The following is a 144,179-nucleotide window of genomic DNA, read 5'->3' on the forward strand; positions in this document are numbered from 1 at the left end:
TGACCTCCTCCAAGTCCTCTCCATTCTGTAACACACTCCAGTCAGTACACTCAAAGCATTCTCTCAGAGCCTCATCCACTTCGAGTGTCCACTTCCTGAAGGTGCGTGTGGGAACTGGTAGCCTCTGTACTTTGGGCATGTACATTGGCTGGAGATGAATGAGGTTGTGGTATGACTTTCCCAGTAGGGGGAGGGGGTTTGCACTGTATGCATCCCTCACCTTTGCATACATGAGGTCTATTGTCCTGTTTTTCCTTGTAGGGCAGTCAACATACTGGTAAAAATTTGTGAGTGTGGAATCCAGTGTTATGTGATTGAAGTCGTCAGAGATCACAAAAAAGGCGTCAGTGTGTTGGGGTTGAAGCCTTGCGATTGTGGAGTGGATGACGTCACACGCTGTATCCGGAAGAGCTCGAGGTGGAACGTAAACACAGACAGCAATTGCGTGCGAGAACTCCCTCGGCATGTAGTACGGACGGAGACTAACCGCTAATAACTCCACATCCTTACAGCATACAGTCTCCTTTACTGTTACATGTCCGGGATTGCACCATCTATTGTTAATATACAGCACCAGTCTGCCTCCCTTCTTTTCGCCAGAAAGTTTACAGTCTCTGTCCAAACGAGCTACACTGAAGCCAGGCAGCTCAACGTTAGAAGTGGGCATATGGCTTGTTAGCCACGTCTCCGTAAAGCATAACATAACTACATTTCCTGTACAACTTATGGTTTCTTACCAGGGCATCCAGTTCGTCAGTCTTATTAGCCAGTGAGTTCCGCGTTTCCCATCTGTCGGGTGGAACTGAGGGCTTGTATCTCCACTTCTTCTCCTCGGCCTCGTCTTCACTTTTACTCCCGCTCTGCAACCCCGAAAGCACCACAGTTCCTCTGGAATGTTGTCGCGAACACAGCCAGCATTCCGTCGTAGTGCGATCAGCTGGTTCCTTGTGTACACAAGCTTGATGTCGCTGGAGCGTTGTAATATGTCCGTATCCATAGGATAGAATAAAAACACTCCTCAAAGTGTGTAATCCAAAAAGTTGCGAAGTAAACAAAAAGTAGAACAAAGACGTAGAAACAAACACTAAGACACGGAGCTGCTGAGTAGGCTGCCACACCTGACGGCGCCGGAACCGGAATCATTTGAATGAGTCACTTGAGTCAGTATTGTTAAATCGCAAAGAAATTCAGTCCTACGTTCAAGCAGTGCAGTGGGGTGCTTCATTTCGTTAAGTGCCTTCTCATGTTGGATGTGGATCCTCAATGATTTGAAACCAGGTTTTTGCAGTACTTGCATTTAGCCTTTAGAGTTTTGCTCTCCTGGTCAAAGTGCATCCACACATTGTTCATCTTTTTGGTGCTCATGTTCAGAAACTTTGATCTTATTGACAGAGAGGGTAGCCTATATTATAATAATTAATTATTTGTTGTTGTTTTGTTAACATTAGAAAAGTTTGCCTAGGTCTAATGCTACTCTGCTACAATGTTTATTACCACTACTTTATGGGCAGCCGTGGCCCACTGGTTAGCACTCTGGACTTGGAACCGGAGGGTTGCCGGTTCGAGCCCCGACCAGTGGGCGGCTGAAGTGCCCTTGAGCAAGGCACCTAACCCCTCACTGCTCCCCGAGCGCCGCCATTGTAGCAGGCAGCTCACTGCGCCGGGATTAGTGCTTCACCTCACTGTGTGTACACTGTGTGCTGTTTGTGTTTCACTAATTCACCGATTGGGTTAAATGCAGAGACCAAATTTCCCTCACGATCAAAAAATTATATATACTTATACTTGTACTACTATATACTAATAGTAGGCTACTAGGAATCTATTCTAATAGGCTGCTAATACTAGGCAACTAATATTATTATTAATCATAGCTATACTGTTAGGTAGCCTAATATAATATAATATAATATAATATAAAATAGCCTAATATAATAGCATCAAAACCTCCACCCACTCACGGGAAAGAAAGCAGTTTGAGCTAGACTGTTTATTTATTGTCTTAACCTAGCCTAAGCAATTGACTTTCACAGACATAGAAACAGGAACGTAGAAATGCCCTGCAGTGAATAAATTATTATTATTATTATTATTATTATTATTATTACTACTACTACTACTACTACTACTACTATTCTCATTAGGCCTATCATTATTATCACCTTGACACGGTAGAAATTAGGCTACTCGCCGCCTACAGATCCACTCATGACAATGTAGCCGGCTGATTCGACTGACTTCACTCATAACAACATAGCGTAACCCGTTCCGCCTGGCTGATCCAAATGACCCAGGTAGGCTAGCCTACTCAAGCAACTCCATACAGAGCTTGCAATGTTTCGGACTGTCTTCGCGACCTAATTGCATTTTAAAGTAGGCTATCGTGCAGAATATATGTTATTTCAGAAGTGAAAGCATGGCTTTGTTGTGGATTTTCTTTTAACCTTGACGAGGAGTTACCGCTCCTCTAAAGATCCACTCATGACAACGTAGCGGCTGATTCGGCTGACTTCGCTCATAACAACATAACGTAACCGGGTCCGCCTGGCTGATCCAATGACCCAGGTAGGCTAGCCTACTCAAGCAACTCCATACAGAGCTTGCAATGTTTCAGACTCTCTTCGCGAACTAATTGTATTTTAAAGTAGGCTATGCGTGCAGAATATATGTTATTTCATAAGTGAAAGCATGGCTTTTGTTGTGGATTTTCTTTTCACCTTGGCGAGGAGTTTCGGCTCCTCTAAAGATCCACTCATGACAACGTAGCTGGCTGATTCGCTGACTCGCACTCATAACAACAACGTAACCGCCAGCCTGGCTGATCCGACTGACCCAGGTAGGCTAGCCTACTCTCCATACAGAGCTTGCAATGTTTCGGACTGTCTTCGCGACCTAATTGCATTTTAAAGTAGGCTATGCGTGCAGAACATATGTTATTTCATAAGTGAAAGCATGGCTTTTGTTGTGGATTTGCTTTTCACCTTGACGAGGAGTACTCGCTCCTCTAGAGATCCACTCATGACAACGTAGCCGGCTGATTCGGCTGACTCGCACTCATAACAACATAACGTAACCGGCCCGCCCGGGTGATCCGACTGACTCAGGTAGGCTAGCCTACTCAAACAAGGCCATACAGAGCTTGCAATGTTTCGGACTGTCTTTGCGACCTAATTGCATTTTCTAGTAGGCTATGCATGCAGAACATATGTTATTTCAGAAGTGAAAGCATGGCTTTTGTTGTGGATTTGTTTTTCACCTTGACGAGGAGTTACTCGCTGCTCTAAAGATCCACTCATGACAACGTAGCTGGCTGATTCGGCTGACTCGCACTCATAACAACGTAACCGGCCTGCCCGGCTGATTCAACTGACCCGGGTAGATACTCAAGCAGCTCCATGAGCGTGCAGTTCTGCACGACCTGCATTTTAATATGCTACATCTATACACCAAATCTAATTATGTCTAGGCTACATGCAGAACATTGAATGTTATTTCAGAAGTGAAAGAATGGCGTTTGTTGTGGAATTGCTTTTCACCTCGAGGAGGAGCTAGCCTACTCGCTCTCGCAGATCCACTCATGACGTAGCCGGCTGATTCAACTGACTCGTACTCAACGTAGCCTAACCGGCCGGCTGATCCGACTAACCCGGATTGCAATCTGAGTCCCATGGTCTGCGAGTCTGCAATGTTTCCGGCTCTGCGGGAAGTTAACCAGTTATCTCGGACTGCCTGCTCACTCAGTTGCTTGAGTTGATTTGTGGAGTTGTGGTTGCCTACGAAATTGTTACATTTTTGGCAGCTATGATGGCTAGGGCTAAGAGGCTAGCTAATGTTGCAAGAGGTTTGTGTGTGTGGCTGTTTATCGCTTTAGATTGAATTGTAGTAGGACTCAACTGATCCGAGTTAATGATACTAGAGACTCGCGACTCATGGGTTAATTTAAAGACACGGGTGAAAGATCCGAGTGAGTCACGACTCAAACACCTTTACCTGGCAGCCCTGACTTGTCAATTTTTGCAATACCTTGCCTAGTGACCTGTCTCAAGTCTTCAACCTGTGATTTATCACCAAGGCTTGCATCATACCACCTTCCCAGACTCTTCACTGGTTTCTCCAGAACTGTGGGAATCACCTCTTTATTTATAGCAAACTTCTTATCTATTACCTTCCCTTTAACAATTGAGATTCATTCTGGCCCATTGTAGATTGCTATTTAACTTATCCAGCAACCTGTTGGTGCATGGAATGGTTGACGTCAAGGTTGTCATGTCGTCCATGAAAGCCCTAATCGGGGGGAGGCGTGGCCCTCCCTGCAACTTCTCCCCACCCACTACCCATTTTGAGGCCCTAATGATGACCTCCATTGCCATTGTAAAGCAAATGGGGGAGATGGTACATCCCGCCATGATTCCTATCTCGAGTTGTTGCCACCCTGTGGTGTAATCAGCTGTAGTAAAACATAATTGAATATCCAGAAAGTATGCTTTTACTAGGCTTTTAATGCTACCCGGGATTCTGAAATAATCAAAGGCCTCCCACAACAGACTATGCGGCACAGACCCAAAAGCATTAGCCAAATCCAAGAACACAACGTGCAGGTCTCTCTTCTCACGCTTTGCTAATTGAATTTGGTGCCAAATCATGCTGGTATGCTCTAAGCACCCGGAGAAGCCAGAAATTCCAGCTTTTTGCACCGTGGTATCAATTAATTTATTCCTTTCAAGGTAATTTGTCAGTCTCCGTACCACCCCACTGAAGAAAACCTTCCCTTCAACATTCAGTAAACTAATTGGCCTAAATTGATTAATCTCCACTGCATCCTTTTCTTTGGGAATAAATATTCCCCCAGCCCTCCGCCAAGCCTTGGGAATACTCTGCTTTTTCCAAACTATCTTCATTAATTGCCATAGAAATCTTAAAACATCTGGTGCACTCTTATACAACCGGTAGGGCACTCCATTAGGTCCCGGGGCTGAAGAGGCCCTTGCACGTTTTATTACTTCTTGCAGCTCTTTCCACCTTGGTGGACTATCGTCGCATTGGCTACTTAATTCACCAATAGGTGGGATACCAGCCAAGTACCATCTCTCTGAACCGCTCCCTATCTTTGTGCACTCCCTCTAAATACTCCTCAAGCTTCTGCTTAGGTTCCAAAAGACTACCACTCTTCTGCATTACGAATAAAGACTTAACAAACTTAAATGTGTCTTTATAGAATGCTAGTCGAGCTTGTGATTTCTTCTTACTATTTTTCCTAATATTTTCAGCTCTTCTTAGCACTGCCAACCGCTCCCTCACATCTGCCTGTAGACAGTCAATACCTTCCTTCTCATCATCTGTAACCACTGCTTCTTAAGCTGCCTCCTCTCCTTGATAAGTTTATCTATCTCCTGCTGGCGCCTAGATTTGACTACCTCATGTTGCCGTTTTGTCCTTATCTCAATAGTCCCAAATCTTTCCTTACCATAGCTATAAATAATGTCTCCCATTTTCTCTAATTTGCTTTCAGCCGTCCCCTTGAGCTGACCCAGGATGCTGACCAAATCACTTTTAACATCTTCCCACATTCTACATTCTGCTGCGCCTGGCCATCTAACCCCAGGCAAATGACCATTAATCTTCTCCCTCCTTGGCTGACTGGCCTCTCTTTCTGCCTCGGTGCTAGAACTTTCCTCAACAACAGGGGCGCTGATGTCCTGCGAAGTGTTGGTTTCTTCCTGTCGCTGAACTTCAACCGACTGACTTGATGCACTTCTTAAGAAATAACTATCAATGCGGGGACCCTGTGTTCCCTCTACCAAGCACTCTTTTTCAGGCCCTTTACGGCTCCCACACACAGCTGCGTGCATCGTGTTGCTGGAGACGCGTCCCATTCACTTTAAATGGGCTCACGTGATCCGTTGCCGAACTGAATTGTGGGTCCGTCGCGTTGCGTTTCTTCCGCTGCTCGCGTTGAGGAGTTCAGCTGTTGCTGCACCGACAGACGGCACCGCAAGCCAATCTACGGACGGCACCAACCAATCACATTACGGTTTTACTTCAAGTCATTTGCATAGCTACCGTCGGGAACACCCACTGGAATGCGTTGACGGAACGCAGCTGTGTGTGGGAGCCGTTAGACTTGTAACCTTCTGCCAACCACACACACACATCTGCAGCTTTTTCTCAGTTTTCTCTGAACTAGTGGCTTCCACAAACATGTTTTCCTTACTCGTAATCAAATTCGTTCCAGGGTCAGTAACCATGTCTATCACAAGTGAGTCATCTTCCGCCCCTGCTCTCGCTGACTCTAGGGGTATTTTTTCATTACTGTACATTACTGTCGTACTGTAGCTTAGTAAGGTCCAGCCCATAGTTTAGTGAAGGCTGGGCTACTGCCACAATGAGCTGCTAACCCATTGTAGCCCCGGCGGGGTCTATTTCCTCCTGTCAGCCGTCTTTCCGTGCTGTCACAAGGTCTTTCCCTAGTTGCCAGCTGCCCTATTCATAGCAGTCACTAGCCTACGCTAGCTTCAGCATTACATTAATACACAGGATTAGATGTTAAAATCCCTTGTGCCAAAATCCAAGGTAAAAACACATTCAGAAGCCCCTGCTCAAGTTTAACTTTAAAAAAGCACACTACCCACAAATCCGCCAACAAATGGTCACAAACACAATACAAATGGCCCATCCAAAAGCAGTATATAGTATGCGGCATGTCTTTGGGGTTATCAAGTGGGCACCCTCATTCACTGATGTTTCGTTAAGTTAGGCCCACGACACCTCATGAAGGCTTAACAGTGAAACCAGCGTCCTGGAGACACTCCCCTCCATGCTGCCACCATATTACCACATTGAAATATCCAATACCCAAAATATTCTTAACCAGCCCAGGCATGGTCAAGGTTGGCTAGGTTGGTCCGTCCCGTTGATGTGGACTGAACCATAGCCATAAAAACCTTGGCCAACCAACCATCAACCTAGGCACAGCCCATCACAAACAAAAGAAGTTACACAAAACAAATTAGCCAGTTAGCTTAGCCAGTTAGCTTAGGCCCCATCGCAAACACAAAACAAATTAGCCAGTTAGCTTACGCCCCATGCTGCCACCATATTACCACAACAAACATCCAAATACCCTTAACCAACCTAGGCATCTAAGTTGGCTAGGTGGGTCCGTCCCGTTGATGCGGACTGAACCATAAACCATAAAAAACCTTAGCCAAGTACCATCAACCTAGGCACAGTCCATCACAAACACAAAACAAATGAGCCAGTTATCTTACCTTAGCTTGCTTCCAGGAAGGGTAACTTCTCCTTACCCACAACCATTAAACTTGCCCGCTCTGCTGCTAAAGACATGTTACTAACCACCTGCCTTAGACTTCGCCCACAAATGCCCAATTCAGACAGCAAGCCAATAGCAGATCTGGCCACAAACCCATGTGCACCGATTTCAATAGGCCTTAATCGTGCACTCCAACCTCGCTTGGCTGCCTCCTCTGCTATTTCAGTGTATTTAGCTCTCTTCAGCTCATTGGCCACTTCCACTCTGTCTTCCCAAGGAACAGTGAGTTCAATGAAGTAAACTATCTTCTCTGAATCCAACCATAGAATTACGTCGGGTCGTAGTTTAGTACTCACTATATGTGGAGGTACCGCCATCTGCTGGCCAAGATCAACCTTCATTTCCCAGCCCGCCCCATTTTTCAACTGGCCGGTTTTACACCTGGCCTTCACGGAACAAGGTTTATCCCCTGACGCATAAAAGTTAATTTGCCTTTACCCCTTTACTAGCTGCTAATGAATTGACTTCTCTCCTTCTATCCTCTATTGCCGCTGCCACACATTTCAATACCTGGTTATGACGCCACGTATACCGCCCCTGGGTGAGACTTACCTTGCACCCTGATAGGATATGAGGGCGCAGCAAATTAACTTCAGAAACAATTAAGCTCATCACATTCAGACTGGCACAAAAAGTTAACGGCCCACCGGGAATCCTCCCGAAGCTCCCGATAGCCACTCTGGGGCTGCATTCAAAGCATTAAATAACTATATTTAACAGATATTGCAAATGCACGGTTAACTACACCATGAGGTTATTAAAGCTGGTTCCAAATTAGTCATTGAATTAATAGCTTTATTTTAGAAGTATCTAAATAACCTGTTCCTGTACCAGAATTCAGGAAATTGCATTTAGTCCAAAGAAAAACACCCAGACCCCCCCGCAGAAAAGTCCCACCCACTTTCAGAATGCCTCCAACGCCCATGCCACACTGTATGCACTTCCACATTCAGTTCTTAAAATTCAGTTCCAGACTGTGAAATTCAATTTCAGTCTACTGAGACGTAACATCTGTTGGCTGATAAAGAGCAATCAAGTGCAGATCATCATGCAGATCTTCCGCCTCCACATGAAAACAGAATTAAAAACAGTTTAACATGCATGTCGACTCATTGTTGGAGGGGCTTCTTTTAACTCTCACCCTACCACCACCACTCGCCACAATTTTTCAAATGTGTGTCTTAGAAAGGGCCTGATGCTGCATATGCATGGCTGGCCGCATTCATGTGTGCATGTGCATACATTTATGTTGCACTGTTCTAGTATCAGATCGATATACATACACAGTAAAATGATCTGGTAATACACAATGAATGATGCAGTTGCAATAAACGAAGCAGTTTTATTTTCTTCTTAATGATGATAAGCAAAGATTACAATATATGCACGGATCTTGTCTGAACCATAGCTGAAGTTTTTATAATGTTGCAGCTTTACAGTAGGCTACAATAGCATAAGTTAGTCTTTAATAGCATTTTTAATATTTTAGAAGTAGATATAAATACATAATAGAAAAAGAATATAACAATCATAATTCAACAAGTAGCATTTTGCCTGCCTGTCATACACTGCTTATACACAGATGTCATCATAGCATAGCTAACTGTACAGCTCTCTAGTACAGGTTTTTGATTTATCTTACCACATGCCCGAACTTCATATAGGTCACATGCACATGTTAATCTGCATTACCTCATACAGTATAGGTCACATGCACATGTTAATCTACATTACTTATCTATTATCTTCTTATCTATCAAGCTTTTATAAGAAGGTCAGATTTTGCAGAGAAAGGAGCAACATGGTGAGAGCCAGAGTGAGAGCCGACACCAATTTGGCTGGTGGAGCAGAACTAGCTGTTGTGTTCGTGGCTGTGGTCGCCGCTGTTGTAGTTGTGTTAGGAGCCGAAGTAGTTGTTGTAGAACCTATGTTGGGTGAAAAGGGGTATTGTAAATGTCAATGTAAACCACACAACACAGACACAAAAAATGAATGGTTAGATGAGGTTAATTTGGTTTAGTTAATTTACTTAATCTTGTCACAAAACTTACTTGCACTGATGGTGCCTTGTATTATGTTCAGGGTAGTTGAGCTGCTCAAAGCTGATTCCACATTGATAGCATCTGGAACTGAAGCTTTATTTTGAAACACAAGCTCTGAGGAAACAACGATTGACCCTGACCTGAAAAACACAAGCAATACAGTAAATGACAATATAAACAACATCTGACTTCTATCATGAATTCAGAACCCGAAGTATTTTCTTTTAATTATACTTACGCAAAGCTTAGGACCCTGGAGCGCCGGAATGTGCTCGGAAATTGTGCTCGAAAAATTGCATTCAGCTGTTTTCGCAAAAAAAGGATGTCATTTTGAGATATTAATGAAAGCATCAAAGTGGAGATATTACATATTTGAAAATTCAAATGATAATCTTTATCAGTTTAATAGATGGATTGCATACTTTTGTCACTACTTCTATTAAAAGTGCTTTAAATACAGCTGTGGTTGGATCAGAAAGGTCGGAAGTGAACGTCCGATTAAGACTAAAACCCAGATTGAGGCTGCCTTCATCTCCACTCGCTGAATCAGTATTTAGTTCTGTTGTAGGGGCAGCAGTTGTAGGGGCAGCTGTTGTAGGAGCAGCAGTTGAAGGGGCAGCAGTTGTAGGGGCAGCTGTTATAGGGGCAGCAGTTGAAGGGGCAGCAGTTGTAGGGGCAGCTGTTGTAGGAGCAGCAGTTGTAGGGGCAGCTGTTGTAGAGGCAGCTGTTGGAGCAGCAGTTGTAGGGGCACCAGTTGTAGAGGCAGCAGTAGCTTTGGGGGAATCTGTGGGAGCAGCAGTTGTAGGGGAATCTGTGGGAGCAGCAGTTGTAGGGGCAGTAGCCATCGTCGAAACATCTAGAGTGAAAGAAATGACGAGTCAAAGGGTTGAGTCATATTACATTTGATACATTAAATAATAAAAACACATTTTTATTTTTTTCAAAGAGGTCATAATCCTCAATGGCATTGATGAAGCTAAGATCTACAGAGATTTACTACCACAATTGAAAAGGGTTAGTCGAGAATCGTATTCAATTCAGACGTAATTCATAGCTCATGTCTGTTTAAAATTGGTCCAATCTGAGTCAGATTTCCTGTTTTGAATAGCGAGTGTTATACAACAGTTAGGTCCGGTCAAACTATATACTAATTTTCTAGGGCTGTCAAAATTAACACGTTAATCGCCACAATTCATTTTGAAATACATAGCGTTACAAAATATTAACACAGTTTACCTATTTCCTTTGTTAGAGCCAAATTATTTAAAGTAATTTTGAGGAATATTTTGAATGAATAATGAATATTTAGATATGCCAGAATAATATTTAGTATTGTTTTAGATTAGTTATAATTTGCATATGCTTATTTAGAACTGTGTGATTAATGCTGCATTTTGATTGGTTAACCGAATTCTAAGGAATATGTGTGATTTAGTAGGAGAGAGGTGTTGGTGAGTTGACGTGCGTGCAGCAATGAAGGCACATAGTTTTTTGACCGCGCTTCTGTGTCCTTGTGTCCCGTGCCTTAAAAGAAGATGAATATAGTCTAACCAAGTGATATTTCTGTTTTATTTTACCCCTTTTTGTTTGTACCAAGATACTTTTGTGTTACCAAGACTTCAAGAATTAAAGAAAACAAAAAGAAACTCAACTGGTCCGTGAGTACACTGAAAGTAAAATGAACTAGATGTACCGCAGAGCGGTACAAAATATGACCGCCGCCCAGTCCAGCACATTTTTTCCACAAAAAGAAATCACGCTGAAAGGCCTATATGATTCTAACTGTCTCACTAAATTGCATTATCCACACTCAATTCTCACTGGTATCTGCTAGAAAACAAGTACCAAAACATGATTAGTTCATAGATTTCACATGTAAAATTCATTTTATACAACCCCACCTCCATCTTGCCTGTTCATAATTCTGAGAAATTCTTGATTGTTTGTGTTATGTTTATGTTATGTGTGTGTGTGTGTGTGTGTGTGTGTGTGTGTGTGTGTGTGTGTGTTTGTGTGTGTGCCTGCGTGTATGTGCCTGTGCATGCAAGCGCATATATGTCTACTGTGTGAGTATGTGTCATAATGTGATGATTACTGTGAATGTATGTGTGTGTGTGTGTGTGTATCTGTTTGTGCACATGTGTGCACATGAAATGGGTTAACATGACCCCTGGAGGCAAACATACGGAAAAAAATGGTCATTCTAGGCCTTACAGTTCTCAAGATATTCACAGAGAACTGTGTCTGCCCTACCCTCCTTTCGGACGGTCCAGTCCAGGGGGGGGGGCTACAGATCAAAAACAAAAAATGACGGTTCCATGCTATCCATGTGGGGGTACATGCCCACCAAGTTTTGTGTACCCCGGTCTTTCAGTGTCCCAGGAATCCTTGTTGGTGTACGTCACTAAATGTACACATAAATTATTTTATTGTAAGGCCCCCCATGAACGGAATTCCACAAAACTTGGCGTGCATACAGAGGGTGTCATAATGATCCTACACTTCCAATTTCGTGCAGTTTTGACTATGTTAGGTCACAGATACCTTCAATTACAACACCTCATTTTTACTTTTTTGTGTTTAACTAGGTGGCGCTATACATGAAATGAGTGGTTATGGAATGGGTTGACATGGCCCCTTGAGATCAACATACAAAAAAAAAAATGGTCCTCCTAAACCCTACGGTTTTCGAGATATTCACAGAAAACTGTGTCTGCCCCACCCTCCTTTTCGGGGGTCCAGTCCAGCGGGGGCTACAGATCAAAAGCAAAAAACGATGGTTCCATGCTATCCATGTGGGGTTACATGCCCACCAAGTTTAAGTGGTACCCCCAGGTCTTTCAGTGTCCCGGAAATCATTGGCGGAAATTTGGGCATCATCGAAAAAAAAAGCGCTTAGGTCATCATAATAACGGTGAAGCATTGGATATAGAGACGAGTCAGAAATCCTTAGGCTGCCCACACGAAGTGGTTTAATTTAATGAACCCCAAGAACGAAATTCTGACACTACATTAAGTCAAAAAAGCTGTCTAAGCTTGATGTGGGAGACAAATAAGAAGATATCTAGCAACAGAAACGTTTGCAAACCGAAGTTTAATGGAGCTAACTTGGATGACTAAACAGAATTGGAGCTAACAAGGAAGCTACGTGAATTGAAGTGTATTGAGCTAAGCTAACTGAGGCTACGTTTGCTAGCTGTGAAATGCTAAATGAAGGTTCTTGTGCAGTTACTTTCTACTCGTTTTGAAGGTGGAGAAGTTCGTTTTGAACAAACTTGCAGTCACTTTGTGCTAAGCCAAAAATCGAAGACAGTTGGGCTCAACTGAAACAAGGCTGTTTAGTGGATTAGCTGAGTGAAAACCTCGTGGATAATGACGGACGAAAGCCAAGACGTTCAGAGTGACGTGCGTCATGATGGCCGACAGAGGACGTTGACAGCTAAAGGAATGGAAGAAAAATGACACCGTTTGACAGCAGCCAGAAGAGGTAAATTAGCACAAATGACAGCAAAATCAAACGAAATGGAGAAGCTCTTGCAAGATGAAAATGCACCAGCTCTTGAAGAAGTTAAAAGAAATGAAAGTTTACAACAAGTTGTATGAAGAGTTTACTGAATGCAATTAGGCTGTATCTTATTAATGAAGAGGAAAAGGAGACTGACCAACAGATGTGGTTTCAGCCAAAGTCAGAACAGTGCTTACAGTTTATGAGTAAAACAAAGAATTGTATTGAAGCACAAGTTGCTAGGGTTGGTAATGAATAATCGATGATCGATTATTTGTTTGTAAGAATTTATTCAACTGAAATTCTAAGCCTAATAAATAATTGTTCTAGTCGCGCGCATTATGAGAACAGCTATAACTTCCAGTATCTTGTGCGACAACAGACGACGAGACGAGCAGAGATGAAGCGGGCTAGGAGAAGTGCAGTGTGGGACCATTTCTCTAGAAAAGACGATAAAGTCCAATGTAATTATTGTGACGCCCTGTTTACAGGGACGGATCATGGCTTGTGCCAAGTGTGCACGTGCACAGGGGCCCTCAGCCAATGGGGGCCCTCGGATTTAAAAAAAAATTGCCATGAATTTAGGCTAGATTATGCCCGGTGCTTCTGTCTGTTAATTTGCGGCACAACTGAATGGTGTTATGGAACCGCGGACTGAAAGAAAAATAAACTAAATGTTTTCCTGATCAATAAATACTTTTTAATTCATAAAATATAGAGGCATAACATTAGGTGGAAGTGGTAGGCTATGAGTGCTCATTCAATGTGTATGCGTGTTTGCGAAAGTGAAACTGACCCACTCGTGGGTAGGTGAATGAAGTGGATTCCTGCAATGTTCATGAAAACATCATAGCGATTGGATAGCCTAACAAATTGTGACTTGTTGTAGGCCTAACAGCAGCTTATATCGTAGCAAATAGCCTATGGCGATGCCGATGACAGATAGGCCTACACTTATTTCACTCGTCCCGCTGGAGTGAGCGCATAATGTGGGCTGTTGCGCAAAGAAATTAATTAGGGAGATGATCTGCATCTCCATTTACCAAACGCTATCGTTTTGCTAACATCTCCACTGTTAACGTGAAATATGTCTCCATGCAAGGTAGTGTCAAGCAGCAGTGAAGTGAAAACCTTATCATGCAGGTAGCCAATGTTCACGTCACCTGAGTCAGACAGAAAACGGGCCCTGCTTGCTCTGTTAAAGTTTGTATGCCCCTTCCAAACTGCGTTAAAAGGGTATATTTAACAGCCAGAATTTCGAAAATTTCCAGGGGGAGACACCCCCGAACCCCCCATAATATGATCAGCACCACCTCTCACAAAATACTATCAACGTCCCTGCTACCGGTCCGTCAGATATGACAACTGTGTCCGGTCCGTTTAGTGAAAATTGTTGATGTAGACTGTTTGGACAGCAAAGGGAGATTACAGCCTAATAATAAAAACAGCTCCTGGAATTCATTTCTGTGTGGGCCTGAGTTATAATAAATGAAATAATGTACTACATTTTCATTGTGTGCAATTGTGCACCAGCCTGCACAGCGACAGCAAAGAGAGAAGCGCTGGCTGCATCGCCAAGATGCCAGCGCAGCCAAAGGTCAGAGGGAGGGGGGGCCTTTTTTGATATTGTGCACAGGGGCCCATATTTGTTTAATCCGTCCCTGCCTGTTTACCTACCATAGTGCAACGTCTCCACTAATATATCATCTGAAAAATGTAGGCTACATCCGAACGTTAATTCTGGCAGTAAATCGATTGCACACGCCTCACCCCAGAACACGTGAATATGTTGATTTTTATTAACAAAAATACATAGGTGAGTCTGTGATGGGTAATGTATGCCCAGGAAGTCCATGCAGGCCAGTTTCTCACCTTACTGTAGCCTGTAAGGTAGCCTGCATCTCGCCAATACGTTGCCACGACAGTCAGTTTATAACAGTTCAATGATCTAATATGGCAATAAGCCAGGTTTTGATATCGTTATTGTGAATTTGTGTCCAGTTTGATGGCCGTCAATTTCGCTCATAGTAACGTAATCTAAGTTAAAACTCAATTGTCAAATAGGCTAATTGCCGTCAGCGTTGAGCTGAAGTTTAACAGAATACAGTCATTAGACCGTGTTATTTCTTAATGTCATTATTTTTCAAAGGTCTAGTCTAGGCTGTAGCCTACTTTTTTTAAAAAAGTGATCAGGCAGTGATGCGTTTGCATAGCCTACATGTTAAAAATCCGTCGGATTCCATAATGCACTGTAATAAACTAAAGTTGACCACTAAATGGCATATTTCGTTAATAAATCTATTTTTTGTAAAAAAAAAACTATAATTTGTGTGGGGGTGATGGTGAAGGCAAATTCAAACCTTTAGTGAATAATCGATTAATTGTTTGATAACGTTATCAATATATTTGAACATGAAAATTCCTGAAAAGTTCCAACCCTACAAGTTGCTGATCAAGAGATAACACCAATGGACAGTGTTTCTAGAATTTCAAGGAGATCAAGAGTGTCAATTACAGCAAGTCAGCAATTCTCTGTTTTCCTGGTGAGCTGTCGTAATGCCATGGAAGATCTGGATTATATGGAAGAGATGGATAATCCCACTACCATGAGGGCCATCATTTCAAAGTTGCCGTTCAAAGTACGAGAAAGATGGAGAGTTCATGCATATGACATCCAGGAGAAGAATAACAAAAGAGCAAGATTCACAGAGCTGGTAAGCTTCGTGGAACGTCAAGCAGATTGTGTCTGACCCACTCTTTGGCAATATTGACGCCACAGCCACAGAAAAGGTCACAAAGAAACCCCAGCAGGGAAACAAACTAAAGAAAGAAGGAAAGCAAGGAAGTAGTTTTGCTACTAAAGTTGACCAAGTAAGTGGAAGTGAGTCAAGCGACACAAAGGCCAAGTCAGATGTGTCACTCAACAGTGCCTTTACAAAGCCCTGCCTGTTTTGTGAAAAGAATCACACATTGCAAGAGTATCGCAAGATTAAAGAAAAGGTTCATAGTGACAGAGTAGACTTCTTGAAGAAGAATGGACTTTGTTTCAGTTGCCTAGTGAAGGCTCATCTGAGCAAGGAATGTAAGAAGAAGATGACATGCGATGTTTGTGCTCTGAAGCATCCAAGCCTGCTGCATTTCTCTAAGGAGATCACAAAGGAGAAACCGGTTGGAACCTAGTCAGTGCTACCAGTGTACCACCAGAGACGTCAAAAGAGAAGGAGACTAGTGCCTGTACTGGGGCTGAAGACAGGTGTGTGCTTGCCATTATTACTGTGCGAGTGAAAGCCAGCAAGAGTGACAAGACTGTCAAGGTCTATGCATTCATGGACCCCGGCAGCTCTGCGTCATTTTGTACGGAAGCTTTGACAAGGCAGCTGAATGTGCAAGGCAGACACACTGATCTCATGTTGAGTACCATCAACTCCAAGGGCAAGGTGGAAAGCTACGTTCTCACAGACTTGGAGATCAGCAGCCTTGAAGACAACAACTTTATCGCATTGTCAAAGGTGTACACACAGAAGAGCATTCCTGTGTCTCAAGAGAACATTCCACTTCAGAGAGAGATTGACAAGTGGCCGTACCTCAGTGAGGTCAGGCTGCCTCAGATTAATGCTGGAGTGGAGCTTCTCATCGGAACCAAAGAGTACACCATCTTGGAGCCATGGAAAGTGATCCCAAGTAAGGACAACGGACCATATGCTGTGAAAACTGCACTTGGATGGATCCTGAACGGGCCGCTTAGAGAAACAGACACCGCAGCTGACGATCATGCACAGTCACATGCCTCTGTGAGCAGAATAGCCATTGACAGTGTGGAGCATCTGCTTATACAACAGTATAACCATGATTTTCCTGAACGCCACCGTGATGAAAGATCTGAAATGTCTCAAGAGGACCACAAATTCATGGAGTCTGTGTCCAGTTCTGCCCGCCTTATGGATGGACATTACTACATCAGTCTGCCAACAAAGAGGTTGTGCGTCTAGATGCCGAACAACCGCAGTTCAGTGCTACAGCGTGCATTGAACCTCAGGAGCAAGTTGAAACGAAATCCCGAGTTCCATGAAGAATATACAGCCTTTATGAATGACATGCTGAGCAAGGGGTACGCTGTTGAGGTTCCTAAGGCACAACTGAACCGCCAGGATGGAAAGCTGTGGTATATTCCCCACCACGGGGTATATCACCCACAGAGGAAGAAGCTCCGCGTCATCTTCGACTGTGCGGCCAGCTACCAGGGAGTCTCACTGAACAGTGAGCTACTTCAGGGACCGGATTTAACGTTGATTGGAGTGCTTCTCCGCTTCAGGCAAGAACCAATTGCGATGATTGCAGACATCGAGGCCATGTACCATCAAGTCCGCATTCCCGAAGAAGATACCGACCTGCAGCGCTTCCTGTGGTTGCCAGCAGGAGACCTAAGTCAAGACATCGCTGAGTACAGGATGACAGTCCACATTTTTGGTGCGACTTCTTCTCCTAGTTGCGCGAACTACGCACTTCGAAGAACAGCTGAGGAGAACCGCAGCATGTACCAGAAGCTGTGAACTCAATACTGAAAAACTTCTATGTCAATGACTCATTGACATCTGTTGCCAATGAAGATCAAGCAGTCAAGCTGTACAAAGACCTCACAGCATTGTGCGCTAGCGGAGGATTTGGTTTAACGAAGTGGACAAGCAACAGCCGAGCTTTGCTCTCCTCTCTCCCTGACCATGAAAGAGCAAAAGACATCCGAGACCTGGACTTGACTCACGACGCGCTACCCATGGAAAGAGCTTTGGGTGTTCTATGGAGCACTGAGTCTGATGCCTTCAAGTTCAGGATCAACGTTAAAGAAAAGCCTGTCACAAGACGAGGAATTCTCTCGATCACAAGTTCCATCTATGACCCGCTCAGATTCCTCGCTCCGGCAATTCTTCCTGCAAAGTTGATACTGCAACAGCTGTGCAAGGAGGAACTTGGTTGGGACGAGAAGATTCCAGAACAGCTCAGTAGGAAATGGAACAATTGGCTATGCCAGAATAATATTTAGTATTGTTTTAGATTAGTTATAATTTGCATATGCTTATTTAGAACTGTGTGATTAATGCTGCATTTTGATTGGTTAACTCTAATTCTAAGGAATATGTGTGATTTAGTAGGAGAGATGTGCTGGTCAGTTGACGTGCGTGCAGCAATGAAGGCACATAGTTTTTTGACCGCGCTTCTGTGTCCTTGTGTCCCGTGCCTTAAATGAATATAGTCTAACCAAGTGATATTTCTGTTTTATTTTACCCCTTTTTGTTTGTACCAAGATACTTTTGTAGACTTCAAGAATTAAAGAAAACAAAAGGAAACTCAACTGGTCCGTGAGTACACTGAAAGTAAAATGAATAACGGTGAAGCATTGGATATTGAGACGAGTCAGAAATCCTTAGGCTGCCCACACGAAGTGGTTTAATTTAATGAACCCCAAGAACGAAATTTTGCCACTACACCTTTGTGGGGGGGTTGATGTCATGTAACGGAAGCCACAAAAAACATTAAGCCGCAAGCCTGAGAGTTTATTTTATTGTCTATGGAGTTAGCTGAAGATGGAGAGGAATGTGAGGAGCTTGTAGGCGAAAAGTTTCAGTTTATAAAGTTGCCTGATCAGTGCTGCCGCTACCACCATAAGCATCACGCACTGTGCGTAGGGCACCAAGAGATAGAGGACGGACCAACATTTAGCCAATAAATAGTAGCTTTACTGCAAACTGCTTTTCACTCTTGTTAGACAGTGTTTACGATGTCAAAATACACTGCATGTTACATGAAGATGATGCTTTCCGGGTCCTCTCCATTAAAGGGAAACTTGGCAGGATTTCCCCCTCTGCTGGAGAAATTGCACATTATGCTATTTCAAACTGTGTGAAAAGGTAATGATAAAGCACATGGATTTGTTTACAAGCTAGCGAACTGTTAGCATAAGTTTGGCAGAACTATGTGGATGTTACAAGGTAAGAAACACGATTTAAAACGAGTTTCTTGTTTCTCACTTCTCTTTCCGGGACGGTAGTCTCAATGTTGCAAGGTTGGTTTTCCGCCTGGGGACGCTAGGCGCAGCGGGGAAAGTCACCATTTTCACCGGAACAGGTCATTTAACCATCCAAATGATTTCTAAACGGGTTTATTAAGTTGAAATAGTTGCCAAGTTCCCCTTTAACTCATTGAATGCCGCGCTGTTTTCGGAAGCTTTGGCCCAGAGTGCCAGCAATCTTGATCATTGTTGATGATTTTTGTAGAGCCACAGCGTATTTTATGTTATAGCTATGGACACATACTATGGCTTGTTTGAAAGGTGAGACTTTAAGCTCTCAGTGGGTACAAACCGTTTATTTCTACATGCCTCTGGTCCTAAGAAATCCCAAGCTAAACAGTGGCTAGTTTTCATCAAAATCCCTGTTTTATTTCTAGAAATGGAGATGTAGCGTCTTTGATGAAATATGAAGTGTTGCCTGTAAAGTTTCCGGGTAGTGACCTAGCGAGACTGCCACCTAGTGATAAACCCACGAAAATGGCCTGGTTTTGACCTGACGTTCATGTGTCACTGATTCAACCCAAAGCGGCAACCATCAAAAGCAGAGTTTTAAGATTAAATGTCCAGATAAAATGTCCAGATTGTGCGTTTTCATGAGTTTTCGATCGTCATATATTCCATTTCCATTCATCACAGAGTTCACAAAATCACATATAAGGTGTGTTAGAGTGTCTAGTTTCGTAATTAAAAAAAAAAAAGCTAAAAATGTAATATTATGTTTTTGGCACTCAACGCATGGGAAGGAAAAACGTAATATTACGTTTTTGGCACTCAATGAGTTAAGATCCAACTTCAATGTATGCTACTCCATTTAATTGAGAACGGGTCTGAGTGCACACGAGAGGGAGAGAAAACGAGTGGCAGGTTCCAGCTGGCTTGTCATTGTTGATGATGATTGATATCTCACTTTTAGGGCTGTCAGTGTTAACACGTTAATCGCGATGCGATTAAGGACAAAGCATAACGCGTTCATTTTTTTTGATCACATTAATCGCGTGCCGCTTAATTATGCTAGCAAAGCGGTCATATAGGGATTGTCAAAGTTTTTTTTTTTTTTTTTTTTTTTTCATCTACTTCCTGAATTTTTGGTCAACGATACCCAGGACACCGAACCACCGGGGCACATGAAATTTGGTGGGTATGTAGCACCACTAGACTTTTACGGAAAAATTTCGTTTCATCCCCGGGGGCCACTCCCCCTGCGCTGGGCCCCCCGAACCGCAAAAAAGCAGTTTTTCCTAAATAACTACCTGAACCGTGGCACCGAGGATGAAGAATCTTTTATGGTATGTTGGTCTCAAGGGCCCACATCAACCTGGCCCATAATCACTCATTTGTGATTTGCACCCCCCCGGTAAAAAATTAAAATGCAATATTATTCTCTTTAATCGCCCCTATCTTCAGTTAAGATGTTCAGAACTGCACCAAATTTTATGTGTATGATTGACCTGGCATTCTCTGGGGGTATGCCAAGTTTCGTAGAATTTCATCCATGGGGGGGTCTAAAAAAAATTAGGTTATGTGTACATTTAGTGACTGTACACTCATTGGCCTGTAGATGTCGGTGCACACATATACACATGCACACACACACAGGCACCCACATACTATCGGTATTAGAACGGCCGATACATAATTACAAATTCAGTAGGATTAAAAGAAAGCCAAAATAAATATTCATCATCATCATCATGGCTGCATTTCCAGTATTGGCGATAAGTAGTCGTTTGTCCACTAGATGGCGCATCGTTGCAGTGAGACGTAATTTTGTTGGAAGTTAAAAGTGGGTTGGAAAAACAATGGACGCTTCCTACAAGGACTTAGTTTACCGCAGAGAACGTCTAATAAGGATAGGACGATGTTCACATGAAATGTAATTCCCATTTCTTATTGAAGCGGAAATAAATCTGAGGATGTTTATCGGACATGCTTGGTTTTTACTGCAGGTACGTTAATCTTATAATATCAATAAGGACCTAGGTAATGTTACCGTTAGCGTTGGTTGAGTGATGGAGGCCAATATGATTGATTGCATTTGTAGAAAACTATAAATGCGGTTATACCAAGCAAATTGATAGCAGCACTGTAATTGTATCTTTCGACTGTCATTTGTTGCACATGCTACAAAAATCATTCTGTGCAATGGAAGATTTACCAACGTTACACCCGTCTAATACAGTTTTGCCTATACATGCGTGAGATTGAGACGCCTGTTTATTTTGTTTTAAGTGCGTGCAGGGTGTGAGAGGGGAATCGATGTGCTTTGATTCCAGCTTGGTAGTTGTAGCAAAGTCCTTTTAGGCAAGTCCCTCCACTCGGCGGCCATATACCAACGTTTTATGGGCACTCATCGGGCACAGTCTTTGGGTCGAACTGCGCGTGCGCCAAGGCTTCACGACACCAATCTTGCTCCAGCGGCGAGATCACAACACATGATTGGCACGATGTCTTCACAACACACCATATGATTAGCTCAATGTATTCACATCACACCACATGATTGGCTCAATGTATTCACATGTCGACGTTTTGCCGAGGAAGGGGTGGGATATGTGTAGACAACGGCCATATTGGCGTGACAAACTAGCCCCATGCATTTCTATGGAGTATTTTTTGAGTGCTGTGTCTCCACATTAGAAAGTCTCTGGTTGTAGTCTGTGAAATTAAAAAGCACGTGTGTGTGAAGTATCCAAACAATGACACCTTCATTTCATTCAGTTATTTGCACCACTGGTTAGATGTAAAACAGCATTTCGTTTCAGACTACTGTTACTTAATTTGTGCATTAACAATAACGTTTCAGACTACTGTTCCTTAATTTGTGCATTGACAATAAAGTATTACATGAACTAAAGATGACTAAAATCTTATGTAGAAGAAGAAACATTCACAAAAAATCCATCCATCCAAAAATGACCTTTGTTTTTGATAGCTGTTGAAAACGGTATGGAACTGACAAAGATGTTTTTGTTTATAAATAAATAAATAAATAAATAAATAAATAAATAAATAAATAACATTATGCTGATACCGTTTTGCTTTTCCCAAATACAATGTAGCCTACAGGTGTAAGTGACCTTTCATCAATCCAGTTGCAATGGATGAACTGTGATGAACTGCCCTACTTGTGATTGTTTAGAGATTTTAAAGGTTTTCTAACAATGCTACATCTTCTTTGGCTATTCTACAATCTATTGACCTTTTCAGCACCAGTAGGCTACTTTCTGTGCAGCCGCACACACACACTCAGGCATGCCAAACAAGCATGCACAAAAGTTTCAAGAGTGGGGGATGGAGTAAAATATGGAGACAAATTGAAGTGTGATTTATTTTTGCGGAACGGATGTACAGGACTGAGCGGCGGTCATATTTTGTACCGCTATGCGGTACATCTAGTATTTTTTCATTTTACACCATCACTTGTTCTGTTATCAACAATCCTCTTTGGCTGCTACTATTTTGATCCTTTGATGCACCGTTTCTTGTCCTCAAACTGCCACAGACACTTCCTAGTAGGCTTTTGCCTAGCCCTCCTCCTGCTTTAGTCATGGAGATAATAAACACCAACGCAGTTCTGAACTCACGGTCGGCTGAATGGCTCTTTAAAGAGCTGTGGACACCAGTGCCGACATGAGTGCGGTGCATTCCACTTTCGACATTTAATTACATTAGATTCCATTGTTCTCAATACAACTTTGCACACCAGCATTGCATTTTGCTACTGCCACTGTGTAAATTACGATTCAGTTTTATTTTTATCGACGCAGCTCCATAAAATCCATTGTTCATCCAGTGTTTGCCAGTTAAAAACTTTGGCGCTAATGTGCGTGGCAAGTGACATTGCACTCATGTCAACTAAATATCACCGAAGCACTTAAAGTTTAAGCTATAATCTACGAGCTAAACATTGTTTACACTTCTACACTGTTACACATGAACTGAACATAATTAATGGACAGGGTTGGGTCAGATTACTTTGGAATGTAATCCATTACTGACTACAAATTACATGGCAATTTTTGTAATCAGTAACGTAATCAGTTGGATTACCAAAAATATGTAATGTAATCGGATTACTTTTACATTACTTCAATAAATATGTCCCTTAAGTAAAAGACACCACCACTGAATTGATGAAAGAATTCTCATTCTATTTTTCTCTTTATTATTTCATTACATCTAAGAAATCTCTTTGCTCTGAGTAAAACATTCCTGTGTGAATTAACTGATCTTTTCCTCCAAAAATCTTAATGTAGCCACCATCTTAAAATCTTAATGTATGACACCATGTCCATTTCAATTGTGGGTGTGAGAAAATTATTCCTTTGGGATGTTTTTCAACCAGGGGAACCTGGTGATTTTCTCAAAGTAAACAGTAACACTAAAACAAGAGGCTACATTAAGATTAGTCAGTGAGGGGTTAGGTGCCTTACTCAAAGGCACTTCAGCCGTGGATGTGGGCATTAGAGAGCCCAGATTTTTTCTACTAGTCGGGGATCGAACCGGCAAGCCCGAAGCTTGTCAAATTAAAAGATAGCTACAGTAGGCGGAAGTTGACAGAAGTTGCATTGTTTGCATGATAAAATGTAATCAGGTAATCCCCAACAATGTAACTGTAATCTGATTACACAATTTTTTTATTGTAATCTGGGCTGATTATAGTTACTTGATTTTTGTAATCTGATTACGTAATCCAGATTACATGTAATCCGTTACTACCCAACCCTGTTAATGGACTAGGCTATTTCTGTTGGCACTTCATTGAAATGTTCCGTAGGACCTACGCTACATGTTGCACATGCACTTTAGCATATTTCTCAATATGAAAAGTTCCTTAGACTCACTAGTGGTGGATGTTGATGTTAGAGAAGTTGTTTTTGCTGGTTCCGATGTTAGAGTGTGAAATGTGGTGGGGTCCAAGGTTGCGGTTGAAGTTGGTGTGAGTTCTGATGTTAGTTGTGATGTTGACATAGAAGCAGCTGTTGTGGTGAGTTCTGATGTTAGTTGTGTTGTTGGTGATGTTGACATAGAAACAGCTGTTGTGGTGAGTTCTGATTTTAGTTGTGTTGTTGGTGATGCTGACATAGAAGCAGCTGTTGTGGTGAGTTCTGATGTTAGTTGTGTTGTTGGTGATACTGACATAGAAGCAGCTGTTGTGGTGAGTTCTGATTTTAGTTGTGTTGTTGGTGATGCTGACATAGAAACAGCTGTTGTGGTGAGTTCTGATGTTAGTTGTGTTGTTGATGATGAAGGTGACATAGAAGCAGGCATTGTGGTGAGTTCTGAAGTAAAGGGTGAAGTTACAGTGAAAGTTATTCAGAGTACTTTATTAGTATTGATAATCATAACCAGGGACGCGTTTCCCAAAACCATAGTTGCTAACTAAGGTAGCAACTGTGTTGGTTGCAATGCAATTTCCCGTTGCCAACCAACTAAGTTGCTAACTGGTTATCAACTCCTATACATAACGTTTCATTGGCCGTGCCTTAAAGTTTCACAGATTTCTATCAACAATTTGATAGGCCAAAATTATTTTCATCAGCATTTTATGTAAGTGTTACATAGGAAATATATTAGAAATTATACTAAAGCAAAGGAGCTATTGAAACCGCTGTCTTTGACATTCTAGTGATCCCTGAGAGTTCTCAATGAACCCCTTGCTTTGGCCCCCAGCCTACCCAACCCTTAAAGGGACACCAGGCAAGCCTGATGCTTTTTCTCTACGAAACTCCCCCTCGCTCGGTCTGAAGCTCTTTTCTTTTTCTTTGCGTCTTCCGTCAAGGGTTTTCGCTGCTTCTTCGCTGGCTCTGCCATTATACACACGTTTGCAACAATCTCTAGCATTTCGTTAGCCTGCCTCTGTGCTGTAAACTGATCCTGCTTCGATTCGTGGGGTAGGATACACCCGAACTTGCAAGTGGGATAGTCTTCCTACAGGCAGTAGGGGCGGGCGAGAGAGCCTTCATTCGCCCCGTAATGAGTCATTTAACCATATACCGACTTACGAAGATGATTAATTAACACAAAAACGTTGCCTGGTGTCCCTTTAAAATCACTGATTGAAGCCTAGAGTGACTTACTAATCATACTGATCAAACTGTTCTGGTCTCCTTTTTCTCCTCTGGTCCAGGCTATCTTTGTGAAATTAATTTTGTTGAGATTTTCTCAAGAATCTTAATATTTTACATGGTTGTTCCTAATTTTGGATCAAAGAGTTTTAATACAATTATTTGTGTGGACTGTTTCTCTGACATGAAGAGGTCATGTTTTAACTTTCAGTTTCATTGTTACCTAATGTATTCTGACATTTCTCAAGCACTAACTGGAGTTACACCATTAATTTTGTTGTTTGTTCTGTTTACAATGAAAATAAAGTCTTTAAAGTAGGCACTGCAACACCATATTACTCCAAGTGTTGTGACATTTGTTTGTGGTGTACCTGATGATGATGTGGGATTTGGTGTTGATGGTACGGGGGATGTGGTGGCTTCTGAAGCAGATGTTTGTATCAAACCAACTTATTTATCTATTTATAGTCATATTTTAATTGCATTTTAACCAGTCCTAGTTCTGTTTTAAGCTAGACATACAAACTTTAGTGTTAGCATAATTACTTGGTCTTTTGGTGTGCGCTGATTGCTGCCTCATGTGTGAAACACAATCTTGTTTTTATGTGAATCAAAAGAAAGAATTATCTATCTATCTATCTATCTATCTATCTATCTATCTATCTAAAATACTGTCAGTGATATTTTAGGAAGTTGCCATCCAAAAATAGTAGTTATTTTGTGTGGAATCAGCTTTTGCCAATGTGTGTTTCACCTTTCATGGTAACAGTTGATTCTGTTCATTAGAATTTGAGGTGATGTTGTCATGGGTACTGATATTGATGATTGTGCTTGTGTTGAGGAGGAGTCTATGGTAGAGGTTGTCGTTCGTACTGAAGTTGGGACGCTTTGTATTATTGATGTTATATATATATGAAGATAAAACACTCAATAAATGTATACATTCAGAAAGAGAAACACCCTGTTTTTCTGGTGAGCTGCCTTTCTAAAATGTTTTAGTTCCATCTATGAGGAATCAGCTGTTTAGAATGCATGTGTTTGACCTCATATGGGAATATTTCATTCTGGCCACTAGATTTAAGTAGAATGTTGCTGTACAAATTGCATAATGAGAGTGTGTTAAAAACGAGAAAATACTATTGAAGATGAAGATAGAAATAAAACTATGCCAACCTTGGTAATAGTTTTGAAAAAAAAAACCCCTACATTATGGAAATTCTTCTAGAGATTCCAAGTTATGTACAGTGCTAAATTATGCACAACAGGTGTTTGTCACAAAGGCACCAATAATAAACAGAAAATTATGAAATAAAAATAGATATGTGATGACTGACCATTTGTGAATGTAAATGTTGTAGCATTCGTTTGTGGTGTACCTGATGATGTGGGATTTGGTGTTGATGGTACGGGGGATGTGGTGGCTTCTGAAGCAGATGTTGGAGATGTAGCTGCAGGTGTAGAGGAAGCAGAGACAGAGACTGATGGTGAAGCCTGTGTTGTTATGGTTACTGATGATGAGGAATGAGATGGTGTCATAGACTGTGATGTTGAAGGAGATTGTTGAGGTGATGTTGTGATGGGCACTGATGTTGATGATTGTGCTGGTGTTGAGGGGGGAGCCTATTGTAGAGACTGATGTTAATTCTGGGGTTGGGGTTCTGGATAAAATTAATCTTGATGTTGAAGATAACTCTGCTAAACACCCTTTTCCCCACAGTGATCAGACTGCTGAACCAGAGAATGTGAATTAAATTGAATTGACTCTTTATTTATCAAACCAACTTATTTATCTCTTTATTGTTATATTTTAATTGCATTTTAACCAGTCCTAGTTCTGTTTTAAGCTAGACATACAAACTTTAGTGTTAGCATAATTAATTGGTCTTTTTTTGTTGTGCACTGATTGTGCCTCAATGTGTGATTGTGAAACACAATCTTGTTTTTATGTGAATCAAAAGAAAGTTTATCATCTATCTATCTATCTATCTATCTATCTAAAATACTGTCAGTGATATTTTAGGAAGTTGCCATCCAAAAAAAGTAGTTATTTTGTGTGGAATCAGCTTTTGCCAATGTGTGTTTCACCTTTCATGGTAACAGTTGATTCTGTTCATTAGAATTTGACAGAAAAAATAATTTCATTGAAAACAAGTTTCATTTTCAATGGCAAAGTATAAGAAATTAATCTACCTCAATCTTGGGCATGCTTAAAAAATGGATGCTTGTCAAATCAAATTCTCCTGAGGGACACCAAGTTATGTTCAGTTCTCATGTGAACATCAGGATACAGAGGCAGAATAATGAACAAAACAAATACATATGGGATGACTAACCACTTGTGGATGTCAGTGTTGTGGCATTTGTTTCTGGCATTACTGATGTTGATATAGCATTTAGTATTGAGATTATTTGGGATGTTGTGGCTCCTGAAGGAAATATTGAGGTTGTAGCTGCAGGTGTAAAGGAGGCAGAGATAGAGGCTGATGAAGCCTGTGTTGTTATGGTTACTGATGATGAGGATGGAGATAGTGTCATAGACTGTGATGTTGAAGGAGATGGTTGAGGTGATGTTGTCATGGGTACTGATATTGATGATTGTGCTTGTGTTGAGGAGGAGTCTATGGTAGAGGTTGTCGTTCGTGCTGAAGTTGGGACGCTTTGTATTATTGATGTTATATATATATGAAGATAAAACACTCAATAAATGTATACATTCAGAAAGAGAAACACCCTGTTTTTCTGGTGAGCTGCCTTTCTAAAAAGTTTGAGTTCCATGTACCGGGATGAGGAATCAGCTGTTTAGAAGCCTGTGTTTGACCTCATATGGGAATATTTCATTCTGGCCACTAAATTTAAGTAGAATGTGGCTGTACAAATTGCATAATGAGAGTGTGTTATAAACGAGAAAATACTATTGAAGATGAAGATAGAAATAAAACTATGCCAACCTTGGTAATAGTTTTGGAAAAAAAAAACTGTACATTATGGAAATTCTTCTAAAGATTCCAAGTTATGTACAGTGCTAAATTATGCACAACAGATGTATGTCACAAAGGCACCAATAATAAACAGAAAATTATGAAATAAAAATAGATATGTGATGACTGACCATTTGTGAATGTAAATGTTGTAGCATTCGTTTGTGGTGTACCTGATGATGTGGGGATTTGGTGTTGATGGTAATGGGGATGTGGTGGCTTCTGAAGCAGATGTTGGAGATGTAGCTGCAGGTGTAGAGGAAGCAGAGACAGAGACTGATGGTGAAGCCTGTGTTGTTATGGTTACTGATGATGAGGAAGGAGATGGTGTCATAGACTGTGATGTTGAAGAAGATGGTTGAGGTGATGTTGTGATGGGCACTGATGTTGATGATTGTGCTGGTGTTGAGGGCGAGCCTATTGTAGAGACTGATGTTAATTCTGGGGTTGGGGTTCTGGATAAAATTAATCTTGATGTTGAAGATAACTCTGCTAAACACCCTTTTCCCCACAGTGATCAGACTGCTGAACCAGAGAATGTGAATTAAATTGAATTGACTCTTTATTTATCAAACCAACTTATTTATCTCTTTATTGTTATATTTTAATTGCATTTTAACCAGTCCTAGTTCTGTTTTAAGCTAGACATACAAACTTTAGTGTTAGCATAATTAATTGGTCTTTTTTGGTTGTGCACTGATTGTGAAACACAATCTTGTGCACTGATTGTGAAACACAATCTTGTTTTTATGTGAATCAAAAGAAAGCATTATCTATCTATCTATCTATCTATCTAAAATACTGTCAGTGATATTTTAGGAAGTTGCCATCCAAAAATAGTAGTTATTTTGTGTGGAATCAGCTTTTGCCAATGTGTGTTTCACCTTTCATGGTAACAGTTGATTCTGTTCATTAGAATTTGACAGAAAAAAATTTTCATTGAAAACAAGTTTCATTTTCAATGGCAAAGTATAAGAAATTAATCTACCTCAATCTTGGGCATACTTAAAAAAATGATGCTTGTCAAATCAAATTCTCCTGAGGACACCAAGTTATGTTCAGTTCTCATGTGAACATCAGGATACAGAGGCACAATAATGAACAAAACAAATACATATGGGATGACTAACCACTTGTGGATGTCAGTGTTGTGGCATTTGTTTCTGGCATTACGGATGTTGATATGGCATTTAGTATTGAGATTATTTGGGATGTTGTGGCTCCTGAAGGAAATATTGAGGTTGTAGCTGCAGGTGTAAAGGAGGCAGAGATAGAGGCTGATGAAAGCCTGTGTTTTTATGGTTACTGATGATGAGGATGGAGATAGTGTCATAGACTGTGATGTTGAAGGAGATGGTTGAGGTGATGTTGTCATGGGTACTGATATTGATGATTGTGCTTGTGTTGAGGAGGAGTCTATGGTAGAGGTTGTCGTTCGTGCTGAAGTTGGGACGCTTTGTATTATTGATGTTATATATAGATAAGATAAAACACTCAATAAATGTATACATTCAGAAAGAGAAACACCCTGTTTTTCTGGTGAGCTGCCTTTCTAAAATGTTTTAGTTCCATCTATGAGGAAATCAGCTGTTTAGAATGCATGTGTTTGACCTCATATGGGAATATTTCATTCTGGCCACTAAATTTAAGTAGAATGTTGCTGTACAAATTGCATAATGAGAGTGTGTTATAAACGAGAAAATACTATTGAAGATGAAGATAGAAATAAAACTATGCCAACCTTGGTAATAGTTTTGAAAAAAAAAAACTGTACATTATGGAAATTCTTCTAAAGATTCCAAGTTATGTACAGTGCTAAATTATGCACAACAGGTGTTTGTCACAAAGGCACCAATAATAAACAGAAAATTATGAAATAAAAATAGATATGTGATGACTGACCATTTGTGAATGTAAATGTTGTAGCATTCGTTTGTGGTGTACCTGATGATGTGGGATTTGGTGTTGATGGTACGGGGGATGTGGTGGCTTCTGAAGCAGATGTTGGAGATGTAGCTGCAGGTGTAGAGGAAGCAGAGACAGAGACTGATGGTGAAGCCTGTGTTGTTATGGTTACTGATGATGAGGAAGGAGATGGTGTCATAGACTGTGATGTTGAAGAAGATGGTTGAGGTGATGTTGTGATGGGCACTGATGTTGATGATTGTGCTGGTGTTGAGGGGGAGCCTATGGTAGAGACTGATGTTAATTCTGGGGTTGGGGTTCTAGATCAAATTAATCTTGATGTTGAAGATAACTCTGCTAAACACATTTTTCCCCACAGTGATCATACTGCTGAACCAGAGAATGTAAATTAAATTGAATGGACTCTTTATTTATCAAACCAACTTATTTATCTATTTATTGTTATATTTTAATTGCATTTTAACCAGTCCTAGTTCTGTTTTAAGCTAGACATACAAACTTTAGTGTTAGCATAATTAATTGGTCTTTTGTTGTGCACTGATTGCTGCCTCATGTGTGAAACACAATCTTGTTTTTATGTGAATCAAAAGAAAGTTTATCTATCTATCTATCTATCTATCTATCTATCTAAAATACTGTCAGTGATATTTTAGGAAGTTGCCATCCAAAAAAAGTAGTTATTTTGTGTGGAATCAGCTGTTGCCAATGCGTGTTTCACCTTTCATGGTAACAGTTGATTCTGTTCATTAGAATTTGACAGAAAAAATAATTTCATTGAAAACAAGTTTCATTTTCAATGGCAAAGTATAAGAAATTAATCTACCTCAATCTTGGGCATGCTTAAAAAAATGGATGCTTGTCAAATCAAAATCTCCTGAGGACACCAAGTTATGTTCAGTTCTCATGTGAACATCAGGATACAGAGGCACAATAATGAACAAAACAAATACATATGGGATGACTAACCACTTGTGGATGTCAGTGTTGTGGCATTTGTTTCTGGCATTACGGATGTTGATATGGCATTTAGTTTTGAGATTATTTGGGATGTTGTGGCTCCTGAAGTAAATATTGAGGTTGTAGCTGCAGGTGTAGAGGAGGCAGAGATAGAGGCTGATGATGAAGCCTGTGTTTTTATGGTTACTGATGATGAGGATGGAGATAGTGTCATAGACTGTGATGTTGAAGGAGATGGTTGAGGTGATGTTGTCATGGGTATTGATGTTGATGATTGTGCTTGTGTTGAGGAGGAGTCTATGGTAGAGGTTGGCGTTAGTGCTGAAGTTGGGACGCTTTGTATTATTGATGTTATATATATGAAGATAAAACACTCAATAAATGTATACATTCAGAAAGAGAAACACCCTGTTTTTCTGGTGAGCTGCCTTTCTAAAATGTTTTAGTTCCATCTATGAGGAATCAGCTGTTTAGAATGCATGTGTTTGACCTCATATGGGAATATTTCATTCTGGCCACTAGATTTAAGTAGAATGTGGCTGTACAAATTGCATAATGAGAGTGTGTTATAAACGAGAAAATACTATTGAAGATGAAGATAGAAATAAAACTATGCCAACCTTGGTAATAGTTTTGAAAAAAAAAAACCTACATTATGGAAATTCTTCTAGAGATTCCAAGTTATGTACAGTGCTAAATTATGCACAACAGGTGTTTGTCACAAAGGCACCAATAATAAACAGAAAATTATGAAATAAAAATAGATATGTGATGACTGACCATTTGTGAATGTAAATGTTGTAGCATTCGTTTGTGGTGTACCTGATGATGTGGGATTTGGTGTTGATGGTACGGGGGATGTGGTGGCTTCTGAAGCAGATGTTGGAGATGTAGCTGCAGGTGTAGAGGAAGCAGAGACAGAGACTGATGGTGAAGCCTGTGTTGTTATGGTTACTGATGATGAGGAAGGAGATGGTGTCATAGACTGTGATGTTGAAGAAGATGGTTGAGGTGATGTTGTGATGGGCACTGATGTTGATGATTGTGCTGGTGTTGAGGGCGAGCCTATTGTAGAGACTGATGTTAATTCTGGGGTTGGGGTTCTGGATAAAATTAATCTTGATGTTGAAGATAACTCTGCTAAACACCCTTTTCCCCACAGTGATCAGACTGCTGAACCAGAGAATGTGAATTAAATTGAATTGACTCTTTATTTATCAAACCAACTTATTTATCTCTTTATTGTTATATTTTAATTGCATTTTAACCAGTCCTAGTTCTGTTTTAAGCTAGACATACAAACTTTAGTGTTAGCATAATTAATTGGTCTTTTGGTGTGCACTGATTGTGCACACAATCTTGTGCACTGATTGTGAAACACAATCTTGTTTTTATGTGAATCAAAAGAAAGCATTATCTATCTATCTATCTATCTATCTAAAATACTGTCAGTGATATTTTAGGAAGTTGCCATCCAAAAATAGTAGTTATTTTGTGTGGAATCAGCTTTTGCCAATGTGTGTTTCACCTTTCATGGTAACAGTTGATTCTGTTCATTAGAATTTGACAGAAAAAATAATTTCATTGAAAACAAGTTTCATTTTCAATGGCAAAGTATAAGAAATTAATCTACCTCAATCTTGGGCATACTTAAAAAAATGGATGCTTGTCAAATCGAATTCTCCTGAGGACACCAAGTTATGTTCAGTTCTCATGTGAACATCAGGATACAGAGGCACAATAATGAACAAAACAAATACATATGGGATGACTAACCACTTGTGGATGTCAGTGTTGTGGCATTTGTTTCTGGCATTACTGATGTTGATATAGCATTTAGTATTGAGATTATTTGGGATGTTGTGGCTCCTGAAGGAAATATTTAGGTTGTAGCTGCAGGTGTAAAGGAGGCAGAGATAGAGGCTGATGAAGCCTGTGTTGTTATGGTTACTGATGATGAGGATGGAGATAGTGTCATAGACTGTGATGTTGAAGGAGATGGTTGAGGTGATGTTGTCATGGGTACTGATATTGATGATTGTGCTTGTGTTGAGGAGGAGTCTATGGTAGAGGTTGTCGTTCGTGCTGAAGTTGGGACGCTTTGTATTATTGATGTTATATATATATGAAGATAAAACACTCAATAAATGTATACATTCAGAAAGAGAAACACCCTGTTTTTCTGGTGAGCTGCCTTTCTAAAAAGTTTGAGTTCCATCTATGAGGAATCAGCTGTTTAGAAGCCTGTGTTTGACCTCATATGGGAATATTTCATTCTGGCCACTAAATTTAAGTAGAATGTGGCTGTACAAATTGCATAATGAGAGTGTGTTATAAATGAGAAAATACTATTGAAGATGAAGATAGAAATAAAACTATGCCAACCTTGGTAATAGTTTTGAAAAAAAAAAAACCTACATTATGGAAATTCTTCTAAAGATTCCAAGTTATGTACAGTGCTAAATTATGCACAACAGATGTATGTCACAAAGGCACCAATAATAAACAGAAAATTATGAAATAAAAATAGATATGTGATGACTGACCATTTGTGAATGTAAATGTTGTAGCATTCGTTTGTGGTGTACCTGATGATGTGGGATTTGGTGTTGATGGTACGGGGGATGTGGTGGCTTCTGAAGCAGATGATGGAGATGTAGCTGCAGGTGTAGAGGAAGCAGAGACAGAGACTGATGGTGAAGCCTGTGTTGTTATGGTTACTGATGATGAGGAAGGAGATGGTGTCATAGACTGTGATGTTGAAGGAGATGGTTGAGGTGATGTTGTGATGGGCACTGATGTTGATGATTGTGCTGGTGTTGAGGGCGAGCCTATTGTAGAGACTGATGTTAATTCTGGGGTTGGGGTTCTGGATAAAATTAATCTTGATGTTGAAGATAACTCTGCTAAACACCCTTTTCCCCACAGTGATCAGACTGCTGAACCAGAGAATGTGAATTAAATTGAATTGACTCTTTATTTATCAAACCAACTTATTTATCTCTTTATTGTTATATTTTAATTGCATTTTAACCAGTCCTAGTTCTGTTTTAAGCTAGACATACAAACTTTAGTGTTAGCATAATTAATTGGTCTTTTGGTGTGCACTGATTGTGCACACAATCTTGTGCACTGATTGTGAAACACAATCTTGTTTTTATGTGAATCAAAAGAAAGCATTATCTATCTATCTATCTATCTATCTATCTATCTAAAATACTGTCAGTGATATTTTAGGAAGTTGCCATCCAAAAATAGTAGTTATTTTGTGTGGAATCAGCTTTTGCCAATGTGTGTTTCACCTTTCATGGTAACAGTTGATTCTGTTCATTAGAATTTGACAGAAAAAATAATTTCATTGAAAACAAGTTTCATTTTCAATGGCAAAGTATAAGAAATTAATCTACCTCAATCTTGGGCATACTTAAAAAAATGGATGCTTGTCAAATCGAATTCTCCTGAGGACACCAAGTTATGTTCAGTTCTCATGTGAACATCAGGATACAGAGGCACAATAATGAACAAAACAAATACATATGGGATGACTAACCACTTGTGGATGTCAGTGTTGTGGCATTTGTTTCTGGCATTACTGATGTTGATATAGCATTTAGTATTGAGATTATTTGGGATGTTGTGGCTCCTGAAGGAAATATTTAGGTTGTAGCTGCAGGTGTAAAGGAGGCAGAGATAGAGGCTGATGAAGCCTGTGTTGTTATGGTTACTGATGATGAGGATGGAGATAGTGTCATAGACTGTGATGTTGAAGGAGATGGTTGAGGTGATGTTGTCATGGGTACTGATATTGATGATTGTGCTTGTGTTGAGGAGGAGTCTATGGTAGAGGTTGTCGTTCGTGCTGAAGTTGGGACGCTTTGTATTATTGATGTTATATATATATGAAGATAAAACACTCAATAAATGTATACATTCAGAAAGAGAAACACCCTGTTTTTCTGGTGAGCTGCCTTTCTAAAAAGTTTGAGTTCCATGTACCGGGATGAGGAATCAGCTGTTTAGAAGCCTGTGTTTGACCTCATATGGGAATATTTCATTCTGGCCACTAAATTTAAGTAGAATGTGGCTGTACAAATTGCATAATGAGAGTGTGTTATAAATGAGAAAATACTATTGAAGATGAAGATAGAAATAAAACTATGCCAACCTTGGTAATAGTTTTGGAAAAAAAAAACTGTACATTATGGAAATTCTTCTAAAGATTCCAAGTTATGTACAGTGCTAAATTATGCACAACAGATGTATGTCACAAAGGCACCAATAATAAACAGAAAATTATGATATAAAAATAGATATGTGATGACTGATCATTTGTGAATGTAAATTCGTTTGTGGTGTACCTGATGATGTGGGATTTGGTGTTGATGGTACTGGGGATGTGGTGGCTTCTGAAGCAGATGTTGGAGATGTAGCTGCAGGTGTAGAGGAAGCAGAGACAGAGACTGATGGTGAAGCCTGTGTTGTTATGGTTACTGATGATGAGGAAGGAGATGGTGTCATAGACTGTGATGTTGAAGAAGATGGTTGAGGTGATGTTGTGATGGGCACTGATGTTGATGATTGTGCTGGTGTTGAGGGGGAGCCTATGGTAGAGACTGATGTTAATTCTGGGGTTGGGGTTCTGGATACAATTAATCTTGATGTTGAAGATAACTCTGCTAAACACCCTTTTCCCCACAGTGATCAGACTGCTGAACCAGAGAATGTGAATTAAATTGAATTGACTCTTTATTTATCAAACCAACTTATTTATCTCTTTATTGTTATATTTTAATTGCATTTTAACCAGTCCTAGTTCTGTTTTAAGCTAGACATACAAACTTTAGTGTTAGCATAATTAATTGGTCTTTTGGTGTGCACTGATTGTGCACACAATCTTGTGCACTGATTGTGAAACACAATCTTGTTTTTATGTGAATCAAAAGAAAGCATTATCTATCTATCTATCTATCTATCTAAAATACTGTCAGTGATATTTTAGGAAGTTGCCATCCAAAAATAGTAGTTATTTTGTGTGGAATCAGCTGTTGCCAATGCGTGTTTCACCTTTCATGGTAACAGTTGATTCTGTTCATTAGAATTTGACAGAAAAAATAATTTCATTGAAAAGAAGTTTCATTTTCAATGGCAAAGTATAAGAAATTAATCTACCTCAATCTTGGGCATACTTAAAAAAATGGATGCTTGTCAAATCGAATTCTCCTGAGGACACCAAGTTATGTTCAGTTCTCATGTGAACATCAGGATACAGAGGCACAATAATGAACAAAACAAATACATATGGGATGACTAACCACTTGTGGATGTCAGTGTTGTGGCATTTGTTTCTGGCATTACTGATGTTGATATAGCATTTAGTATTGAGATTATTTGGGATGTTGTGGCTCCTGAAGGAAATATTGAGGTTGTAGCTGCAGGTGTAAAGGAGGCAGAGATAGAGGCTGATGAAGCCTGTGTTGTTATGGTTACTGATGATGAGGATGGAGATAGTGTCATAGACTGTGATGTTGAAGGAGATGGTTGAGGTGATGTTGTCATGGGTACTGATATTGATGATTGTGCTTGTGTTGAGGAGGAGTCTATGGTAGAGGTTGGCGTTAGTGCTGAAGTTGGGACGCTTTGTATTATTGATGTTATATATATATGAAGATAAAACACTCAATTAAATGTATACATTCAGAAAGAGAAACACCCTGTTTTTCTGGTGAGCTGCCTTTCTAAAAAAGTTTGAGTTCCATCTATGAGGAATCAGCTGTTTAGAAGCCTGTGTTTGACCTCATATGGGAATATTTCATTCTGGCCACTAAATTTAAGTAGAATGTGGCTGTACAAATTGCATAATGAGAGTGTGTTATAAATGAGAAAATACTATTGAAGATGAAGATAGAAATAAAACTATGCCAACCTTGGTAATAGTTTTGGAAAAAAAAAACTGTACATTATGGAAATTCTTCTAAAGATTCCAAGTTATGTACAGTGCTAAATTATGCACAACAGATGTATGTCACAAAGGCACCAATAATAAACAGAAAATTATGATATAAAAATAGATATGTGATGACTGATCATTTGTGAATGTAAATTCGTTTGTGGTGTACCTGATGATGATGTGGGATTTGGTGTTGATGGTACGGGGGATGTGGTGGCTTCTGAAGCAGATGTTGGAGATGTAGCTGCAGGTGTAGAGGAAGCAGAGACAGAGACTGATGGTGAAGCCTGTGTTGTTATGGTTACTGATGATGAGGAAGGAGATGGTGTCATAGACTGTGATGTTGAAGAAGATGGTTGAGGTGATGTTGTGATGGGCACTGATGTTGATGATTGTGCTGGTGTTGAGGGGGAGCCTATGGTAGAGACTGATGTTAATTCTGGGGTTGGGGTTCTAGATCAAATTAATCTTGATGTTGAAGATAACTCTGCTAAACACATTTTTCCCCACAGTGATCATACTGCTGAACCAGAGAATGTAAATTAAATTGAATGGACTCTTTATTTATCAAACCAACTTATTTATCTATTTATTGTTATATTTTAATTGCATTTTAACCAGTCCTAGTTCTGTTTTAAGCTAGACATACAAACTTTAGTGTTAGCATAATTAATTGGTCTTTTGGTGTGCACTGATTGTGCACACAATCTTGTGCACTGATTGTGAAACACAATCTTGTTTTTATGTGAATCAAAAGAAAGCATTATCTATCTATCTATCTATCTATCTATCTATCTAAAATACTGTCAGTGATATTTTAGGAAGTTGCCATCCAAAAATAGTAGTTATTTTGTGTGGAATCAGCTTTTGCCAATGTGTGTTTCACCTTTCATGGTAACAGTTGATTCTGTTCATTAGAATTTGACAGAAAAAATAATTTCATTGAAAACAAGTTTCATTTTCAATGGCAAAGTATAAGAAATTAATCTACCTCAATCTTGGGCATGCTTAAAAAAATGGATGCTTGTCAAATCAAAATCTCCTGAGGACACCAAGTTATGTTCAGTTCTCATGTGAACATCAGGATACAGAGGCACAATAATGAACAAAACAAATACATATGGGATGACTAACCACTTGTGGATGTCAGTGTTGTGGCATTTGTTTCTGGCATTACGGATGTTGATATGGCATTTAGTATTGAGATTATTTGGGATGTTGTGGCTCCTGAAGGAAATATTGAGGTTGTAGCTGCAGGTGTAGAGGAGGCAGAGATAGAGGCTGATGAAGCCTGTGTTGTTATGGTTACTGATGATGAGGATGGAGATAGTGTCATAGACTGTGATGTTGAAGGAGATGGTTGAGGTGATGTTGTCATGGGTACTGATGTTGATGATTGTGCTTGTGTTGAGGAGGAGTCTATGGTAGAGGTTGGCGTTAGTGCTGAAGTTGGGACGCTTTGTATTATTGATGTTATATAAGATAATACACTCATTAAATGTATACATTCAGAAAGAGAAACACCCTGTTTTTCTGGTGAGCTGCCTTTCTAAAATGTTTTAGTTCCATCTATGAGGAATCAGCTGTTTAGAATGCATGTGTTTGACCTCATATGGGAATATTTCATTCTGGCCACTAGATTTAAGTAGAATGTTGCTGTACAAATTGCATAATGAGAGTGTGTTATAAACGAGAAAATACTATTGAAGATGAAGATAGAAATAAAACTATGCCAACCTTGGTAATAGTTTTGAAAAAAAAAAAAAAACCTACATTATGGAAATTCTTCTAGAGATTCCAAGTTATGTACAGTGCTAAATTATGCACAACAGGTGTTTGTCACAAAGGCACCAATAATAAACAGAAAATTATGAAATAAAAATAGATATGTGATGACTGACCATTTGTGAATGTAAATGTGGTAGCATTCGTTTGTGGTGTACCTGATGATGTGGGATTTGGTGTTGATGGTACGGGGGATGTGGTGGCTTCTGAAGCAGATGTTTGAGATGTAGCTGCAGGTGTAGGGGAGGCAGAGATAGAGACTGATGATGAAGCCTGTGTTGTTATGGTTACTGATGATGAGGATGGAGATAGTGTCATAGACTGTGATGTTGAAGGAGATGGTTGAGCTGATGTTGTCATGGGCTCTGATGTTGATGATTGTGCTGGTGTTGAGGGGGAGCCTATGGTAGAGATTGTTGTTAGTGCTGAGGCTGGGATGCTTTGTAATATTGATGTTGAAGATAATACACACAAGAAATGTACATCAGAAAGAGAAACACCCTGTTGTTCTGGTGAGCTGCCTCTCTAAAATGTTTGAGTTCCATCTCTGAGGAATCAGCTGTTTAGAATGCCTGTGTTTGACCGTATGTGGGAATAATTCATTCTGGCCACTAGAGTTAAAGGGGTATTCCACCATTTGTGGAAATATACTCATTTTGATTTTGAAATGTGGAAATATACTCCCTTGATTTAAACAATTGAGTTTTACCTTTCCCCAGTTCATCCCGCCGTTCTCTGAGTCTGACAGTAACACTTTTAGCTCCAGCTCATTGAATCAGATTAGACCGTTAGCTTATAGCAGAGATGCATGCTAACAGTCTAATCTGATTCAATGAGCTGGAGCTAAAAGTGCTGTACAAATTGCATAATGACAGTTTGTTATAAATGAGAAAATACTATTGAAGATATAAAGAAAACTATGCCAACCTTGGTTATAGTTTTGAAAAGGAAAACTGTACATTATGGAAATTCCTCTAAAGATTCCAAGTTATGTACAGTTCTAAATTACAGTATGCACAACAGGTGTATGTCACAAAGGCACCAATAATAAACAGAAATTTATTAAATAAAAATAGATATGTGATGACTGACCATTTGTGAATGTAAGTGTGGTAGCATTTGTTTGTGTTGTAACTGGTGTTGATGTGATATTGGGTGTTGGTACAGGGGATGTGATGGCTTCTGAATCAGATGTTCGAGATGTAGCTGCAGGTGTAGAGGAAGCTGAGACCGAGTCAAATTATGAAGTCTGTGTTGTTATGGTTACTGATGATTAGGATGGAGATAGTGTCATAGGCTGTGTTGTTTGAGGTGATGTTTGAGGTGATGTTGTGATGGGTGCTGATGTTGATGATTGTGCTTGTGTTGAAGTGGAGCCTATGGTAGATAGTGTTGTCAGTGCTGCTGGAGTGGAATTGGAATACTTTCATGCACTTTAAAAATGTATACATATTCAGAAAGAGAGACACCCTTTTCCTATTAACATCGTTATGTGGGGTGTGCCATCACGAAATGAGTCCAGTTTGACAACATTGGATGTTTATTGGATATTCATAATCCACAGTCCTTAGGGTTTAAAACAAGGGGTCATTTGTTTAATTCCGTTTAACCAACCCAGAGATATTGTCCAAAATGAAAAAAACAGTTTTGAGAAAATCAGCTTTAAAGTTTGTGAAGTGTAAATGAGTGCAGCTTCTAAATGCTCGATTCATGCAGGCGGTAAAACTTGTAAGGCATTCTTATAACTTGTGAGGTAGCCTTTAATGTTCGATCAACTTCTGAAGACGACAATGACAAAATAGCCTAATGCTTAATGCATAGCTTAATGTTGTTTTTAAATAGGCCGCCAACTTCCAAACTAATTGAATCGGACCAATTGGCTGCAATCTCCGTGAGGAATCTGGTCAGCAACAACTGTTTAGATGGCTGTTTCTTCTCTTAAATCTCTTGGCTAAAATAGAAACTTTCTTCAGAATAATTACGAGTGGATAGCCTATTCATGATGATTTCTTGAAGAGGGCAAAAGCCAAAACACAAAGTTATCAGACCAAAGAGAACAAAAATTTTCCTGTTCTCAGGTGCAGCAAGCATATTAAGTATAAGTATATATATTCTTTTGATCCCGTGATCAAAAGGGAAATTTGGTCTCTGCATTTATCACAATCCATGAATTAGTGAAACACACTCAGCACACAGTGAACACACAGTGAGGTGAAGCACACACTAATCCCAGCGCAGTGAGCTGCCTGCAACAACAGCGGCGCTCGGGGAGCAGTAAGGGGTTAGATCCCTTGCACTTCAGCCGTGCCTACTGGTCGGGGTTCCAACTGGCAACCATCCGGTTACAAGTCCGAAGCACTAACCAGTAGTCCACGGCATCCCCTAACTGAACAACTGAGCATCTGAACGAGGAAGAAAAACGTCAACTTTATGAAAAATGTAATGCACAGCCTGCACATTTGGCCTAGAAAATCATATTTCTAGGTCGTTTTACAATAAGATATGTAAATGAGTAATAGATAAGAGGTAAAGGAATGTGTTCATGGTGAAATGAGAAAATACATATTTTAGTCATTTTTCGACCCTCTCTGCATTCCAATCGCTATATCTCGAAATGGATTTCCGCAACACTAGACTCATTTCATCGTGGCATGCCCCCCCCCATGTTTTTCTTACACAAATTTCTACAGGAATAGGATGTTTTGAATGGGCATTGCACTAGTACAGCAGATTAACTAAAAGACGATATACAGGGATGAACCATACCTACATTTTATTTATAACTGAGATAATATTCTCCCTATAATATGCTCCAATCAATCATCTTTCTCTTTGGTCAAAATAGACTGAACTTATTGTTTACTGATCTGAAAGTGCTAAAGGATCATTTCATATTGAGTATATTTTCAGGTAGATTTAAATTGAATTAACGTACGCTCTATTATGCACTGAGAAATGAGTTTCAGTATTTACCACTTTCAGATGTCACAAGACTTGTTGGGCTTGATGTTGGCGTTATTGTGGCAGCTACTGTTTCAGGCTGTGAGGTTGAGGCTGAAGTCAAAGTTTCTACCGTTGTTTGGGGAGCTTCAGTTGGCGTTGCCCTAAAAACTCCTAGAAAATAAAAACACAATGTTTAACTAAAATAAATACTCAACTCAGGATGCCATGGAAGTCTTGATGTGCAGTGAATTCTTCAATTCTCTCAAGATATATATTGCCCTGCCAATTTGAATTTAAGTGACTTTGAAATTGGATTGACTCTAGTGGACAATACTAAGCTTAGAGCACTTCAAAGAAAAAAAATAGCCTAATCATTTGCAAATCTTCACACAAAATCCTTACGTTCTGCTTTTATACTGGTTGTATTGACACCAAGGATAGAAATGCCTGGAGTATTGGAGGAAATAGCTTCTACCAGAGTGCCAGTCACATTTCCAGTGTCAGGAACAGAGTTTACATCATTAAAAATCAGTACAGAATCCACAACGACAGATCCTTGTCTGAAAAAAAATGAAAGGATTTTTAGTATAAGACACAGTAGTCTAACAACAAATGTGTTTTATTATGTATTGAGGAATAATTGTTATGTTTCACTGTACCTGAAGCCTTTGATAAATGTACGATTGAAACTAGATCCAAACTTTGCAGCGTATACTGCATCTAGCTGTAAATTTGCAATTTTATGCAGGTTAATGGTGAGATTTACAGAAGATATAGCAGACATTAAATCTACTTTTAGAAGTGATCATAGTACCGCTTGGGACACTTGAGCAGCCAACTGTACAAATTCTGGTGAAGAGGCATTTTGCAGCTCTCGTGTGAATGTCTTCTCCAGCTTGAATTCCAATATGACTTCAGGCTCTGGGATGGGTGCTGGAGTAGTTGTTGTTTGGTGAACTGCAATTATTGACAAGATTGTAGGTTTACCGAAAGATAAATACTCTGTAATTCTAAGAAGATGCTGTCCTACAAAGCTAGATCCCCCATCTGTGAGGCGTCAGAAATTGACAATGCCTATAAATCATCTTAAAAATGAGAATATTTGATTATGATTCCTAGTAAGTGTTAAATGACTTTTGGCTGTACATTTTCCTGAAAAAATTCTAATTTCATATTAGACTGATATTGATTTCATTGATATGATTGATCTCAGAGAACCTCCCTGAATTTGAGTATAATTTGGAAAGGACAGATAATCGACAGATCAGCTTTCTCCAAATGTTTTCCAAGTTTTGTTTAGAGCACATTTAATTATTTTAACACAACATGTGTTGGCAAAATTAATCATGTTTACACGTTTTATGACTATAACTAACCATTTGTGAAGCTGAGTATTGTAGCATTTGTTTGTGGTACAACTGATGTTGATGACCGTACTAAGGATTTCAAGTTATGTTTACAGTGCTCAATTACGCACGACGGGAGTATGTCACAAAGGCACCAATAATAAATAAGTAAATACATAATAAATGAAAATACATATGTGATGACTAACCATTTGTTAATGCATTTGTTTGTGTCGTTACTGATGTTGATGTGATATTGGGTGTTGGTACAGGGGATGTGGTGTCATTTGTTTGTGGTGTACCTAATGATGATGTGGGATTTGGTGTTGATGGTACGGGGGATGTGGTGGCTTCTGAAGCAGATGTTGGAGATGTAGCTGCAGGTGTAGAGGAAGCAGAGACAGAGACTGATGGTGAAGCCTGTGTTGTTATGGTTACTGATGATGAGGAAGGAGATGGTGTCATAGACTGTGATGTTGAAGAAGATGGTTGAGGTGATGTTGTGATGGGCACTGATGTTGATGATTGTGCTGGTGTTGAGGGGGAGCCTATGGTAGAGACTGATGTTAATTCTGGGGTTGGGGTTCTGGATACAATTAATCTTGATGTTGAAGATAACTCTACTAAACACATTTTTCCCCACAGTGATCATACTGCTGAACCAGAGAATGTAAATTAAATTGAATGGACTCTTTATTTATCAAATGAACTTATTTATCTATTTATTGTCATATTTTAATTGCATTTTAACCAGTCCTAGTTCTGTTTCAAGGTAGACATACAAACTTTAGTATTAGCATAATGTATTGGTCTTTTGTTGTGCACTGATTGCTGGCTCATGTGTGAAACACAATCTTGTTTTTATGTGAATCAAAAGAAATAATAATCTATCTATCTATCTATCTATCTATCTATCTATCTATCTATCTATCTATCTATCTAAAATACTGTCAGTGATATTTTAGGAAGTTGCCATCCAAAAATAGTAGTTATTTTGTGTGGAATCAGCTGTTGCCAATGCGTGTTTCACCTTTTATGGTAACAGTTGATTATGTTCATTAGAATTTGAAAAAAAAAAATTTAATTGGAAAGAAGTTTCATTTTCAATAGCAAAGTATGTGAGAAATTAATCTACCTTAGTCTTGGGCAAAAAAATGGATGCTTGTCATCAAATTATCCTGATGACACCAAGTTATGTTCAGTTCTCATGTGAACAACAGGTTACAGAGGCACAATAATGAACAAAACAAATACATATGGGATGACTAACCACTTGTGGATGTCAGTGTTGTGGCATTTGTTTCTGGCATTACTGATGTTGATATAGCATTTAGTGTTGAGATTATTTGGGATGTTGTGGCTTCTGAAGGAAATATTGAGGTTGTAGCTGCAGGTGTAGAGGAGGCAGAGATAGAGGCTGATGAAGCCTGTGTTGTTATGGTTACTGATGATGAGGATGGAGATAGTGTCAGCTGTTTAGAATGCATGTGTTTGACCTCATATGGGAATATTTAATTCTGGCCACTAGATTTAAGTAGAATGTTGCTGTACAAATTGCATAATGAGAGTGTGTTATAAACGAGAAAATACTATTGAAGATGAAGATAGAAATAAAACTATGCCAACCTTGGTAATAGTTTTGAAAAAAAAAAAAAAAACATTATGGAAATTCTTCTAGAGATTCCAAGTTATGTACAGTGCTAAATTATGCACAACAGGTGTTTGTCACAAAGGCACCAATAATAAACAGAAAATTATGAAATAAAAATAGATATGTGATGACTGACCATTTGTGAATGTAAATGTGGTAGCATTCGTTTGTGGTGTACCTGATGATGTGGGATTTGGTGTTGATGGTACGGGGGATGTGGTGGCTTCTGAAGCAGATGTTGGAGATGTAGCTGCAGGTGTAGGGGAGGCAGAGATAGAGACTGATGATGAAGCCTGTGTTGTTATGGTTACTGATGATGAGGATGGAGATAGTGTCATAGACTGTGATGTTGAAGGAGATGGTTGAGGTGATGATGTGATGGGCACTGATGTTGATGATTGTGCTGGTGTTGAGGAGGAGTCTATGGTAGAGGTTGTCGTTAGTGCTGAAGTTGGGACGCTTTGCTATTATTGATGTTATATATATGAAGATAAAACACTCAATAAATGTATACATTCAGAAAGAGAAACACCCTGTTTTTCTGGTGAGCTGCCTTTCTAAAAAGTTTGAGTTCCATGTACCGGGATGAGGAATCAGCTGTTTAGAAGCCTGTGTTTGACCTCATAATGGGAATATTTAATTCTGGCCACTAGATTTAAGTAGAATGTTGCTGTACAAATTGCATAATGAGAGTGTGTTATAAATGAGAAAATACTATTGAAGATGAAGATAGAAATAAAACTATGTCAACCTTGGTTATAGTTTTGAAAAAAAAACTGTACATTATGAAAATTCTTCTAAAGATTCCAAGTTATGTACAGTGCTAAATTATGCACAACAGATGTATGTCACAAAGGCACCAATAATAAACAGAAAATTATGATATAAAAATAGATATGTGATGACTGATCATTTGTGAATGTAAATTTGTTTGTGGTTTACCTGATGATGATGTGGGATTTGTTGTTGATGGTACGGGGGATGTGGTGGCTTCTGAAGCAGATGTTGGAGATGTAGCTGCAGGTGTAGGGGAGGCAGAGATGGAGACTGATGATGAAGCCTGTGTTGTTATGGTTACTGATGATGAGGATGGAGATAGTGTCATAGACTGTGATGTTGAAGGAGATGGTTGAGGTGATGTTGTGATGGGCACTGATGTTGATGATTGTGCTGGTGTTGAGGGGGAGCCTATGGTAGAGACTGATGTTAATTCTGGGGTTGGGATTCTGGATAAAATTAATCTTGATGTTGAAGATAACTCTGCTAAACACCCTTTTCCCCACAGTGATCATACTGCTGAACCAGAGAATGTAAATTAAATTGTAAAAAAAAATAAATAATTTTTAATTGCATTTTAACCAGTCCTAGTTCTGTTTTAAGCTAGACATACAAACTTTAGTGTTAGCATAATTTATTGGTGTTTTGTTGTGCACTGATTGCTGCCTCATGTGTGAAACACAATCTTGTTTTTATGTGAATCAAAAGAAAGAATAAACTATCTATCTATCTATCTATCTATCTATCTATCTAAAATACTGTCAGTGATATTTTAGGAAGTTGCCATCCAAAAATAGTAGTTATTTTGTGTGGAATCAGCTGTTGCCAATGCGTGTTTCACCTTTCATGGTAACAGTTGATTCTGTTCATTAGAATTTGACAGAAAAAATAATTTCATTGAAAAGAAGTTTCATTTTCAATGGCAAAGTATAAGAAATTAATCTACCTCAATCTTGGGCATACTTAAAAAAAAACATGGATGCTTGTCAAATCAAATTCTCCTGAGGACACCAAGTTATGTTCAGTTCTCATGTGAACATCAGGTTACAGAGGCACAATAATGAACAAAACAAATACATATGGGATGACTAACCACTTGTGGATGTCAGTGTTGTGGCATTTGTTTCTGGCATTACTGATGTTGATATGGCATTTAGTTTTGAGATTATTTGGGATGTTGTGGCTCCTGAAGGAAATATTGAGGTTGTAGCTGCAGGTGTAAAGGAGGCAGAGATAGAGGCTGATGAAGCCTGTGTTGTTATGGTTACTGATGATGAGGATGGAGATAGTGTCATAGACTGTGATGTTGAAGGAGATGGTTGAGGTGATGTTGTCATGGGTACTGATATTGATGATTGTGCTTGTGTTGAGGAGGAGTCTATGGTAGAGGTTGTCGTTAGTGCTGAAGTTGGGACGCTTTGTACAGTATTATTGATGTTATATAAGATAATACACTCAAGAAATGTATACATTCAGAAAGAGAAACACCCTGTTTTACTGGTGAGCTACCTTTCTAACATGTTTGAGTTCCATCTATGAGGAATCAGCTGTTTAGAATGCATGTGTTTGACCTCATATGGGAATATTTCATTCTGGCCACTAGATTTAAGTAGAATGTTGCTGTACAAATTGCATAATGAGAGTGTGTTATAAATGAGAAAATACTATTGAAGATGAAGATAGAAATAAAACTATGCCAACCTTGGTAATAGTTTTGAAAAAAAAAACCTACATTATGGAAATTCTTCCATAGATTCCAAGTTATGTACAGTGCTAAATTATGCACAACAGGTGTTTGTCACAAAGGCACCAATAATAAACAGAAAATTATGAAATAAAAATAGATATGTGATGACTGACCATTTGTGAATGTAAATGTTGTAGCATTCGTTTGTGGTGTACCTGATGATGTGGGATTTGGTGTTGATGGTACGGGGGATGTGGTGGCTTCTGAAGCAGATGTTGGAGATGTAGCTGCAGGTGTAGAGGAAGCAGAGATAGAGACTGATGGTGAAGCCTGTGTTGTTATGGTTACTGATGATGAGGATGGAGATAGTGTCATAGACTGTGATGTTGAAGAAGATGGTTGAGGTGATGTTGTGACGGGCACTGATGTTGATGATTGTGCTGGTGTTGAGGGGGAGCCTATGGTAGAGACTGATGTTAATTCTGGGGTTGGGGTTCTGGATACAATTAATCTTGATGTTGAAGATAACTCTACTAAACACATTTTTCCCCACAGTGATCATACTGCTGAACCAGAGAATGTAAATTAAATTGAATGGACTCTTTATTTATCAAATGAACTTATTTATCTATTTATTGTCATATTTTAATTGCATTTTAACCAGTCCTAGTTCTGTTTCAAGGTAGACATACAAACTTTAGTATTAGCATAATGAAATGGTCTTTTGTTGTGCACTGATTGCTGGCTGATGTGTGAAACACAATCTTGTTTTCATGTGAATCAAAAGAAAGAATAAACCATTTATCTATCTAAAATTCTATCAGTGTTATTGTAGGAAGTTGCCATCCAAACATGGTAGAGTTATTTTGTGCGGAATCAGCTGTTGGCAATGCTTGTTTCATCTTTTATGGTAACAGTTGATTCTGTTCATTAGAATTTGACAGAAAAAAATAATTCCATTGAAAAGAATTTTCATTTTCAATGGCAAAGTATGTGAGAAATTAATCTACCTCTATCTTGGGCATACTTAAAAAAATGGATGCTTGTCAAATCAAATTCTCCCGAGGACACCAAGTTATTTTCAGTTCTCATGTGAACAACAGGTTACAGAGGCACAATAATGAACAAAAAAACATATGGGATGACTAACCACTTGTGGATGTCAGTGTTGTGGCATTTGTTTCTGGCATTACTGATGTTGAAATGGCATTTAGTGTTGAGATTATTTGGGATGTTGTGGCTTCTGAAGGAAATATTGAGGTTGTAGCCGCAGGTGTAGAGGAGGCAGAGATAGAGGCTGATGATGAAGCCTGTGTTTTTATGGTTACTGATGATGAGGATGGCAATAGTGTCATAGACTGTGATGTTGAAGGAGATGGTTGAGGTGATGTTGTCATGGGTACTGATATTGATGATTGTTGTGCTTATTCGCCGCTAGCGAAGCTTTTTTTCCCCCCGTCATCTACATCCTGAATTTTTGGTCAACGATACCCGGGACACCGAACCACCGGGGCACATGAAATTTGGTGGGTATGTAGCACCACTAGACTTTTACGGAAACATTTTGTTTCGTCCCCGGGGGCCACTCCCCCCCCCCGTGCTGGGCCCCCCCCCGGTCTCAAGGGCCCACATCAATCTGGCCCATAATTACTCATTTGTGATTTGCCCCGGTAAAAAATGAAAATGCAATATTATTCTGCTTTAATCGCCCCTATCTTCAGTTAAGATGTTCAGAACTGCACCCAATTTTATGTGTATGATTGACTTGGCATTCTCTGGGGGTATGCCAAGTTTCGTTATGTGTACATTTAGTGACTGTACACTCATTGGCCTGTAGATGTCGGTGCACACATATACACATGCACACACACACAGGCACCCACATACTATCGGTATTAGAACGGCCGATACATAATTACAAAAATTAAAAGTGGGTTGGAAAAACAATGGACGCTTCCTGTAAGGACTGTAGTTTACCGCAGAGAACGTCTAATAAGGATAGGATGATGTTCACATGAAATGTAATTCCCATTTCTTCTTGAAGCCGAAATAAATCTGAGGATGTTTATCGGACATGCTTGGTTTTTACTGCAGGTACGTTAATCTTATAATATCAATAGGACCTAGGTCAGGGCAAACAGCGGCCCGTGGGCCGGATCCGGCCCGCCAAGCACTTTCATTTAGTTATCAGGCTGCTCGATAATTTTGCCCACATTAACGGTAACATTAAGATTTATGCTGGTAATAGCCAGTGCTGTGATTTGATCAATGGATAATGGCAAACTTAATTAAATTTGCTGCATTTGCAAATGTAGCCTATAATAATATACACAGAATCAGAGTAGCCATCTGTGTAGATTATTATAGGCTACATTTGCAAATTATCACCAAAAGTCAGTATGAAGGCTTTAGTAGGCTATTTAAGATACAAAGAACTGCAGTATTGCCAGGATGTCTATAGGAGGGAAGTATATCTCAATTTTGACTTAAAATAAGCTTCCCTTGTGTTAGTAGGAAAGCCTATTAAATTCATGCAGTGAGTATAGGCCTACTTATGCCTATGTGTTTGGATGTTGCTGGATAGTGGCTGCTACAACAATTGAGGGAGAGAGTGCTGGAGGAGAAGGAGGAGGAGAAGAAGGTCGAAGGAGGGAGAAGAGAGGGGAGAAAGAGCACGGCTGGGCAGTCCAATACCAGGCAGGAGGAGGAGGAGAGAGACAGGCAAGAAACGGATGAGGACATACTGGGGGCTAGACGTAAAACTATTCAGAGTATGGAGGAGGATGTCTGTGACCTAGGGGAGATATGTGATGGTCCAAATCAGGCTAGCCATTTATTTCATATTGTGCGCACAGTTAATTTTTTTTTTTAATGTATTGGTAGTTGGGGGCCTGTGCCCCAGCAAAGCTCTAGGTCTAGAATCGCCCCTGCTTATAAGAAAGTTTGAAAAGGAAATCATGAAGGCAACAGTAGTTCCCACTACTGACCATTTAAAAACTGTGAGAGGGCCCAGCCGTAGGTACAGCACTAGCCATAGCGGAGCAGGCAGAAGATCATTGAGAAATAAACATGAATTAAAGCGACTGTCTTAAAGCGACAGTGCACAATTTATAAATTTGTTAAACAGCATAAAATTAGCAGTATTTTTAAACAATTAATCATTTAAAACAAATACTTTTCATACTAAATTAGGCAAAAAAATGTATTTTGTTATCGCGTGTGCCGTGGGATTGTTGTGCAGCCCACCGGCCAATTTTCAAAGCCCAATGTGGCCCTTGAGCCAAAAAGTTTGCCCACCCCTGACCTAGGTAATGTTACCGTTAGCGTTGGTTGAGTGATGGAGGCCAATTTGATTGATTGCATTTGTAGAAAACTATAAATGCGGTTATACCAAGCAAATTGATAGCAGCACTGTAATTGTATCTTTCGACTGTCATTTGTTGCACGTGCTACAAAAATCATTCTGTGCAATGGAAGATTTACCAACGTTACACCGGTCTGATACAGTTTTGCCTATACATGCGTGAGACTGAGACACCTTTTTATTTTGTTTTAAGTGCGTGCAGGGTGTGAGAGAGGGGAATCGATGTGCCTTGATTCCAGCTTGGTAGTTGTAGTCTGTGAAATTAAAAAGCACGTGTGTGTGAAGTATCCAAACAATGACACCTTCATTTCATTATGGCTTCTTTAGCAACACACCTTAAGCTACTGTGTAGTGGGTCCCATTTAGAAGTGGCTACTTCATTCGCGCTTTCCTTGACTCATGGAGCTGCGTGAATTTTATTACAACTTTTCGCCACGATATGGCAGTTTAAGTCCGCTTGATACTGTAAGGTGTAAGCCATTGGTTTCCAAAGGAGATTTTATTTGTGTCGCCAGCATAGCCTATTGACAATTTATGTTGTAAATAGGCCTACCTTATAAGCCTACCTGTAGCTTAGGGAAGCTAACAGCTTTCTATTAGGATCTAGTTTGTTAGTTACAGTTTTGTCATAACTCCCTGATGCATTTTTGCATTTAGAATAGCCAGAGCGTGGATATCTCAATCGGAAAATTAAACAATATCGGGTGCCTATGGACTAGGCTGGGTTCACCCAGCCTGATCTGCCCGCTATTTATTTTTTGATTTCTTAAAAGATTGAACTTGGTCTGGTGAAAGCCAGACTAGCCATGGACCTCAGTAACACAATGCAAGGCTATATTTGCACGAACAATAACGGACAACAGCTCTTCAACTTTGGCCCGTTAAAAGGTGTATGAACAGTCTAGAGACGCATTTCATCAAAGCCCATTTGGACATGTCAGTTATTTGCACCACTGGTTAGATGTAAAACAGCATTTCGTTTCAGACTACTGTTACTTAATTTGTGCATTAACAATAACGTTTCAGACTACTGTTACTTAATTTGTGCATTGACAATAAAGTATCACATGAACTAAAGATGACTAAAATCTTATGTAGAAGAAGAAACATTCACAAAAAATCCATCCATCCAAAAATGACCTTTGTTTTTGATAGCTGTTGAAAACGGCATGGAACTGACAGAGATGTTTTTGTTTATTTATAAATAAATAAATAAATAAATAAATAAATAACATTATGCTGATACCTTTTGCTTTTCCCAAATACAATGTAGCCTACAGGTGTAAGTGACCTTTCATCAATCCAGTTGCAATGGATGAACTGTGATGAACTGCCCTTGTGATTGTTTAGAGATTTTAAAGGTTTTATAACAATGCTACATCTTCTTTGGCTATTCTACAATCTATTCACCTTTTCAACACCAGTAGGCTACTTTCTGTGCAGCCACACACACACACTCAGGCATGCCAAACAAGCATACACAAAAGTTTCAAGAGTGGGGGATGGAGTAAAATATGGAGACAAATTGAAGTGTGATTTATTTTCGCGGAACGGATGTACAGGACTGAGCGGCGGTCATATTTTGTACCGCTACCGGTACATCTAGTTGATGTTATTATGTTGGGACAGTTTGTATTATTGATGTTATATATATATATATATATATATATATATATATATATATATATATATATATATGAAGATAATACACTTAAGACATGTATACATTCAGAAAGAGAAACACCCTGTTTTTCTAGTGAGCTGCCTTTCTAAAAAGTTTCAGCTGTTTAGAATGCATGTGTTTGACCTCATATGGGAATATTTCATTCTGGCCACTAGATTTAAGTAGAATGTGGCTGTACAAATTGCATAATGAGAGAGTGTTATAAATGAGAAATGAAATATGTTTTATAAATGTTATAAATGAGTGTGTTATAAATGAGAAAATACTATTGAAGATGAAGATAGAAATAAAACTACCTTGGTTATAGTTTTGAAAAGGAAATCTGTACATTATGGAAATTCTTCTAAAGATTCCAAGTTATGTACAGTGCTAAATTATGCACAACAGGTGTTTGTCACAAAGGCACCAATAATAAAAAAAAATTATGAAATAAAAATAGATATGTGATGACTGACCATTTGTGAATGTAAATGTGGTAGCATTCGTTTGTGGTGTACCAGATGATGATGTGGGATTTGGTGTTGATGGTACAGGGGATGTGGTGGCTTCTGAAGCAGATGTTGGAGATGTAGCTGCAGGTGTAGAGGAAGCAGAGATAGAGACTGATGATGAAGCCTGTGTTGTTATGGTTACTTATGATGAGGAAGGAGATAGTGTCATAGACTGTGATGTTGAAGGAGATGTTTAAGGTGATGTTGTGATGGGTACTGATGTTGATGATTGTGCTTGTGTTGAGGTGAAGCCTATGGTAGATAGTGTTGTCAGTGCTGCTGTTGGAATACTTTCATGCACTTTAAAAATGTATACATATTCAGAAAGAGACACCCTTTTCCTATTAACATCCTTATGTGGGGTGTGCCAGTCACAAAATATGTCCAGTTTGACTCAAATAAACAAAAAAAATGTTTATTTGATATTCATAATCCACAGACCTTAGGGTTTAAAACAAGGGATTATTTGTTTAATTCCGTTTAGCCAACCCAGAGATATTGGCCAAAATGTGAAGGCTATCCTCATCTAAGCAAAAAAAACAGTTTTGAGAAAATCAGCTTTAAAGTTTGTGAAGTGTAAATGAGTGCAGCTTCTAAATGCTCAATTCACGCAGACGGTAAAACTCGTAAGGCATTCTTATAACTTGTGAGGTAGCCTTTAATGTTCGATCAACTTCAGAAGACGACAAGGACAAAAATAGCCTAATGCTTAATGCATAGCCTAATGTTGTTGTTTTTAATTAGGCCGCCAACTTCCAAACAAATTGAATCGGACCAATTGGGTGCAATCTCTGTGAGGAATCTGGTCAGCAACAACGGTTTAGATGGCTGTTTCTTCTCTTAAATCTCTTGGCTAAAATAGAAAATTTCTTCAGAATAATTACGAGTGGATAGCCTATTCATGATAATTTCTTGAAGAGGGCAAAAGCCAAAACACAAAGTTATCAGACCATAGAAAACAGAAACTTTCCTGTTCTCACGTGCAGCAAGCATATTAAGTATAAGTATATATACTCTTTTGATCCCGTGAGGGAAATTTGGTCTCTGCATTTATCCCAATCCGTGAATTAGTGAAACACACTCATCACACAGTGAACACACAGTGAGGTGAAGCACACACTAATCCCAGCGCAGTGAGCTGCCTGCAACAACAGCGGCGCTCGGGGAGCAGTAAGGGGTTAGATCCCTTGCATTTCAGCCGTGCCTACTGGTCGGGGTTCCAACTGGCAACCATCCGGTTACAAGTCCGAAGCACTAACCAGTAGGCCACGGCTAACCCTAACTGAATAACTGAGCATCTGAATGAAGAAAAAAACGTCAACTTTATGAAAAATGTAATGCACAGCCTGCACATTTGGCCTAGAAAATCATATTTCTAGGTCGTATTACAATAAGATATGTCAATGAGTAATAGATAAGAGGTTAAGGAATGTGTTCATGGTGAAATGAGAAAATACATATTTTAGTCATTTTTCGACCCTCTCTGCATTCCAATCGCTATATCTCGAAATGGATTTTCCGCAACACTAGACTCATTTCGTCGTGGCGTGCCCCATGTTTTTCTTAACCTTGTTATGGTTACTGATGATAGTGTCATAGACTGTGATGTTGAAGGAGATGGTTGAGGTGATGTTGTCATGGGTACTGATATTGATGATTGTGCTTGTGTTGAGAAGGAGTCTATGGTAGAGGTTGTCGTTAGTGCTGAACTTGGGACATTTTGTATTATTGATGTTATATATATATATGAAGATAATACACTCAATAAATGTATACATTCAGAAAGAGAAACACCCTGTTTTTGTAGTGAGCTGCCTTTCTAACATGTTTGAGTTCCATCTATGAGGAATCAGCTGTTTAGAATGCCTGTGTTTGACCTCATATGGGAATATTTCATTCTGGCCACTAGAGTTAAGTAGAATGTGGCTCTACAAATTGCATAATGAGAGTGTTATAAATGAGAAAATACTATTGAAGATGAAGATAGAAATAAAACTATGCCAACCTTGGTTATAGTTTTGAAAAAACAACTGTACATTATGGAAATTCTTCTAAAGATTCCAAGTTATGTACAGTGCTAAATTATGCACAACAGGTGTTTGTCACAAAGGCACCAATAATAAACAGAAAATTATGAAATGAAAATAGATATGTGATGACTGACCATTTGTGAATGTAAATGTGGTAGCATTCGTTTGTGGTGTACCTGATGATGTGGGATTTGGTGTTGATGGTACGGGGGATGTGGTGGCTTCTGAAGCAGATGATGGAGATGTAGCTGCAGGTGTAGAGGAAGCAGAGACAGAGACTGATGGTGAAGCCTGTGTTGTTATGGTTACTGATGATGAGGATGGAGATGGTGTCATAGACTGTGATGTTGAAGGAGATGGTTGAGGTGATGTTGTGATGGGCACTGATGTTGATGATTGTGCTGGTGTTGAGGGGGAGCCTATGGTAGAGACTGATGTTAATTCTGGGGTTGGGGTTCTGGATAAAATTAAGCTTGATGTTGGAGATAACTCTGCTAAACACATTTTTCCCCACAGTGATTATACTGCTGAACCAGAGAATGTGAATTAAATTCAATGGACTCTTTATTTATCAAACCAACTTATTTATCGATTTATTGTCATATTTTAATTGCATTTTAACCAGTCCTAGTTCTGTTTTAAGATAGATATACAAACTTTAGTGTTAGCATAATTGATTGGTCTTTTGTTGTGCACTGATTGCTGGCTGATGTGTGAAACACAATCTTGTTTTTATGTGAATCAAAAGAAAGAATGAACCATTTATCTATCTAAAATACTATCAGTGTTATTGTGGAGTTGCCATCCAAAAATGGTAGTTATTTTGTGCGGGATCAGCTGTTGCCAATGCTTGTTTCACCATTTATGGTAACATTTGATTCTGTTCATTAGAATTTGACATAAAATAATAATTTAATTGAAAAGAAGTTTCATTTTCAACAGCAAAGTATGTGAGAAATTAATCTACCTCAATCTTGGGCATACTTTTTAAAAAAGTTATACTTGTCAAATCAAATTCTCGCGAGGACACCAAGTTATGTTCAGTTCTCATGTGAACAACAGGTTACAGAGGCACAATAATGAACAAAAAAGCAAATGGGATGACTAACCACTTGTGGATGTCAGTGTTGTGGCATTTGTTTCTGGCATTACTGATGTTGATATGGCATTTAGTGTTGATATTATTTGGGATGTTGTGGCTTCTGAAGGAAATATTGAGGTTGTAGCTGCAGGTGTAGAGGAGGCAGAGATAGAGGCTGATGATGAAGCCTGTGTTGTTATGGTTACTGATGATGAGGATGGAGATAGTGTCATAGACTGTGATGTTGAAGGAGATGGTTGAGGTGATGTTGTGATGGGCTCTGATGTTGATGATTGTGCTGGTGTTGAGGGGGAGCCTATGGTAGAGACTGATGTTAATTCAGGGGTTGGGGTTCTGGATAAAATTAAGCTTGATATTGAAGATAACTCTGCTAAACACCTTTTTCCCCACAGCAATCAGACTGCTGAACTAAATTGAATGGACTCTTTATGTATCAAACCAACTTATTTATCTATTTTTTGTCATATTTTCTTTGCAATTTAACCAGTCCTAGTTCTGTTTTAAGCTATACATACAAACTTTAGCGTTAGCATAATTGATTGGTCTTTTGTTGTGCACTGATTGCTGGCTGATGTGTGAAACACAATCTTGTTTTTATGTTAATCAAAACAAAGAATAAACCATCTATCTATCTAAAATACTATCAGTGTTATTGTAGGAAGTTGCCATCCAAAAATGGTAGTTATTTTGTGCGGAATCAGCTGTGGCCAATGCTTGTTTCACCATTTCTGGTAACATTTTATTCTGTTCATTAGAATTTCACAGAAAAAAAATAATTTAATTGAAAAGAAGTTTCATTTTCAATAGCAAAGTATGTGAGAAATTAATCTACCTCAATCTTGGGCATACTTTTTAAAAAATGGATACTTGTCAAATCAAATTCTCCTGAGGACACCAAGTTATTTTCAGTTCTCATGTAAACAACAGGTTACAGAGGCACAATAATGAACAAAACAAATGCATATGGGATGACTAACCACTTGTGGATGTCAGTGTTGTGGCATTTGTTTCTGGCATTACTGATGTTGATATGGCATTTAGTGTTGAGATTATTTGGGATGTTGTGGCTTCTGAAGGAAATATTGAGGTTGTAGCTGCAGGTGTAGAGGAGGCTGATGATGAAGATAGAGGCTGATGATGAAGCCTGTGTTGTTATGGTTACTGATGATGAGGATGGAGATAGTGTCATAGACTGTGATGTTGAAGGAGATGGTTGAGGTGATGTTGTGATTGGTACTGATGTTGATGTTTGTGCTGGTGAGGTGGAGCCTATGGTAAATAGTATTGTCAGTGCTGCTGTTGGGATACTTCTATGCACTTAAAGGCCCCTAAATTCTTTTTTCCCTTAAATTCACTTTTTCAAACTAATTTTGATGACAAATAAACTCTTAATAGGGTGAATGCCACTTTTGCCACACTTTGAGCAGGTCTTATCGCCTGTAAAACAGCCAGAGGAAGTTGCTCATGAGTTGCTCAGCACCTTTAACACCTCAATTTCAAGGTCACCTTTTTATTGCTCTCCATATACATTCCGTGTCTGAGCTGTTGTCAGAGGATTGACCGGGAATGACAATATTGATCAGTATTGACACCATCAGTAATATTGAATACTGTGTGATTATTCACATCAGTGGCAATCCTAGTCTCTGTTCGACCCTCCACACACACACATGGAAAATGATCATCTCTGCCAAGACACTGAAGGTGGGTCATGATTGGATCATCCATCAGGCAGTGAAGCAAAACAGTGAGTCAAAGAGGAGAATACAAAAGTGAGGACCTGGGAATGGGGACGATTTGGAGAGATTTTGTAAGGAGGAATGGTCTCAAAAAGCCCTTGTCGATTTGTGTAACGATTATCAGTTCAATTTTGTATTGAAAATAAAAAATGGAAAATTGGATTAATTTTTTACTGTGTTTTTAATGTATGTATTGTAAAATAAATATAGGGTTTAAATGTTTTCCAAATCATAGCATTCTATTTTATGTACATTTCAAACAGTCTCCCAATTTATTGTTTTTTTTAAGACAAAACAAAGGAGCTGAAACATTGATAATACTGTAGATCAAGTCAGATTTAGGAGCTGATAATAGATTGAATGTACCATGACTTTGGAGATGACTCATATTTCCTTAACTTGTGTACAGTAGTGCCCCACCCATGAGGATGCATATTGAATAAGGTAACTGAGAGGTTGCTGGACTGCAATAATGCATTCTGCCACCAGAGATCATACTCATCTCTCACATGAATCACTCAAGGTGAGTGTTTTAACACTCCTCAAGAAAAGTCAATTGTTCAAATGGCAGACTGTGATTTGTATGCCAACATTAATACACAGACTTTATCATAGTGGGTGAGGTCAATGATTATTCCATTCCATGAATGATTATTTCATTACTCCATTCCATTACTCATTTTCCAGACTAATGTAAAACTTGAAATTGTCAGCAGAGTAAACATATGTTATTTTTTTATTATTTAAACTGTTCAGGACACCTTAGAACTTGAAGTCTGTGAAGAACTTAAAGTCTTTGTGAACATAATAAGAAATATTAAGGTCAGCAATTGCATTTATTTCTAATGTTCAGTGGAAGATGCATTACAGTTTTTTTCAGTCGCTAACAAGCGTTTGTCTAATCAGTTGTCACATTTTCAAAACTCTAAACACAATTAGCACAGCATCAGTCTTTTGTGGCCATACCATTCACACATTTCATGTCGTTTTCACACAATATGCAGTCAGTAAACTCATTTCCACAATGCTTACATTTTCTTAACAGACAAGCTATACCTCCCAACAAAACTATGGATTGTTTTTGTAGTATTTACGAATGTTAACACACAACATCCCACAATAGCAAACACAATATTCCAAACCTTAGATACAGTATAAAAACCTCTGCTCTGCTTCTGCTACCAAATTGTTTTATCCCAGGTTCATCGCCTTGGATAATATCAGGGGGGTATTCCAGAAAGCAGGTTTACTGGCTTAACTGGGTATGTTAACCCAGAGTTAGCGGTAAACCTGGGATTTCAGTTCCAGAAAGCTCAAAAATGATCAGGCTATGTAAGTAACTATGGTAACATAGGCTCTGAACTTAACCTGGTAGGGGGTAGGTTTTGTTCAGGTTATGTTCAATTATGTTCGGTTATTTCAGTGCATGTTCAATCAGGCCGCTATTTTTACACTTGTCACACAATGGCGTTTCATTTTGACGAAGGTCCGATTGACAAAAAAGCACAAAATAATGTAATTTTCATCCGTGCAATTCACCGTTTGAGGGCGATAAGACCACGACATCACATGATAGCCTATCCATTCTTTTCCAAACGAGTTTTTCAAGAGCGCTTGAGTTTTTCAGCTGAATCCTAATATAGGCTACTTGAAAAGCATTCTCCATCCCTACATTACGCATGGTGGATTAGAATAGAATAAAATACATCTTTAATGTAGGCTAGCTAGCCTACACCATAGTGGACATTTGTGTTTGGCTCACCAGACAGATGGACAAACAACATCTCAGACACATTGAAGATATAATTAAAACAAGCACAGTACAAAAAAGGGGAAACATAGCCTATAGAAAATGAATGAATAAGTTTAAATATAGCTGTACAGCTCAGTCGGGTATGCATGTTGTCACTAAGTTTGGTTAAGAATGCTGTTGGCATTTGGGATAAAATATTTTTTTAATAGGCTACACACGCTCTCCTGGGAGTTTTTGTAGTGTTGGAGACGCAGAGCATATCGGAAAGCTGTCGGTCGGTGTGTAAAGTTTGCCTTGCGCTAAAGCAGTTCCTGCGCAACTTCATTCGTTTTCCTGGACACAAACCCACGAGGATCATTAAAGTGTAGTTTCACCAACCGACAAGTTATGAGGAATTAAAACCCACTCTACGACAAAAATCAAATATGTCGGCAGTGAGCAAAGCAAGGCTGTTGGCAACGTATTACAGATCGGGTAGCCTAAATGCCTAAAAAGTAAAGTTTTTATTCCCACATGTTCTTCAAATATGTGTTACGGAGGATTAGTAGCTTCATGGAATGTCTGAAATGAGTTGAAATAATTAAATAGCCTAATTTGAGTTCATAGAAAGGCCTACAGATGCAACCCAATTCAGAAGTGGGCATATAGATTACAGTAATAAGGATAATTGAATGTTTAAGTAGCCCCCATTGACTGATTTAGTGTATGCCTAATCCTGTGAACATTTCAGATGCAACACCATTGCCAAACGTACATGGCAGCAGGTGAAAATGAAACACAAAAACATTATTCAGAATAGTAGGTTTATATAGTTATAGCTTGCATTAATATTTCTTAATTATGAAATCATGTAGGCCTAGCTTATAGCCTTCACTTGGCCTCTGTTTTACAGCTAACAAAAAACAGGTGTCTTCGAACACTACTGTAGGAGGAAAGGCACCAGAGTGTTTTACAATAGCAGAGGAGTTGGCCATCGCAAATAATAGTGGAAGGCCGAGGGGTTGAGGGAGGCATTCGGTCGGATTCTGGTGCTGTGGAAATGTGTGCCTATGTGCAGGGTACAGTAATATGACATTCAATTCAACAAGTTTGTTAAAATGGTGATTTTTATTTATTAGGCCTACTGTAGGCTATGTCCGATTTATTTTAGGCTATTCTTGCTCAGATGTTCAGCATACTGTAGGCCTATCTCCGATTCATTTTCGGACATACAGTATTTATGCATCACCGATTGAATACATGGATGTCCACGTACGGGCATTGCTATGAGACGTCTTCCTAGATCATCTGACAAAGATAACGAATTCCCTCGGCTGACAATCTATATCTTCATAGAGAATATCGTCCGGGTAGGCTATATATATATTTTCTGCCGGTCTCTAAAACCCTCGCCCCTGCGAAGAGAGTCCTCACGATTTAGCTCCAATGTCGTATGGATCATCCAGGTACGCCCGACATGTCTCGGGAGAAATTGTTAGTGGAGGGGTGGTAGCCTACTTATAAAGGGTGTGGTTAACGGAAACCTCGGGTTAACCAAGAACCTAACCTGGTCGGAGCAGGTTTGAGATGCAGCGTAAATTTCCATGGCAGCATACCTCGGTTAAAACCTATCCACCTTTCGTAGTACGGGTTAATCGAAAAGTGACGCCACACGTGATCAAGTTACTCTCGAAGTTACCCAGATAAGCCAGAAACCCCGCTTCGTAGTACAGAGGGGTATTGCAGAAAGGAGGTTTAACAAACACTGAGATAAAACTTAACCTCTGGGTTGTCTGAACCTGTGGCGACTAAACCCGAGCTGTCGGTTCCAAAACACCGGTTACCAGTTAGTTCAATCAACCCTGTGTTAGATAACCTAGAGTTGTGCGCGTTCACGGCAAACTTATAAAGGCATCAGAGTCGAAACAATGAGTGAAACCGGCGAAATGAAGAGCACCGTATTTTTCAGAGGCGGAGTAGTCGAGGCTAACGAGGAGAGAACTGTAATAACAAAAAAAAGAGCAATACTTAAGCGCCTGCGTCCGAGACCTTGCTTGGCAGAGAATAGCCTAACTGGCCGTGTAAATGCGTACGTTTAGGATGGCCTATGTAATGTCAAAAGCACAAATAAATAATTCACTGGACATCACGTATTGTATTGACTGCTTTGAATGATGCTTTCTTAAACTAGCCTACCTTGTCACAGATTAAGTGGGCCATAGAATTCTTTGAGAATCCCAAATGTAATTTTCTATTTTAACACGGGTTCTGCAGCTGTGGGCCAAGTTAAACTTTTGCGCTCCATCATCGGAAGGGTGAATGTCGGAAGGCATGGGTAGTCTATTGGACACATTTCAGTGCACATTTGGAAAATGTATAAGTGATGCTGACCTGCCAGTTGGTGAAACTACACATTAATGATCCTCGTGGGTTTGTGTCCAAGAAAACGAATGAAGTTGCGCAGGGACTGCTTTACGCACCGACCGACAGCTTGCCGATATGCTCTGCGTCTCCAACACTACACTTTTGTACACCGCATAGCGGTACAAAATATGACCGCCGCTCAGTCCTGTACATCCGTTCCGCGAAAATAAACCACACTTCAATTTGTCTCCATATTTTACTCCATCCCCCACTCTTGAAACTTTTGTGTATGCTTGTTTGGCATGCCTGAGTGTGTGTGTCGGCTGCACAGAAAGTAGCCTACTGGTGCTGAAAAGGTGAATAGATTGTAGAATAGCCAAAGAAGATGTAGCATTGTTATAAAACCTTTAAAATCTCTAAACAATCACAAGTAGGGCAGTTCATCACAGTTCATCCATTGCAACTGGAATGATGAAAGGTCACTTACACCTGTAGGCTACATTGTATTTGGGAAAAGCAAAAGGTATCAGCATAATGTTATTTATTTATTTATTTATAAACAAAAACATCTCTGTCAGTTCCATGCCGTTTTCAACAGCTATCAAAAACAAAGGTCATTTTGGATGGATGGATTTTTTTTGTGAATGTTTCTTCTTCTACATAAGATTTTAGTCATCTTTAGTTCATGTGATACTTTATTGTCAATGCACAAATTAAGTAACAGTAGTCTGAAACGAAATGCTGTTTTACATCTAACCAATGGTGCAAATAACTGACATGTCCAAATGGGCCTTGATGAAATCGCCGCTAGACTGTTCATACACATTTTAACGGGCCAAAGTTGAAGAGCTGTTGTCCGTTATTGTTCGTGCAAATATAGGCTGATTCATGTTCCCTTGCATTGTGTAACTGAGGTCCATGGCTAGTCTGGCTTTCACCAGACCAAGCTCAATCTTTTAAGAAATCAAAAAATAAATAGCGGGCAGATCAGGCTGGGTTCACCCAGCCTAGTCCATAGGCACCCGATATTGTTTAATTTTCCGATTGAGATATCCACGCTCTGGCTATTCTAAATGCAAAATGCATCAGGGAGTTATGACAAAACTGTAACTAACAAACTAGATCCTAATAGAAAGCTGTTAGCTTCCCTAAGCTACAGGTAGGCTTATAAGGTAGGCCTATTTACAACATAAATTGTCAATAGGCTATGCTGGCGACACAAATAAAATCTCCTTTGGAAACCAACGGCTCACGCCTTACAGTATCAAGTGGACTTAAACTGCCATATCGTGGCGAAAAGTTGTAATAAAATTCACGCAGCTCCATGAGTCAAGGAAAGCGCAAATGAAGTAGCCACTTCTAAATGGGACCCACTACACAGTAGCTTAAGGTGTGTTGCTAAAGCAGCCATAATGAAATGAAGGTGTCATTGTTTGGATACTTCACACACACGTGCTTTTTAATTTCACAGACTACAACTACCAAGCTGGAATCAAAGCACATCGATTCCCCTCTCACACCCTGCACGCACTTAAAACAAAATAAACAGGCGTCTCAATCTCACGCATGTATAGGCAAAACTGTATCAGTCGGGTGTAACGTTGGTAAATCTTCCATTGCACAGAATGATTTTTGTAGCACGTGCAACAAATGACAGTCGAAAGATACAATTACAGTGCTGCTATCAACTTGCTTGGTATAACCGCATTTATAGTTTTCTACAAATGCAATCAATCAAATTGGCCTCCATCACTCAACCAACGCTAACGGTAACATTACCTAGGTCCGTTTTGATATTAGGCCTATAAGATTAACGTACCTGCAGTAAAAACCAAGCATGTCCCATAAACATCCTCAGATTTATTTCGGCTTCAAGAAGAAATGGGAATTACATTTCATGTGAACATCGTCCTATCCTTATTAGACGTTCTCTGCGGTAAACTAATCCTTGTAGGAAGCGTCCATTGTTTTTCCAACCCACTTTTAACTTCCAACAAAATTACGTCTCACTGCAACGATGTGCCATCTAGTGGACAAACGACTACTTATCGCCAATACTGGAAATGCAGCCATGATGATGATGATGAATATTTATTTTGGCTTTCTTTTAATCCTACTGAATTTGTAATTATGTATCGGCCATTCTAATACCGATAGTATGTGGGTGCCTGTGTGTGTGCATGTGTATATATGTGCACCGCCATCTACAGGCCAATGAGTGTACAGTCACTAAATGTACACATAACCTAATTTTTTTTAGACCCCCCCATGGATGAAATTCTACGAAATTTGAATTTTTTACCGGGGGGGTGCAAATCACAAATGAGTGAATATGGGCCGGGTTGATGTGGGCCCTTGAGACCAACATACCATAAAAGCTTCTTCATCCTCAGTGCCACGGTTTAGGTAATTATTTAGAAAAAACGGCTTTTTTTGCGGTTCGGGGCCTAGCACGGGGGGGTGGGCGGGTGGGAGTGGCCCCCGGGGACGAAACAAAATTTTTCCGTAAAAGTCTAGTGGGGCTACATACCCACCAAATTTCATGTGCCCCGGTGGTTCGATGTCCCGGGTATCGTTGACCAAAAATTCAGGAAGTAGATGATGGGGAAAAAAAAAAAAAAAAAAAAAAAAAAAAAAAAAAACGTTGACAATCCCTATATGACCACTTCGCTAGCAGCGGTCATAAATATTTTATCCCAAATGCCATCAGCATTCTTAACCAAACTTAGTGACAACATGCATACCCGGCTGAGCTGTACAGCTATATTTAAACTTATTTAATGTTTACTTATGCTATGTTTCCCCTTTTTTGTACTGTACTTGTTTTAATTATATCTTCACTGTGTCTGAGATGTTGTTTGTCCATCTGTCTGGTGAGCCAAACACAAATGTCCACTATGGTGTAGGCTACATTAAAGATTTATTTTATTCTATTCTAATCCACCATGCTGCTTTTTCAAGTAGCCTATATTTAGGATTCAGCTGAAAAACTCTAGCGCTCTTGAAAAACTTGTTTGGAAAAGAATGGATAGGCTATCATGTGATGTCGTGGTCTTATCGCCCTCTCACGGTGAATTGTACGGATGAAAATTACATTATTTTGTGCATTTTTGTCAATCGGACCTTCATCAAAATGAAACGCCATTGTGTGACAAGTGTAAAAATAGCGGCCTGATTGAACATGCACTGAAATAACCGAACATAATTGAACATAACCTGAACAAAACCTACCCCCTACCAGGTTAAGTTCAGAGCCTATGTTACCATAGTTACTTACATAGCCTGATCCTTTTTGAGCTTTCTGGAACTGAAATCCCAGGTTTACCGTTTACTCTGGGTTTACATACCCAGTTCAGTTCAGAGCCTATGTTACCATAGTTACTTACATAGCCTGATCATTTTTGAGCTTTCTGGAACTGAAATCCCAGGTTTACCGCTAACTCTGGGTTACCATACCCAGTTAAGCCAGTAAACCTGCTTTCTGGAATACCCCTCAGGCCCCCGGTGTACTTTGATTGACTACATGTACCTTGTGAAGTGAAAACAAGTGTTATTCTTTGACAGAATAATTTCATTTTGAGTCAGATTTCCAGCGTATTGGTAAAGTTAGTGTGTGCAGAGAAAGATGTGTTAGTATATATTTAACAAAATATGTTTTTGAGAAGAAAATTATACATTTGGCCAATTGTGTTTTGTAGGTGCGAGTCTGTATTAAGAGTTTAGAAAAAGTATCTGAAGTATGGGTAAGCGCTTGTTAGCGATTGAAAAAAACTGTAACTGTGTTAGGCCTACTGTAACGCAAACCCATTTTAACGGCGTAAATTTTTTATCTCGAGATACATTCTTTTTGGCCTTTACATGCTGTTGCAACAACTAGTAACGTTAGAAAAACTACAACACAACACCGAAAACAAAACAAGGGGCACGCCACACACACTTGCGAGCTGGCCAAAGGGTAGTAGGCTAACGCATTTATCACGGGTCGCCAAAGATTTTTTAATTTTACACAGTCACTTGTTCTGTTAGGCCTATCAACAATCCTTTTTGGCTGCTACTATTTTGACCCTTTGATGCACCGGTTCTTGTCCTCAAACTGCCACAGACACTTCCTAGCAAAGATTCTAAGAACTTTGCTTCCTAGGCCCTAGGCTTCTGCTCCTCCTAGGCATTGAGATAGCCTAATAAACACCACCGCAGTTCTGAACTCCCGGTCGGCTGAATGGTGCTTTGAAGTGCCGTGGACACCTGATGCCGACATAAGTTACAGGGCTGCCAACTTTTCAAAACCTTGGAGTGAGATTTGGTGGGGCCAACCAAAATTTTGCTGCGGAAATTTTTGTTTGGCTCATTCAGCATTATACCGCATAGTAAAAAAAAGCGTTACATCAGTGGTTCTCAGGTGTAGGGACCAGGCATGGGCGGATTATGAACTTTCGGGCCCCTGGGCCCACATGTATTAAGGGCTCCCCACTAATTGTCGCATATGTGGAAGGGGGTTTGGGGTCCTCCCCATAATTTTTTTTTTGTTTGATGTGATTTCCTGTATTCTGGTGCATTTTGGTAGCTTAGAAATCTAGACACACCTAGCGGCAGCAAATTACATTTGCTTCCAGGGCTAGTCTAGCAACTCTCCGTTGGCTTGTGAGCTCGAAAAATTAAACTTCTATCAGGCCAATCAAATCGTCTATAGAGTCGTTAGGGGGCATAACATAATGATTGATGGCAGAGTTGCAACAGTTTGGCTTGAATTCCTGCTACTTGAAAACAAAGAAGATGGATATTGCTGTTGGCCAACAGTGTGACCGCAGTTAAGCTTGTTTTGAGATGGCAAAGTTTGAACTAGCCAACTAGCTCCGCTGGTGGGAAAACGATGGTACTCAGTGCTGTCCTATTATTATGCAGAGGGAATTTGAAAGACAACCGATTATCCCGCCCCTCGGACTGAGCACTGCGAACGGTGAGTGCCCAGACCCTACATTTTAATGTGGGTCTGGCTCGTCAGGCTAGCATTTTGGGGATTGCCAATACTAAATTCGATCAGATTCATAGCCTACATCCTGATGTGTTGATATTGAGGCAATGATTCCATGCAAAGGCTTGGGCTTCAGGGCCCCCTGACACCTTGGGCCCCTGGGTCTGGGCCCGGAAGGCCCGTGCAGTAATCCATCCCTGGGACCAGGGTCCCAGAGTTAAATGAACATTGGTATCAAAGGGATCTAGCCTACTATTAGGACCATGGGCGTCGGATGCATTGTGAAAGTAGGTGGGACATTTCAGAGGGGGGGTATGGGGGTCCTCCCCCAGAAAATTTGTTTTGGACTAGATGCAATTTCCTGAATTCATCTTCAATACATTTTAACAGGTTATTTAGATACTTCTATATAACAAAATAAAGCCAGCCTACGAAATTAATAAAAAGTAAATCATGCATAATTTAAAAATAACTCAATAGGCTACTTGGCTACGCAATAAGGTTTCCATTACAGCAGCGCAGACGTTCAATGAACGCATGAAGAAACGCATGGTTCGTTTGAAATCCTGACACTCTTTCAACTACATGGAACGTAATAGTGATCATCAAATACCTCCCCAGATTTCAGTGCCCATCAGTCCCAACATTTAACAATATAATCAAACAGTCCAAAAGTAAATTAAATATCAAACTAAACCGTGAATCCAATGAAAATGACAATGAAGCACTAAACAGATGCTGAAAACAGCACTGGTATTTCGCACGGCAAAAGTGAGGGGGTCCGAACTAACAATTTTAAAAAGTGGGTGGGTGTTTTGTAAGAATTTAAGAAATGTTTGTATACTTTAACTTTTAAATGCATCAATCAGGTGCACTTTCAAAATAAATTCAGAAGTCAGACTTGCTTATTTTTATGGAAATATTTGTGCTGTAGCCTAAGCTATTTTGCACTTCAGAATTATAACCATGCACACACAGGTGGAATAGTTATGGTGATATTGCAATAAGTTCACAACCACAAAAACATATGCTACATTTCACAGTTCAGAAATGTTCAAAAATGTGTGTACATTTCAGCACTCCATGAAATTATGCAGAAGTGGTCACCTGTGTTATTCAGCTAGTTTATTTATGACCCGCCCTTCTTGCCGGTCATATAGGATTAATCAAAGTTTTTTTTTTTTTTTTTTCCCCATCATCAACTTCCTGAATTTTTGGTCAACGATACCCGGGACACCGAACCACCGGGGCACATGAAATTTGGTGGGTATGTAGCCCCACTAGACTTTTACGGAAAAATTTCGTTTGGTCCCCGGGGGCCACTCCCCCACCCCGCCGGGCCCCCCGAAACCCAACAAATGCAGTTTTTCCTAAATAACTACCTGAACCGTGGCACCGAGGATGAAGAAATTTTTATGGTATGTTGGTCTCAAGGGCCCACATCAACCTAGCCCATAATCACTCATTTGTGATTTGCACCCCCCCGGTAAAAAATTAAAATGCAATATCATTCTGCTTTAATCGCCCCTCTCTTCAGTTAAGATGTTCAGAACTGCACCAAATTTTATGTGTATGATTAACCTGACATTCTCTGGGGTTATGCCAAGTTTCGTAGAATTTCATCCATGGGGGGGTCTAAAAAAATTAAGTTATGTGTACATTTAGTGACTGTACACTCATTGGCCTGTAGATTGGGGTGCACACATATACACGCGCAGACACAGGTACACACATACCATCAGTATCGACAATTACAACGGCTGATACATAATTACAAATTCAGTAGGATTAAAGGAAAACCAAATATTAATCATAATAATAATTTGGCTGCATTTCCAGTATTGGCGTCACGTAGTCGTTTGTCCACCAGATGGCGCATCGTTGCAGTGAGACGTAATTTTGTTGAAAGTTAATCTAAAGTGGGTTGGACACTACGCTTCCTACAAGGACAAGACTACTGTATAGTTTACCGCTGAGAACGTCTAATAAGGGTAGGATGATTTCTGCATGACATGTAATTCCCATTTTTTCTTGAAGCCGAAATAAATCTGCGAATGTTAATCGGACATGCTTGGTTTTTACTGCAGGTAGGCTATGTTAATCTTAAATTATATCAATAGCCTAGAGTAGCCTAGGTAAAATAATGTTACCGTTAGCATTGGTTGAGTGATAGAGGCCAATTTGATTATTGATGTATTTGTAGAAAACCATAAATGGTTATAGGCTACCAAGAACATTGATAACAGCACTAATTGCATCTTTCGACTGTCATCTCATTTGCTTATAACCATAACCTAGGCTACTAACAGGAGCTAAGTGGAGTTAGCCACAACACGTTAAGCTCATTGATGGTTTTCTAATAGAAAATATAGGCTACCTGAAAGATAACCTGATGATGCATCCTAAACACCGGGCTGGGACATTTTGCTCAAAGTCTCCAAGCATCTGAGTCAACGTTCATTCCCAAACACCCATATAGGCTACTTCAATCCTCTATTTTCAAAGGTGATTCAAGTAAGGAAGAGCATGAAATGTATTACTACTGATATGCAAAACTATTAACTTTTCGCCAAGAGGTGGCAGCTTAAGTCCGCTTGATACTGTAAGCCATTGGTTCCCAAAGGAGATTTTATTTGGGTCGCCAGCATAGCCTAGTGACAATTTATGTTGTGGAATAGGCCTAGCATAGGGCCTACCTTATATAGTTTATACACTGTGTGCAAAATTATTAGGCAAGTTGTATATCTGAGGATTAATTGTATTTTTGAACAAATACAATGATCTCAGTCAATCAAAAATGTTAATAAACCTCAAACCTGAATATTTAAAAAAGGGAAAGTGAGTTTTGGCTTTCTCAGGAGAAAATCTATGTGTGCAGAATTATTAGGCAACTATTGGTGTGCAGAATTATTATGCAACTAAATAAAAACTAAAATTTTTCCCTCCCACTTGTTTATTTTCATTTCCTAGATTAAGAATAAAAATAAACAACTCAAAATGTACAAATAAACACTTCATGAAATATTCAGTGACCAATATAGCCACCCTTCTTTTCAATAACTGTCATGAGCCTTCCATCCATGGAGTCTGTTAATTTCTTGATCTGTTGATGATGAACATTTTGTCCAGATGTAGATTATGAAAATGTAGATTTTTCTGTACCACTGCTTGAAGAAAGTATCTTCTAAAAACTGGCAGTAGCTTTGGGAGTTGATTTTAAGTCCATCTTTAACCCGAAAAGGTCCAACTAGCTCATCCTTAACAATAGCAGCCCATACCAGTACCCCCACCTCCACGCTTGCTGGCGCCTGACTAAGTGGAGCTCTGTACCCATTAGTGATCCAGCCACGGGTCCATCCGTCTTGTCCGTCAAGAATCACTCTTATCTCATCTGTCTATAAAACCGTTGAAAAATCTGTCTTCAGATATTTCTTGGCCCAGTCTTGACGTTAAACTTATGTCTTAAGTGGTGGTCGTGTTTCAGCCTTCCTTACCTGGGCCATGTCTCTGAGCACTGAACACCTTGTACTTCTGGACACTCCAGGTAGGTTGCATTTCTGGAATAAGGCCGCACTGGATGTCAATGGGTTCCTGGTAACTTCATGTTTAATTATTCTCACGTCTCTAGCAGTTAATCTGCGCCCTTTTTTCTCCACATGTTTCTTGCAACCCTTTTGACTATTTGCAACAAAACGTTTGATTATTCGGTGATCACGCCTCAATATCTTTGCTTCTTCAAGAGTGCTGCATCCCTGTGAAAGGCATTTTAATTTTTTTTGCTTTTCAGAGTCTGTTAAATCTCTTTTTTGGCCCATTTTGTCTGAGGTCCAAGCTGCCTAATAATTATGCACACCTTGATTGTAGGGTGTTGATCACTTTAGGCCACACCCTCCCTCATTACACAAATACACATCAACTGATGATGCATAAATCCAATTAGCAGTCAGGTTTATATAGGTTGGAGTTGGAAATATGCATAAAAATTATGATAAGGTAAAAATACTCACTTGCCTAATAATTGTGCACACGGTGTAGTTTGTTAACAGTCACGGTTTTGTCATAACTCCCTCGATGCATTTTTGCATTTAGAATAGCTCTGAAACCGGGGGCGAACACGTCGCGGGGGGGGGGTAGTGCGTGGATATCTCAATTGCAAAATTAAACAATATTTCTATCGGGCGCCTACAATGGACTAGGCTGGGTGACAACTGGTCTACAACTCAGCCTAATCTGCCGGCGATTCCTTTTCGATTTCTTAAAAGATTAGGTGCGAAGCCGGCAACTTTATGACGACATAGCCCCACCTCTCAACTCAGCCACGGCACTCGACCTGACATGTTGCTTGTCAAAACAAACTATTTATTTATCATATTAAAATGTTTTTCTTTCCCCTGCCATGATTTATGTGCACAATGTAGCCTATCAGCCTTTAGTGGCTAAGTTAGAAGCACACGCTAGCTTAACTTAGTTAAACATTAGCTTACTGCATGTTAGTGTTTTCTCCAGTGGTGCTCAGACCTAATGCAATGCGTAGGCTAAGCATTTGAAATTTCACATAGCTGTCACATACGTTGAAAATTAACTTTATTAGTTTAACAGTTTAATTGAAAACCGAATTGTCTGTAGTCTCCTTATTTCATGCGACTGCTTAACCAGAGCACTTATTAGACATTCTCTGGCTTAACAAACTTTTTTATCAATGTTTTCTTCTACGCGATTCACGCAAAATTATTGTGAAGCTTCTGCACAGCGGCGCCATCGACCGGTCTGGTATATGCACTACAGCACATTTAGCCGGTTACACCTCTGTGTGTACACGCGAGGTTTTTTCTTGCCGGAGTCGTTAAAGGTGTGAAAGCGGTAAGAGAAAATCCACCTGGCGGTGTCGTGTAAATGGCCTCTGAGCTTGGTCTGGCGAAAGCCAGACTAACCATGGACCTCATAGTTGCAAAATGCAAGGGAACATGAATCAGCATATTATTTGCACAAACAATAACGGACAGTAGCTCTTCAACTTGACCCGTTAAAATGTGTATAAACAGTCTAGCAACGCATTTCATGTAGGTCCTTTTGGACATTTGCACCACTGGGTACAACAGCATTTTGTTTTAGACTACTGGTATTTAATTTGTGCATTGACAATAAAGCTGAATATCATATGAACTAGATTATAGAAGAACTAACTTATGCATATGTAGAAGAAGAAACATTCACAACAATCCATGACATGACCTCTCTTCTTGATAGCTGTTGAAAACTGCATGGAACTGACAGGGGTTGTTTTGTTTAATAATAAATAAATAAATACATTATGCTGCTACCTGCTTTTCCCAAATACAATGTGGCCTAAAGGTGTACCTTTCATCAGTCCAGTTGCAATGGATGGACTGTGATGAACTGCCCTACTTGTGATTGTTTAGAGATTTTAAAGGTTTTATAACAATGCTACAAATTTTTTTGGCAAGTGTTACAAATCTATTCACCTTTGCAGCCAGTAGGCTACTTTGTGTCGCGACCGCAAACACACATTCAAACAAGCATACACAAAAGTTTCAAGAGTGGGGGATGGAGTAGAAGATGGAGACAAATTAATTTATATGATTTATTTTCACGGAATGGATGTACAGGACTGAGCGGCGGTCATATTTTGTACCGCTATGCGGTACATCTAGTTAAGATAATATATTGGTCATTGTAATGGCCATAGCCTATAGCCTACATGCTATTCTTTTTTCAGGATGTACCCATATCTGCATGATGTGAATGTTTGCATATGGCTTATGTCAGTCTTTATATCAATATTTGTGTCTCATTATTTGATTTTCTTCACATTTTTTGCATGTCACTAGGAAGCATGCCAATATAAATATAGTAATAGAACCTGATGGTATAGTAAATAGAACCTGACAATATAAGAACCATAGTGGGATAATCTATGGCTGAGCAATTTACAAAAATGTATGTAGGCCTACTGACAAATAGTTTACATTAGAATACATTATAATTTCGCCCCAATGAGGCTATGTAGAAATGTGTTGCAATTTCAAAACCGGATTACTCAGGAACCACTTATTGCACAGAGGCATGCTTTATATCCTTGTATTCGGTACGGTTTGCTGTTTATTGTGATATTGGGTTTGCCACGTGTTGTGTGAAGGGTTGGTGAAATATTAAACCGAGAGTAATGGGTGTGCACTGTGTGCAAAATGTAAATATGATTAGCATAAATTGCACGTCGGTTCAATGTTAATTTTCTCGCGAGCCATTTATCATAGCAACTTGGCGCTAATATCATTGGAAAGCTTAGATTGGAAAGCTGTGTGATATCATATGTATAGGTTTAGTTTAGTTGAACCTCATCTGCCAGGTATTTGACCTACCAGGTTGACACTTAAGCGTGAAAAATAGCCTACTCAATAATACTCAAAGCATAGGCCTACCTGAAGCCGGGCAAATGCGGAGGGAATGCGCCTGGGACAGCTTCTGAAGTAAAGGTGTTTGAGTCGTGACTCACTCGGATCTTTCACCCGTGTCTTTAAATGAACCCATGAGTCGCGAGTCTCTAGTATCATTAACTCAGATCAGTTGAGTCCTACTACAATTCAATCTAAAACGATAAACAGCGCCACACACAAACCTCTTGCAACATTAGCTAGCCTCCTAGCCCTAGCCATCGTAGCTGCCAAAATGTAACAAATCAACTCAAAAGCGACTGAGTGAGCAGGCAGTCGAGATAACTGGTTAACTTCCATGGAGGCGAAACATTGCAGATTCGCAGACCATGGGACTCAGATTGGGCGACTGAGTAGCAATCCGGGTTAGGTCAGCCCGGCCGGTTAGGCTACGTTGAGTCTGAGTCAGTTGAATCAGCCGGCTACGTTGTCATGAGTGGATCTCTGCGAGGCGGTAGCTCCTCCTCGAGGTGAAAAGCAATTCCACAACAAAAGCCATTCTTTCACTTCTGAAATAACATTCAATGTTCTGCATGTAGCTTAGACAACTGATTGAGTATCTACCCGGGTCAGTTGGATCAGCCGGGCGGGCCGGTTACATTATGTTGTTATGAGTGCGAGTCAGCGAATCAGCCGGCTACGTTGTCATGAGTGGATCTTTAGAGGAGCGAGTAACTCCTCGTCAAGGTTAAAAGAAAATCCACAACAAAAGCCATGCTTTCACTTCTGAAATAACATATATTCTGCACGCATAGCCTACTTTAAAATGCAATTAGGTCGCGAAGACAGTCCGAAACATTGCTCTGTATGGAGTTGCTTGAGTAGGCTAGCCTACCTGGGTCATTTGGATCATCCGGGCGGACCGGTAACGTTATGTTGTTATGAGTCAGTCGAATCAGCCGGCTACATTGTCATGAGTGGATCTGTAGACGAGCGAGTAGCCTAGTTTCTACTCGTGTCATAATAAGCCTAATGAGAATAGTAGTAGTAGTAGTAGTAATAATAATAATAATAATAAAAATAATAATAATAACAATAATAATAATTTATTCACTGCAGGGCATTTCTACGTTTCTATGTCTACATTGAAAGTCAATTGCTTAGGCTAGGTTAAGACAATAAATAAACAGTCTGGCTCAAACTGCTTTCTTTCCTGTGAGTGGGTGGAGGTTTTGATGCTATTATATTAGGCTATTTTATATTATATTATATTATATTATGCTACCTAACAGTATAGCTATGATTAATAATAATATTAGTTGCCTAGTATTAGCAGCCTATAATACTTATTAGAATAGATTCCTAGTAGCCTACTATTAGTATACAGTAGTGGTAATAAACATTGTAGCAGAGTAGCATTAGACCTAGGCAAACTTTTCTATTGTTAACAAAACAACAACAAATAATTAATTATTATAATATAGGCTACCCTCTCTGTCAATAAGATCAAAGTTTCTGAACATGAGCACCAAAAAGATGAACAATGTGTGGATGCACTTTGACCAGGAGAGCAAAACTCTAAAGGCTAAATGCAAGTACTGCAAAAACCTGGTTTCAAATCATGGAGGATCCACATCCAACATGAGAAGGCACTTAACGAAATGAAGCACCCCACTGCACTGCTTGAACGTAGGACTGAATTTCTGTGCGATTTAGCAATACTGACTCAAGTGACTCAAGTGACTCGTTCAACCCGGATCAGTTTAGTGAGTGACTCAGAATAACCCGGATCCTTAAAAGGAATCGAGTTTGACAGGCCTATTCTGAAGTAGCATCGCAAATGAGAGAAAATTTAGAAAATTCCACAGACAGGGGGTGCTCTTGAACCCTCTCACCGTCTCTGAAAGCATAACCGTGGCTCAACAGGTAGATCTAAACTCATTTTTCAGGCATCTGACCGACCGGGTTGACACTTCAGCGTGAGAAATCGGGGGTGTGGCGTGTGAGTGTGTGAAACTAATCAAATGTGTCTCACGGCCAATGCGTGAGAGTTGGCACCTATGCATAAGTGTTGCGCAATCTGCTTTCGACATTCAATTTCATTAGATTCCATTTTCCTCAATACTTCACACACCAACATCACACTTTGCCGCCGTGTAGCCTAAATCACGATTCAGTTCTATTTGGTCGGCGCGGCCGCTCCAATAAAATCCATTGTTCATCCAGTGTTTGCCAGTAAAAACTTCGGCGCTGAATGATGCGTGTGGCAAGTGACAGTGCATAGACTGTATAAAATAGCAGTGCACTCATGTCGGCGCTCGGTGCACTTCATCGACATGTGCTCTATAGGCTACATTTTGCACACTTGTGTATATAATATCTCAATAAGTTCCTTATTTTCAACTGAACTCAAAGATAATGAATATAGGCTATAGGCCTATGAGTATTTTCTGTTTATTATGCCCTTTATAATGTGTGTACATTTTGTGCATGCACTTCTGCTGTAGCATTTATTTCAGTTTATATCAGCTATATTTCTGAAGAATACATGTTGCCACAGGTCTGCTGCACATTATTTTTTTAAATAATCAAATAGACCTACGTCTTAAAGTTAATAAAGTAACTTGCTTTGCTTTCATTTGAATCCCAATCAAGATACACTGGTAATAATTGCTTTATATTGTTAATATGGTCTTCTGGAAAGTCTGGAACTATTTACAGTGACCAGTGATCTATTATTCTCTGGTAGGATCTTTATCTTGCTTGAGATTCAGGACATGAAAAGTCCAGACTGACCAAATGGCCTTTTGTGATATTTGTGATGTTTCATTGTGGTTTACTTCAACCCTGCAAAACAGAGCTTTCTCAGTTAGAGAAGCTGTCAAATTCCACCATCCCAATATGTAGTTTGCCACCAAGATCCAATTTTGGGTCAATTTTATTTTCTTCATTTATGATTGTTGGAAGTGTCTCCAACATCTTTGTGTACATGTTGTGTCTGGTGTCTGAGGCATGGTGGGGGTTGTCTTAGCTTATATTCCCCAAAGAGCAAAAGCACTTACTTGTGGAATTTGTTGTTTGCACTTCCTTGAATACCCCTTAAAGATAAAAACAAAAAGGAACAATGTATGTTATTGAATTTATATCCTAAAGAGAGGAGTTATCTGTATTAATCTATTCATTACCTGTATGTATTATGTTGAAACATGTTAAAAGTGTACCCACTAGTGGTTTCTATGGAAAACAACACCATTTCCAACACCATTAAGGTGAGCAATAAAGAATTATACCTACATATTAACCATATTGTACATGATTCTTCTATGTGGACACTGAAGAAAACTGCCTAGTAACAAACCTTGTAATGTACTTATACAGGCCAAAATACGTTAATGCTGAAAAGACTTCTGTTTTTTCTGACTTACCTATCAAGAGAAGGAACAGAAGTGGGACCACTTTCATCTTGTCCCCTGTTTCCTTTTAAACAAATGATATAAATATAGTTAGGGTACATCTGGTCTAAATAACGATACAATGAGTTGCTGCTGAATTTTAATAAAAAGTTAAAGTTGATTGGTATAGCAGACACTTTCATTCAAAGCGAATGAAAATCCTTAGAATCCCTCCCCCCAAGTGAATCCCTCCAGAGATGCAAAAATGTACTGGGCTTCTCAGTATTGAATATTTTATGTTTTGAGTATAAACCATAGCCTAAAATGCAACAATTAGAATACTTTTACTGTGCTTTGATGTTACCCAAATGATTTACATTTCATTGTACGCACAGCACCTGTGCCCTCTGTGAGTTGAAATAGTCTTGAGCCAGCTTTGATTGGCCTAGCTAGATGTTGTTAGCCACATTGGCCATAAATAGATTACGTAAACCTGTGATGGTGAACAGTGATATGAGTGGGTGCAGAGTCAGACACTGATGAAGGAGTTCTAGCCGAATGCACAATTTGTGTATTGCAGTGCACATCAGTTACTCTGAGTTGCACATGGAAATAGTCTCTTTGGTTAATTCATCAGAACAACCTCCAGGATGCCCATCTGAAACAGTGTCATTGCTAAAAATCACTACTCTGATTACCACTTTTGAGTCAGAGAGACACTTTTCTTAATTTTTGCCTCTCAGACATAGCTACATGGATGAAGGCACACCACCTCCAGCTGAAGTTGGGTAGCATCTTGAGTCAAGTAAGTCCTGATTTTCCGTATGTTGTAGAGTGCGAAACGGCATGATTTAATGTTTTTAAATTGTCCTAAAATTGTTGAGAACTGCTCTAAAACTTAAACTGTTTACTATGTTGTTAGTCGCTTTGGCTAAAAAAGCGTCAGCCAAATGTAATGTAAATGTAATGTAAACTAAGGAGTTAGTTTGTAGGCAACCACAACACAACCACAAGTCAATTCCGATCAAGGGATCTCAAGCGCTTTAGAATCTTTGATCGGAATAGACATTGTTGCCTACTGTTCCTGAAGAAGATACAGCAGTCAATTCGAATGACTGTATACATGGCTGTTCATTCGGAATATGAGCGGACTATACCACCTTCTGATCGGATCAGGAATTTTCATTCCAATTGAGGTGTTTATATGACAATTTTTATTCTGATTGAGCCGTTATTCCGTTTCTAAGAATAGAAGCAGAGAGGGTTAAAGCGGAGCGAGAGGCGCTAACGTTCGACAATTTCCGCGTTCGATTATTGCAAGGGGAATCCCCCTTTATGCAGACCAGAGTAAACCCTCGCTGCACTAATGTCAATGGAGACTTGTGGAATTTTACCAATAAATTGGTCATTATGTCTTTCTGGATTTGTTGAGGGTTTTTTGGAAAATGTTGTCATAATCTGTAAGTGTTCGGATTTGTAATAAAATAACTTAATATCAGACCATGCTGCTGCCAGTTACTGTCCGGTTGTTAGCATGCTAGCTAGCCTCTTAGCTAAGGTAACATTTTAAACGGAGAAGTGTAATTTCTTTGAAATGACAACTAGCTGAATAACATTACTGACATTAGTTAAAGTGGATAGTTTATACTCAAGCGAATTTGGAACAGTATATTAAGTTTAAGCAAAGTCCTTCAACTACTAGTCACTTGTTAGCGCATATTTGTATTGCCATAGCTACTCCCATCCACTTGTATGGCGTTTTAAGCTAGCGTTAGCTAGCTAGCTAGCTCGGTTCACATGACTAATTAAATTATTTATATCGTCCTAAAGAATGATTCATTGGTATCATACATGATTATAAACAATGATACTGTGAACACAATTATGTTTACCTGTTCTTATTGCTTATTAAGAGAGAAAGTTTATTTAGTGACGTAAGGTGACACTCCCACTTATGCAGACCGGAACTGTCCCGTTTTGCTCCCATAGTAACGAATTACATTGCTCTATCTTGCTAGTAATCAAGGATCTTTGATAGAAGTGTCCATGTAAACATGGCTACAGAGAGAAATGGGGCCTAGTTGGGCAGATGGCAGTTGGCAAATCAGTTTAAACTACCCTTTATGATGTCATAATGCCCATTAGAAAGTCAGTGGGAAATTGACTTTGTTAATATCTCAAGTATAAAGTTTACAAAAATGAATGCATAGCAGCCATGTCCTTTAGAAGACCTATGTTACAAAGTTTGAATGAAGTTTCTAAGTTAAAGTTTAATAGCCCACAGAAAAAGTGGTCAGTGGAATAATAATAGATAAGAAGCCTAGGAAGAACAGTACAGTGCATTTTTCATGCACTATAATAAAAAGAAGAGATCAGATAATAGAACAGTGCATTTTATACCCTCTCTGTCCGCAAAGGGCAATTTGTTCGGTAAAACAAACAAGCCATTCTAATAGGTTTCTTTAGGCCTACTTGACAACATGTTTTCAGGTAGTGTCATAAAGTCTTTCCCTCCCTTGATCTCTTTCATAATGTAGGATATCTGGCATTCCCTGTGGCTGCATGATAAGTAGAACAACTCAAAAATAACACATCTGCACCAAGTGAATCCACAGAACTTACTACGTTATTGGTTAGAGACAATCAGCAAGGAAACTCAGGGGGGCTACACGGGGCACGTAACTAAATCGCTCTGTTCAAACGTACATGCCGCTATCACGTCTGGTATAGCCAGTTCCACTGATCATAGTGGAAGCTAATTATTGAAGCAGACACAACACTAACGAACACTTTAGTTACACACCCGGTGTAGCCTCCCTGTGAGTGACACAACAAGTGACACAACTCGGATCAATTTAGTGAGCGACTCAGAATAACCCGAATCCTTAAAAGAAACCAAGTTTACCAGCTCTAGTTGAAAACTTTTCTTTTCATGCAGTATGCAGTGCTGAATGAGCCTACTGACATGTATGTACTTTTCCTCAAGATGGCGGCAACTGGAAGACGAGTTAAGGTAATGCACTAACTTCATGAACAGTCATTATAACCGTTCTTTACACTTACAAACCTTAAAATACTTTGATTTGCCTGTAGGGACCCTCTCCACACCACCACCGATGTGTTTAATAGTGATTTGTTTTATGGTAATTCATGCCATTTGCGATACAGGCTTTAAGACTGTTGTTAATGCAAAGACGGGCTAGCTCAAAACTACTCCGATTAACATATTTCTGCTCCCAAACTAAAGTTTGAACTTGTTAACATCCACAAATAGGCTCTAGGTAAGTATGGTCAGATTAATCAAACATCTATGATGATAAGAAGGAGAATCATAAATTATTACACAAGTGTTCAACATGCACTTAGTTTATTAAGCGTGTATTATGTTAACACAGCAAGCACTTTCACAAACCTCCAATCAACAATCATGCTCAATAAGATTAACTATAATTGTAATTGAAAAATTACGAATATTATGGATGACATTACTCCATTAAAGGTCAAGAGAGTTACTGACAAACATAAGCACCAATGAAACAAAATTCAGCAGTTCAAATCCTAAAAAGAGAGTGTAGGAAGACTGAAAGAAAGAAAGAAAATGCCGCAAATACAAACTTCAGATCCTCTATGAGATGCTCGACACATAGAATTCTGGAATATGCAGAGCAAGACAGTCTTTCTTCTCTAACATCATCAGTAGAAGTATAAATAAAATGTGTGTGCTCTTTTCAACTATCAAGAAATTAACAAATGAAGAGTTCATATGCAAAACCCTCTAAATCCGTCTGACCACTTTTCTTTTAAATGAGCATTTAAATTCAGGCTCCTATAGGTTTTTGCCTATAAATCGATATTTCAGACCAGGAAGAGAGTGGTATTTAGTGGGTTTAGAAGTTAAATTATTTGATTAGCGTATACTATGTGTGGAGAGCATCCCCTCACCATCTTTATCTCATTTTTGACATAGGTGGCATTTAGAGGCTTTTGCATCTGAACCCTTCAAATCCTCCCTCATAATTAGTACCTGAACTTCTCTCAACTAATAAATGCAACCTTTTGCATTTTTTCAAAGGTAAAATTGATCAAATAATACTGAACATATCTTCTTAATTACTAACCCAACATTTGTAACCGCCAGCTACAAAGGGAGGGAAACTAAACTTAATGTCAGAGTTTAGCTTGGTAGATTACAAAACTCTACTACTCTCTAGTTAGAAAAAATAGTACTGAATATCAAATCTTCCACACAGTAGACATGCTTCACATTGAATGTATCCTTGCTTTTTTCAGGTCCCAGCGGCCATAAAGCCCCTACTCAATAAGAATAATTTGTATGCTTCCATGTTAAACAAGTACAGGCCCATATCCAATCTACCATATTGGCAAAAAATGGTCTTTTTGACAAAACTGGCTATTTTGATTACTTTCAGTCCAGTTTTTGGGCCAATCCCAAGCACTGAAACAGCTCTTATCAAGGTTTCAAATGACATACACCTCAATAAAGATTAGCCAATTAGCCATTTCAGATTTTTCTTCACCTGAACATAGATGAAACTGAACTAATTCTGTTTTGCCCCTCTGCTTCACACAAAAGGTCTTACAGCAAAGAATACTGAAAAATCTTGGTGCCTTACAGTAAGTGACAGTGATCTAAACGTCAACAGCCACATGAAAGCTAAACTACAGTACATCAGCTTTTTACCACTTCAAAAACATCAGAATTGATCAGATTGAGTTCTTTTGTCAAAACATGATTTAGAAAAAACTCATTTATGCATTTTCTAAAATAGCTTTAGATGAAACAAAATGCAGCAGCTAGGGACTTTACAAAAACTAAAGACCTGACAATATTACTTACTATAAATAAAGTTCTGGTCTAACAACGGCCTAGGGTCTATTTGTGGATGACGATGGGGGGAAATGTGTATAATTGCATAGCATGTCAATTTAATGTGTGCACCCTTAAATTTTCTGCTTGTACTCCTAAAAATGTTAGGAGCCCTGCCACCTAACTGCCAAATCAATTAAACTCATTCTATATCATATCTGCAAAAGTCGATTATATTTTCATTGCATTAAGTTAATCCATTTGTAGCCATGGAGGCCAATCAGACTGGCGCTTATGTCCATGGTGCTAAGTGGATAAGAGTCGTAGATTCCCCCTGGAAGGGACGCCAGTCCATCACAGGTAACCCCCAGCAAAAGTCGGTACCCGATACCCAGCTGGGTAAACTGAGGCAATGCAGATGACGTGCCTTGTCCAAGGGCACGATGTGCAGCATCAAGTCATCATATGTGTCTCGAACCAGCTATCTTACGATTGCCAGCCTAACACCCTAGACCACTCAGCTACATTCATTGCATTACCAATCAGTTATTTTCTCTAAAGTTGTGAAACTAGTCAGTCATTTCAAAGATGCCATTGGTTACCATTAGCTCACATCCATCCGGTGGCTCTTTTGCCCAGTACCATTTGCCCAGTACCATTTGCCCAGTACCATTTGCCTCAGATGCAGTATCATTTTAGCACCACTCAGACCCTTTGTGTAATGCAAACACATCACAATGTATTATATCCCAATGATGGAAATGTGGATGTTATTCCATCTTACCTGTCAAATGTCCTTATCTAGATGTTTGTGTGATAAAGATGATGCGTTTTACTGAGTAGAGAGTGCTGGTTTAAAGACTGTGACTGCAAAATCCACCTGTTGTCTCCGTAAACGAAATGATGCACTGATCACTGGTTTTCAAGCTTTGTGTGGAGAGAACCAACTTGGGTTTATTTAACTTGAGTGACTTGTTCTGCTAACAATAGGCCCGGAGGAGGGTGCAGTGATACATATTAATCAGAATCTGAGGAATTTTAAAAATGCATGTTAAAATACAAGTAAAACCTGTTTTAGGAACATTTGCTTTCTTCCAAACCACTATAAATCCATTTTTGAAAACATGAATTAAAAGTCATGTCACTTAATTGTGTATTTCAGGTAATATTGATAAAAGTGCAGTTGTGTTGTTTTGATTGAGTAAAGATAAATCAACTGTTCCACTGAAATTACTTGGAAAAGAAAATGTAAAAAAAATATTTATGAAAATGCATTAAAATGGAGGATATAGCGTTTTGGAAAAGAGCTCTTCATTTACACTTGGTGTTTTAAAATGTTCAGGTTTCATATTACTTTTGAACTTTGCTAAAGTTAAGTGTACCATGATACAATTTGTTGCGCGACACCTGCCATCCTCCCAGTTCAATCATGATTTTGCCTGAACTACTAAGAGCATTAGCAAATAAATCAGTTTGCAATAAATCTCCTGGAAGAAATTAAGTGATCCTTGGTTCAAGGTTCCTGCCATGAACAGTACTGGTTGTTTATGGTATTTAGCAGACACTTTTGTCCAAAACGACATACAGATAACAACAATACAAAGTTAAATTTAACAGTAAACAATTCAAAAACTTGGTAAGAGTACATTAAGGAGAATATCAATAATAAACAACAATGTCAATTCAATCAATAGCCTAATAAATACTATAAAATACAAACCATAACACATAATACACGCTTAATAAACTAAGTGCATGTTGAACAGTTGGGGCCTACTGGTTAGCGCTTTGGACTTGTAACCGGAGGGTTGCCGGTTCGAACCCCGACCAGTAGGAAGCGGCTGAAGTGCCCTTGAGCAAGGCACCTAACCCCTCACTGCTCCCCGAGCCCCGCTGTTAACTAGCAGCTAACTGCGCCGGGATTAGTGTGTGCTTCACCTCACTGTGTGTACACTGTGTGCTGAGTGTGTTTCACTAATTCACGGATTGGGATAAATGCAGAGACCAAATTTCCCTCACAGGATCAAAAGAGTATACTCTTTTGACACTTCTTGAAAGACCCAAAACTATCACAGGAACGGAGAGCACTGGGCAACTCATTCCACCAGCAAGGAACCACTGAGGAAGAGAGTCTTGAATTTGACCTAGCGATTATGGCTGGTTGACACAACAGACGCTCATCAGAAGACCGCAGTGGGCGGTTGGGGATATATATCTTGATCATTGAATTAAGATAGCAGGGAGCAGATCCAGTCAGTGTCCTATGGGCCAAAGTGAGAGATTTCTGGCCACTATAGGGAGCCAGTAGGAGAGGAGTTACATGTGTCATCTTTCGCTGATTGAAGACTAGGCCTGCCGCAGCATTCTGAATCAGTTGTAACAATCTTACTACACAAGCAGGTAGGCCAGATAACAGTGAATTACAATAGTCCAGTTGGGGTCAGTGAAGATGAGTCAAGCTGGATGTTAATCTGTTGTTAAGGGTTGTATCACTTGAATAAACGTAGCAATCACCAATCTATCATCAATATTTCTATAGAGGTTGTTGTGGCATATGCTAAGGCCTACATGCTGAAAATGATGACTGCTTTTTCCAGCTTTATCACTGAAAGGTTTGTCTCTTTTAGAATTGCTTGGTTGATGTGACAGTGGATTGCTCTTTCTAATTTACAGGCTGAGGTAGTCAGGTGGGAATCACAGGATTGGCACCACTGGTTTATATCATATAAATCAAATAGACATTTGGAACATGTTTGCCTTTGTTATACTGTAGGCCAGTGAAGAGAGATTAAGGCGGGGATCACATTGACCAGTGGCAAGCGTCAGGTTTTCTATTGTTCTCTATGGTTCGGCAGCGGAATGGTGGCAATGCTGACGTAATGCTAGTGTTGAAGAAGCTGAGGGTTGAACCGCAACACGAGTATATTCAATTGTCAGTTAAGGCAAACCGTTTGTGTTACCACAGGAACGAGATGGAACTTATTATGGTCTGAGCGTTGCGTTACGCTTGCCGCTGGCCAATGTGATCCCCGCCTAACTATATTAACATGACATAGTCTAAAACTAAAACAGTCTAAAACATTATTTAAAATCTCAGATTTGTTCCAAGGGTGGCTTTTGATACCCAAATTTAACATCATACAATAGCTGTATGTTCTCTTCTCTCGTGATTAATAACCCAGATTAGATCATCCTTCCCCACCCGATGGAGGCCGAATAGCTTCTTTGTCATGTAATTGTGCAAAATTAAGTTGGAGGACAGGAAGCAGAAAAATTCTACATTGCACAAATTGTAAATGGAGGCAATAAAAAGTGTCTGCTATGTGTGACTGAATGAACCTGTACAAAACACCTGTCATTACCACTATCTGCCCAATTCCATGTCCAGGATTGAGCACCCTGCAAAAATGCATTCACAGTATGACATCACCAGGCATATTGTCCCCAGACCTCACTTTGAAAACCACTGGTCTAAAACATTGCATATGTCATCATCGGAAAACAATAAAGGCCACAAATAAGTAATGAATTCACATTCATACAATGTAATAACATGTTGCTTATTACAGAATAGACTGAGAGTCATCTTTAGTGCCATGTGACAAAAATATGCAGCTAACATGCCATATCATGTAGGATCAGGACGACTCCCTGGTTCTTGTGCTATTTATCTTCCTTGACAGATTCTGTCACTCTTGTCGGTCAACAAAAAATGCAGTGGAATGTTTTTGTGGTGGCTTGTTTCAAGCAGAGAAGGAGTAAAATTATTCAAGGAACTTACTTCTACTTAGGCTGGGTGTTTTGACAGTTAGTGTATAGAACAATATAGATGTATGTGTTTGGTACCAGAGTACTACAGAATACAACATGCTTTATGATTAGGGTCATACCACGTCAGTTCAACCAGGGCCCACGCACTTAGGTCTGAAAAAAATCTGAAAAAATTACCAGGTGTACCTATGTTACCCAGGAGACACACTGTAAAATTACTCTTATGTAAGATCAATACTTTCCATGATACAGCCAGTTTTACAGGGGGAGGGGGTGTCGATTTTGTCCAGCCTCGTTTTTTTGTTCAACATATTGATGTCAATGGTGCATTTTGCCCATGTTCAGGGTGGAAAGTGAAAAAGAAAGATTTGCATAAGACAACTCAAATTGGTGTTTTTAAAAAGAAAAGATCATTGAGAATAAAGAAAAAAATATTTAAAAAATCTTTGTATATTCCCACAAGGTGTTTGGGTGCTCTGAAAATGAGAACCAAAATGATTTTTTAGACTTCTAGGTCTGCTGTTCAGACCCTGAAGGAATTTATTTTCTGTTCATTGTTTTTTGTGAGAGTGTTTCTACTTATCTCAGTAAGGAAAATAAATCAAGAGCCTATGTTGAGTACAAATATGTCTTCTGAAGGCTTAAACAGAGCCCAGCCAAAAACTCCAATAAAATTTGTATCAACTTTGAGGGACAGCTATGACCATGCAGGATTATCCAGACCAAACGTGATGATTTTGCTACATACTATTCCTATTTATGTACCACCATGCAAAATTTGAGCCTCCTACATGGTTTAGTTCTTGCGCTGTGGGCTTGTGAACTTTGACAAAAAAAAGAGGCTGGACAAAATCGACACCCCTCCCCCTGTAAAACTGGCTGTATCATGGAAAGTATTGATCTTACATAAGAGTAATTTTACAGTGTGTCTCCTGGGTAACATAGGTACACCTGGTAATTTTTTCAGAATTTTTTGAGACCTAAGTGCGTGGGCCCTGGTTGAATTGACGTGGAATGACCCATTAACATTAACATTCGAACATAAGACTTAAAGATAGACACCAAAGGCCGAAGATCAGGATAATGAGGGCCAGATGTACGTACATTTGCAAACGTAGCGTTATCAGCGTCATTGACACACCGCAGATTGCGAACGCTGTCAGACCCAAGTTTCCGTCTTATTTATCAATCGTTTAATCCTTAGTGTAAACTGCGCCTTTCTCTGCCTTTCTCCGCCCATAATCACAATTTACGGACGTCTACAACTGAATGGCAGCGCCTACATACAAACGCAGTTGAATGAAGTTGATGACATTAAAGCCCCCCTGTGTAACGTTTTCAGTTGTTTGTTAACTAAATCAACATTTACCATTCATAAATGTGGCCTCATTCATGTTTAATTATGACCACCACCAATTCGAAGCATACCTATTCCCAGATAGCAGACGGGCATTGAAACTATGTAGAATCAACATTACATTGTCAACCATAAATCATTGAATCAATGTCGGATTTCGATGTTGATTTAACATCAGTTTGCACCCTCAGTTAATATTGAAACAATGTTGATTTATTAACTATAGACCAGCGGAATTTCAATTGTATTTCAATTAAAATAAATATTGAAACAATGTTGAAATTACAACCAAACTAAAGATCAATGCGATTTCAATGGTATTTCAATTCATATTAAACCGCAGTAAACCACTATAAATCTGGCAAAATATTGGGAAATTCATACCCTGCTTTATCTACAGCCAGGATACATTTGGCTAGGCCTAGGTATGTCTGGTTTAGGCTACACAAGCTTGCATAAATAACCATTGACAACTTGTTATCAGTTTGAAAAGCAAGTGCATTTATTCACTCTTCTTCATTTATAAATTCCCGTGTGCTGTGCTTCCCTGCCATCTATTCAGTAGGCCTACGGTTGCAGTCAGCCTGACCATCCAGTTGAGTGAAGCGGCACCTAACAGAAATAGAAGAAAGATATACAGTGTTAGATAAATATGTTAAACTGAAGGCTACTTACAAGTGAAACTTTAGAATAATCATATTCCGTCTATGTACATCGTAGCCTAACTTACAAACTCATTCATGCTTGAGCAGGGTCGGACTGGGAACAAAATTCGGCCCTGGCAATTTTCTCCTGGACGACCCCCCCCCCACACACACACACACACACACACACACACACACACACAAGCCCACCGATACCAAAATCCCCCCCTGATTCCCCCCCATAAATAACAAACACACAATATCATGCTGTAGCAACACTTCATAAACTGAACCCAAACATTTAGATTTGGACCTATAGGTTATTATATAATCAGTATCGTAATTTCTGTCAACTATGACGATCTCCATGCATGTTCAGTAGCCTATATTTTTAATTTAGTCAAGCAGTGACATGTGGTTTAATCAGTGTTGGGCAAGTTACTTCAAAATCGTAATATATTATGTATTACTTATTCAAAGTAATTCATTACATTATAATATTACTGTCTCTGAATTGTAAGGCATTACACTACTATTGTATTACTTTTAAGTTACTTTTACCAAAATATCTGGAAATATGGATTTCCCCCCCCCCCCTCCCCCACATTGCCCGCATACAGACAAAGGGTAAAAGCGAACAAACCGGTTCGTAAGCAGGTAAAAGTGTGGCCTGAGGGAGCCTCCGATGCTCTTCAAGACTGCTTTGACACAACAGACTGGGAAATGTTTAAGCAGGCAGCCACTTACAACAACCGGACAGACATAGAGGAGTATACAGACACTGTAACTTCTTACATCACCAAGTGCATCGATGATGTGACCCACACAAAAGACATAATCACTCGGGCTAACTGGAAGCCATGGCTGACAGGGGATGTCCTCAGGCTGCTGAGGGCCAGAGACAAAGCCTACAGAGCTGGGGATGAAGCTGGCATGAGAACAGCGAGAGCAAACCTGTCCCGTGGCATCAAGGAAGCAAAAAAGGAATACACTCACAAGATAACCACCCACTTCAAAGACAGCAGGAACGCACAAAGCCTATGGCAGGGCATTCAGGCCCTCACGGACTACAAGCCAAGCCACAGAGCTGTGAGAGCAACATCCCTCTGCTCAACAACCTGAACCGCTTCTTTGCTCGCTTTGAAGCACAAAACAGCACCTGCCCACAGAAGACCCATCCCCTCTACATGAGCAGCCCCTGTGCCTCTCTGCCGACAGCGTGAAGAGGACACTTGCTGCTATCAACACCCGTAAGGCAACAGGTCCAGACAACATCCCAGGTCGTGATGCTGAAGGACTGCGCCAGGGAGCTTAAGGATATCTTCACAGACATCTTTAACACTTCCCTGAAGCAAGCCATCGTCCCATCATGTTTCAAAGCTGCCACCATCATACCTGTGCCGAAGAAAACTGCTCCATCCTGCTTGACTACTGCCCTGTGGCACTGGCACCCATCATCATGAAGTGCTTTGAGCGGCTTGTCATGTCACATATCAAATCCACCCCCCCCCTGGACCCCTTCCAGTTTGCATACCGAGCCAAAGCGGTCTACAGAGGATGCAATCTGCTCTGCCCTCCACCCAGCCCTCACCCACCTGGAAAAAGACTCATATGTGAGATTGCTGTTTATAGACTTCAGTTCTGCATTCAACACCATAATACCACAACAACTCATCTGCAAACTTGACAAACTGGGACTCAGTACCTACCTCTGCAACTGGCTACTGGACTTCCTCTGTCAGAGGCCTCAAGTAGTGATGCGTGTTGGCAACAATATCTCAAGCAGCATCACACTGAGCACAGGGGCCCCAAGGCTGCGTGCTCAGTCCGCTGCTCTTCACCCTGCTGGCCTTGACTGCACTGCAACCTACAGCAACAATCACATAGTGAAATTTGCTGGCGACACAACTCTGGTGGGTCTCATCACCAAGGGCGGCGAGACTCAATACAGGTTGGAGGTCGACCATCTGACCACGTGGTGCAGGGACAACAACCTCCTACTGAGCGTCAGCAAGACCAAAGAGATTGTTGTTGACTTCCGGAGAGGTCACACCCAACACCTGCCACTGACCATCGGCGGTGCTGTGGTGGAGAGCGAACAGCACCAAATTCCTGGGGGTGCACATCAGCGAAGACCTCTCCTGGACCACCAACACTGCATCACTGGCGAAGAGCTCAGGCGCCCCTGTACTTCCTCTGCGGGAAACTCAGGCGAGCAAGTGCTCCACCAGCCATCATGACCACATTCTACCGAGGCACCATTGAGAGCATCCTCTCCAGCTGTATCGCTGTGTGGGGCGGAAGCTGCACTGAATACAACAGGAAAGCCCTGCAGCGCATAGTGAACACAGCTGGAAGGATTATTGGTGCTTCACTCCCCTCCCTGAAGGACATTTACACCACCCACCTCACCCGCAAGGCGACCAAAATTGTGAGTGATGCAAGTCACCCCGCTCACAATCTGTTCGATCTACTGCCCTCTGGGAAGAGGTACAGAAGCCTGCGCTCCCGCACTACCAGACTCACCAACAGCTTCATACACCAAGCTGTAAGGATGCTGAACTCTCTCCCTCCTCTCCCCCCTCCACCCTCAGCTACATAACATCCTGGACATTAGACCCACAATGGCCGCGTGCACTACTCCACTTGCACACTTGTACACTTTACAACTTGTTGTTGTTGTCCTGAAAACACAACACTTCTGCTGCTCTTACATAACTTGCACCACTATGTCACTTTCTTTCTTACTTAGGTCAAACAGAACTACCCAAGCCTTTTATTGGCCTGACTTTGCACTAGTATTTTATTGACTGTCTATGCACAATTTCAACCAAATTTTGCTGCTCTTATTTTTTTCATTATTATATGTGCCCTCTTATTTACTTACTTTTTTGTTTACTTGAATGTTATGTTTGTCTGTGGACTTAAATTGGTAAAATATGTCTTGTCTTCACCGTGGGATAGTGAGAAACGTAATTTCGATCTCTTTGTATGTCTGGAACATGTGAAGAAATTGACAATAAAGCTGACTTTGATTGTATTTTCCAACGAAATAAATAAAGAGAAATAACTTTGTTCATGATCTGTCACCAACTCAAAATTTACTTAGCTCTATCACCAAACAACTATGGTCCTCTTGAATCTATGTGTCAGTGTATAGAACAAATCAACACCTGGATGTCTCAAAATTTTCTTCAGCTGAACAAAGAAAAAACTGAAGTAATTATATTTGGTAAAAATGAGGAAAGACTTAGGGTTGCCACTCTCCTTGACACAAAAGGGTTGAAGGCAAAGGATACTGTTAAAAATCTTGGTGTATTAATTGACAGTGATCTAAATTTCAACAGCCACATGAAAGCGATAACTAAATCAGCTTTTTACCACCTCAAAAATATTGTCAAACTCAGAGGGCTGATGTCAAAACATGACTTAGAAAAACTCATTCATGCATTTATCTCCAGCAGGGTTGATTACTGCAATGGACTGTTCACAGGCCTTCCTAAAAGACTATTAAACAGCTTCAGGTGATACAGAATGCAGCAGCTAGGACTCTAACAAAACTAAAAAGAACTGACCACATTACTCCAATTCTTAAGTCCTTGCACTGGCTTCCAGTAAGTCACAGAATTGACTTTAAAGCACTATTGCTTGTTTATAAATCAGTAAATGGAGCAGGACCTAAATACTTGTCAGACATGCTTCAGCAGTACACACCTTCTCGTCCTCTCAGGTCCCAGGTGAAAAACCTGCTAGTAAAACCTACAGTTAGAACTAAATATGGTGAAGCAGCTTTTTAGCTGCTATGCGGCTCAGCTGTGGAACCAACTTTTCGGATGACATTAAAAGGCCCCAACTGTAGCCAGTTTTAAATCTAGACTTAAGACCAAACTGTTCTCAGGCGCTTTCTGCTAACTGTGCGAAGTTACAAATTCTGAATCTGCCTCGATAATTATTCTACTTTGTCTTTTTTATTACTTTTTTTACTACTTTTGCCTTTGTTTTTGCTTACTAATTATTCTTTATTTTTAAATGATTTTACCTTGTGTTTTATGTTTTCTTTTTATTATGATCTTTACCTTTCAACTATTCTTTGACTATATTGCCCTTCTATGCTTTTATTTGTTATTATCGTTTGGTTTTGTTTATGTAAAGCACATTGAATGACCTCTGTGTATGAAATGTGCTATATAAATAAACTTGACTTGACTTGACTTGATCTCTAGTTTCTAGAGCCAGAGACAGTTGACAACCTAACCTAATATAGTTATGCTAGGACTAATAGACCACAAAGTTGCTGAACGTGTTATTTCAGTTTAGTTTGCAACAATATAGTTTAACCAAAGTCCTTAGCTGCAGTAGCCTACTACCTAGCCGTTCCCATTCACTTTCCGTTTACTGTGCTAACGATAGCTAGCTAGCTCGGTCCGAAAGAGTTGCATTGGCATTGCACACAAGCAATGGCAATAAAATAGTACACAAAATGTTATGAATATGTTGTTATTGCTTATTCAAGCGTAACTCTCGCCAAAATGCATCCTAGGGTGTTTTTGTCAATGTACCCGAGTCAAACTTTCGTGAATGGGAGTCCTATAGCCTACTATTTTGATGTGTCAAAATCGCTATTTTAAAACACTAAGAAGGCTCAACACAACGTGAAACTTTAATCGAAGTATCATCAGTGTCTCTACACATGAACTTGAGCATTGAGAACATTGTTAGTGTACACATAGTTTACTAAAAAAAAGGTTTTGGACAACTCGCTCCTTGACTGATGGCAGCGAGCACAAAACCCAAGTGAGTTGTTCAAAACCTTTCTTTTAGTGAACACTGTGTACACGAACAATGTTCTCAATGCTCGAAGTTCATGTGTAGAGACACTGATGATACCGATCGGGTTTCATGCTGTGTCGAGGCTTCTTAGTGTTTTAAAAATAGCGATTTTGACGCGATCATGTATCAAAAAATAGTTCCCATTCAAAACTCCACAACACGGACAAGCTTGAAAGTGGCGCTTCAGACATAATTATGCTTTTAAACGAAAGTTTGACTCGTGTACATTCACAAAACACCCTAGGGTGCATTTTGGCGAGAGTTACGCTTTCAGAAAGAAGTTTATGCTTCAACGTGCTAGGACTCCAGAACTAGTGTCAGTTTTGATGTGTGACGGCTCCCGTAGTTCTAAACGAGGCAGCGCTTGAGAGGTTGGTTGCTATATAACTCCTAACCACTAGATGGGAGAATTTCTTACACAGGGGGGCTTTAAAAAGAATCAAACGTATAGCTATCATGAAATAATACCATACATGATAAGATGTAAACAAGCAGGGAGATAATGAAGATCAGTAGTTCTACTCAAACTACTTGTGCACGTATAGAAGATTGGTCAAATAGCAAGTAGGAAAGAATGACGTGAAAGTGAAAGTAAGACATTGGAAAGGTCAACGAAAGTTGAGGTTGCTTTTAGTAGTACAAATACTTTCACCACAAAAACTGGTGCTCTAAATTCTGTTGTCTTTGAAAGGTTCTCTTATTGACGCATTGAACTGCAATTTGGATTAACACCTGCTTTTACAAGGCGGAAGTATTTAGGCGCAGAATAGACGTGCGCTTTCAGGAGCAGTCTTTGTACATACCGCGGAATACATACTTAGGCGCTCTTTACTCTTCCCCTCCCATCTTTTTACGCTAAACTCCCACTTTCCCTTGGATCCTCCCATGAATGCATATGCATGACATGACAAACGCAATCTGCCACTTTCAGCTCCCGCGACAGGCAGTTTGCGCTTTTACATCATTCCAGCCTGTTTGTACATACCTCGCAATGATTTTACACGCACATTGCGAAACAAATACGCCTGAAGTGGGCGCAAAATCGTTAGTACATCTGGCCCTGTATACTATATTGTAATAATAATTTGTATAGCATTTGTATGGTGCAGTATAAATCACACATTCAATGTAATTCTTTCTCTCTAAATTATTAACTATTAATCAAAAGCCTAGAACTCTCTCTGAATGTGATATTGTGAATAATTTTGTATAATGTCATGAAATAATTGAAATTGTCCATAAAATGCATTGAAATCTATACTTTGACAGTCTGAGGGATGCTTCACAGACTTACAGTATGCTGATGAGGTATACAATATTTACTCATTTATAATTTTTAGCATGTCAACCTGTATACGGCTAGGTATAATACAATCATCAGCTTCAAGGCCTTAACTTTTCAAGACATTACCATGGTATTTTTACCCTGTGTGTTTTTCTACTGTTTTTTTTTTTACTGTGATATGGATCCCCCTGGGTCTGAAATTGTATATTATATATTAAGCAATAAGCCTCGAGAGGCCATAGGTTACTCTGATTTCAGAACAGCTCAGGAGCGTTTTAGGCATGACGCACAAACTTTTTTCCATATCATTTTGGTCAATTGTTACATCATGACTGTATAAAAAAGGGGTTTAGGCCACAGCGTTTCAAAGGAAACAAAACAGTTTTTATCTAATACCAGGAATAACAGCGGAAGCTTTAGGCTATACTGAAAAATGTGTGTTTGACATGTTTGGGGGAGGACCAAGACAAAGCTTTTGTGAGTTATTATTCTTTTTTGTAAAGGAAACTCGTCACACCTTTCCATTTATCTGTGTCACAGCTCAGCTCTGCGGATTATTACCCAACAACCAACAAACAGGGAAGAGCAAAAATGAAAAAAAAAAAAAAAAACAGTAGCCACGCCATGTATCAAAATAAAATATTCTATTTTTGTATTTTGCGCAAATACTAAAAATACTCTTTAAAGGCTAGGGAGCATGACTTCACATTGCAAACCTTCCATATCTGTCTATTTAATCAATTTCTTTATCACTACACGCATATCAGAAAAGTTGGTTAGACTTGTTAATCTTATGAGCCAAAAAAAAAAGTGCAAGTCTTACCAAAAACCGCTAAGGTACTGCTTTGTACAACTAAAAAGCCTTTATTGGAGTGGGCTTACATGTTGCGATAAACTTACGATAAAAACTACTACACTGATTCTGTTGATAACGTGGACAGTGTTTGAGAGCAACAGTTTTTCTCTGCCGACAAGACATGACATACAGTAAATCTGCAAACAGTCAACAGTTCAACTATGGTGACTTGCCTGTTACATCTCATAGCCTACTGTATCAGAGATGTACTCAAAAAGTCACAACCGATCTTGTCAAGTGGTACAAACAAACCACCAAACCTACTGAGAGCCACAAAATGTGGGCTTAAAGCAACCCAATGCAGTTCTTTCACCTTAAAATAAGAATGAAGTCTCTGACATTGTCAATGCATGCCCAGAATAATTGATATTGCACTGTGTAATCCTGTTGATCAGGTAGGATCATGGCCCCTTTAGGTGGTTTTTAACTAACTGGGTACTGTGTACACGCTAAATGGTGCTATATTGACGCCAAGGGGCATAACTGGGTTTTTCACCATGTTGTTTTAGGTGATTTAGGTAATACATGAGGCAACTTGTTAAGCAATATTACAGGGTTCCATGTGTTCCAATGATTGAAGTCCTCAAGAAAAAACTGCTTACTTCCACCTACGAAACATAAATCGCCTCCGCCCCTCCTTTACCCCCCACACTGCCACCATCCTTGCCCACAGTCTCGTCACTTCCCGTCTGGATTACTGCTAACTCTCTCCTCTTCGGCCTCCCTCACATATCCCTCCATAAACTTCAACTGGTCCAGAATTCAGCTGCCCGCATCATAACTCGAACCCCCTCCATTCACCACATCACTCCTGTCCTCCAACAAGTCCACTGGCTCCCGGTTCAGTTCTGTATCCAATTCAAAGTCCTTATTTTAATGGAGCAACGTCTATGATTCTCTTTTTTACCAGCATAGATCGGTTCTGTATCCCCCGACTCTTTTGTTTGCTCTGGTAGCACTCAAAAAATTTAAATTTGGGGGAGCTGATTTAATGAGGGTAGTAGCACTGTTTGTTTGATCTAACCATGTCTCAGTTAAAAGTGAAAATCAAGGTTGTGTGTTCAAATCAGATCAATAATTAAGAATGACTGTTTGAAAGAGATCTGTTATTTAGAACTGCTAGTTTTACTGTAAATGTTGGAGTTAGACAATCCACGGGGGAATTCTGAGGTTGTTGTGGTATGGGTAGAAAATTTGACTGGTTTACCCTGTAAGCTTGATGCACTTGATTTATTCTATTTCTTATCAAAACCGGAATAGAGAATGTCATAGACTTACTGAGTCCCGGCATGTTCTCAAAACTACTGTCAGAACCATTTCTATTGCAGGGACTGAAAGTATCATACAACCGTAGTGCAATCAAAGTATGTGATTTAGAATTTCTACTGCACATTCCGTGCTATGTGCCAGCTGAGAATATAAACTAAGAGGTTGTTGCTGCTTAAGAGATCCTTCTGAATGGCGGGGTGGAGGAGGGCGGGGGTTGCCCTGTGCTTCTGATGCTAAAGGTCTTGGGCTAGTAAAACACTGTCTGTCTGTTGACGGTCTTGGGCTAGTAAAAGCTGGGGATCCTGCAGAGGGATGTATTCAGGGGATTCAGGGGAGTTTGATTGAGTGATGGGAGATTAGGGGGATTTGGGTGGCCTGGGGAGTTTGATTGGTTGGGGAGGTGATTGGGTGTGGATGGTGATGGGAAATCAAGGGTTTGGGGTTGAATATTGGTCCAGAGTCTCCATTTGAGGTCCAGGGGAGTTTGTTACAGGTGCTTTGCTTTCAGCAGTTGTTCCAATAGTGTTCATGTTGTTGTGTCTTTGTGGTATGAAGGAGTCTGCGGAGGTGGGCAGGGGTATTGGTAGTAGACCAGGTACTGGTGATGCAACATGACTTTTCCCACACGGTACATAATAGCTTTATAGTTTATGCACAAGACACTTTGCTCATTGAGTGACTTTCAACTTTGTGCTTTCATTTAAATTAGGGCCCAATGAGTGAAGTAGATCTGGCCACCTCTTCATGAGGAACAACACAGAGAAGGGGACTAAAGTGTCAACAAAACTGATGATTAAAGTTCTCAAGAAACTTGAGGTTGGGGTAAGACAAGCGGGTGTATCGTGTGTGTGTGTGAGTAACCTACACGTGTTTTTTTGTGTGTTTTTTTTGTGTTGGCTAGGCTAGATTTGTGTTGGCTAGACTAATTGTGAGATGGTAAAGCATTCATCTCCCTACAGCTCTAAACAATGTCTTTTACTGCTCTGAATGGTAAATGCTAAAACGCTGTACAACAGAGTGCACATAAAGGAACAAGCCTTTAGTTGGGTGTGGTACAGGAGCAAGGAGCATTATCAACAATCCATGACGTAGACGTAGAACCCTTCACAGAACCTGAAGAAGTTTCTGCACACTCATGTTTTCTTCTCATTACAAGGGGAAGTAGGATTGCTCAATTTTGGTATGGCAAGTAGTATATAATATGTAAATATAGTCAGAAACTCTTTTCAGGAATACGTTCCAGCAGTACGTAAATAGGACAAAGGCGGCCTATTTATAATCAAACTATAATTGTCCCTGTGAACAAACAAATGACTACAGTATGTTAAAAATGCACTGGCTCAGGCCCGAGGCATGATTACTAATCTTGTTTGTGGTAAAAGTACATGAATAAATACCACAATACAAAGATCAGAAAAACTGGTTTTCCTGGTTATACATGCTGTCAAACAGAAGCCAAGCTTATCTAATTAAAGCTTACTATATTTAGTTGTGGTTATTTGAAAGACTAAAAAAAGATTAAACAAACTGATTGTGTCAATCTCAGTGCTCTTGAAGTGTTCTTTCTTACTAACACCAATAAAAAAACAGGTTCAAATATAAACCAAGAGCTAATTAATGACTTTGAGCATAGCATCCCCTCACAAGATTGGACTGATTCTAACTAACATTTCATAATAAATAAATGAGCAGTGCTTATTTCACGGTAGCTGAACTACATTAATGGCAGTCAGTGGCTGCATATGTCCTAGCTTAAATATGGCTCCTGTTTTAAAATGAATGAAGGTTGACATGAATTCTCCAAAATGCCAACCTGAGGTGGGTTAGGTACATATTCTGTTTTCTCTAACACAAAATAGAAACAGAAACAGAAGGAAAAAATTCCCAGCAGTTACAGAGAACTTTTGTGTATAGCTAACACCCACAGAAGAATGAGGAAACAGCATCTTAACCCCAACAGACAGGCCAGAGTTCAATGAGAGTCATGTGCTGGGGGGCAATTGTTCTATTGTGTGACCATTCTCGAGATTCTGCACCCATTCGTTATCTGACACCACCTACTGCTGGGAACAGACAAAATGTGATCAGATGAGATCTTCACAATGTCAGGTTTCATTAGCTTGCTGTGTGAGCAAACATCACGATAAGGTCACATTCTTGACAACAAAAGAGTGCTGGAGTGATTTCAAAAGAGTAATTCTGATTGAAACCACAGGCAATTGTTGAAGAAGTAGATCCATTTGACAAAGGGTTGCAAACAAATTGCCTTCAAGACATTTCACCCTATTATAATCATCCAGTAACTCCTGTAGTGTTATGACACAAAAGGCTTGTCTACTGCCTATACATAGTCATTGTTAAAAGAACTCTGGTACATAACAAATGCATCTTTCTATCTGCATGTTAAAGATGTCAGTAGAATCCTCATGAGTAAATACACTAGGGTGAAAGATGAGTGAATTGTGTAAGATCTTGTGTAATCTTTTGGTTTTGTATCTTAATGCCAGACAAAAATGTTTCAAAATCCATACGTCACTCATTCATTCATTATACATGAGACCTGACCAATCACCAGTCTCCTCCACCCATCTTTATAATAATAATAATAATAATAATAATAAAAAATGCATTTCCTGAAATGCTTGTGTGACGGGTTACATTGTTGCTTCTACACATCACCACAGCCAACCACTTGGATCAGGTTTCTTTATTGCTGGAATAAATTATGATAGTGTGGAATCGTGGGTTTTCAGTAAATAGATCTCAGGACAACAATCCATTATCTATTAATCTCCAGTCTGGGTAAATGCTATACAAATACTTGAAAGTATTTGTGCTAGTATAAATATAAGTAAGTATATATATATATCAAAGTATATATATATATCAAAAGAGTATATGTGTATATGTGTATATATATATATATATATATATATATATATATATATATATATATATATATATATACACATATACTCTTTTGATCCCTTGAGGGAAATTTGGTCTCTGCATTTATCCCAATCCGTGAATTACTGAAACACACTTCGCACACAGTGAGGTGAAGCACACACTAATCTTGGCGCAGTGAGCTGCCTGCAACAACAGCGGCACTCGGGGAGGAGTGAGGGGATAGGTGCCTTGCTCAAGGGCACTTCAGCCGTGCCTACTGGTCGGGGTTTGAACCGGCAACCCTCCAGTTACAAGTGTGAAGTGCTAACCAGTAGGCCACGGCTGCCCATAACTAGTTACAAATGTATGTGAATACTACTAATGTGTAATAACTCAAATTGAATATTAAGCATAATTCAATAACAAAAATGCATAATAAAACACTAGTTACGAATGTAACTGTGGTTCTATGACTGCCAGAGGTGGCATAGCCTTTGAATGATACACTGTAAAAAATTCACAGTAACTTACTGGCAACAATTGGCCAGTAAGTTACTTTGAATACGCTTTTACAGTAAAGGTACTAATACTTCTATTTACAGTATTTTATGTATTTACTGTAAATGGAAGTACAGTACATTTACTGTAAAGCGTATTCACAACTAACTGGCCAATTGTTGCCAGTAAGTTACTGTGAATTAATTTTACCTTAAAGGTACTGTACTTTTTTTGAGCTGTGTTTTTTAGCTATTAATTATCATTAATAGAATCACCCATATTCTAAAATATTACAATTACATTACATTTGGCTGGCACATTTTTAACCAAAGCGACTAACAACATGGTAACAGTTAAGTTTTAAAGTTTTAGGACAATTTAAAAACGGTAGAGTACAGTAAGAATAAGTGAGTCAGTGAGTGCTGTTTTTAAACAGTTGAGATTATTATTATTATTATTATTATTATTATTATCAAATTATGATTAATTATAGTATACCCATATATACATATTATTAATTATATTATTATTATTATTGTCACGGACAGGAGACGACCCAAGAGCGCAAGTTCAAATTCAGAGTCTTTTTATTGAAGGGTTCAGGGGGGAAGAGGAGTGAGAGAATCGTGAGGTCTTGGAGGTTCCGGTTCCAGGGGTGCTAGGAGTGCCAGGGGTGTCAGGGGTTCCAGGGGTTCTCGGGGCTCTGGGGTTTTTCAGGGTCCTGTGGGTTACCTGGGCTCCGGGGGTCACCAAGTTTCCGGGGGGTTCCAGTCCAAGGTGCTGAGTGTGTGTGTCCCCCAGTGATCGAGCGTCTCCTCGGCTGAGGGTGGTGACGCTGCGCCGGGGCTCGCTTCGTCTGGTGGTCGGAGGCCTGGGGAACACACACACAAACAGCAAGGTGAACAGCAGGCAGTAGTACAGACCAGGGCTAGGCACTAAACGTGGTGAGAGACAGAAGGCAGATTCGAGTTACCGGGGGGGCTGAAGATCGGAGAGTAATCGAGAAGATCCAGAAGGCAGGTCGGGATAACCGGGGCAGTAGAACAGGGAGGCAGTCAAGAAAGGATCCGAATCACAGGTAGGAGTCAGAGAGTAGACAGGCAGGCAGGTTACTGGTCCAGGTTTGAAGACAATCTGACAGGGCTTGGCTGAAAAACAGGGCTTTATATACTGGGAGAGGTTAGTGGAGAAATGCAGTGCAGCTGGCAGAGTAATTAGAGCAGAGTGGGGCAAGGTGGAGCTCGTTAGGCAGAGTAGAGAGAGAGTGAGCAGAGTGGCAGAGAATTGAATTCAATTAAGGTTGTTACCAGGGAGAGAGAATGCTCATGACAGGACCCCCCCCCTAAGGGACGGCCCCAGAAGTCCCAAGAACAACATCATGCCGGGAGGGTGGAGGGGAGCAGGCGGCGGGTCAGAACTCCTCCGAGCGGTCCGAGTGAACATCCTCATCCTCAGAAGGAGCTGGAGGGTCACGGTCGGGAGACAGGACAGGTACTGAGACAGGATCAGGGTCAGGCACAGGACAGGAAGCCGGGCGGGCAGGACGGCTAGGGACCCCTCTGGGACGGCCCCTACGGATTGCAGGCTGATCAGGATGTAGTCGGTGGAAGTCAGTGATGAGGGTCCGGTCCACTATCCTCCTGGCCGGGATCCAGGTCCTCTCCTCCGGACCATATCCCTCCCAGTCAACGAGGTACTGGAGACCCCTACCCCGTCGCCTAGAGCGGAGCAGCCGCCGGACGGTGAAGACAGGACCGCCATCTAAGAGGCGCGGAGGAGGCGGCGGCGGAGCCGCAGGGACCAGGGGACTTTCATGGACCGGCTTGACCTTGGAGACGTGGAAGGTGGGATGGACCCGCATGGAAGTGGGCAACTGAAGCCGAACCGCCGTTGGACTGATGACTTTCTGCACAGGAAAAGGACCAATGAAGCGAGGGGCCAGCTTTCGTGATTCAACCCGCGAGCGCAGATCCCGGCAGACAGCCAGACCTTCTGACCAACCCGGTAAGTAGGTGCTGGGGCCCTCCGTCGGTTGGCACCGACGGCGTAGCTGGTTCCAGACTTCAGGAGCATAGTGCGAGCCTGGGCCCAAGTGCGGCGGCAGCGGCGGGCATACGCAAGAGCAGACGGACAGGTGGCATCCGCTTCCTGGCTGGCAAACAGTGGGGGTTGATACCCGTAGACACACTGAAAGGGGGAGAGCCCGGTGGCGGAACTGGTGAGTGAATTATGGGCCTATACCCTAGATTTGTGTTGGCTAGACTAATTGTGAGATGGTAAAGCATTCATCTCCCTACAGCTCTAAACAATGTCTTTTACTGCTCTGAATGGTAAATGCTAAAACGCTGTACAACAGAGTGCACATAAAGGAACAAGCCTTGAGTTGGGTGTGGTACAGGAGCAAGGAGCATTATCAACAATCCCTGACGTAGACGTAGAACCCTTCACAGAACCTGAAGAAGTTTCTGCACACTCATGTTTTCTTCTCATTACAAGGGGAAGTAGGATTGCTCAATTTCGGTATGGCAAGTAGTATATAATATGTAAATATAGTCAGAAACTCTTTTCAGGAATACGTTCCAGCAGTACGTAAACAGGACAAAGGCGGCCTATTTATAATCAAACTATAATTGTCCCTGTGAACAAACAAATGACTACAGTATGTTAAAAATGCACTGGCTCAGGCCCGAGGCATGATTACTAATCTTGTTTGTGGTAAAAGTACATGAATAAATACCACAATACAAAGATCAGAAAAACTGGTTTTCCTGGTTATACATGCTGTCAAACAGAAGCCAAGCTTATCTAATTAAAGCTTACTATATTTAGTTGTGGTTATTTGAAAGACTAAAAAAAGATTAAACAAACTGATTGTGTCAATCTCAGTGCTCTTGAAGTGTTCTTTCTTACTAACACCAATAAAAAAACAGGTTCAAATATAAACCAAGAGCTAATTAATGACTTTGAGCATAGCATCCCCTCACAAGATTGGACTGATTCTAACGAACATTTCATAATAAATAAATGAGCAGTGCTTATTTACGGTAGCTGAACTACATTAATGGCAGTCAGTGGCTGCATATGTCCTAGCTTAAATATGGCTCCTGTTTTAAAATGAATGAAGGTTGACATGAATTCTCCAAAATGCCAACCTGAGGTGGGTTAGGTACATATTCTGTTTTCTCTAACACAAAATAGAAACAGAAACAGAAGGAAAAAATTCCCAGCAGTTACAGAGAACTTTTGTGTATAGCTAACACCCACAGAAGAATGAGGAAACAGCATCTTAACCCCAACAGACAGGCCAGAGTTCAATGCGCTGTCATGTGCTGGGGGGCAATTGTTCTAATGTGTGACCATTCTCGAGAAACGGCACCCATTCGTTATCTGACACCTCCTACTGCTGGGAACAGACAAAATGTGATCAGATGAGATCTTCACAATGTCAGGTTTCATTAGCTTGCTGTGTGAGCAAACATCACAATAAGGTCACATTCTTGACAACAAAAGAGTGCTGGAGTGATTTCAAAAGAGTAATTCTGATTGAAACCACAGGCAATTGTTGAAGAAGTAGATCCATTTGACAAAGGGTTGCAAACAAATTGCCTTCAAGACATTTCACCCTATTATAATCATCCAGTAACTCCTGTAGTGTTATGACACAAAAGGCTTGTCTACTGCCTATACATAGTCATTGTTAAAAGAACTCTGGTACATAACAAATGCATCTTTCTATCTGCATGTTAAAGATGTCAGTAGAATCCTCATGAGTAAATACACTAGGGTGAAAGATGAGTGAATTGTGTAAGATCTTGTGTAATCTTTTGGTTTTGTATCTTAATGCCAGACAAAAATGTTTCAAAATCCATACGTCACTCATTCATTCATTATACATGAGACCTGACCAATCACCAGTCTCCTCCACCCATCTTTATAATAATAATAATAATAATAATAATAAAAAATGCATTTCCTGAAATGCTTGTGTGACGGGTTACATTGTTGCTTCTACACATCACCACAGCCAACCACTTGGATCAGGTTTCTTTATTGCTGGAATAAATTATGATAGTGTGGAATCGTGGGTTTTCAGTAAATAGATCTCAGGACAACAATCCATTATCTATTAATCTCCAGTCTGGGTAAATGCTATACAAATACTTGAAAGTATTTGTGCTAGTATAAATATAAGTAAGTATATATATATATATATATATATATATATCAAATATATGTGTTTGATCCCTATATATATAAATTATATATATATATATTTATATATATATCCATATATTACTGAAAATTTGGTCACACATTTATCCCAATCACAGTGAGGTGAAACACACACACAGTGATCTTGAAGCACACACTAATCTTGGCGCAGTGAGCTGCCTGCAACAACAGCGGCACTCGGGGAGGAGTGAGGGGATAGGTGCCTTGCTCAAGGGCACTTCAGCCGTGCCTACTGGTCGGGGTTTGAACCGGCAACCCTCCAGTTACAAGTGTGAAGTGCTAACCAGTAGGCCACGGCTGCCCATAACTAGTTACAAATGTATGTGAATACTACTAATGTGTAATAACTCAAATTGAATATTAAGCATAATTCAATAACAAAATGCATAATAAAACACTAGTTACTTAATGTAACTGTGGTTCTATGACTGCCAGAGGTGGCATAGCCTTTGAATGATACACTGTAAAAAATTCACAGTAACTTACTGGCAACAATTGGCCAGTAAGTTACTTTGAATACGTTTTACAGTAAAGGTACTGTACTTCTATTTACAGTATTTTATGTATTTACTGTAAATGGAAGTACAGTACATTTACTGTAAAACGTATTCACAGTAACTTACTGGCCAATTGTTGCCAGTAAGTTACTGTGAATTAATTTTACCTTAAAGGTACTGTACTTTTTGAGCTGTGTTTTTTTAGCTATTAATTATCATTAATAGAATCACCCATATTCTAAAATATTACAATTACATTACATTTGGCTGGCACATTTTTAACCAAAGCGACTAACAACATGGTAACAGTTAAGTTTTAAAGTTTTAGGACAATTTAAAAACGGTAGAGTACAGTAAGAATAAGTGAGTCAGTGAGTGCTGTTTTTAAACAGTTGAGATTATTATTATTATTATTATTATTATTATTATCAAATTATGATTAATTATAGTATACCCATATATACATATTATTAATTATATTATTATTATTATTGTCACGGACAGGAGACGACCCAAGAGCGCAAGTTCAAATTCAGAGTCTTTTTATTGAAGGGTTCAGGGGGGAAGAGGAGTGAGAGAATCGTGAGGTCTTGGAGGTTCCGGTTCCAGGGGTGCTAGGAGTGCCAGGGGTGTCAGGGGTTCCAGGGGTTCTCGGGGCTCTGGGGTTTTTCAGGGTCCTGTGGGTTACCTGGGCTCCGGGGGTCACCAAGTTTCCGGGGGGTTCCAGTCCAAGGTGCTGAGTGTGTGTGTCCCCCAGTGATCGAGCGGCGTCTCGGGCTGAGGGTGGTGGTGGCGCTGGGCCGGGCTCGCCTTCGCCTGGTGGTCGGAGGCCTGGGGGAACACACACACAACAGCAAGGTGAACAGCAGGCAGTAGTACAGACCAGGGCTAGGCACTAAACGTGGTGAGAGACAGAAGGCAGATTCGAGTTACCGGGGGGGCTGAAGATCGGAGAGTAATCGAGAAGATCCAGAAGGCAGGTCGGGATAACCGGGGCAGTAGAACAGGGAGGCAGTCAAGAAAGGATCCGAATCACAGGTAGGAGTCAGAGAGTAGACAGGCAGGCAGGTTACTGGTCCAGGTTTGAAGACAATCTGACAGGGCTTGGCTGAAAAACAGGGCTTTATATACTGGGAGAGGTTAGTGGAGAAATGCAGTGCAGCTGGCAGAGTAATTAGAGCAGAGTGGGGCAAGGTGGAGCTCGTTAGGCAGAGTAGAGAGAGAGTGAGCAGAGTGGCAGAGAATTGAATTCAATTAAGGTTGTTACCAGGGAGAGAATGCTCATGACAATTATTAAAGCTATTATCAGAACCTCACCTGCATCTAGTCAGTTAGCAAATAGAATTCAGTGAGGTCCCTGATGAAGGAGATTACATGGGGGTTCATGTATGACCTCTTCTGCTTCACCACTCTCTCAGTCGTCTTGCTCATCTGCTCCTTGGCAGTGCACTTGTTGGAGTCAGGATTAATCCTGACTAAAAACCTATGAACATAAGTATAGGAGTTAGGGGGTGGGGCAATATGTACATGTTAATGAGTAACTGTAAGAGCAATGAGCGATGTAGAATCATACATGACAGGCATTTCACATCACAACAGGAGTTAGACAAGACTGTTTACTTTCCCCATTACTATTCCTCTTAGTGGTCAGTGTTGGGAGTAACAAGTTACAAAAGTAATGTAATTACTGTAATATATGGCTTTTTGCTGTAACGCGGCAATGTAAGGCATTACAAAAAAAAATATAATAAAAATATAAATATATATATATATAAATATGAAAAAAAATATTTTACTCGGTACAAACTTCAGTAACGCGCATTACAATGCATTTTAACCTAAAATTAAGTGGTATTATGTATTGATACATATTCGCAAACAACACTGCGAGAACAGAGGAGAAAAAATCTGCGCAAATAGCATAACGTAGCTCCTGTTACTGGTTGAAGATGACTGTGGCTGGCTGCAACTGACTCGATGGACATAAGCCTATACGCTCATTATTTTCAATTTGTCAGAGACAACTAGGATATGAAGAACAGTTAAGTGCACTTTGTGTGTGAAACCGAAAGATCGCTATACCTCGCGAAATAGCACAATTAATTTAATGACACATCTAGAGCGGTGCCACGCTAATCTTTTTGATTCTTGATAAAGCATAAATGCTCTTCTAGTGCATGTCAGCTTTGAACTTGAATTAAAGAGAATGAAGGGATAGAAATGTAAAAAAGATGGGGACTTGGACTTAGGTCGCAAAAACAGTGACTTCAGACATGACTTGCGACTCCACTCAAAAGACTTGACTTGGACTCGAGCTTTGAGAATCCTGAACAAGCTATATTTCATGCAATTATTGCTTTTTTTTATCTAAATGTATTCATGTATTTCTATTTTATTTTATTGCTACATATACTTTGGGAAACGTATAACGAGCGGCATTGCCCCTTTGCCATAATGCGCAACGTAACGCATGCGCTATGTGCGCACACTCACAGATATATAAAAAAAAAATGCATTGACCATGGCGACAAGAAGTCCTCCTGGAGTTGTGCCTTTTATCGTTACTTTCAGTTACAATAACTTGGTACACAGAGGAAATAAGCGAACAGCTACATGCAAGGTGCGTGGCACCAGGATAAACTAGAAAATGTAATTTCGAGGAAATTACCAGTGCATGAAAATATAAACATACTGTATATTAACATAAAATGCAAAACAAACTTTTATTTGGAAACAGTTGGCAGGAGTCATAGTTGATAACAACTGAGTTGAAATGTCTAAACAGTTAAATAGTTGAGTAGTTTAAATAGTTAAATTATTTAATAGTGAATTATTGTAGTGAGGACATTTATTTTGAAACAGTTGTGGGCAGAGGAAATAGGAACAGAATCTGTAGTGTTAAGAGAGCCAGATTGTATGCTTAAAGCCTGAGACAGAGTATATAGTTTAAAAGTTAAATTTAGATAGTGTAATGGATGTTGATAGACAGAAAGTTGAATGGATGTTGATAGGCAGATTGTTTAATGGATGTTGGTGGATAGTTTAATGGGTGGATGAGTGAATGGTTTGAAGAGGATGAATGGATAGAAAGTTGGATGGAATGTGTCCAGGGGCGCCTTAATACCACCTGAGGCTATATGTTTTTAAGCCCCCCCCCCAAACCGCAAATACTAATTATGATACCGCCTATTTACATAACGTGCGCTTTTGGTTGATATAGCCTAACATGCAGTGTAGCCCATCATTATTGAGCATATTGAAAAACATTTACATAAACAGGAACAGAAAGCCCTTATCACGTCAGCCTACGCATGACATCGCTTATCAAAAAGGTTAGCCTACTGCACGAAAACAACAGCGTTGAACTTTTACAACACTATAGGCTGTTAAAAGATGGGTTACACATATGGACGTTTCAAGCTTTTCAAAAGTGCATGTGTTTGTCGTGTCGGGGGGTTCCCCAGAAGGTTTTTTGAAATTCTGTCTACTTAACACACCATTCTAACACAGATTGGGAGGGACAGAAATACTTTTAGCCTACAGAACAAGCAGCTGGCTCATGTGACGTGAACATTGGCTACCTTATGCATTATCACTACACTTCCCAACATGGAGACAAATCTCACGTTAACAATCAGAAAACATAACATAGGATATTATTTGTGCGAATATGGGTTAGCACAAACTTAGCTTTTGGTGAACGGAGATGCAGATCACCAATTCATTTCTTTGCGCAACAGCCCATGTTCTGCATTCACTCCAGTGAGACAAGTGAAATAGGCCTACATGTTTTTAAAGCCGTTTCATTGCCAGGCTATTTGCTACGATATTTACCTGCTATGCCTTCTTTTTTCATGGACAGTTACAGGAATCCACATCATTCGTTTATCGTTGCTTCAATCCAACCCACGTTATCTCCAGAGTTTGTAAATTTGTCAGTCAGTTTCAGCCTCTCCTGTAGCTCCTCTACTTTGGGATTTATTAAGTTTTGTTACATTTTGTTACACTTCAGAAGAGAAGACAAAGGGGGCCTCTGCATCGATGTCATTGTAGAGCAGTGCAATGTGCTCAATTATGTAGGCTAATGACTGACGCCGCGAATACGGACACGGCCGTTTATTATTATTGATTCATTATTATTATTATTAGGAGGCCCCTCATTGGTCGAGGCCCCTGGGCTTCAGCCCAGGTAAGCCCCTGCATTAAGGCGCCAGTGAATGTGCCTTATATCCTTGTAGAATGGAGAGACACAGAGAGAGTTGGCCTAATTAAGCAGAAAGCAGTTGATACAGGTGCAGTCAGTTTAACTGGCCCTTTGATGGGTCCTAGTAGTGAGCAGCTAGAAGTTGATACAGGTGCAAATCAAGTTAATTAGCCCATTGTGATGTCATCAGCCCATGTTAAGTCTATGGGGAAAAATAAGCTTGTTTTTTATTAATATCTCAAAAAGTATAAAGTTTACAAAAGTGAAAAATACATTCCCCACGTGTCCTTTTCTAGACCTACGTTACAAAGTTTGAACGAAGTTTCTACGTTAAGCGGTTAAAGCTGAATTAGACGCAGAAATTTGGTGGGAAGAATAAGAAGAAGAAGACTTCGGATAACAGAACAGTGCATTTTCATGCACTGTAACAATGCCTGTTCAACAATGTCTGATTTCGTCAGGCATCTCCAAACACACCCAGATAGGTCAGTCACTTAGGCCTAGCATATATCGTCACAGGTGACAAGCTAATCATCGCAAAGTGTTGTGCTAATGCTGGGAACAGGCAGGGATGGGCAAAAATACATCAGAATGTATTTCTAAATAAAATACCTAATACCCTCATTTTTAATGTATCAAAATAAACTACAAAATACAGTAGGCCTAACCACATTATGTATCAAAATAAAATACTGTATTTTTGTTAGAAAATACTAAAAATACTTTTTTCAAGGAAGTATGGAAGCACTGCAAAAAAAGCTTTTTCTATCCCAAACATTTAGCCTATTAAAACTATATAGTAAAAAACAATACAATTTGGCCCCTGTCGTATACCGTATGCAAGTTCATGTAGTGTGATCAGAATTAAGAATAATTCAAGAATTTACATTTACATTTAGTCATCTAGCTGATGCTTATCCAAATGACTGACAGAGCTTTGAATTAAACACATTATAATCAATAGGCCAAAATCATAATTGTGTATCTGTGCCGAAATTCGTAATTCAAGTCCAGTGCAGTACTGAATAAGAAAATCATACGGCTATGTAACTTGAAGTTCCAGTATGTGAGAGACTTGACGTGCCTTAATACAAAAAAGGTGTGTAAACTTACATAGCTGTTAGATCATTCTGGACAGGTACTTCATTGTTAGCACTTATTCTGCCCATATTCTGCATTGGAGGGACCCCTGTGAGAAGGTTAATGTTAGATTTATGCAGTGGTGGACGAAGTACACAAATCCTGTACTTGAGTGAAAGTAGAGATACACATGGTCAAATGTTACTCCAGTAAAAGTCCTCCTTTTACATTTCCACTTGAGTGGAAGTACAAAAGTACTTGCCTTCAAATGTACTTAAGTATCAAAAGTAAAAGTCCTGAAATGTATTTTGACGAATACAGTTGCATTTACTTTTGTTGAAATTATTCGGCACAGACATAGGCATTCATTGAGCCTTTCTCCTCCATTCAAGGACAAAATCAGCTAATAATTATTGTTAAACAAACTAATGTGATATCTTATCTTAGATTCTTCAAAGTAACCACATTTTTCTTTGTTGAATGCTTTACACTTTCAGACCAAATCAAGATGTTCCCTTTTGTGTTTGATAATGTCAGATTGTCCATCATTGTCTATCATTTGCTCGATGGCGTCAAGAGGTTTGTTATATTAACATCAATATTGTGAATTATTATTGGGGTCAACAAGGTACAGTAAATAGTGGATATGACAATAACATAGGTTAGGCAACACCATTATTTAAAGCCTAGCTCGCTTAATAGAAAATATACATGTAAGTACAGTACACATGTATTTGGACAGTGTTTTTTCCAAAAGGAACTTCAGCTGTACTTCTGCTTCAGAAAATGTAGTGGAGTAAAAAGTAAGATATTTGGCCTGGAGTAAAAGTAAAAAGTTTAACAAAATTGAAATACTCAAATCAAGTACAGATACATGAAAAAGCGACAGAAAGTACAGTAATTGAGTAAATGTACTCAAGTAATGTCCACCACTGAATTTATGAATACAGCTGTATTATACAAACAGACCTCTGACAAGCTAAGTTTCTCTGCATGGTCAACATAGGCAGCTCAACTATTTTTTTTTTTTTTTTTTTATTAACGTTAGTGCAGATTAAAGAATCCTGTAAGCATTAAGGGGACTTTCAATTAGGACAGAGCTAAGTCCTAGGTGCAAACAATCGGATATTTGGTTATTTAACTATCAGTTACCTTCAAAACAGGCATTTTACTTTGGATAGTCAATAGCAATACATCATAGGAGTGATTTAATGTCAAAAAATCTAGACTGGAGTAACTCAACATTTGACACCTCCGAGATGTTTAGTGTTCGAAGACGTCAAATAGCTCGTTATAGCCAAGGAGCAAGAAGTGAACACGCATGTATGGCTATAGAAACTGTGCCTTCATGTTACAACTAAACACGAGGACTTTAAAGGTCTCATCTCATCGTTTTTTCATTAATTTTGCAGTGGTCTGTAGTATTGATGAATGCCCTGTGAGCCGGTTTTGGTGAAAAAAATGCTGTCCTGCGTGTGTTTCATGCTGTTCTAGTTTGGTGGGGAAGGTGGGCGGGGAGGAACGACTGGATTTCGCCTCTAGTCATGAATATTAATGACATGCTAATGAATTCACCTCTGATTGGCTAACAGTACTGTGACGCTTCCTCCAGTGCATCCTCATCCGATTCTGCCTGTGCTATGCTCCATATTCAACTTTACAGTGCTAAAACCTGGCTAAAACTCGAGTCAAAACTGTTGCACAAAATGTCTTCGGAGATACAACTTCATGTGTTTGATCCTAATATTCGAGTAGGAAGAAGAACCGCTTCCTGATCGTTTGTCGGTGAACGTTGGTTTAATAGAATGGTAACAATTGCCTGTCAGCTTAAAATTTCTCCTAAAAGAGGTAAACGTTTGTGACAATCGTCATCTTGCTTTCAAGTAATAAACAGTTGGAAACGTTTTAAAATAAAGACCTATTTCTTTACACAGTCAAAAGTCTTTGCAATCTTCCTAGTAGATATTTTACTTCACAACACAGGTAAGCACCCTTAAATGCAGTTCAGCCACTGACCTAGCCTGCTAATGCTATCGGAATAGCTAGATAGTATCATGGAATTCAAACCATAACTATCATTGAAAGACCACTTGGTCATAGCCCAATATATATATAGATCTAAATGCAAACACGCCTACCTAGCTATATTTTGTTGGAATTGTACCAGAATACCTACAGAAGCAGAGAATGTGTGCTGCAAGACTTCTCCGGTAATGAGAACTATGGCTTTGATAGCCTGACAATGGCAGAGGTTAGCCTACTCAAGTTGTTTTCTGTCACGTATGACAGAAAAAGTAGCCTACTATAGTATTTTGGGACTAAATATTACAGCAATCTTATAGGAATACTATAGTATTTGGACATACTATAGGTACTATAAGACTACTATAGAAAAACTATAGCGGTTACAGGATATTATAGTTATTAGTAGTACTTTTACAGTATGTCCCAATTATTTTTATAAGATTACTATAATATTTTGTCCCAAATACTATAAGATTCCTATACTACTTTTTCATAAGGGATTGCTCGTGTGGTTAGAAAAATGGGCAACACCAGTACCCCTGTTGTCTGTATGACCCTGTACCCAGGATTAGAACCAGTCTGCCTTAGCATAATGTACTCCCTTCAAAATGCACTAAACATTCGACTATGACAACTATGGCCCTCTGTGAGACAGAAGATATGAAAGATAAGATAAACCTTTAGCTTAAAAGGGACAAAAACTGATGAAACTCCTAAAACAAATATACAAAACAGGTCAATTTTCAATAAATAACTTTATTATATTTACATACAGCAGTACTCAAAGTGTGGTCCATAAGCTATCTCAAGTGTTCCACAAGTAGATGTGGTAAAATATAATAGAGGAGTTGTTTGCAATATTGAACCAACTTGTATGTAAATCCAAACAGTTCTGCAACACTGATGTAACCTATGCCAGTTTAAATCATATGAATCCTCTGACACCATAAGCAAGGTGGTTCAGTGAGAAGGCCTATTGTGTAATATACTGTTGAAGTAGGTCTACTGTTTTTTTTTTTGCTAGGTGGTCCGTGAAACACTGACAAATAGTAATATTGCAGTCTATTAAAATAATGCAAACACAAAACAAGAACATCCAAACTATGCATAGAATTAACAATGTCCTCTTTTTGCCAGACGATGCAGACATCTGGCCTACAGATCCTTTGTAAGATGGTGCTGGGATTATTTAGGGAAAAAGGTCTGAGTTGCCGTTTCGGCTTGTATTGTCCTGGGGATCCGAAGGGACAACACACAAAACACATTCGTTGGCTGTGATGATTCTATTACATTGCTCTTTGATTGCGCTGGGCCATAGGTGGAGCCATCAGGTGTTATTGTGAAGATGTCGCTTTCATCCTCCTCCTCCTCTTGATCAACCCGAGGTCTTCTAGCTGGCCTTGGATGAACAGGATTGATGGCAGTAGAGGTAGCAGGCCCCCATGCCCATGGTGTATCCAAAGTGCTTGTATCAATACTCATACTTTTCATGAAGTATTCTGTTTGGGTACCTAAAGTAAATAAATGTGTATTACTGTCAAGTTACAAGATACTAATAGTACACAGGACATTCACTATCTCACACAAAACTGTACTGGCACAATGGAAACAAAAATATTTTAGTGACTGTGGTAAGGTGTATGATTTACTAAGTAGCACACCCACAAGAAGACATTCGGTAATATCAATTCTATCTTATGCAATTCATGGGTTTCATCAGGTCCATTTACACAGGTGTATTAATCAAGCACCATGCAGTCTACATTCATAATCGAGGTGCTTGATTTTATACACCTGTGGAAAGTGACCTGAAGAAATCCATGAATTGACTTTCCCAAACATTGACGAGCACATACGAACCTGTATTAGCCTACTAGAAAAAGACTTCTAGAAACTAACAACAATAAAAGTTAGATCACAAACCTTTGCTTCTAACGTGATGACCTAATGTAGGCTAGAAAGCTGTGTAGTCTGACATGAGGATGTGCTCTGGAAGACATACAAAACACTAAGTAAACAGCAAGTAATCAAACAAAACATCATTGTAGGCCTACAAAGGTCAATGTAATAATGGCAAGAAGACATAAATTAGACTGAAGTGTAAATACCTGAGCTCTAGTGATAGCAACTTAGCCTAATAGTGCACGGGTATTGTGTTTTTGATTTTCCCTGTTTAGACTAGAACAATACCCGTACTTAGTTGAGCATAAGATATTGTTGCTAATATTATTATTTGTGGTTTAACACTTAGGTTAGAAGATTATAGGTTCAACAAGCTAAATCTCTGAGTAGTGTGGTCAGTTTCTTATGAGTGTAGCTACACCAGGCACGTAACTGAAGCATTCCGTTCGCGTTATGTAACGTTACTGCAACAATTAGCTTCCAATAGGCCTAATCAATGGAAGTAGCTACACCTGGCGTGTTAGTGGCCTGTAGGCTACGTTCGGGAAAATAGTCCATTCCTCTAATGGATTTTACCAGAGCCCTTCCTATTAGACATTCTCTGATTTTACACGTCGCGAACAGAACACTTCAGTTACGTGCCTAGTGTAGCTTCCTGTAATATAGGCTAGCCTAAGCCTAGCTTGTACCCTTTTCATGCATGCTAACGTGAAGAATATGAACATGCTATTTTGTAACAGACCTTAGGTGGAAAAGTTTGTTTGTACTTACAGCCTGTGAGCTGGTGGTCGATCATCATGACGGTACAGAACCAGGTTTTCAGAACATCGATGCAAAACCACTTTCTAACTGTAGGCAGTGACTGTGGTCGAAATGATTGGAACACAGAACTAATGTTGCACTACTTCGGTGGTGGTGTTCCAACGATAAATCCGAACCATTTCTTCCTCAACTCATGTTTCTAAGGCAAGACATGCAACATTGATGTGTTATTGCCACAAATAACACAGGCACGATTTTTTTTCCTACCATGTTAGCAACTTGCTGTTAACTCCTACTAGCTGCAGAGAGACAATCCCCTAGCCGCAAAATCTTCCAGTCTTCCTGTAGGCGTTCACAAGCCAAGGTGGGCGAGGCCATGAATAATCAGTTTCCCTTCGGCCTCATTGGGAAGGGCTCTTTATGATTCGCTTTTTTTTTCCGTATTTTTCTTTCATTGGCTAATGCGGGCAATGGGGGTAGAAGATCATTTTCACGTGTAGCATGCATATGCAACTTGGAGTGAGCTATAGTATTTCGAAAGTAACAAGTATTAAACGGTTTCTCAGTGAATGAGACCTTTAATAGCCCTTGAGCCAGCTCCTTACTATGTGATCTCAATGGCTATGCAGCGTTTGTTTGCACCTCCTGGTTACCTCCCAAAAACGCCCTTAATATCCATATGTTTGTGTGAAAGAATTAGGGGGTTGCACGGACGTCAAGTTCTTGACGGTAACCCAGCTGCACGGCTATGTTGAACTATTAGAACTGAATGAAGTACAATGGAGTATTATGCACTTTTGATACCTTAAGTCTACATCTGCTACTATTGGAGGGCGCAGCCAGCCAGAAGCAGATGGGCTCCCCCTATTAAGTCAGGTTCTGCTCAAGGTTTCTTCCTGGAATATGGGAGTTTTTCCTTGCCACAGTTGCCATATGGCGTGCTTGTGGGGGGTAAGAGGGTTAAGGCTGCCAGTCTTATGACGTCATTTTCTATATTTTTGATATGTTGCTGAGTATAACATAAACAGCAAAGAAAAGTGATTGATAATGACTGACTGACTATTACTGTGTTACATGCTTCAAATGTAAAGCACTTTGAGCTGCATTCTGTGTATGAAAGGTGCTATACAAATAAAGCTTTATTATTATTATTATTATTATTATTATTATTATTAAGTCAGCGGTCCCCAACCACCGGGCCGCAGGACATTCCTAACCGGGCCGTAGCCTACGACATGAGTTTTAAAAAATGCATGCAAACTAAACTAAATTTAATTCGCAATAATGTCACGTTTTTACATGGCATAGGCCTATATGCAGTTGTTTGATTGCACGCATGTTTGCATTTTGCAAGGTCTATTTTCTTACGTCTGTCTGTCCCGCCTTCAACACTTTTACATATTGCCTTCAGCGCTGCGCAGCCTCAGGTCAGCTCACTTCACTTGCCCTACAAGGAAAAACAGGACAATAGACCTCATGTATGCAAACGTGAGGGATGCATACAGTGCAAACCCCCTCCCCCCACTGGGAAAGTCAGACCACAACCTCATTCATCCTCATTCAGAGGCTACCAGTTCCCACACGCACCTTGGACTGGATGGGCTCTGAGAGACTGCTTCGAGTGTACTGACTGGAGTGTGTTACAGAATGGAGAGGACTTGGAGGAGGTCACACAGTGCACAACTGACTACCTGAACTTCTGCATGGACATTGTTGTTCCCACCAGAACTGTACGCTACTTTCCCAACAACAAGCTTTGGATAACCAGCAATGTCAAGACCCTTCTCAACAGGAAAAAGATGGCGCTCAGAGAGGGGACATGGCAGAGCTGAGGCGCTGCTAAAAGGGGAACTCAAATTCAAGCTGAAGGAAGCTAATGAGGATTACAGAAAGAAGGTGGAACAGAAGCTGCAGGAAAACAACTTGAAGGAGACATGGGACTGCATGAAGGTTATCACTGGCCTGAAGAAGAACAGCAGCTCTGTTGAGGGGGACCTGGACAGGGCGAACCAGTTGAACCACTTCTACAACAGGTTTGACTGCCCTGCTCCAGCTCCAATGGCGGTGGTCTGTCCACCATCCCCCAGCCCCCACACTCACACCCCCTCAATACCAGCGCAACACTCACCTCCATCATCACAGGCTATCGTACCCCCACCATCACTGGATTTTGCACAAAGGAGCGATTGGTCTTAGGCATGCTCAGACCCCAGGTGCGCCATGCACTAGACCCGTTACAGTTTGCTTACCAGGAGAAAGTGGGCGTGGACGATGCCATCACTTATCTTCTACACAGGACACATTCCCACCTGGACAAGGGGAAAAGTGCTGTGAGAATCATGTTCTTTGATTTCTCAAGTGCTTTTAACACCATCCAGCCCCTCAGATTGGGAGACAAGCTCTTGCAGATGGGTGTGGACGCTCACCCGGTAACCTGGATTACAGATTACCTGACCGAGCGACCACAGTTCGTCAGACTGAAGAACTATCTCTGTGACACTGTGATCTGCAGCACCGGAGCGCCACAGGGAACTGTGCTCTCTCCAGTCCTGTACACCCTGTACACATCTGACTTCTGCTACAACACCGAGTCATGCCACATGCAGAAGTTTTCTGATGATACTGCAATTGTGGGGTGTATCAGGAACGGGCAGGAGGAGGAGTACAGGAGCCTGGTGGAGGACTTTGTGCAATGGTGCAAACTCAATCATCTTCAACTTAACACTTCAAAGACCAAGGAGATGGTGGTGGATTTCCGCAGGTCTAAGCCCACTCTGCTACCAGTCCACATTGATGGGGTCAATGTGGAGGTGGTTAGCACCTACAAGTATCTGGGTCTCCACCTGGACAATAAACTGGACTGGTCAGCCAACACTGATGCACTCTACAAGAAAGGGCAGAGCAGGCTGTACTTCCTGAGGAGGCTGCGGTCCTTCAATGTGTGCAGTAAGCTCCTCAGGATGTTCTACCTGTCTGTTGTTGCCAGCGTCCTCTTCTATGCAGTAGTATGCTGGGGAGGAAGCACAAGGAAGAAGGATGTGGGGCGAATTGACAGGCTGGTAAGGAAAGCTGGCTCTGTGGTGGGAGCTGAACTGGAGTGCATCACTTCACTATCTGACAAAAGGACCCTGAACAAACTGATCAACATCTTGGACAATGAGTGTCACCCACTCCACATCACTATTGTTAAGCAGAAGAGCCTGATCAGCTGGAGACTTCGCTCACTGCCTTGCACAACTGACAGACGGAGAAAGTCATTTGTCCCCAGGGCCATTGAACTGTTCAATGCCTCACTTAAGGGAAGAGGAGAGATAGACTTCTCTGCATAGTCTGTCTGCCTCTTCACCCCCTCCATGTTTGGTACTGTCTGTCCACTAGCCACTTGTACCACTGTCTTTATGCCTCACTGTTTGCGTGCTATATTAGCACATATGCATAACCCCCCCCCCCTCCATGCCACAGCCGAACTGTGGCCACACTTATACATTTTCTTAAATAGTTAAATATATAGATATATAGATTTTACTTTACTTTATTTCTGCATTGTTGCACTGTTGACTTACTCATTTGCACTATCACCATGACCACTATCACCATTGCACTACCACCATGACACTCATTCACACAGAGCACCTTAGAGCACCTTACCATACCTTACTATGCACAGAGAATCACAGGCTCAGTCCCTGCCTCAGTCATTGCAAGCGCCTCTGATTTATTAATCACCACTATGTGGATACTGTTTTTAGAATTGATTTAGATTAAGTGTTAGTATAATTTGTATTTTTGTCATTTGTATTTTAGTATATTTTTATATATTGTATTAAGTGTTAGTATAATTTGTATTTTAGTATATTTAGCATATTCTTTTATCTTCTACTGTCCTTACTGCTTAGTTGTGTTTTTTTATATTATATACTTTAATTACTCTTTCTGCTGTTAAAGAATGTGTTTGTGTTGTATGTATGCTGCTGCTGAGACCTTGAATTTCCCCTGGGGATCAATAAAGTATCTATCTATCTATCTATCTATCTATCTATCTATCTATCTATCAGTTCTTGGCGAACGGTAGTGTCACACGAAGTTAACTAAACTGCTAGAATGAGCAACAAAAAACAAGCATCTTTAGCAGGTCACTGGCCAGAGTGTTTGAGTTGTGAGAGCAGAAAAAAAGTCACCGTTAGCTGCACATTTTAGTGATGAGTACTGGGTGTCAAAACTCGCTTAACTGTTTGACATATTCGGGTTGCTTAATGACCTCAACCTGTCACTCCAGGGGAGAATGACGACTGTCTTTAAACTGGCAGATAAAGTCGCTGCATTTAAAGCCAAGTTTGATTTGTAGGGACGACGAGTGGACCAGGGTGTATTTGATATGTTCCAAAAAGTACTGGGGGTTTTGGGAGAGACTGAGGCAGGGCCCTTTCTCTCGCAGCTGGTGCGCGATCACCTTGTTGCGCTCTCAAATGAGTTTGAGCGTTACTTCCCATCCTTCAAAGATTCACGGCAAACCAATGAGTGGGTCCGCAACCCATTTGTCAATATCCCGAATAGTCCTAACTTGTCAGCGCAGGAGGAAGAGCAGTTGATCGAAATTGCTAATGACGGTGGTCTTAAGAGTGTGTATAAGGAAACCTCTCTGGCGGGTTTTTGGATCAAAACCAAAGCAGAATATCCCGAGATAGCCGTAAAAGCGCTGAAAACGTTTCCCACCACGTATGCATGCGAAGCCGGGTTTTCGGCAATGACTGCAACTAGACAAATTGTGTAATCGACTGGACATTTCAAACACACTGAGGGTGTCACTGTCTTCCATCACCCCCAGATGGAAGCTTCTTGTTGCAGGGAAACAAGCAGGGCTCCCACTGATTATATTCGTAATGCACGTTTAGTTCCCATGTTTTGTTCCCATATTTTGTTAAGCATGTTCACACTTATAGATGTAGCTTCAAGTTGTTCAATATTCATAGTTCATATTGTTCAATTTTCACTTCTTCAAGTTCACGTTTTTCACAAGAGATCGTTACCTTCACTGTTCATACATAACTGGAGTTAGTTCTTTTCAAGTAATGCATGCACAACACATATGGAACATGGAACCCCCAAACCCCCCACCCCCCCGGGTCCGTGAAAAAAAAATAGGAATCAAACCGGTCCATGGTACATAAAAGGTTGGGGACCCCTGCCTTAAGTGACTCAACTAAGATAAAAAAAAAAAAAAAAAACTTTCAAAAAACACATGCAAAAGCATCTTAGTCAACCATACATAGGAACAGCTGTGACCTGAATAGTAATTAGTGGGTCCATGTAAGAGTATTTAGTAGCTTAGGTTTTACATATTTTGTTTATATGTATTGTAACGTTTATGAGTCAGGAGCCAAAGTTTCGTTCAAGGCAAGCTTTATTCCTAAGAACCAGGGCAGAGACACAGACACCGAATACAGCACACACTAGGCAGGTCAAACACACACTACACATACAGGGGTGGACGCAGCCACCCACACAAAAAAGGATCACACACGAGGAAGAACTAAAAGGGTAACACACTACACTAAAACCCGGACATTAAAACAGTAAAATAAAGGCACAACCCCACAGTTCTCCCCCATCCCAGCATGCACTGTAACACAGTTGTAGCACTTAGTCCAGGAGCACCGACGTTACACAGCCCCAACACAAGCTATTGTCGTCCTCGGCAATCGCTACTTCACTGCTGTAGTCCACGTCGGTGCACTAGTCCGACGCTCAGACACACACATAAAGGGCTATTCAAGAATGCTCAAAACACTTATGATCGGATCAATACCATTTCCACACAGAGTGAACAATTACAGAACCAAGACAAATATCCTTCAGAGGGAAAGGCATTGGCCTCACTAATTAATCCGTTCCACCGCGTCACCAACCAAGAAGGCAGACACCAACTCAGGCACGAACCAGGCGCGAACCAGGCGCGTCCCCTAAGGCTGCCTCTCCACCTCGCAGCCTCGATCGCCCCAGCAGCAAAGGGACATCGCCTCGGGCACACCAGCAGCCTGGGCGTTGAGGTGGGCCGCCAGCGCACGCACAAATTCCCCTGGCGGGGGCAGAGGCTCCGGACCCTCCCCGACCTGGATTGCTGGCCGCCCGGCTAGGTCACTGCCTTCAACGTAGTCTTCTTCCACCGCCGGCCCGAGGTCCTCTCCCACCCACGCCACGAAGATCATGCTATCGTTGTCGTCCTCCGCCAGGCCTTGATGACCGTTCCCCGCCTCCTCTACCTTCTCCGGCGGGCTCTTGTAGGCTTTCTAGTAGCCCTTATAAGGGCTCTTTGTGGCAGGGGCCCTTATAAGGGCTTTTCCAATAAGGGTGTGGCCAAAAATGTATCGCCTGTCCATACATGGATTTCTATGCAACATCACGAAAACATGCGTGGGCAATTAAGAGGCAGAAAGCACCATAGAACAGCATAGAGCAGTGCTCTTCATGAAAATAATACAATGAGTTTTGTGCTGAAAACTGTACCAATTCAAAATCACAATGGTTAGAGAATGTTCAAAATGTTCAATATCCCAAAACCCGTGTATATGGCCTTCATCATTTGCACCACTAACATATTTCTCATTCCATGTCATTCCAGTTCCATGCCACAATTTGTCCTGACAGAGGAGTCATGCAACCTGTTACTGTTGACAAAAATTTACATGGGTGCTGTGTGTGCTTTAAGCGGGGCAGTTACGCTTCTATGGTAGCTCATGTGCAGACACATGAACGGTCGGCTGTGAAGCACAATGGTAATTCTCAGTGCATTTCATGGTATAAACAAACAAAACCTTTGACTGTGTTAGTTGTGATTAACATAATATTTCAGATGAGTTGATGAAGTTGAAGGTGATTTTATTTGTGTATTTCTTACGGCATGTGAAAAAAAAAATACTTAATTTACTTAATTAACTTAATTTACGTTTTTGTACATTGATGAATTTGTAATAAATGTACATGTGCATGTACAGTGTGAATGTGCATGTACAATGTGGAAAAAAAATACTTAATTTACTTTAATTTACTTAATTAACTTCATTTACGTTTTTGTACATTGATGAATTTGTAGTAAATGTACACTTTTTGTAATGTGTAAGCAAAAATAGTATGGATAGACTGTGTGTGTACACATTTTCATGTTGGTGTTAGTAACTTGTCGCAAAGCTGTAAAGACTGCCTTCATTCACAATGTAAAATGCTTGCTCTGTCTATATGGTTCAGGTGGAAGATTTGCGTAAACTTGTGAAGGACTGTGGCATGGATAGCTAGGGCTCCAAAATGGACCTTCTTCTCTGTCTGAGGGAGGAGATGCAAACGAGGAGCACCTATGACAAGGTCTTTGAAAAAGTCTGGGGAGCATCTGGTAAGTTTAAAAACAATACTTCTATTGTTTCAGTGAGACGGCAACACACAATGCTTTGGCCATTAAATAGCCTAGTTGCAGAAAGGCTAGGCAATCAAGGACATGGGTAGATGGAGGAGAAATCAAAAATAATAAATAAAAAGTTCTATGGAGATGTGGAAAAGTTGAAGAAAGTCAGATGTGTGTGTGTGTGTGTGTGTGTGTATGTGTTTTGACGTGTGATGAAATAAGAAAATAAATAAAAGGTCTGTAGCATAGGGAGAGGGATGTAAAAGTGCTAAAAGTCTTGTAGGTGTGTGTGTGTGTGTGTGGGGTCATGAGTGCTGAGGAGTGAATGAGTGCAAAGTCAGTATAGTGTGAGTTCAGAGTTCGGATGGCCTGGGGATAAAAAACTTCTCCTGAGTCTCTCAGTTCTGGCTTTGTGACTACATAGGCGCCTTCTTGATTTCAGCGGTAGGAATAATCCATTGTTAGGATGAGAAGAGTCCTTCAGAATCTTTTGGGCTCTTAGGAGTACTCTTCTGGAATAGATATCTTGTAGAGCAGGGAGTTGAGTTCTTCTAGTACGTTCAGCTGAGCGCACTACTCTCTGCGTTGATTGAAAATAGACTCCGCCACAGAATTGAGCATCCGTGGTAAATTACAGTTTTTCTCAGTCGCTATGGTGCATTAGTGTATTAGAGTTAGTGCATTTCTCAAAACAATTAGTGCAAACTGCAAAACCTAGTGGATAACCTGCAAAAGCACGTCACTTGCTCAAAATGGATAGTCCATTCCTCAAAAGCAAGTATTTATGTCAATGAAACTGCCAGTGTCATCAAAATCAAAAAGTCTTGACACCATTGTTTATGAACAAGATAGTCAAATGGCTTTGTCATGTTTTCATTACGACAGTTTATGCTCTCAGTGTTTTGCCATGCAAAAAAAGGTCAGAACTCGGTGACACTACCTGAAAATGCTCAAGACAGCACTATACAGTACTTGTACAGCCATTTGAAAACTACAGTAAAGTTACAAACTGCTGTAGTTAGGGGAGTAAGTGAGTACAAGACACTGAATATGTACGTTTTACTGTATATGCTCTTTGCAATTCTACAGCATTGTGACAGAATTTGATAACTAGTTCACCAATTGTGTATGTAATGACTCAAGCAATAAAATGAAGACTATTAGTTTTATTGGGAATGACTATTCAGCATCCATAAGTATAGTTCATTTTGACTGACATGACAAAGCAACTGATACATGTTCAAAAGTATTTGCAATTTGTTCAGAGGAAGGATAAATTGCTACTATGATGTGCACAAATGACTAAATGTTGTGGAGGTTGAACTAATAGTTATGAGAATTTTCATTCTGATCTGAGAAAAGCACCAAAGCGACTGAGAAAAACTGTAATGGCTTTGAGTGACGCTAGCCTGGGAAATGCCCATTTTAACAGGCCATTTTTAACGTGTAATGTGGGTAGGGGAGCGTGTTCCCCCCCTGGTGATTGATGTTGTACGCCTACCTGCTGTCTTCGCGATTCGGACACTGCCGGTGTTGTGTGCCTTCTGGTTTCTCTACCTACTGGTTTCCTTGCGCGTGCATGTGCTGCAGCAGTTGTCAGACATTCACAAACAAGTTGTTTTAGGTGGTTTGAAGTCGCTTTTCATATACTGTATACACCATGAGCACTAGGCTACATTACAGCCACTTGGACAAAAGACATGTAAAAAAATATGTTTTTGAAAACTAGCATTAAACTGGATTTGATCCCGCAAAATCAACCCATGCATGATTCTCCAGCCTGATTCCCTACTCACTGAGCCAACTTATCCCTGGCTGTTGCACGATGCAATTAACTATTGTAGGCTACCATCAATTAATAATGTAGGCAACACCCAGGTAAGAAAGACAGACAGACAGACCGACCGACCGATTCCCCGCAGGGGATATTCAGATGTCCAGCCGCACTGTGTTGTCTACCAACAAGCATTCTCACTGCAATACACTCATAAAAATCCTGATAACAACAACAAAACAAGCTACTATCATTAGTAGTAAATAATTAATGCACTTCAAACTGGTCCGTTGTGTAGTCTTATGGCGGCCAGAACAAATGACCTCCTGAACCTCTCAGTCCTGTAGCTCATGGAGAGGTGTCGGTCACTGCGGCTCCTTGTCTGGGCAACCACAGTGTCATGCAGCGGGTGGCTCCTGTTACTGAGGATGGATTTCATCATGCTCTTCATTCTTTCCTCCACCAAATGTCCTAGAGTCTACCCTTCTCTCCAACACTGACACACACTTCCTGACAAGTTTGTCAAGTCGGTTCCCCTTCCTGGCTGTCATACAGCTGCCCCAGCACACCGCAGCAAAGAACATGTTATAGACCACCGAATCAAAATAAGTTTTATGACCTACTGGAAGATATTTGCGCAAAATCTGTGGACTGTCGTCAAATCAGAGGTGATAATGATTGGCGATTTCAACACAAATGTATTAAAGAATGACTCCTCTACATACAAAGCATTGAGGAATTTGTGCAAACTATTTGATTTTCAGCAACTTATTATTCAGTTCACAAGGGTCTCTTCTGATACTCAAACCATCATTGATTTAGTGCTTGTATCTGACCGATGTAAAATCTCAAAATGTGGGGTTCTAGAATATGGCCTAAGTGATCATTCTAAAATTTTTTGTACACGTAAAATACAAAAATGTCAGTATAATTGTCATAACTCAATTCAAATTCGACCTCTAAAGAACTATAGCAGTGAGGCATTGTCTAGATCATTGAGGGAGGTGGACTGGTCTACTGTTTTTAATTGTGAAGAGGTGGATAAAGCTTGGCTACATTTTAAATCATTGTTTTTGAAATCTGTTGACAAAGTTGCCCCAGAAAAATCTGTCAGAATTAAATGCAGAACAGAGCCTTGGATGAAATTCTGACATATTGAAAGCTATAAAGATAAGAAATTATTTTTTTAACAAATTTAGGAAGGCTAAAGATTAGCAGATATTTAGTGAGTATAAGAAACAAAGAAATTAGGTGAACCGAATGATTAAGAAAGCCAAGACAGGGTTTTTCAATGACAAGATAGAGGAGAATAGGAACAACCCTAGAAAGTTATGGAAGGCACTAAAACTGTTAGGATACAGCAACAGAGTGAAGACAAAATCCTTCAACCTGAGTTTGGATATAGTAGGTACTGTTATATCTGACAAATTAAAAGTAGCAAATATAGCCCATACAAAAATGTGATATATTATGGAAGCATATTGGTAGCTTTATTCAAATGAGAATGCAATCTGCAATATGCCATTCAAAAAGACATTACATTATGCAATTGACAATTCATTATGCAATTTAATATTGCAATTTGCAATAATATCCAACAAATTGTATTTTAATCTGCAAAGTGACAATGAAATCCTAAAATCAATTCCAATAATTTTGGTTAAATAAATAGAATAAACATGGATTGAATTGCATTCCATTTTGCCATGGTACTTCAGTCTCAAAATTCAAATGGGAATTCATTTTGCATTTCAATTTTCAATATTCAGTTTCATCATTTAACTGTCAATTCGTTTTGCAATTTAATATTTAAAGTGCAATGTAGGATTGCATTTTAAAAACATATTTGGCAAAACTGTCAATGCCAGCTTGAAAAGATTTTGGATTATTTTGGGCAAAACGTTTTGCCATCGTTTTGAGGCATTTTATTCAAATGGAAAAGAAATAGCGCCCCCCGTGATTGCATTGCACTTTGGTCACGCTCTTTGTGTTGCAAAATTCAAATGGCCATTCAATCTGCCAAACGCATTGCAATCTGTCAAGTCACTCGTCAAGGCGGGAACTAGGCTACGTCACTTCCGTGTTTACGTCTTACCCAGTTAGCGCTTGCAATGGAGGAGTTTGCAGCTGCACTAAGGTCTCTGGCTGATTATGTAGAACACCACCGTGTCAACGAGTCTGACTCAACGGACAGATCACTGAAAATGGACGACAGAGTGGGCTATCTAGCCCTACTTGTCCAATTAGATGTCAACCTGGTCCGTTCAAAGACTTCTGAGGCCTTACAGCTAATCGCTAGCCGGTGGGGAGACCTTCTGTGGATACCACTGGAGGGAGTAGAGGGTTACCTCTTCTATTAGGGAGATCGCGGAGCTCTTTGGAGTTCACAGGACTTGCCCACTCTGTCGTCCATTGTCGTTAGTTAGGCTAAAACTCACACAGCCTTTCCTTGCCCTGCTCTCTCTCTCTCACACACACACACACACACACACACACAACGGAGACTCCCCTCCGTGGTCTGGCTAGCCTCATAAGCGGACCGGGGGGTGCGGTCGCTCCGGGCCCACGTTTAGCCAAATCTATCTTGCTGAATTGTTGTATACGATGCTTATTTGTAGGCTACTGATTGCTGGGGGTGATTGCTGGGGGGAGGGGGTGCTACTAAAGATGCCGCTGGTTGGCAAAGTTATCAGCAGCAACATAAGAGCCTTAATAATGTAAGAACACAGCTGGGTCTCGCGGACACTAGGCCTAATCGTGGTCACGGTTAACATTATTCATCAACTGTGACATGATATGTTTGCGCCGCCAACACAACCCCCCCGCCCCCCAAATAAAAAAAAATGTGCCCCCTTGAAAATCGCAAATGCCCCCTCTGTCACTGTACCCTACAGCCGGGTCTGTCGGCCAGAGACTGCAAACTCCTCCATTGCAAACGCTAACTGGGTAAGAAGTCGTAAACACGGAAGTGACGTAGCCTAGTTCCCGCCTTGACGAGTGACTTGACAGATTGCAATGCGTTTGGCAGATTGAATGGCCATTTGAATTTTGCAACACAAAGAGCGTGACCAAAGTGCAATGCAATCACGGGGGGCGCTATTTCTTTTCCATTTGAATAAAATGCCTCAAAACGATGGCAAAACGTTTTGCCCAAAATAATCCAAAATCTTTTCAAGCTGGCATTGACAGTTTTGCCAAATATGTTTTTAAAATGCAATCCTACATTGCACTTTAAATATTAAATTGCAAAACGAATTGACAGTTAAATGATGAAACTGAATATTGAAAATTGAAATGCAAAATGAATTCCCATTTGAATTTTGAGACTGAAGTACCATGGCAAAATGGAATGCAATTATAATAAAGCTTTATTTGTATAATAAAGCTTTATTTGTATAGCACCTTTCATACACAGAATGCAGCTCAAAGTGCTTTACATTTGAAGCATGTAACACAATAATAGTCAGTCATTATCAATCACTTTTTTTTGCTGTTTATGTTATACTCAGCAACATATCAAAAATATAGAAAATGACGCCATAAGACTGGCAGCCTTAACCCTCTTACCCCCACAAGCACGCCATATGGCCACTGTGGCAAGGAAAAACTCCCATATTCCAGGAAGAAACCTTGAGCAGAACCTGACTTAATAGGGGAGCCATCTGCTTCTGGCTGGCTGCGCCCTCCAATAGTAGCAGATGTAGAATAATCTGAAAATGTAGTCTACAGGATAAGATGAGTTAACTAAAAGCTTTCCTGTACAGGTATGTTTTCAGATCTTTTTTAAAAATATTTACTGAACTTCGCCTGCTTGATGTACAGAGGCAGGGTGTTCCATAGTTTGGGGGCATAATGGATAAACGCAGCTTCTCCACTTTGTTTGTGGAGCACTTTGGGTACGATTAAAAGATTAGAATTGGATGATCTAAGTTTCCTTTGTGGTTGATAAGATATTAAAAGCTCAGAGATATATGAAGGAGCTATGCCATTCAGAGCTTTGTAAGTAATTAACATAACCTTAAAAATCAATTCTATAGGAAATAGGGAGCCAGTGCAGTTCAGCCAACACAGGGGTGATGTGTTCTCTCTTCTTAGTCTTAGTTAAAAAGTCTAGCTGCAGAGTTCTGTATGAGTGCCAATTTCTTTAGATGTTTTTGGGAAGACCAGTGAAAAGTGCATTGCAGTAGTCTAACCTGCTAGTGATAAAGGCGTTAATTAGTTTTTCTGCATCTTGTTGAGTTAAAAGGGCCGCACTTTGGCAATGTTTCTCAAGTGGAAATAGGCTGTCTGAGTAACTTTACTGATATGGGGCTTAAAACTTAACTCTGTATCTAAGATGACACCGAGGCTTGTTACTTTTGGTTTGACCTGGTGTGCCAAGTTCCCCAGATTACTAAGAATAATATCTCGCTTTTAGTTTTGGTCCAACCAGAAGTACCTCTGTTTTGTCATCATTTAGTTTCAAAAGTTTTTGCTCATCCACTGATTAATGGAGGTTAGGCATGCAGTGAGGGAGCAAAGGCCATCTGGGTTAGTTGGCTCCACAGAAAGATACAATTGGGTATCATCTATGAGCTGTGGAAGTTTACATTATGCTGACTTATGACGCTCCCAATGGAAGCATATATAGAAAAAATAGCAGGGGACCAAGGCAGCTCCCTGGGCCACACCAAAAGGCAAGTCATGTTTTTCAGATACATGATCTCCTAGACTGATATAAAAAAAATCTCTGCCAGTAATGTAGGTTTGAAACCAGTTTAGAGCATTATCAGAGAGACCCACCCACTTCAAGGAAGGCGTGAATTAGGATGCTATGATCAATGGTGTCAAATGCAGACTCAAATCCAGAAGAATAAGGATTGAGACTTTGTTTGAATCGGTAGCTAGTCTGAGATCATTGACTATCTTTACTAGAGCCGCTTTCTGTGCTGTGATTTGATCTAAAACCTGATTGGAATTTTTCAAGGATACTGTTTTCGTTGAGGAAGGTATTTAACTGATTGCAAACAACTTTTTCAAGTACTTTGCTCAAAAAACCATAGATTTGATATAGGCCTGTAGTTGCTCAGATTGGTATGGTCAAGTTTTGACTTTTTAAGTAAAGGTTTCACAACAGCGGTTTTAAAAGCAGTTGGAAATATACCTGTTTCTATTGAGGTATTTATTACCTTGAGAAAAAAAGGGAGCTAAGCCATCATATACTTTTTGAGGAATGTAGTAGGGATTGGATCTAAAACACATGTTGAGGAGCCGGTTTGAGTTATAATTTTACCAAGCTCAGATTGAGTAATAGTGCTAAAGGACCTTAATTTTGGGGGCTGTTTTTGGGTGTACTATCAAACATATTACTTGTGTTACCAATAGCCTCCCTTTTAGAAATGACTTTGTTTTTGAAGAAGTCTGCAAATTCTTTCGCATCTTAGAGAGGATGCCTGACTGAGTGTATCAAAAGGTGTTTGATGCAATAGCCTATCAATGGTAGAGAACAACACCCTAGAGTTTCCACTGTTTTCAGCAATTACCTTAGAGAAGTGGTTCCTCCTCTCATTCGAATAGCTCTATTATAATTTGCAATTTTTTCTTTTAGAATGGCACGGTGAACCTGTAACTTAGTTTTTCTCCATGTTCTCTCAGCTTTCCTACATGATCTTTTTAGATCATGGATATTTTCGCTCATCCAAGGTGTCAGTTTGCTACAGGGCCTTTTTTTTAGTCTTTAAGGGTGCCACTCTGTCAAGCAGAGCCTAATTCACGATTAAGAGCCTCTACCATTTGATCAATGGGATGATGTAAAATATCTAAATTTATGGAGTCTATAAGAGCTATGAACTGCTGTTCTGCTCTAATGTCCAAGAGTCGCGATTTGATTGCAATTTCGGATGAATTTTTGGAGTATGTAGTACAATATTAAAAGATACACAATGATGATCAGACATATTTATATCATTTACTGATAAGTCTGTGACTTCTATCCCTCTGGAAATGACTAGATCGAGGGTGTTGCCAAGGTTGTGGGTGGGTCCTGTAACATGCTGCTTTAGCTCTAAACTGTCCAACACATTAAGGAACTTACTGGCTTTAGCATCAGTTGTCTTATTGACATGAATATTGAAGTCGCCATTTACAATTATCCGATCATAGCTAGTGATGATGAGCGACATAAGTTCAGAAAACTGGTCGAGAAAGCCAGTCCATAGTTTAGGAGGGCGGTATAAGGTTAATAGAAGTACAGCTGGGTCAGCCTTCAGAGTGAGGGCAATATACTCAAAGGAAGCGAATTAGCCAAAGTTGACTTCGTGTGCAACTATATTTGTTTGAGAGAATGGAGGCAATTCCACCACCTCGTTTGCCTTGTCTAATTGAGTGGAAGAAATTATAATTTGGGGGACAAGTCTCAACAAGAACAGCTTTGCTGTCTGAAGTCAGCCAGGTTTCAACAAGAAACAGAAAATCCATTTTTTTTTCACTAATAAAATCATTGATTGCAAAGGTTTTGGTAGTAAGTGCACCTATATTTAGTAAACCCATGTTAGCTGAAAATGCCTCTGGCTTTTGAGGAATATGCTGAGGTATGGAAAGAATATTTGTTAGGTTTCTAGTTTTAAATTTGTCTTTTCTTTTACTATACGTTGGGTAGAAATCAACGTTGGAATAGAACTATAAGCATAAGTCATGCTATTGCATGACACAGCTTGATCTATGGTAGTAGTATTGTATGTTACCCTGCAGAAAACATTCTCAGACTCATCCACATGTAAAATGCCATTCGAATCAATACCTGGGGGCGGAATCTGTAATATTTTCTACAGAATGTCAATGTCTCAGTGTGGACGCTATGTTGTCAGAGAGTAGCCTGGCTCCATGTTGGTTTGGGTGGAGACCATCACGCTTCAGCATACTGGGCCTCTCCCAGAACAAGCCCCAGTTGTTGACATAGGGGATGCTTAGGGAAGCGCAGTAGCGTTTGAGCCAGGTGTGGAGATCGAACAGTCTGGACCATCTCTCAGCACCTTTTCTGTAGGTAGGGGAGAGGCCCAGAGATGACAAAGCGTTTTCTGTGCCCATCAGAGTGGTGATGAGAGTTTTGTAGTTTTCCTGCAGTGCTACTGACTGCTTATCTCTGATGTCGCTTCGTGCCCCAATGCAAATGATGATGTTGTTGACCTTGGTGTGGCGGGGCCAGGATGCTTGGGAGTTTCTGCTGGATGTCAAGGACCTTGGCACCAGGGAAGCAGTAGACCTTGGAGGGACCGCTACATGATGGGGAATGCAGAGGTCTCTAACCATGGAACTGCCGATGACCAGGGTGGAGGTTGATGAGGTCCGGGGGAGGGGGTCGGGGGCCGACTTTGAGGAGGGACCAGGATGGTTGTCTCGGGCTGGAGGGGCTCCTCATCCTCGGTCAGAATGGCATAGCGATTTTCCAGTCGTATAGGTTGGGCTGGGCCTGAGTGCCGTCCGGACCGTCTGCTGTGCTTGTGATGCTTGCTTCTACGCCATGGCTCAGGCTGGTGTGGAGTGGAGCTGGCCAGCAGAGCAGGCTTGGTTCTCAGCAGAGGCCGGGAGAGGCAACAGGGACAGAAGTTGCATTAGTGTATGGCATGGTTAAAGTATTGGAGGACAGAGTGAAATCAGGGCATCTGGCATTTGTGTGTGTAAGAGAGGTAACGTTACTTACGGAGAGAATGGTGTCAAGGAACTGTTCATCCTTCTCAATCTGATGGAGGGTCGCTATTCTGGCTTCGAAGTTCCACTATCTTTTTCGCTGAGAAGGACGATGAGTCGCAGCCTGGTGCACAGCTGAGGGGAGGCATCGTGTCGCGGCGAGGGCTCGCCCGGTGTCAACTGTTTTTAAACGCTTGTTTGCTAGTTGGCTAGCAACAGCGATATCGCAGTTCCTTGATAACTTTCGAACACAGGTAGCGGGTAAGTAATCTGAGAAGATCTCACTTTTATATTGAGTCACTAGTTTTGAGAGACGTTAGAAGGAATTTGATGCTTTCTTCTTCCAGATATCGTTTCCTTGGCCCGGTATTATTTGCAGCTCCTGATACTGGCTTAACGTTTAACGTTAACGTTTGACAGAAAAGTTTGGCGATCAAGGTTATAGAGTCCGATAATCCAAAGCCTCGAGCAACAACAGTTTATGCAAGAGTTTGTTCACGAGATATAATCGGTAGCCAGTAAATCCGTAGAAACTCTCTCTGTGTTTCTGCAATTCAATCCATGTTTTAACCAAAATTATTGGAATTGATTTTAGGATTTCATTGTCACTTTGCAGATTAAAATACAATTTGTTGGATATTATTGCAAATTGCAATATTAAATTACATAATGAATTGTCAATTGCATAATGTAATGTCTTTTTGAACTGCATATTGCAGATTGCATTCTCATTTGAATAAAGCTACTCATATGCTTCCATAATATATGGCAATATATGAACATATATGTCAAATAACAGGGACTTATAATTTTACTTATATGGACATATATGTATATAAGTATATATACTCTTTTGATCTCGTGAGGGAAATTTGGTCTCTGCATTTAACCCAATCCGTGAATTAGTGAAACACACTGCACACACAGTGAGGTGAAGCACACACTAATCCCGGCGCAGTGAGCTGCCGGCAACCCTCCGGTTACAAGTCCGAAGTGCTAACCAGTAGGCCATGGCTGCCCATATGTGATTCAAATATTTGTGTCAAACATATATTCAAAGCTATATGTCTATACATGCATACAAAATATTTTAATTTCCCATATAATTTCCCTATATATCTTCATATACTAGATCCAATGATTTGTTTTCCAAATATATGGAGAAGTTTATGTGTGAATATGTGAATATGTGACAGACTTATATGTAGTCTCTATGTATGGTGGCATACATATCCATACACTAGATTCCACTACTTATTTTCTAAATATATGGAGAACTTTATGTGTGAATATGTGGCTGACATATTTGTAGTCTCCATATATGGTGGCATACATATCCATACACTAGATCACATTACTTATTACAGTGCATGAAAATGCACTGTACTGTTCTTCCTAGGCTTCTTCTTATTACAGTGCATGAAAATGCACTGTACTGTTCTTCCTAGGCTTCTTTTTACAGTGCATGAAAATGCACTGTACTGTTATTCCAAGGCATTTTATTATTATTAGAGTGCATGAAAATGCACTCTACTGTTATCAGAATTATTCTTAATATTAATTAGAGTGCATGAAAATGCACTCTATTGTTATCCGAATTCTTCTTATTGGAGTGCATGAAAATGCACTCTATTGTTATCCGATTTATTACAGTGCATGAAAATGCACTGTACTGTTCTTCCTAGGCTTCTTATTACAGTGCATGAAAATGCACTGTACTGTTCTTCCTAGGCTTCTTCTTATTACAGTGCATGAAAATGCACTGTACTGTTCTTCCTAGGCTTCTTCTTATTATTATTATTTTTCTTCTTCTAACACAGTTAATGCAGCTTCAACCGGGACTAGAACTAGACCAACTCTCTCTGTGTTTCTCCATTCTACAAGGATATAAGACACATTTCATCCAACTTTCTATCCATTCATCCTCTTCAAACCATTCACTCATCCACCCATTAAACTATCCATCAACATCCATTAAACAATCTGCCTATCAACATCCATTCAACTTTCTGTCTATCAACATCTATTACACTATCTACATTTAACTTTTAAACTATATACTCTGTCGCAGGCTTTAAGCATACAATATGGCTCTATTAAGACTGCCGTTAAGCAATTAGAATCCTAGGCCAGGTGGCCAGGCCACCTGCACCCTATCAGTTTCTCAGGCTAACCTTTTAAACTATCCACCTATTTGACTGTTCAGTCAGTCCAACTATATTAAACTTCATCTACCTAGTTCAGTCATTCCAACTATATTAAACCTCATCTACCTAGCAAATAATTTAACCTTTTACACTATCCACCTATTTAACCGTTCAGTCATTCCAACTATATTAAACCTCATCTACCTGGCAAATAATTTAACCATTTAAACTATCCACCTATTTAACTGTCCAGTCATTCCAACTATATTAAACTTTGTCTACCTAGCAAATAATTTAACCTTTTAAACTATCCACCTATTTAACTGTTCAGTCATTCCAACTATATTAAACCTCATCTACCTAGTTCAGTCATTCCAACTATATTAAACATCATCTACCTAGCAAATAATTTAACCTTTTCAACCATCCACCTATTTAACTGTTCAGTCATTCCAACTATATTAAACCTCGTCTACCTAGTTCAGTCATTCCAACTATATTAAAACTCATCTACCTAGCAAATAATTTAACCATTTAAACTATCCACCTATTTAACTGTGCAGTCATTCCAACTATATTAAACCTCATCTACCTAGCAAATAATTTAGCCTTTTAAACTATCCACCTATTTAACTGTTCAGTCATTCCAACTATATTAAACCTCATCTACCTAGTTCAGTCATTCCAACTATATTAAACCTCATCTACCTAGCAAATAATTTAACCTTTTAAACCATCCACCTATTTAACTGTTCAGTCATTCCAACTATATTAAACCTCATCTACCTAGTTCAGTCATTCCAACTATATTAAACATCATCTACCTAGCAAATAATTTAACCCTTTAAACCATCCACCTATTTAACTGTTCGGTCATTCCAACTATATTAAACCTCGTCTACCTAGTTCAGTCATTCCAACTACATTAAACCTCATCTACCTAGTAAATAATTTAACCTTTTAAACTATCCACCTATTTAACTGTTAAGTCATTCCAACTATATTAAACCTCATCTATCTAGCAAATAATTTAACCTTTTAAAACCTCATCTACCTAGCAAATAATTTAACCTTTTAAACTATCCACCTATTTAACTGTTCAGTCATCCCAACTATATTAAACCTCATCTGCCTAGTTCAGTCATTCCAACTATATTAAACCTCATCATGTTGGTTGCCAATTAGAACATCATCTGTTTTAACAATATATTTCACACCATATGTTTTGCATTTTCATGCACTAATAATTCCTGGAATTGCGTTTTCTAGTTCTTCTTCTTCTAACGCTTTTTGTGCGTTTAATACAGCTTCAACCGTTTAACTTAGAAAAACACAATTCAAACTGCGTTGCGTAGGTCTTACTTATGTGACTTCAGCTATGTATTTTTCAACTTTGTAACTTTTATACTTTTTAAACTATTAATTAAAAACTACTAACATTTCCCCATTGACTTAACATTAGATTATGACATCACAATAGAGCAATTAGAATCCTATGCCAGGTGTTTAGGCCACCTGGCAGAAACTGTCTCAGGCTTTAAGCATACAATATGGCTGTATTAAGACTGTAGATCATGTTCAACTGCTTCCTGTGCCCACAACTGTTTCAAAAAAAAAAAAAAAGTCCCTTTAAACTATCCAACTTTTTAAATGTTCAACTGTTATCAACTGTTCAACTGTTGTAACTGTCAGCTGTTGTAACTGTCAGTCAACTATGACTCCCATCAACTGTATCCTCTGCCTTCTGCCTTCAAAATAAAAGTCCTCACTAGCTAGTTAGCATCATTAGCATTGTTAACATAGTTAACATTTTAGCATAACTGCTAAAAATGATTAGCTAAGTTAAGCGAGTCATATGGTTAGCATAGTTAGCATGTTAGCATTTTTAGTAAAACTGCTACAAATGATTAGCTAAGTTAGTTAGCATAGTTAGCATGTTAGCATTTTAACATAACTGCTAAAAATGATTAGCTAAGTTAGCTAAGTCACATGGTTAACATAGTTAGCATTTTTTCCAAAACTGCTAGAAAACATGAGCTAAGTTAACTAAGTAACTTGGTCAAAACAATTAGCTTTGTTAGCATAACTGATAGCAAACATTAGAGCCATTTCAACTGTCAGTTATCGTCAACTAGCTACCTATATAGAGCCTTTAAACTATTTGTCTACCAACATGCATTAAACTATCAGTATGTCAACAACCTTTAAACTATCTACATATAACTTTTAAACTTTCAACATTCATTAAACTATCTGTGTATTAAACTATCTCTCTATTAACAACTGTTAAACTATCTACATTCAACTTTTAAACTGTATACGTCTAAACTATCAACTTTTTATTAAGCTATGCCTGTCCTAGCTTCATTTTCATGCACTCGTAATTCCCTGGAATTACATTCTGTAGTTGGTAACCATCACCTTTCACCTTTGCACTTGCACTTCTATCACAATGCCTTCCAAGTATGCACAATGTCTCTGGGCAGCCTTGCCCAATCAGAAATCCTTGCTCAGTCATGGGATAGTATGGACTTTTGAACTGAAATGGCAAGGAGAACATTAGCTATTTATTGCTGACGTATTATTAGAAATGTTACAAGTATGCAAATTCATATGTTTACGGGCATTTAGGTTTTACTGTGTTGTTTTGTTGTAAAGACATGCAAGGCATTCTGGGCCATGTAATAGACAAACAGTGGTCGGCAGCGTTAACTTGATTTCCATACGTATTAATATGAATAGGTGTTTCTGTAAACCTAGGGACAATAAACAGCCATCTCCGTTACAAAAACGACCTGGTAATCGCTCACTGAAGAGGAAACTATAATAAAAAGATTGTTTTCCTCAAAGCATGGAGTTGACGACACAAGCAAGAAATGCCACGTTAATGTTAAATACATCCGAACGCTAGGTGGCAACGTTATATTACATTTCACATACATACGGTGACATCATTAGAATTATGTGAGCTTCACAAGTAAGGAAGGTGCAAATATTATGTAATTTATAATGGGAAATTATTGGAAATGTTATTTCTTGTTTATTCTAATTGCAAACCACACACATCCATTCGGAATCACACATACACATTTAATACTGAAAGACTCTCATAGAGAGGCGAAGTCCCGCCCCTTCCGTTTGCCTCCATGGGAGCTATCTTTCAAAAAATTTTGAACGGCAGTCTATGGCGAAAAAGAAATTATTTTCTGGTCCCGGTTGACTTGTGCCTTGAATTACCCATATGATGTTTGTCAATTTTAAAGACATGTAAAGACATTTGCAGTTTGTTTCGTAACTATTGAATTACAACATTGTGAAAGATCGTAATTCCAACCAAAGATTCTAGAGCAGAGCGACTACAAACCCATCAGTCGCGCTAGTGACGTTAGCTCATTCACAGCCACACTAGATTGTACAAGCATACCAGCAACAGGTCTTAATTGGGCTTTCCTTGCCGATGAAAATACCATGAGTCAGAGGATTAAACACATCAGGTAAGTTGTATTTGTCCATAGACTGTACATTAGATACTGTTAAGTGACATAGCAGGCAGCAAGATGCAACCGTTAACTAGCATAACAGCTCTTATTGTTTCATTACGTTGGTGACATACATCGTTCGAGATGAGAGATGTAGTCCACTGAGCGGATTCGCACAAAACAACATAACTTTTGAAGTCTATCGAACAACAGTACTTTCTTGACGTGAAAAATTATTTTAAATTCACACACACATCATATGTGAAATTCGTGGCACAATTCAAACTGGACCAAAAAATAATTGTTATCTCTCCATTATTACACGGCTCTTCAGAGTGCTGCAGAACGTTCCATTCACATGAAAGGCCCGAACGTTGGGAAGGCCCAATGTTAAATCTACATAAATCACCGGCAAAGCATTTAATCACCGCTGTCAATGGCAACGGGTTTTGTGCTTCTGATTAATGTCTTTCATATCACTACGCAAGGACTGGAACTTCGTTCAAACGTGAAAGCAGACGGTTGATCAGCTGTGTTCTAAAGAATGTTTGATTCAAGTTCAGCAGCGTGTGTTGCGAACTATTTGTTTCTCAGCAAATGCCACGATGAACAGTAACAAATAGGCTAGGTTATGTAGGCTGTGAAAATAAGTCCCTTCAGGGCGGAACAAGACCCCTCCGCTGCGCGTCGGGGTCCGGTCCGCCCTGTCGGGACTTATTTTCCCAGTAATGACCGACGTTCTATACATTATCCCTTACTTAACTCCCGTTCATATTTTTTTGAAAGATAGGTCCCATGGACCGGAAGTAGAAGGGCGTTACTTCAGCTCTCTATTTCGTTTATTTGATGTTGCCTAGCAACGCAGCCTTCAGAGCAAAGATTCTAGAACAGGGCTTCAGAGAGACACGTTTTGAGTTTGTGACCAAGAACCTAAAATATCGGTTTCCATGTGTATGTGCTGGATGGTGTGCTTCCTTTATGAAAGTAAGTGTTTTATACAGTTAACGTTACAGACATAATGAGTCATGTTGTAGTGGTCAACATAAATGTACCCCCTCTGTTATTAGAATGCTAAGCGGAGAAGCATGCTAAGCAGAGATTTAGTATCATTAATTTCTTGTGTGGCTAGCTATAGGGAGGAGATGTATGTTGCTAATTGGGATTTATGTTGTTTAGCGTAATGCCATGGTCATTTGATATGACATGCTTGCACTCGTAACTTCGTCACTTGTAACTTTAGGACTGCTATTTTTTTTACTAACAGTAATTCACGAAGCACTTTAGCCCTAAAAGTAGCACCTAAGTCTGTGACAGCTTAAAAGAAGTGGCGAGGACTCCTAACGCGATGTTTTGAAATGCATCTACTATTGTCTACAGGAGCTTCCAATCGCGAGGGAACTTGCATTGTAGGCATAACTAAGGGATGCAATAACACCACCAACAACCAAAACTAGCCTACTCATTGTCAACATGTACATTAAATGTAACGTTTCATGTAAATCAAATTAAAATGTTTTCTTTGCAAACGTAGGCATAGGCATATGGTGACAGATTAATTTAACTAGATGTACTACATAGCGGTACAAAATATGACCACCGCTCAGTCCTATACATCCGTTTCACACTTCAATTTGTCTCCATATTTTACTCCATCCCCCACTCTTGAAACTTTTGTGTATGCTTGTTTGGCATGCCTGAGTATGTGTGTGCGGCTGCACAGAAAGTAGCCTACTGGTGCTGAAAAGGTGAATAGATTGTAGAATAGCCAAAGAAGATGTACTGTTATAAAATCTTTAAAATCTCTAAACAATCACAAGTAGGGCAGTTCATCACAGTTCATCCATTGCAACTGGATTGATGAAAGGTCACTTACACCTGTAGGCTACATTGTATTTGGAAAAAAGCAAAAGGTATCAGCATAATGTTATTTATTTATTTATTTATTTATTTATTTATTTATTTTTTTTTGTGTATTTATAAACAAAAACATCTCTGTCAGTTCCATGCCGTTTTCAACAGCTATCAAAAACAAAGGTCATTTTGGATGGATGGATTTTTTTGTGAATGTTTCTTCTTCTACATAAGATTTTAGTCATCTTTAGTTCATGTAATACTTTATTGTCAATGCACAAATTAAGTAACAGTAGTCTGAAACGTTATTGTTAATGCACAAATTAAGTAACAGTAGCCTAGTCTGAAACGAAATGCTGTTTTACATGTAACCAGTGGTGCAAATAACTGACATGTCCAAATGGGCCTTGATGAAATGCGTCGCTAGACTGTTCATACACATTTTAACGGGCCAAAGTTGAAGAGCTTTTGTCCGTTATTGTTAGATTGCAAATATAGGCTGATTCATGTTCCCTTGCATTGTGTAACTGAGGTCCATGGCTAGTCTGGCTTTCATCAGACCAAGCTCAATCTTTTAAGAAATCAAAAAATAAATAGCGGGCAGATCAGGCTGGGTTCACCCAGCCTAGTCCATAGGCACCCGATATTGTTTAATTTTCCGATTGAGATACACACGCTCTGGCTATTCTAAATGCAAAAATGCATCAGGGAGTTATGACAAAACGGTAACTAACAAACTAGATCCTAATAGAAAGCTGTTAGCTTCCCTAAGCTACAGGTAGGATTATAAGGTAGGCCTATTTACAACATAAATTGTCAATAGGCTATGCTGGCTTACACAAATAAAATCTCCTTTGGAAACCAATGGCTTACGCCTTACAGTATCAAGCGGACTTAAACTGCCATATCGTGGCGAAAAATTGTAATAACATTCAAGCAGCTCCATGAGTCATCGAATGAAGTAGCCACTTCTAAATGGGACCCACTACACAGTAGCTTAAGGTGTGTTGCTAAAGCAGCCATAATGAAATGAAGGTGTCATTGTTTGGATACTTCACACACCGTGCTTTTAATTTCACAAGACTACAACTACCAAGCTGTAATCAAAGCACATCGATTCCCCTCACACCCTGCACGCGCCTTAAAACAAAATAAACAGGCGTCTCAGTCTCCAGATGTATAGGCAAAACTATATCAGACCGGTGTAACGTTGGTAAATCTTCCATTGCACAGAATGATTTTGTAGCACGTGCAATAAATGACAGTCGAAAGATACAAACAGTGCTGCTATCAATTTGCTTGGTATAACCGCATTTTATAGTTTTCTACAAATGCAATCAATCAAATGCCTCCATCACTCAACCAACGCTTAACGTAACATTACCTAGGTCCTTATTGATATTACAAGATTAGCGTTACCTGCAGTAAAACCAAGCATGTCCGATAAACATCCTCAGATTTATTTCGCTTCAAGAAGAAATGGGAATTACACTTCATGTGAACATCGTCCTATCCTTATTAGATGTCGCTGCGGTAAATTACAGTCCTTGTAGGAAGCGTCCATTGTTTTTCCAACCCACTTTTAACTTCCAACAAAATTACGCCTCACTGCAACGATCGCCATCTAGTGGACAAACGACTACTTATCGCCAATACTGAAAATGCAGCCATGATGATGAATATTTATTTTGGCTTTCTTTTAATCCTACTGAATTTGTAATTATGTATCGGCCGTTTTAATACCGATAGTATGTGGGTGCCTGTGTGTGTGCATGTGTATATGTGTGCACCGCCATTTACAGGCCAATGAGTGTACAGTCACTAAATGTACACATAACCTAATTTTTTAGACCCCCATGGATGAAATTCTACGAAACTTGGCATACCCCCACAGAATGCCAGGTCAATCATACACATAAAATTTGGTGCAGTTCTGAACATCTTAACTGAAGATAGGGGCAATTAAAGCAGAATAATATTGCATTTTCATTCTTTACCGGGGGGTGGGGGTGCAAATTACAAATGAGTTATTATGAGCCAGGTTGATGTGGGCCCTTGAGACCAACATACCATAAAAGATTCTTCATCCTCAGTGCCACGGTTCAGGTAGTTATTTAGGAAAAACTGTTTTTTTTTTTTTTGAGGTTCGGGGCCCAGCCCCATATAGGTTTAGTCAGATTTTTTTTTTTTTTTTTTTTTTTAGCGATGCCCAAATTTCCGTCAATGATTCCCGGGACACTGAAAGACCGGGTACCGCGAAACTTGGTGGGCATGTAACCCCACATGGATAGCATGGAACCATCGTTTTTCGTTTTGATCTGTAGCCCCCACTGGACTGGACCCCCGAAAGGAGGGTAGGGCGAACACAGTTTTCTGTGAATATCTCGAAAAACGTGTAGGGTTTAGGAGGACCATTTTTTTGTATGTTGATCTCAAGGGGCCATGTCAACCCATTCCATAACCACTCATTTCATGTATAGCGCCACCTAGTTAAACACAAAAAGTAAAAATGAGGTGTTGTAATTGAAGGTATCTGTGACCTAACATAGTCAAAACTGCACGAAATTGGAATTGTAGGATCATTATGACACCCTCTGTATGCACGCCAAGTTTTGTGGAATTCCGTTCATGGGGGGCCACACAATAAATTAATTTATGTTACTATACACCAACTGGCCTGTAGGTGGCCGGAGACAGTTTTCTGTGAATATCTCGATAACCGTAGGGCCTAGGAGGTCCACCTTTTTTATGTATGTTGGTCTTAAGGGGGCATGTCAACCCATCCCATTACCACTTATTTCATGTATAGCGCCACCTAGTTAAAAAATAAAAAGCAAAAAATTAGGTGTTTTCATCACAATATCTCTGGCTGACAAGGTCAAAACTGCACGAAATTAAAAGTGTAGGATCATTATGACACCCTCCGAATGCATGCCAAGTTTTGTGTACTTTCGTTCATGGGGGCCTTACAATAAAATAATTTATGTGTACATTTAGTGGCGTGCACCAACAAGGATTCCCCGACACTGAAAGACCGGGTACACAAAACTTGGTGGGCATGTACCCCCACATGGATAGCATGGAACCGTCATTCTTCGTTTTGATCTGTAGCCCCCAGCTGGACTGGACCCCCGAAAGGAGGGTAGGGCAGACACAGTTCTCTGTGAATATCTTGAGAACTGTAGGGCCTAGGATGACCAATTTTTTCCGTATGTTTGCCTCCAGGGGTCATGTTAACCCATTCCATGTGCACACATGTGCATAAACAGATACACACGCACACATACATTTACAGTAATCATAATGTATGACACATACTCACACAGTAGACATATGCACGCATGCATGCATATGCACAAACACACATACGAGGCAAACACACAAACACATACATACACACACAAACACACACACATAAACATAAATTTGTACACGCACACATGCACATAATTCAAGAATTTTTCCGTCATCTACTCCTGAATTTTTGGTCATTGATACCGGGACACCGAACCACCGGGGTACATGAAATTTGGTGGGTATGTAGCCCCACTAGACTTTTACGGAAAAATTTCATTTAGATCCCCTCGGGACCACCACCAGCCCCGGGCTGGGCCCCCCCGAAAAAAAAAAAAAAAACAGTTTTTCCTAAATAACTACCTGAACCGTGGCACTGAGGATGAAGAATATTTTATGGTATGTTTGTCTCAAGGGCCCACATCAACCTGGCTCATAATCACTCATTTGTGATTTGCACCCCCACCCCCCAGTAAAAAATGAAAATGCAATATTATTCTGCTTTAATTGCCCCTATCTTCAGTTAAGATGTTCAGAACTGCACCAAATTTTATGTGTATGATTGACCTGGCATTCTCTGGGGGTATGCCAAGTTTCGTAGAATTTCATCCATGGGGGGTCTAAAAAAATTAGGTTATGTGTACATTTAGTGACTGTACACTCATTGGCCTGTAAATGGCGGTGCACACATATACACATGTACACACACAGGCACCCACATACTATCGGTATTAGAACGGCCGATACATAATTACAAATTCAGTAGGATTAAAAGAAAGCCAAAATAAATATTCATCATCATCATCATGGCTGCATTTTCAGTATTGGCGATAAGTAGTCGTTTGTCCACTAGATGGCGCATCGTTGCAGTGAGATGTAATTTTGTTGGAAGTTAAAAGTGGGTTGGAAAAAACAATGGACGCTTTCCTACAAGGACTGTAATTTACCGCAGCGGACATCTAATAAGGATAGGACGATGTTCACATGAAGTGTAATTCCCATTTCTTCTTGAAGCGAAATAAATCTGAGGATGTTTATCGGACATGCTTGGTTTTACTGCAGGTGCGTTAATCTTGTAATATCAATAAGGACCTAGGTAATGTTACCGTTAGCGTTGGTTGAGTGATGGAGGCATTTGATTGATTGCATTTGTAGAAAACTATAAATGCGGTTATACCAAGCAAATTGATAGCAGCACTGTTTGTATCTTTCGACTGTCATTTATTGCACGTGCTACAAAATCATTCTGTGCAATGGAAGATTTACCAACGCTACAATCGGTCTGATACAGTTTTGCCTATACACGCCTGTTTATTTTGTTTTAAGTGCGTGCAGGGTGTGAGAGGGGAATCGATGTGCTTTGATTACAGCTTGGTAGTTGTAGTCTTGTGAAATTAAAAAGCACGTGTGTGTGAAGTATCCAAACAATGACACCTTCATTTCATTATGGCTGCTTTAGCAACACACCTTAAGCTACTGTGTAGTGGGTCCCATTTAGAAGTGGCTACTTCATTCGATGACTCATGGAGCTGCTTGAATGTTATTACAATTTTTCGCCACGATATGGCAGTTTAAGTCCGCTTTGATACTGTAAAGGCGTAGCCATTGGTTTCAAAGGAGATTTTATTTGTGTCGCCAGCATAGCCTATTGACAATTTATGTTGTAAATAGGCCTACCTTATAATCCTACCTGTAGCTTAGGAAGCTAACAGCTTTCTATTAGGATCTAGTTTGTTAGTTACCGTTTTGTCATAATTCCCTGATGCATTTTTGCATTTAGAATAGCCAGAGCGTGTGTATCTCAATCGAAAATTAAACAATATCGGTGCCTATGGACTAGGCTGGGTGAACCCAGCCTGATCTGCCCGCTATTTATTTTTTTTGATTTCTTAAAAGATTGAGCTTGGTCTGATGAAAGCCAGACTAGCCATGGACCTCAGTTACACAATGCAAGGGAACATGAATCAGCCTATATTTGCAATCGAACAATAACGGACAAAAGCTCTTCAACTTTGGCCCGTTAAAATGTGTATGAACAGTCTAGCGACGCATTTCATCAAGGCCCATTTGGACATGTCAGTTATTTGCACCACTGGTTACATGTAAAACAGCATTTCGTTTCAGACTAGGCTACTGTTACTTAATTTGTGCATTAACAATAACGTTTCAGACTACTGTTACTTAATTTGTGCATTGACAATAAAGTATTACATGAACTAAAGATGACTAAAATCTTATGTAGAAGAAGAAACATTCACAAAAAAATCCATCCATCCAAAATGACCTTTGTTTTGATAGCTGTTGAAAACGGCATGGAACTGACAGAGATGTTTTTGTTTATAAATACATAAAAAAAAAAAAAATATATATAAATAACATTATGCTGATACCTTTTGCTTTTCCCAAATACAATGTAGCCTACAGGTGTAAGTGACCTTTCATCATTCCAGTTGCAATGGATGAACTGTGATGAACTGCCCTACTTGTGATTGTTTAGAGATTTTAAAGGTTTTATAACAATGCTACATCTTCTTTGGCTATTCTACAATCTATTCACCTTTTCAACACCAGTAGGCTACTTTCTGTGCAGCCGCACACACACACTCAGGCATGCCAAACAAGCATACACAAAAGTTTCAAGAGTGGGGGATGGAGTAAAATATGGAGACAAATTGAAGTGTGATTTATTTTCGCGGAACGGATGTACAGGACTGAGCGGCGGTCATATTTTGTACCGCTATGCGGTACATCTAGTTATAGGCTATTGCAATGACTTGCCATGCTCGATCTAAATGTCTCCATTCTATTCACCGTACACAATGACCACAGTTATACATGCAGGGAATATTCGGGCTTTAAATGTAGCAGCGATATTCGGTTTGTGCCAAATACCGGATTAAATTGATTGATGCCATCAGAATGAGTTTACACAACTTCGGCGCCAAACGAATATTGCTTTTGAAAACCGGGTTACTCCTGCATGTAACTGCGGGTCAATGACGACTCCTTTCGGTGATATCTGTATCTCTGTCGTTCGGGAAGGCCTTGTATGCATTGTTCGCAATTTTAAGACGTCTTTTCATCTGCAATGACTATAAATTTGGCGCAAGTGGCATTCCTGTTAGGGGTGTGACTTTCGAAACCGACGTCTCGAATCAGTGTCGAGGCTTCGAAGCACAAGTGTTTCGAAACACTGCTTCGAAACGTGGTTCAAAACCGCCATGTCGTGACCACAGCTTCGAAACATCGTTCAAAATCCCCATGTCATGTGACCAAAGTTAAGTGAACCTCGGTGCATTTCAATGGTGTCGGCAGGCGTGCCCGCGCGTTCAATTAACAGTGTAGACTTATAAGCCATAGCCATGATGGTGTAGTGGT

General features: G+C 39.9%; 1 protein-coding gene and 1 long non-coding RNA gene across 2 annotated transcripts; both read right to left on the reverse strand.

Moving 5' to 3' along the window:
* Nucleotides 1–8,647: 8,647 nt before the first annotated feature.
* LOC125296798 (uncharacterized threonine-rich GPI-anchored glycoprotein PJ4664.02-like) lies at nucleotides 8,648–95,130 on the reverse strand. The gene is made up of 24 exons (XM_048246921.1): nucleotides 95,118–95,130; nucleotides 76,302–76,353; nucleotides 75,939–75,974; nucleotides 54,752–54,994; nucleotides 52,510–52,626; nucleotides 47,222–47,464; nucleotides 45,485–45,559; nucleotides 44,721–44,963; nucleotides 43,199–43,439; nucleotides 38,761–39,005; nucleotides 36,987–37,232; nucleotides 35,229–35,471; nucleotides 33,459–33,701; nucleotides 31,693–31,935; nucleotides 29,932–30,174; nucleotides 28,161–28,404; nucleotides 27,386–27,665; nucleotides 26,386–26,629; nucleotides 25,349–25,431; nucleotides 23,786–24,223; nucleotides 9,795–10,228; nucleotides 9,611–9,675; nucleotides 9,382–9,512; nucleotides 8,648–9,255 (listed from the first exon to the last, which is right to left on the reverse strand). The coding sequence occupies exons 1-24, from the start codon at nucleotides 95,128–95,130 to the stop codon at nucleotides 9,095–9,097; spliced, it is 4,806 nt and encodes a 1,601-aa protein (XP_048102878.1). The 3' UTR covers nucleotides 8,648–9,094.
* Nucleotides 95,131–109,807: 14,677 nt separating this feature from the next.
* Nucleotides 109,808–114,001, reverse strand: LOC125292155. The gene is made up of 4 exons (XR_007193144.1): nucleotides 113,775–114,001; nucleotides 111,231–111,235; nucleotides 111,167–111,168; nucleotides 109,808–109,879 (listed from the first exon to the last, which is right to left on the reverse strand). It is a non-coding gene; the product is annotated as an uncharacterized LOC125292155 (long non-coding RNA).
* Nucleotides 114,002–144,179: the final 30,178 nt, after the last annotated feature.

The sequence above is a fragment of the Alosa alosa genome, chromosome 1, assembly GCF_017589495.1.
Source record: "Alosa alosa isolate M-15738 ecotype Scorff River chromosome 1, AALO_Geno_1.1, whole genome shotgun sequence".
In the NCBI taxonomy this organism is placed as follows: domain Eukaryota; kingdom Metazoa; phylum Chordata; class Actinopteri; order Clupeiformes; family Clupeidae; genus Alosa; species Alosa alosa.

What these genes read in the sequence shown, in the direction of transcription:
- LOC125296798 (XM_048246921.1), bottom strand. An exon ending in ACCAAATCCCACATCATCAG is followed by an intron (nt 37,233 to 38,760) that starts GTACACCACAAA and finishes TCTCTACCATAG; the next exon opens with GCTCCCCCTCAACACCAGCA. An exon ending in ACCAAATCCCACATCATCAG is followed by an intron (nt 30,175 to 31,692) that starts GTACACCACAAA and finishes TCTCTACCATAG; the next exon opens with GCTCCCCCTCAACACCAGCA.